The sequence below is a fragment of the Solea senegalensis genome, linkage group LG4 (assembly GCF_019176455.1).
Source record: "Solea senegalensis isolate Sse05_10M linkage group LG4, IFAPA_SoseM_1, whole genome shotgun sequence".
Taxonomy (NCBI): domain Eukaryota; kingdom Metazoa; phylum Chordata; class Actinopteri; order Pleuronectiformes; family Soleidae; genus Solea; species Solea senegalensis.
This window is the reverse complement of record NC_058024.1, coordinates 7029600-7134232: the sequence shown is the minus strand read 5'-3', so window position 1 is coordinate 7134232 and position 104633 is coordinate 7029600. Positions and strand designations below refer to the sequence as shown.

The following is a 104633-nucleotide window of genomic DNA, read 5'->3' as shown; positions in this document are numbered from 1 at the left end:
ACTGAGGTTCTCAGCATTGTACATAAAACAAGTACAGTTGTAATATTCAAACGTTGCCTGTTGAAATTTAGATTTTACAGAATTTATTATGCTGTTGCATTTTTCTTATCCCAGATTTTATCGGAGGTTAATGAACTGTTTCTTTTATTTACAGTTTACAGAAAAAAATAAACTTGTTCACATAAATAACTCTGTTGATCTTTGGCCTAAAACTTCCACTGCGGTCAGATGGTTCATTTGAAAGGAATTCTGGAGCCAAATCAAACAATTATGTCAAATACCAGAGTCAAACATTGTTTTGCCTCATTAAATCAAATTACTGTAACACTTCGTTAACGTTTGATTCAACAAATACTAAGGTCCGTGGGTATTTCTTCACCCACACAGTAAGACGGTTAACCTGGTTTGTTTTTAGAATAGGTGGTGTTCGGTGTAATATTGAGACCAGACTGAGGTTTATGTTGACTATGTACTGTAGATGTGTTCTCATCAAATCATATGAAGAAAAACATGTCTTAAGCATGGCATTTAGATATTATACACAAAGGCAGGGGTTTAAAGTCATTAATCTAAAGCAGGAAAACGGGTTTCAGTGCTTGAAAAACTAATCTGTATTTTTAACTGCCTTGTAAATGTATAGGGACAATAAGCTTATGTTTAATGGTCTGTATTTATCTAGTTTTTTTATTCTTCACCACTTACATCTGCGTTACATTACAGTTTATGCCATTTCACAAGGGTCATATTTTGTCAGGATCAAAATGTAGACTAGTGCAGCTGGGTATTAAACCCACAATGTTCTGGTTTAAGGATGACCTCTACCACTGCACAGCTGCCCAATATGGATCATGAAAAAATAATGATGTGTCTTGTATGAGAGCATACTGCATGTATGTTAAGGGACTCTGCTTATATGCTAATTTTGAGCTAGTCACAGCACAAAGAACTGTCAGCACAGGGCAGTTGTTGACGTCAAACTTGCGTGTATTTGGTGATAATGTTTTCCACACATGTTAACCTTGTAATCTGATAATGTAGTATGTTTTCTTTTTATCATAAGAGCGGTGAGTCTGCCAGCTCACTCACAGAGAGAGGGAAACGCTCAGGAACACCAGTGAGAAGTGGAGCTGCTCGTAGAGTTATGGAAAGAAACAAGGTCAGCCAGTTGTCTGCTCCAATTCAATATCAGCAGGTAACAAGCGTTATTATTATTGTTATTATTATTTATTAGTCACACTATATGTGGGCGTCATGTCAAACAATACATATGTTCATTTTTTAAAACCACAGTGAAATAAAAAAGAATATAAAATCTTAATTGTACAAATCCTATTGGCTTTAACATTTGTTTAGTTTGCATTTCATGTTTTACTGCGATAAAAAATATAATTTTATTATAAAGAAAATGTATATGGTGTTTTGGTGATTTTCATTTACACTACAAAATACATATGTTTGACGAGTGGGGCACATACACGTACAGCATAATGACAGAAATATACATTAGTGCTAGCCAGCTAGCTGTAAGTTAGCTGTAGTGATAAAAATGACAACACCATGGATATTTTGGTGACAGTTGTTAGTATTAAACTCAAAGTCAAACACCGGCAAGTTTCACTTGTAAATAAATAAAGCTGTTTTATTCAAACCTACAAAGGTTTGCTTCCTAGTATATATAATAGTATTATATATGTATATTATATATGGGCCATTCTACCGAATTCGTGCAAATTGCTGTCCCACAATAAAAAAACTATTTAACAAAACAATTAAGAATTCAGACCTTCAATATTTACTAAGATTATGTTATGATCTAGTTAAACACAAGACTGTAACTATTTAGTAATTAAGCTAAATATATACAAAATCATCATTTATGCTACCTTCCTAGGTACCATCTATTGGGAAGTAGTTGTCCCAATCTCTAAGCCCTAAATTTCAATCCATGAAAATAATACTTAAAATAATTTTGTAATTTTTTCCAATGGTGTATTTTAAAATATATGTTTGGTTTCTTTTAAACAGAATGTAAAACATTTAGATTCATTTTGAAGTTTTTTTTTAAATTACGAAACATGCTTTAAAAAATGCTGTCCCACACTTTCATGTCACAACCGTAACACGAGTTGTTTTACCACATGGGTGGAGCCTGGTTTTAGTCACACCCCAGAATTTCTGACCAAGAAATGACACTGCATCCCTGTCCCTCATGGCTGCATGGTGAGATATTACCTCTCATAATTTTTAAGTAAATGGGCTCCAAAGTCTGAAAATCAGCATGTTGCATTAATAATTGTCACAACCGTACACATATTATCTGCAAGTAAATACACTTTTGGGGACTCAAAACAAAATATTATGTTTTGTTGTGTGTACAACTGTTCAAACATCTGTTCCTAGCCAATTACTTGTTAGCATGTTTGAGTTATGCTAGGAATTAGCTAAAAATGTCACAACCGTAACAGTCACAACCGTAACAAATTGTAACGTTACGGTTGTGACATAATCATTATGGTAGTGACAACATGTAATGTTCCACATATTTAAGGACATTTTTCATCATTATTATTACATTATACTCTTAAAACATAATAATAATAATAATAATAATATTGTTATTATATTTGATTTGTAAAGCACATTTCATTCTTAAGAATCTCAGAGTGCTAAATAATGTTTGATATGATAAGGAAAGAAGGAAAGAGAACGAAACTAGAAACGAAAGAAAGGAGGAAAGATCAAATCTATCAGTGATTTATCTGACAGGGAGCAAAGGAAGGTCAGAAGATCATGGCGAAAAAGACAGCAACATTACAGGCTATTGGTGAAAAGTCAAAGAGAGATGGAGAGATTGTGCACAACTTCCACCCCACCTCCCACACCCTCTGCCACGCCTTCTCCCATGCCGCCTCACCTTCCACGCACTTCTAGTGAGACTGTTACTCCACGCACTTCTAGTGAGACTAATAAGAGACCTTGGAATGCGTGACCACAGAAAAATAAACTTGAATGGAAGAAAGAAAAATATAGAAAACCGTGCCATAGATTGTGCGTGAGGCCAGAGAAGTCAAAATGTTCCGCAAGAACAAAAACTCAGAAGGAAGTATGGAAGCACAGAGTTCCTGCGCATATCAGAAAGACCCTTCTTTTCCATAACACACTCATGCACAATTTGCAGAAAAAAATACAAGTCTGCCAATTATAAAGAGAAACATGGATTAAGAAGCGCATTGACAAGCAGGTTGCTCAGAAAATACAATCTTGTTTCTATGCTCAGGGAAACACTAGGCAGCTCCGACAGAGTGATCAACACAACTGCAGACAACCCACATCTAAAGATCACCTATGAGAGACATAACATTTGTGTTTGTAAAATTCACATTAAAAGGCAGGTTATGAGTTAATATTAAGCAATAAGGTTGAGGGGATATAATACAACCTTGCAAACAAAATACTGTGGTCACAAGCAAAACAGTGCAGTCACTACCGTAACAGTGCGGTCACTACCGTAACACTGAATGTTTTGTAAAATAAAATAAGAATTGAGTCATTAAATAACATTTTATGATAACTATTGGTTAAATATACATTCAATGTAATAACTAATGAACTCTGAGATCTCTATGATTAGTGTAATTAATTTTACAAAAAAGATTGCATTTAAATTTTGATGAGTCTTTTGAAAATAAACTTTGAAATTTGATAAAAAAATTATTTTAATTGATTTAGTTGTAAAACCCTTCATAATAAATTACTAAAATTATTCTTTAGAGGGTGTATGGACACACAATATTAACAGATTAATATAATGGTTTTTATTGCAGTGTGTTGCTATGTTACGGTAGTGACAAATTTCAGGAGTTGAAAAACATTTCAAGAACAGGCAGACATTAATATATGAAATTTGACTGCGCCTTTACTAGATATGTACCATAGAAATATGGTACAATATATGTATGGACAAGGTTTTTGGAAAAAAACAACTTTTGAAAATGTGTTTCCAACTCTGGACTTTGCACGAATTTGGTAGAATGGCCCATATAATAGTATTATATAAGATATTCTGTATAAATTGAGTTGTTTAGCAAGAGTGAAAACTTGATTTCGACTTGATGTTGTTACTTAGGTTCTGCGCACATGACCAGTGAGGGAAAATATGCTCATCTGAACTGATTTACATGGAATTATAAATCAGAGCACAAATACAGCTCGACTTCCCAGATTACAGTTGACTCATTGTGCTTTTACTGCAAAATGACAGGCATAGTATATATAAGTATATGACGGACAGATTTTGTGAGGTTATGGTAAATAGCTAGATGTATAAAATATACTGTGAAGCTTTTGGTATATGAATGAGAAAGAACAAAAACACTTAAAAAACAGACAGTAGCACAAGAGATCATGTACAGTAAACCCTTTCAAGTTGACCCACCGGTAGACAAAACTGATGGTTAAGATGGATTGGCAGTGCAGTGTACTTAGAAATGTAACCCTCATGCAACCTTTTTTTTTTTGATAATTTTGTCTGTGATAATGGCATGACATTTGCATTGATTTGTATGTGATGGTTTCCAATGTTTACTTCTGTTCCTGTAATATGTCAATAATACCCTGTGTAAAATAAACAGTTACTGGCCATTTATAATTTAGCACCACCATCTGCTGGATTACCAGGGAAATTATGGAAATTGATGGGCCAAATTGATGATGAACAGTTGAGGCCATGATCTCAGGATAGAAGCATAAAAACATGGAAAGTATTCTTCATGCTGCAATGACGAGGGATAAAATGAGTTTATAATGGGTTTCAATGTCGACACTTTTCGTACCTAAGGTGAAGGGTGTTATCCTCTAAAGGTTGCATGAGGGTTAAGATCATGGCAAACATGAGACAATGATAGAAAAATCCCACAATCAACAAAAATCCTCACTGGCCTGTTTTACTGTTTTCTGTAACTACATTCATTATTTTGTCTCTGCTCCTGTGTTCCACCGAAAGTCTGCCCTTTAAATTCGAACCATTACAGTGTGTGAAATTAAACAGATACATCTGAACAATTATTAATTGTTTGTTAACTTTCATATGTTATTTATGCAGAGCTGGTTCAAGGCATAATAAACTAAGTGAGCCCCCTGTAGTTTGTGTATAAGGTTAAAAAAAGAGAGGCACTGGTTTGGTGTCAATATCTCAACTATAATTAATGCAATTCAAAGTGTTACATTAGTAGCAGTAATAGCCAAGCACCGGCTACTCTGAGGTGGTAGGAGGGGCCCCCCCAAATCCAATTTAGCTTAGGGCCCCATAAAGACTTGGGTTGGCCCTGAATTTAGGTGAGGGCCTTGCCTTTACAGAGACGGCCATCTTGTGCACCATGTTTCTAGACAAACCAGCCAGACAGTGTCTTGTGTTGCCAGACAGCTTACTATGCAAATTAAGTGTGACCTTCTTTTTTGGTCCACAAAGGCCACTGTAGTTCACCGTAGACATGCTTGCTCACTAACACTAACTAAGAATCGGAGTTAATTTAAAGTTAGGTAATTGTTATGAAGTGATCGTGTGGCATCGTTATTAAAGATGTAGATCTGTTTATTGTTTTAAATAATATAAGATGGAAACTAATGGCTGCATGAAAAGTAAGAGATAAGCGTCTGAATTTCTACACCACATGTTATAAAGTGGCCAGTTAAATGAAGTATACATAACTTGTAAGAAGCTAAAACTTGCCAAACCTCTGGCATGGTCGTGTACGCATTTATAGATTTGTTATGGAGAGTTTTTTGAGGATTGTTTGTACACATGAGCTCATATTTCTAGTTTCTTCTTCATGACGAGCTTGTACAGGATCTGGTATCCATCATCCCAGGCATACAGCAGCTGCTCCTGTGGGTTGTACTTCAGACTGGAGTGAGCCCCATAACGTTTTGGGAAGTAAATCTGTGGTGCGTCCTCATTGGTCACCATGTCATTAACATCAAACACACACTGCAAACGAGAGCGACCAGGTTGCTGGGTGTTGTACACGACATAGAGAGTGCCGCAGATGACAAAGGCGGCCTCCGCGTTCTCTTGCGGGCAGTTAGTGTCCCACATCTGCTCGATGCCCACCAAGTTGGTGTCCATTTTTGCCACAGAGATGTGCCTCTCGTTCTGGCGTGTGGCGTAAATGGCCCACAGGCCTTCTTCATCCACAGCCAGGTCCAGCACTGTCTCAGGAGTCAGGTCGTACACTGGGACGTGGTCCTGGACAGGAAACACAGCCCTGTCTGTCACAGAGTTGCTCCTCAAGTCATATTTAACCACCATGATCTCATCATCCTGAGTTACATAGTAGGCGTGATTTTTGTAGATGACATGTCCTGTTCCTCTCCACGCCGATGGTAGCTTCAGGGCTTTGGACTGAAACATCCCCGGAGAGCGGGTGAAGTCCTGCACAGAGGAAAACTCGTGGATTGTGTCCCCATCTGTCCCGTTGAAGATGTAGATCTTCCCAGAACCTGAGTTGCTGTCTTTGCTCCACGCGCCCTTTGGCCCTCCGACTCGTTTCAAGATCTTCATGGCTTTTATGCTCGAGATCATGTCACTGCAGTCTGAGTATGAGAGAGTGAGAGGGTGACGTCTCCATGACATTTTAATAACATTATCTTTTGTTGTCATTTGAAAACTGCTTTAAGGAAGGCTCCTTTTACTGATGTTACTTTGTTGTTGCACAAGATCAATTCTACTCCAGTGTTAGAGGTGTTAGCTTAGCTTCCAAAGTCCTGTTGTTGTTACCATAATATCTCGATTAAGATAAAGTCTTAATGCTAAACTAAGAATTTTTTGTGCAACATGTTTACACTTGTGTGTTGTGTGTACATATATGTACTGTAATAATACATGCACTACAGTGCACACTCATACAATGTAGGTTATTTGTTGGCTTGTTCCTCTGTTACTGGTGTATGTTATTGAAAACAAACACAACAGATTTGTTTCTTTAAAGCTAACATAAGCCAGTCAGCTGTTGGTGTCAGTTTATTGTTCAAAGACATATTTGAATCTCGAGTGCTTGAAGGGCAAATCCAAGTCAGGTTTGAATTATTTCAACAATATGATTCTTATTCTAATGACTGAATGACTGTCCTACATAAATATAACTTCTCCCTTCTGTATTTGTGTTATTTATAGATTTTTTTGGGCTCAAAGAAGCCACCAATACACACGCAGCATTAGTAAATACATCTGCTGAACATTCTCAGTGTGTGTTTTCAATTTGGTTGATATTTGGGGATTGTGTAAAGACCTGGTATTCATGTTGTTCCTCCGAATTTCGTCGAATTGATCAGTGACTTGAAAAAAACTCCATGCGTTTTCTTTTTCCTGTAATTAGTTGGACATGTTTTCCTGTTGTCCTTATTATCATTTAATCATTTTCCTCATTTGCACACAACATGATTTTGACACATACACTCTGCTGTTCTTCGACTAAAATTGGTGGTGGTAGTCAGAGTAGTAGTAGTAGTAGGAGGAGTAGTAGAAGTAGTAGGAGTAGGAGTAGTGGTAGTAGTACTACTAGTAGGAGTAGTGGTAGTATTACTACTAGTAGGAGTAATAGTAGTAGTAGTAGTCTAAATATGAACAGTCAACAACAATCAGCTTTAAATAACTAGTCTGTCAACTCAATGTTCTGCAATTAATGTACAGTATGAGTGACAAGTTGATTTATTTCCTCTATTTCAAATCATTATATTTGCAGTAGTTTGTGTTTGTGAGTTCATGCTCACAGAATAAGTATTTTTTACTCTGATGTTAATCTGGTGTCAGTGTCAGTGTAGTTTCATATCTTATCTCATATCTCACCTGACAGTTTGGAATATTTTGCCTTCTGCTTCTCCGTCACCAGATTCACCTGCTGCTCTATCAGCTTGTCGTCTACATCCACACACGGCTGGTTCCCATTCTGAGTCTCCAGGTAGTCCAGCTCCCGCTCCACCCGGTCCACCCTGGTGCCCACGCCGTCCAGACTCACTCTCAGCACCTCTTTCTCTTTGTCCAGGTTCTCCAGCTGAGAAACCATTTGTTGCTTCAGCTCCCGCAGCTCTGTGGCATAACGGGCTGTCTGTTCGTGCCATAGAGAGATCCGGTCCTGTTGTTTTTTAACAAAGGTGATTAGTTATGTCTGAATCTATACACAAGCAGAGTGTGGCAAGTCTACGTCATGGATTTTTGTTTCGCAGGAACAGTGAGTGTATTTTTAGAAAGCAGCTGAAAATAGGAGGCCATAATTTTATGCTCCTCTCAGGAAATAGATTGGTACATAAGCGACATAATGAGTAGGAAACTCATCCATCAAATAACCAGGTTGAGGCTACACGTGGCAAGTATCCTCCCAGTGACAACATGTTTCAGCTGGACATCCTCACTGTGATCTGTGCACATGCTGCTCTTTTACAGACTGGATAGGTCTGGAGCGAGGCGGGAACAGAAATTAGAGTTTCGCTGCATTTGACACCACTTTACTGACGCAATATGAAAAACAGTATAGATTACTTTTATATGAGTATATGAATAAATGCATGTGTTAAAATAACACTTTAAGTCATTTGGTTCATAGTGATTCTGCTGTGATGAAACAGGTAGATGATTCATGGTTATTACACAGAAACTGTGACTGACCACAGATGTCTCCAGCATTACCTTGAAGGTAGGAAGGAGGATGAATTTCAGCTAAGTTTTCAAGTTTCATTCCCAAACATTTTCAGGTGAAGGTATTACACTGATGTAGCCTTATTACTATACTTCCATATTAGTTCTATGTTATTTCTGAGCTGTGATCATATAACTTAATGTCTTGCTCCCTTTGATGACTTGTAACTTGTAATTTAGCATTAGTCTGTTTCCTGAATGAATGAGATGTTTCTCCACACACAGGAAGATCCCTGGAAGATGATTCATTCGCCATGTGTTGAAGGGGAAATTGTGTAATTCATTAAACAGAGAAAAATTAAATGAAAATGTGCGATGCCAAGATAATACAAGTCTCATAATCAAACCAGGTCTATTGTCAAAGATAACACCAGATTTTTCTTTTTCTAAATAATGTAATCATGTAAACTCCTTGTTAAATCACATGCAATATCCATGCATACAGTTTTATCTCAGTGTCTCAAAGCAAAAAATAAGCTTATGATTCATATACATTTTGGAACACTGCACAGCACCAGCTTTTTCCCCAGGTTTTGCCCACATCTGCATTCCATTGCCTTTGCCCTGTCCCTCAAAGTTTCCTCTCAGAGGGACTCTGGAGCGCAGGGCTCGGCAGGGAGGTGAAGGGAGTCTTACCTCAATAGCAAGCAGCCTCCGCTCCAAATAGTCAATCAGTGCTTGGTGCTGAGCGGTGGCAAAGCAGGCCAAAGTTACCAAGACAACAAGTCCTCTCATTTTTTTGTCAGCTCAGTCTCTCTACCTCCTGTAAAACCTTGACTGGAGTTGAGTGGCGGCGTGTTAAGGAGCCAGCAGAGTCCCAGAGGTGGGCTGGAATGTTTTACTAAGCAGTCTGGGAGGAGCCAAAAGCATCTGGTAGAGATGGAAACACATGCAGGGTAATGGAGACAACACAGTCCATCCTTTATTTCAGTTCCTACCTGCTAGAAAAATTGGAAAACTAAATCTAACGATTATAATTTATTACTCCCTCTATGAGAGGATTTGCACTGTTAAAGCAGCAAAGACAGTAAAAAAAAGTACAATTAATAAATAGCAAGCATTATTAACAACAGAAAACACAATACTGATGAATAACACATCATAAACAGTGTGTAACCATAATTTATGAGCATAGTGTGAAGCATAAACATTTGCACATACAGTGTAAGATATTACACTGATGTGAGTACTGCAGTTATAGGTCCAGTAACATTATAAATATCACTTTACAATAAAAAAAAAGTATAGAATCAAATAAAATATCTTTATTGTCATTGTCATTAGTGCAGGAGATAAAATATTGTAAAATACCTAAAGTATGAAACTATTGTTAAATATAACACAAAATAGACTGAATGAAAAATGTAGAAATAAAACACAAGAGATAGGCATGTACTATAGATATTCAGTATATTATTGCAATACTGCACAATCCCTCAGGTATCACAACTGTATGTGTGAATCATTATATATATTAAAGGCTGTGGGGTAAAAACTGTCCTTTAGTCTGTTTGTCTGTGTTTTCAAAGATCTGTATCATCAGCAGGTCAAACAAAAATAGTGTGGGCTTTTCTGAGGCCGTGGGAACTGTGGAGTTCTTCCAGAGAGAGGAGAGGGCAGCCAACAATTTTAAAGGACAACTTTGACAGCCTTCCTCTGTACCACTTGTGCAGCTGGAAAACCACACTCAGTGACAGTAGGTCAGGATGCTCTCTATTGAGCAGCAATATGCAAATGAAGAAGAATGGCTCCACCCACATTAACCATACACCAGCAAATAAGAAAGAAGAAATAGCAGAGGGAGTGGGAGAAATGAGAGTGTTGTTATACAAGGGTCACCATAGTTCCCTGATCAAGTTGGGAAGGTGAGTCATGAACAAAAGAGTCCTGTTTGTTGCACTCTGCTGTCTCACCATTAGAGGTCACTAATTATTACACACTGGACTTTTAAGTGGATTTACAAGAGATGCAGTGGGTGTGGTTCACTGTGAGCAAAGCTGGTTGTCCAGTCTTACAGCAGCAGGGAGGAACCACCTGAGACGCGGCTCCTTCAAACGCTGATGGATCAGTCTGTTGCTTATTGCTTACACATAAACGAAATGCAGGTTCAAATTTCATAGCTGACAATATTATGTTATGATGGTAACATTAAAATCTAACTATATTAGTACAATGACTTAAAGATTGCATTTTATTTATATTATTATTGTTTATTATTCCACTACCAAAAGATTAATAGAGTAAAGATTAATTTAAAAGTAAATGTAAATGAATTCTCTTATATTTAATTATTAACAGAAAATATTCTTCTTGTACAAGCTTACACTTGCGTTATTATTCGCTATCTGCAGCTGTGCATGTATCCATAGATAATGTGGAATGATACTTTTAAATGAAGATTAAATTATCTCATTTCTTTTTCACTTTTATATTGCTGATATTCTGGGATATATGGTGAATTGTATATGATAAGTGAAAATGAGGTTCATGAGTTTGATTGAGCATAATGTACGAAATGGATCTGTGAAATGAGTCTCCCTTTCGGTTGCATATTCACACAGATTGTCATCCTTTTGTCTTCATAATGTGTAAGTTAAAATTAGATTCATATGATGCCATGTAGTTGTTCAGGGCTGAAATGACTAAACATGATGGTGGTGGTCAGTGTTACTGTGTGTGTGTGTGTGCTCATTTGAATATGAGTCAATCCCTTTTTTTTTTTCAGCACATTTGTTTACAGGATTGTGAGTGTCCTCAGTGATTGGGCCAAACATGGTGAAAGGTCCTGGAACATGCAAACACAGGCAAATGTGGGGCCCAGAGGGGACGAGGACTGAGGGCCTTTTGTTATCGCACAGCAAATCTGAGAGGAAGCTTGTCAAACAAGAATATCAGGTGAGTACTACAGCTGATAAAATAAAAAATCCTGAGCTTTGATCACGGTGACTATTTGTGGGTTTCTCGATTATCAAAAAAATATAACTATAGCTAGAATATTTGATTTACAGCCTGAATAATAGATGTGGCTTATCATAAGGAGAATGATTTTAATGTCCACTTCTCCTTGTATAATCAGTTCCTCTCTCAGATAAAAAGAACGTACAACAACAACATTGCACCAAACTGTCGACTGGAGCAAAATGGAGTACACATTCAAAGCAGTAACTCACAGCGCTGGGATTATAATCTGGAGAATTGAGGTAATTTGATTTTGTTTTTTCTCAGGAAACAGCTTCCACCTGTTTAGGAGGAAAAATGACTCAAACAGTTACTGAATATCTGTTTTTCTTTGTGCAACAGAAAATGGAGCTGGTACAAGTCCCAGAGAAATCGTATGGCAGCTTTTATGACGGTGACTGCTACCTGCTTCTGTCTGTAAGTGTGGTGTCATGTTTGTGTACACTGACATATAATACTGCCATTAAGTTATATGAAATAATTTAATCACCCTTTTAACACGTGTTACTACATTTTCAAAAGTTAAACTTAATGTTTTCAATTTGTTTAAATGTTTTGAGGTAAAATAAATGTTATGGAAGATGTGGGGTGTGAATAGGATGGAAAAAGGGAGGTGATATCATGATAATACTATTTTATTTCTCATGTCATTTCCATGTAATAGCATGGTAATGTGAAAAATGATAGTGTAACATGATAGCCTAAATGCTTGGTCATTTAAAATGATGATTACCATGTTATAAAGCTGAAATTCATCCTGCATTACTATATGTTCACACACAATTTTAAATTTCAATTTAAAACTGTTTATTATATATTATATTTCATTCAGGCTCCTGTTATCTGGAAACACCTGCAATAGGTTTAGTTTCACTATTACATCGTCATCACCAAGCTATTACCTGAATATCGTATTTAAAATGAGTTGGTATTTCACTAAAAAGGTGTCACTGTTATCATTTTATTACTGAACTGTCATGTAAAGTGTTATCTAAAATTGCAATGATACTAATGAGGATGTGAGATGTAATATGCTGCTTTGTTGTAAAGTAATCCACAGATGCCTGATAAACCGACTGAGGAAACAAAGGCATTGTTCTTGTTCAAATACCTTTTATATTTTTAAACAAATGAGTCGATGTTTATTTGGGCAGCCCATAGCCAAGCAGACCTTGGCTTATAACCAAATGCTTGTCAGTTTGAGTCCACGCCAGGTCAAGGTCTGTGGTACCCCTGAGCAAGGTTACCCAATCTCCATTGCTCATTGTTAACACTCTAAATTGACCCCAGCCAGTGTAGTCCTTGTCCAAGCCTGGACAAATGGAACAGTTGCGTCAAATATGCAGATCATCTGCTGTGGTGACCTCTAGAAAGGGAGGGGCTGAAAGAGGGAAGAGTGTTATGGTAAATGTTTTGTATTTATACAGTTCTAGTCTTGATTCATGCTACACATGATTTTGCCCACATCTTTCATACCCATCCACATGGGCATGTAGACTAGTTACAATCTATTTACTTTAAGTAACAATTTAACTTGAAATTGCCACTTAAAGTAATCTGGAAGTGTATGGTTGATATAGCAAGACACACTTATTTGCTGTTTCAACTTGCTATAAGTTAAACAACTCAACTTCCTATGTTGAAACATATACATCATCAATTTGAGTATTTGTAGATAACGGCGTGGAGTGGCTCAGTGGTTAAGACCCTACCTTGTGTACCAAAGACATCATGGTCGCAAGTTCGATTCCACCCCTGGCTAATTGTACTTGATTCCATTGTAAGTCGCTTTGGATAAAAGCGTCTGCTAAATGACATGTAATGTAATGTAGACTTTAGGTACATGGTAGAGTGTACTGTATGGTAGGGTTAGGTAGTGTATGGTGTATGGGGTATACATGGTCTATGGGATATATACTGTATGGTCTATGGGGTAAACATGGTGTATTGGGTACTACTATATGGTGTGTGGGATAATAGTTATATATGTGTATAGGGTACATATGGTGTATGGGTTATGGGGTATAGGGTATATGGTGTTTCGAATGATGATGCACTTCTATTTATACTCTTCCTCCACTCTTGTTTCTCCAGACACATAAGGTGAGCAACTCTCTGAGTTATGACATTCACTTCTGGATCGGCTCAAAATCATCACAGGATGAACAGGGTGCAGCTGCTGTTTACACCATACAGCTCGATGAATTTCTGGGCTCCACTCCTGTGCAGCACCGTGAGGTTCAGAACCATGAGTCTGACACCTTCAGAGGATACTTCAAACAAGGAATAATGTGAGTGAAAGTTTTGTCACAGAAGGCCATCAGTGAAAGACGGTAAACGTAGTCCTGAAAAGAACACTATTTCTCTGTTCAGCTATAAAAAAGGTGGAGTTGCAACTGGTATGAGGCACACTGAGACCAACACCTATGATGTCAAGAGGCTGCTTCATGTCAAAGGGAAGAAAAGGGTGATTGCCACGGAGGTGAGCCAGGATTTTCAGAGGTTATATAACGTTTACAGGACATCCTGAGGAAAAGAAGCAGTTATTGTTTTGATTTGTTTCAGGTGGAAATGAGCTGGAAGAGCTTCAACTGTGGAGATGTCTTCTTGTTGGACATCGGGAAGACCATTATTCAGTGGAATGGACCAAAGTGTAACAAACAGGAAAAGCTCAAAGTAAGATCTGTGTGAATGAACACTTTACATTAGACTATAGTAACAATACGGTAATATTATAGTCGTTGAAGTTCCCAGCTTGATAATAATGGTAAGAATGTGCTAATAAGGAGGTTGCATTACAGCAATAACATGTAATTTCCAAAGTAATATCCAGATAATAGTTTGGTATTGAGAATTACTGTAGGCTATTATCAGTGTAATACATTCACATTAAATTTTATAATCAGAATTGGTAAACAGTAGTTTTACTGTTTTCTGTAGGTGTATATGATACACACAAGTAGCACTTGACGTCTGCTGAGCCAGAACAGAAAATGTAAAATAATTCGTAAAGATTTATGAAAAGGGTGTGTAGATCAGATGAAACTAACTTCCTTCTTCCCACACCAAAAAAAGATCCTCTGAATGGTTCACTGTCCACACACACACTTCCATACACACACACAATCCGTACCAATGCAGTGAGGCGTGAAACCTTTGAGATAATTACTACTATAAAAAGTCTTATTAGATATTAGTATATAATATAGATCATAGCATTTAGCTTATATTATTTTGTACATACTTTACATTTCAATTACTTTTTCACAGCAGCCATTCTGACACGTCACAGGAGGAAAAGCACAGGTGTAAATAATTATGTGAATGATGGATGAGTTCCATTCAGCTTCCTCATATCAAGGGCTTGCTGGTTTCACTGTCACACAGGAACTGAACTGATCCATTGTTCATGTTATCAGTAGCACGTGTGCTTTTGCTGCTGAAACATGTGGTAAAAAAAACAAAAAGGAAAAGGCCCAGAGTCACATTCAGATTTTGGCAGAACATTCTACTAAACTGGGGGACATGACGTATTAATATTTGGAAATGCAGTCATTCATTCATTCACCTGCTTGCACTTTATCCTCACCATGAGGGTCGTAGGGCTGCTGGTGCCATTCCCAGCTGATAAAGCGCTAGAGGGGCGGGGACAAACTGATGGTCAGTGACCGTGAACCAGCAACCTTCTTGCTGTGAGGCAACAATATGAGCCACATGCTCCACTGTGTGGACCTTCCAATAACTAATCATATGATGAGATGAAGTTGAAGCTTGTGACTTCTGGATTTTGTAGTCACATATTCTACTTCTCAGGGAATGTTGTTGGCTAAAGACATCCGAGACAGAGAGAGAGGAGGTCGGGCAGAGATCAGAGTGATGGAGGGGGACGCAGAGAGTGACTCTCCTCAGATTATGAACATCCTGAATAACACTCTTGGACAAAGAACATCTGGGCTCACAGATGGAGTTCCTGATGAAATCGCTGACCAGGAACAGAAAGCCAAACTCACTCTTTACCAGTAAGTTGCTCATGGCCCAAGTGTGATGAATTGGGAGGGAGTAAAGTCATTCAGTCAAAGTTGTTTGACTTTGTTTATTTGTGCCATTGCTACAGTGTTTCAGATGCTGATGGCCAGATGAAGGTCACAGAAGTTGCTACTCGACCACTGGTTCAGGATCTTCTCAACCATGATGTGAGCTCATGCAATGTTGACTTTAGGCATGGGAGACATTTACATTTCCTGTCATGACATAATATTATTATGGTCATGTTACCAAAAATTTGACAAAATGACAAAAATGACGTTACCAAAAATGGGTGTATTTACAAGACACTGTTATGGATTTATTTTTAAAAAGATGTTACACAAATTGCTAATGTTACAATGTTACAAAAACTCGTTATTAACGCTTCAAATTTTTTTATAAAATGTTGTCACACTGTAAAATGTGCACTGTTAAAGTCTGAGTCAATTTAACACCAAATCAGATTAGGAGTAAATCCACCACGGAATAGTGTTAAATTAAACTCTTTTACGATTAAATTATCACTAAAAGAGTCAAGTAAAGAGTTAAATTCCTGTTTGGTCCTAATAAGAACTGGTGTTAAATTGATTATTTTCAAAGTTACTTTATGCTGCAAAATTGACTGTGCATGTTATGTTAGAATAGTTTATTGACTACAAAGGATAAAAAAAACAAGACAGTAAGTAAATAAATAAACAACACATAAAAGTACCAAACACATCAAGATATAAGGAAGTAGAGCACTGTCATTACAAGAAATACATTACTGAAATGTGTTACAAAGTGTTACAAAAAGATGTGTGTTTCAAAAATACATCACTGACATAGTATCCCGATAAAGGAAATTCATCACAATCAACCTATAGTGACCGATTTTTATTTTGAGTATTATGTGGTGCTGCTGCAAAGAACCTGATATGTGTATGTAGTCTGATATTTCAGTATTCCTGTATGGCTAAATTTGGGAAACTGCTGTTGGGCCAAAAGGAGGCAAAAATAAAACATTTTGTTTACCAATGGGCAAAACAAGTGCTCTCTTTATGTATTCAATATAATTATGGTTTTAGGACTGCTACCTCCTGGACCAAGGAGGGACAAAGATCTTTGTATGGAAGGGGAAGAAAGCAAACAAAGCTGAACGACAGGCTGCTATGGAAAGAGCTTTGGTAAGTGACATTATAACATAATTCTGTGTGTGACTAATAAAACCTTTCACGTTTATATGTATATGTTGCCTTTGACTGGCTGTTATAGGAGTTCATCAAAATGAAAACATACCCCACCACTACCAATGTGGAGACGGTGAATGATGGTGCTGAGTCGGCTCTTTTCAAGCAGTTGTTCCAGAGTTGGACAGTAAAAGACCAGACTCAAGGTCTGGGCAAAGTTCACACAAGAGGGAAAGTGGGTATGTGTCTTTGTTAGTTTCAGTATACGTGAAGAAGAACTAGCTTTTTGTTTTTCTTTAAAGCAATCTTCAATGGTTGTTGATTCCTGACTCACTGTTTTGTGACCATGTTTGCTTCACAGCTCACATCACACAGGAGAAATTTGATGCGTCTCTGATGCATGTGATGCCAGAAATTGCTGCACAGGAGCGAATGGTGGACAATGGCACGGGTCAAGTCGAGGTACCTGTTATCTGTGGCGTATATAACATAAGACAGGAATGCTCATCCTCTCTGAGATATGTCTACAATGTATAGATATACAATAATAAAGTCTTTACCCCCCCCACTCGCTGCACCAAATTCCATAGAGAAAATCCACCTTTTTACACTATAGCACATAGGAGTTGTTGATCCACTGCTGTCTCCTTCAGGAAGTTCAAATGTGCTATTTTGTTACCTTGGTATTTGAAATCCTTCGTTCAGATTTACTTAAGCTAATGAAACTTACCGAACAACGCAGCAGTAGATCAGCAGCTCCTGTGTCCACACAAGCTAAAACCCCTGATTTTCTCTATGGACACTGGTGTGGGAGCAGTTTACAAACTTCGTGAATATATTCTAAGATGTCAGGATTTTACTGTTTCTTTCAGAGTTTCTTTACTTTTTTGTTCAGGTGTGGAGAATTGAGAATCTGGAGCTCGTCCCCGTGGAGCCTGAGTGGCATGGATACTTCTATGGAGGAGACTGCTACCTGATCCTCTACACTTACTTAGTTAACAACAAGCAGTGTTACCTGCTTTACATATGGCAGGTGAGGATGCTTCAACACACACTGTCTAATGGATAATAATAATTCAAGACCATACAATAAAATATTTTCTTTACAATTGCTGTAGGGGCGTCATGCAACAACAGATGAAGTGGCAGCTTCAGCATTTCATGCTGTGGATTTGGATCAGAAATACGGTGGTGAGCCAGTCCAAGTGAGAATAACCATGGGCAAAGAACCAAGACACTTTATGGCTATTTTCAAGGGTAAAATGGTTATCTTCGAGGTACGACTCTTGACAACATGAATCAGAATATTTTTGTGTTTGTTCTGGATTTTCTTTACAGTATAGACTTTGTTATGTTTTTCCTCATAAGGGAGGTACCTCTAGAAAAGGATCCTCTGACCCAGAGCCTCCGATAAGACTATTCCAGGTCCATGGCTCTGACCCATCCAACACAAAAGCCATTGAAGTTCCTGCACTAGCTGCCTCTCTGAACTCCAATGATGTGTTTGTACTAAAAAGCCAAGCAGAAATGTATCTGTGGTGTGGAAAGGTAATGAACATGCTGTTAAAATAAAAGAGAAATAGGCTGATAATTATTTAATAGTATCTATTTTGTAATGTCTAATTTTATAAAATGTACAGTTACATGGTTACAGTGTTGTCCTTGCTTTTGTCCACAGCTGTTTTCTAATTCTCTGTAATAGGCCTTTGAATGCTGAATTTAGTGCTCTTCAGGGAAAGAATTTCCTCTTTAAATTATCCTTGTGCACAAAGCATGGCCAATGAAGAACTGGTTTCTTTGTTTTGGTGTTGGAGAACTGAGTCTTACCTCAGCTACATCCTTGGGACGAATTGGAACACAAACTGATATTCAGGCCAAACTTCAGTGTTGGACCTGACCAGTGATTTTGTGACTGAATTGGAGCAAATTTGTGCAGCCAGGTTCCAAAATCTGGAGGAAAGCTCAGAAACATAACCACTGTTAAAACAGCACAAGGCTCCAGTAAAAATAGTAGATTGTTGAGTCTCATGTGCAGGATGTTAAAGTCATCAGATGACCATGGACACATGCGTTGTTTCATGACCTGAGGCAATCTTGTCATTTTTTGTACTCTCAGGCGATATTGACAGATGTGTTTTGTGTTTGTATTTGACTCTTGTTTTGACCCTTTTCTTTTTTAGATGATTTGCAGCATAGGCAGTTGTTACTGGTGCTGTAGAGTTTAGATCAGGCCCAAAAAAAAACAGAATGACCAGAACCAGTGCACAATCTGTCCAAGCCCCACCCGACCCGTTTAACTGTAATTATGAGCCCAAGCTCGATTTTAAACCCATCATTTACCAAGGTGGAGCCAAACCAAATTGTCCCTATGAATATTAGAGACAGGACAATTGTACGTGTGGGCAATGTTGTAAGAGGAGACAAGAGCGAGAGTGAAAGAACGGATTTTACGAGCATCAGTGAATGCATCACAGAGCATGTGTCAAGTAGGAGTGACCCTTTTTCTCCATGCCTACTTGTTTTCTCTTTTGTAGACGTCATGCCACCAAACAAGAGAGGCAAATAACAAAACAAAAACAAATTGTGAATCAGCCAACATGATCTCGAGCCTGGCCTGACACAGCTCGAGGACAGTGTTGTAAATTTCCTTAAGTCTTGGTTCAGGCAGAGATTCTAAACTCTATCATGCTGCACAGCAATCATTCAATGAAGGGACCTGTTAACAGAGATTTGTAGTAGAACAGCCAATAGAAGCACCCTTTCTCTCTGTGAACTGCCAAGTGAATGGTCAAAGTCTCCTGTGGTAGAACAAACTTTACAAAGCCTGTAGAGAAGGTGCCGATGTGTCATCCTCTCACACAGTACTTGATTTACATTATGTTAGAAAGTTATGAGTACTATCATTTGTTTTGTTGTCCAGTCTTTGAGGTAAATATCAATCACATTAGTTCATAATGCCAGTCTCTTAACTCTTGGTTTATTTGGTTTCCTGTCACAAGGGATCAAGTGGAGATGAGAGAGCCATGGCGAAGGAGGTGATTTCTGTCATTGGTCAGAACATCTCAGTGGAGACTGTGGCAGAGGGTCAGGAGTCCATTGAATTCTGGGAATTGCTTGGAGGCAAAACTCCATACGCCAGTGACAAGAGGTAAGGAAACCACCAATACCAGTGTGGAAACAACAGAACAGGCTCCATGTGTGTAACATCAGGCACAGTTAAGAGGAAACACATTTGTTTTCCCCTATTTCTGGTGTTATTCTCTGCAGGCTACAGCAGATGGTTTTCGACCACCAGCCACGCCTGTTTGAATGCTCCAATAAGACAGGTCGTTTCATCGTGACTGAGGTGACTCAGTTCACGCAGGATGACCTCAGTGACGATGACGTCATGTTACTGGACACATGGGACCAGGTATGAAGTGACACTGTTCCTGAAAGTTACCCACAAAGTATTTTTTAAAGCGGAACTTAACAAGTCGCTTTTTGCCTTTTTTCTCTATATATTTTTAAGACATCAGTGTAAACATCCATCCATTGCCTACTGCTTTATCCTCACTGTTAAAAACTCTCCCCTCTCCAGGCCAAGAGCATTTGTTTGCTGTGGATCCATGTCGGCATCTGTTTTGCATGCTTCTGTGTTTTGCAATTCTCGCCTTTCAGAAAAAGCCTCTTGATCAGACACATTTGTCGTCTGTCCTCTGACAACGTTTTTCTCTGCTACTTTATGGTGGCTCTGCTATGGTGAATGTCTAAAATATCGCTGTCACTGCCTTGATCTTGTAGTCAGTACCTGGATAGGGTGTGTGTGTGTGTGTGTAGGACCGTGAACCAATTTGTGCTTTTTGCGAGAGCCAAGATTTGTGAAACCTCCTGATTCTGAGGTCTCCGGGTTAGTGACTGTGATCTTGCAAGGCTGGTTTTTCTGGTAGGGGAGGTAGGGGTAGTGGAGACAGTGACTCTGAAGCTGTTCTGCTGCCCAAAAGAAAAAGTATTTTAAAGGTCCAGTGTGTAGGGAATTGTGACTTCTAATGGTGACAATCAGAGGACTTTCAATCACTCTTAACTTTTCCCCTCAGCACGTCAGGGAACTATGGTGAACTTCACATTTCAGAGAGGAAGTAGTTGTTAACAAATGTCAGGTGATTAGGTTCCATAAATACAGACTTAGTTCTGCCTAGTTAGTTATACATTTATGTGGACAGAGCCATTCTTCTTCATCTACGGGAAAAACTTCTGCTTCAAAATATGAAACGCACATTCTGCCTGCTTTGTCCTTTCAGGCTGCTGCACAAACATGGTGGCACAAAATGGCGGTCTACGTGAAAGCATGATCATTTTTTTCTTATTCTAAGGCTACGAAAAACAAAACAATTTTTTTAATCACGTACACAAACATGCTAATGAGTAGTATATTCAATTTCCTTACATACTGGACAAACTTGGCTTGTGACTGAAGGGCTGGGGTGTCCCTGAGCAAAGTACCAAATCCACTATCACTAATCATTGTTAATTGGACACTCTAAATTGACATGTACTCCTTGTGCACATCCCAAGCCTGGATAAACAGGAGGGTTGTGTCAGGAAAGGCATCCAGTCTAAAAAAATCTCTGCCGCTGTGACGACCCCCTAGAAAACAGTGAATATCCCTTTTCTTAATGTTGTCATCTGTTCAGGTGTTTCTCTGGATTGGTAAAGAGGCAAAGGACGAGGAACGCAAAGAAGCAGTGGTGACGAGTCAGGAGTACCTGCACACCCACCCGGGAAACAGAGACCCAGACACACCCATCGTCTTAGTCAAGCAAGGGTTCGAGCCGCCCACCTTCACTGGCTGGTTCATGGCCTGGGATCCGTTCAAATGGAGCGTGAGTGTTTAGGTTGTTTTTTTTTATACTGTATCTATAAAAGAGCACTGGCAACTAGATTTTAAATATTTCTTTGTTCTTAGGGAGGGAAGAACTATGAAGAGCTGAAGAAGGAGTTTGGAGATGCTGTGATACCTGTCCCTGTCACAGTGGTATCTAAAAATATCGAACGAACTTCTCTGGTTTATTATTCACTCAGTTTGCTGTATCATTTACACGACAGATGCCAAATATTACCTTAATTTTTTTTACTTTGTGATTTCTAGGGCTGCAATGATTAATACAATATATATAATAACTATTTTGACAATCGATTATTCAGTTCGAGTGTTATTTTATAATTAAAACAAACTTTTTGAATGTGAAATTTGAAACAAAGAAATCATTCAAATGTAATCATTTCATCATTTTCTGACATTTATTAGGCCAAACAACTGATCAATTAATTGAGAAAGTAGTCAGCAGATATCAACTTTGCTCCACAACCTTGAATTGGATTGGAACAATTAAAAACAAATGAAAATGGTTTTTTAACATGTTACCATTCCATGTCAGAGGAATAGAAGATATAATAGATTCATGAAAATGTAAAGATTAACTGTGTTTGCTCCTCTACTGGGATTTTCTAGGAGCAGGAGAGTGTTGAAATTGAGAAAAACTTTGAGTCATTTCCACCTGAGGATCTGGTCAACAAGCTCCCAACAGAGCTGCCTGAAGGTGTGGACCCAACCCAGAAAGAGGTCAGTGGTTAAAGGTTCAATGTGTAAGATTTCAGCTTCAGTATTTCTACAAGACCAGTCACATTGTGACACTGACACTCATATTTAGAATGGAGGCCACTCCTACTTGACACATGTGCTGACCATAACAACAGTAAACCTCCAACTGCTGGGAGGGAACAGGCAATCAGGGGGAAGTTGGCTGTTTAACATACAAGGTTTTAACGTCAGTCTACACGTCATAAATAAGTTTGTACAAATCTACATCAACGGAGAAAAAGATATCCATTATAAGACACTTTAGGTCAACGTCAGCGTTCACTCCATGTGGTCATGGAGTTTTCAAATGATGATTCCAAAAGTGTCTCCCTGACAGTTGTCTAATCTAAGGGGAGGTGTACTTTTTTTTAGTACCAATGTACCTGAGAGAAGAAATCTGATCTATCTATCTATCTGATTTATTTCAACATTCAAAGTTTACAGGTACAGGGCGTAATGAGATTGATGTCAGATGTACAGTATCTGCTCCACCACCTCAACACAAGGAAAACACAATCTTCACTGTATTTTGTGCATTTCTCTGTGTTTCAGAGACACCTCTCAGACGAGGACTTCAGCAGTGTATTTGGGATCACAAAAGATGACTTTGCGCAGCTGCCGCGCTGGAAACAGCTGAACGTGAAGAAAGAAAAAGGCATGTTTTGACGCACACGCACAGTGTATGTGTCTATAAGTCGACATCATCTCTCGTTTGATGTCCTCTCTTTCTCTCTCCTTATGTCATGTCTTTGTTAACATGTTGGACACAGTTTCTCTCTCACTGTACAAACCTATCTTTGTGAGGATGTGAGGACCTTGACCTTGTGGGGTCATTGTGTGTGAGCTCCACCACTGGGTTTAGTTTCGGGTTAGGCACTTAGTTGTGATGGGTAAGGGGCTAGGGAATGCATTATGTCTATGATGTGTGTATACAACTGTTATACATCTGCTCCTGGTCTCTCTCTCTCTTCTCTCCTCCCTCTCTTTTTCTCCCCTCCCTCTCATGTGGCCAAAATGTGACAGCACATCTATCATCTGGGTCTGACAAAGATTTTCTTCCTGTTAAAAGATAAAAGATTTATTTTTTTCTCTCCACTCTCCATGCCAAGCACTTACTTATTATGTGAACTGTGCTGTGTTTCTCCTTTGAATTGAATTGTTAGTAGGATATGTGTCCATGGAACTGACCAGTCTCTGTGATTGGCTGCATTGGGGGACACTTGGACATCTGAGCAGGGGTGAACAGTAAAAGTAAATAAACCTGATATTTATGTGACAATCTTCTCCACTGTGATAGACTGCACTTAGACACTGAAATGCTCCTGTCAACATTTTTCAGTTTTCACATATTTGGTCATAAGCAACGTTGGGCATATATAATAAGTTACATATTACAATTAACTTCTTTAAGAAGCATTAACTTTACTTATTCGTTGTATTACTATATTACTTTTGCGAAAACAATCAATATGTATGCAACACGTTTCTCTTTTGTAACTTAATCCATTTTATTATATACAGAAGAGGATTAGGGGGGAATATTTTGGGAAAATATAGCACATATTGATTGTGTTAACATAAGTAATGTAGTATTACAATGAGTAATTTACTTGATAGTAAGTAATGAGTAAGGTTAATGTCAGTCAGAGTGGTAAATACAAAATAAGTAAATACAAAATCAGTTTCTCATAACTTTTTTTTATATAATTCCTACATATATACACACACCATCTTCTCCTGCCATGGATCATTTTTTTACTTACTTACTTTATTAAAAGACTCTTTTGTAATTTTAAGTATCAGTCTTATTGTTTGCATTCATGACAGTTACTACTCAACACTGGTCATTATTACTGGACAAAGTCTAACTTTGACCTACTGGTCATCATGACTCAAGTCAGGATCGACTTCTCTAAAGAAAACCCTGTCATTAGTCTGCCACCTTGTGGTCACAACTTGGTAAAAACTAATATTGAAGAGTACTCTGGGAATCATCCATCCACACATAGAGACAAACAAATTCACTCTCACACCTATGATCAATTTAGAGTGATCAATTTACCTAATCCCCACAGTACATGTTTTTGGACTGTGGGAGGAAGCCTGAGAAAACCCACGTACAGGTAAAACATGCAAACTCCATGTAGAAAGGCCCTTGTTCCAACAAGGGCTCGAACCCTGGTCTTCTTGCTGCATAGGCAAGAGCACTAACCACTACACCAACCATCTGGCCCACTTAGAGAATCAAATAAAATAATAATAATGATGCAGGATAATGCCATCAGCATTGTGGTTTCATGTATATGTACAATGAAAGTAAACTACTGTGTTGTTGGTGCCCTAACATAAAGCCTGTAAATAAATCCTGATGATACGTTGAATTTACCTAACTTTACTATTTTGATGATTAGCTACAACAAAAGCCTGTCGTCATGTTAATATAATGTAACACTGCACTCATTAAATATTTCATGACTGAAACCAGTTTATAAGCTGATGGCAAAGTAAAACCACACAGTTGAACACCTGTCATAACAGCAGATACAGAAACCACTATATCACTTCCATTGGTTCATTCTGACCACCTCAGCATTGAGGATGTGGAACAACCTGTTCCTCTGGGATCTGCTCAGCAAACCCATCACCTCCTGCCCAGGGATTTGCTGAAATGGTAATTTCCTGTTCCAGGATATCACTCTTAGAATAAACTGGTCTTGGCCCATTCACTGGAGAATAAAAGAGCAGCACAAGAAGTGATGAGCTACGGTGAACATTGAACCTCTCCTACTCACTGCCATGTAGCAATCGTCATGAGCACTTCATGTGGCAATCACGGAAAATATCTGAAGACTGAAGAAGGACTTTGCTGCAAGGCAACAGTGCTAGACACTGTGCTGTCATGGGGCCCTACTGAACATCTAGATATCCTAAGATACATTCATAAATCTAAAAGTTATTTGGATTTTATTTTGTAGTTTAAGATAGCACATTTAGTGCAAACGTGTGCATCTTTGTCAAGTTCTAAAAACCTAATGTTAGAAAAAGCGTTTTGAAGTCAAAAACAAACACCAGCATTTTTATTTTTCATTTTTATTTTGATATGTCTGAAATGTCTGAAATCAGGCACAAGTATAAATTTGGAATTTACCGTTACAGTTCAACATTTGGATCAAAGCTCTGGACACATCAAAATGTTTCAACCCATAAAGCACACAGAGTTACACAGAAACAATTTCTTTGAAATGTTTTCTGACAAATCACAAAAAACTATTTGATTACTGTTGCTGCTCTGTGCTGAAACAACAGCCTCACGAGAAAGTGGAATGACTTTTAAAACATTATGTATGACCTGTCTGGAGGCAGAGTGGTATAACCTTTGTGTGTCATTACAAAAAACCCTTACGTGTAAGAAACTGACTAAAAAAAACATAAATACCCACCACAGTACATGTGAGAGTAAATTCCCTTCAACTCACTTTGTGGAAAAGTCGTCTGAGCTTAAAGCTGTTTTGCAAACAAAATAAAAATTGAAAATCCCTTTAAAAAAAGATTATCTGATGCAGTGCATGAACTACATGCAAAATGACTCCTAAAGAACAGAGATCCACATACATTTGTAGGTCCTCATGCAGACAATCACACATGAGGTGAAGAGGGTCTCCTGTCGCCTCAGGCATCAAGTAACATTGTTAAGAAAGACATACAAAAAATTGCCATTAAATACAAAGTGTGTACAGCATTTTTAAGACACGTAAAGAAAGTCATATCAGCAAGATTCACTGCAAATGTGCAAACATACAGTAGTCATGCAGACAGAGAATACAGCCTGTGGCAGGTCAGCTGTTTGTCTCACGCTTAATGTGCATGGTCATAAAGGGAATGTTGTGTGTGAGGTCGAGTGACAAAGTCTATTACAGGAACTTGAGAAAGTGCAAATGCAGCCAAATCGTTTTTTCTAACATTTAAAATCAAAACCAACAAAGGGAAAAGGAAACCACATCAAAAAATAAGAATGTTCATATGGAATCAGTGTGGCAGTGATAGTCAACAGAACCTAACCTTATTAATGATCGGCCTCTGATTTTAGGTGTCACTTATGACATAATCCTCCTTTACAGTGAAACTGACCAAATATGTGTATACTACACTCTCATTTTGAGTATAAATATACTTGTAACAAGCAGTGAATGTCAACCTCTTATTCTTTAAATCAGCTTTTTCTAAATGTGCAGCTACGATGAGAACCATAACATCTGTCTCTATCAAAACAGTAGAATATATTTTGTATGAAGTAAGTCGTGATTTGTCTGAAATGTTCATATGCAAACAGCATTTCTTAAAAGATAAGTAAAGAGGTAAAATGTCAAAACAGTATGAAGAATCTTTCATTTAAAAAAATAAAACAAAACAAGCCATTTGCAAGAAATAACTTGCAAATAATATTAAGTATGTATGAACCAAATGGATCCTGAGATGTGAATTTGAAACATTATCTTTCTATTAATGTGTATTTCAGCTTTGGCTGCTACTATTACTAACAACTATTTTCATCATCAATTCAACTGTAACGTCTTTATTTTTGTGACTAACTGATCGGTCCACAAAAGAGCTCTAAAATGTCCAAAGGTAATAAAAAAATTATGACAATTTTCTAGAGACAAAATCTTCAAATTGTGGCCTAAACATATTCCCATAGAAACAAGTGAATGTCTATCATTTCTGGCAATGCAGCTTTAGTTTCAGGTGTGAGATTTTGTAAACTACAAATCAAGGACCTCTTAAAATTCACTTAAGGATCTAGAATATTCTTCGTATGTGTCCTTTCTCCCAGCAGCAGACTCCACAGATGAATGTTAAGATACAGAGCACATATCAGGGTTTGTGGGGTCTTGGGCCTGACAGTTGTTCTCTTTATTCTCTGAATCATCGGGCAGCTCCTGAGCGTCTCCATCACCTGGAAAGATCCCGTCCTTCTCCGGAGTCTCAGCGGACGCGTCCTCGTAGGCACTGGTATCGTCCGAGTCGTTCCTATCTGGTGAGAGATCTCGTCCGGCGTTGACGCCGTTTTCGTAAGGCCTCTGGAGAACCCCGTCTTCAGAGAGCAGTTTGTCCAGAGCAAGAGATGGTACGTGGCCCAGAGGCTGTTTCACTATCTTCAGCAGCTTTGTTGTGATGCTCCCTTCATCATCTGTCCCTTTACTCTGCTCCATCTCTTCTGAAACTCGCCCTCTGCTTTCACCGCGTCCACACAGGGACGAGGGATCCTGCTCCTTGGCATCGTTTCTTATTTCCTGTCCTTGTCTTGCTACATCATCTTCACTTCCACGTGTGTTCACAGGAGCAGGCTCTTTATTTCTTTCCTGAAAAGGACAGTTAATTCTCTGTTAGTAAATCAAGAGCCCCTTTCATTTCGTGTCATCGTAAGATCTGCACATATTGCAATAACATTCATTTGACATTTAAAGAGAAATTTAAGTTCTGTTCATCTAATGCCATTTCTGTCAGTATAGCTGGAACCTGCCACTTTATTAGGTACAGAGAACACCTAATAAAGTGGCAGGAGTGGCGCCAGGTGTTGTCTTTCCATCGGCTATAGGGTTTGGCATGTTTTAAATTCAGACACGTTCTTCTGCATACCTGGGTAGTAATGAGTGGTTATTATAAGTTGTTGCCTTTTTATAATCCCAAGTTGCTGCCATGCAATTTGGCTGATTAGATATGCACAATAACAAGCAGTTGGTCGGGTGAGCCTAGTATAGTGGCCAGTGAATGCTCTAACACGTGGGCAGTGAAAGGTTAAGGTAAGCTTAAGGGAAAATACCAAGGAAATAAACAACACATTATTCACATTGTCCTCCTGCCCAACAACAACCCTTAACAATGTTACATAAAAACCTATTACCAGATGTGTTACGTAATATTCTCATTACAATTGTTGCGTTACCTCTTTCAGTCTCTCCACCTCTTTCATCAGAGAGCTGACCATGCTCTCCAGCTTCCTCTTGGCCTCCCTCTCTTGTTCCAACTCCTACAAATGCAGAGAGAGAAAGACGAGGCTGCATCAGAAGAGCACCAACACTTACCAAAACTAAATGCCCAAATAAGACTTAAGTATTTAAAGTGAAGTGTTTTTTCCAGTTTTGGTGAGGCCTGGACATACCACATTAGCCTGTCCAGCTTCCCTCTGGGCCTCAGCCAGCAGCTCCTCTACGCCCTCCAGCGTGTCCTGCAGGACGTCCACCTGGAACAACAGAGCCTCTCGCTCGACCTCCAGCCCACGCAGCTCCTGCACCACCTCGTCATAGCTGGCCTGCAGCTCCAGCTACACCACACATGTGACAGTCAGTGTGGGCACGTTTAGAGGAATGTGCATTCAGTTACTTGGTGGGAGTACAAGTGTTAAATAAGCTCTTAGAAAACAATCATCAAAAGTTGTATAAGTGACTGAACAACAAGGTATTCAACAGTAATAACTATCATCATGTGTATAATAAAAATAAGAGAATAATAGGTGAAACTTAATACAATAGTCACCATTTCAGGGATTCCCATGAAGAGATCCTGGTCAGACTGTTAAAAAGGCAAAAAGTAGTTTATTTGTAAAATAAACTTTTTTGTTTTAATAAAAGTTCATGGAAGGTTGTAGAGGGTAGTTCAGTGTTAATCATCTCAAACACACAAAATTGGAAAAACATTAACAAATGTTCAAGGTTCCAATACAGCTATTTCAACATCAACATTCAGCACAGTAAAAAAATAATAAATCATTGCATACAGTATCTACAGTTAAGAGGACTACCTCACATAACAGTGGCAACAGGAGCGGGTGATATGGCCAAAAAAATCAAGTCAATCAATATACTGTAGATAATTACTGTGTTACATGGTTAGAGATTGGGTGTTGCTTCTTTGTGAATGTTAATAAACTAATTTGTGCTTTTAAACTTCTAAGAAGACTGTAAACAACTAACATTTTGCAAATTTGAGGCAAAAACATTAATCAGCAGCATCATGTGTTGTGTCTCAAAGTGTATTTTTGCACAGTGTGTAAACATTACAACAGTGCAAATGGAACCTATGTTATATGATGTTCACAAAATAGTTTTTAAAGTATAACTGTTATTGAATTATTGCCCAGTCCTAAGTGGAAATAATGAAGCACAACTGAACTTTACTTTGTAAACAGGAGATTATCAGGCCCCTGGTTTGATGCAGACGCTGTGGCTCCTACCTGACTTTCACTTGCCCTCTTCACGCTGCCTGCTCGGCTGTCCCCTCGCGTTAGACGCCTGGACGAACTCTCAGCCTGATAAAGCGACAAAGACACAGACAAAGGTCAGTTAGAGCCCGGCCAGCATCATCGCATCATGTAAACCATTGTTTGCCTGAAGTGTGGACTGCAGGGACAGGTGGGCCTTGGAGGGATTGTTGGTGGGGGTCAGTCAGGGATATAAAAACAGTATGTTCCCATGCACAGTTAAGTTATAAAAACATAAACGTAAACATACTGATACACTCAATAATCACTTTATTAGGTACAACTTGCAATTACTGGGACACATCATGTCAAGGTTTGGGAAAAACCAATCAACATTTTTCAACATTACCTGACATTTTATGGTCCAAACAAGTACTCCAGAAAACAATCAACAGATTAATTGCAGCCCTAAATATTATAATAATACATAATAAAACTGTCTTAGGCCACCATTACAATAGTTGTTTTATCAATGCTATAATGTCCATAAAGTATAATTATTTCTCAATCTCTTCATAAGAACACATCCTCAAATACAGGGACATGTATGCAGTCTTAAAATAATACATTTTACAGAAAAAAATAACAGATTCTACAAGTTAAAATGTCGTGTATTTAGTGTGACCTACACTTAGACTTAAACTTTACAGAAAAAAACGATTTGTAACTGAGCCCAAAAGTGTCTGTTTACGTCAATACTTAAGCAACATTCTTGTCAATGTACAAATGTGAAAGTATGTTTCAGGGGTTTTGAATAAGATCATGGAACCTGTCAAGTCTGAGAAGCGCTGGTGTAAACAAAAACAAAAACAACAAAGACACGACACAATGTCGCCTCATAAATGAGGAAGTGGAGTAAAAAATACAGGCCTGCTAAAAACAACGGTTTTTAACAACAGAGTCATTTGTCTCAGACAATGAACATAACGGCTTGATTTTCTGGCTACATGGAGATAAACAACAATAGTAAACAGTTAACATGGCAGCGTAAACAGCTCTGGCTGTAAACAAACAGAGTGACTGTCGTGATTCCTCCTCCTGTGTGCTCACCTCTTTGATAATGCTGCGGAGAGACTCGTCCTCGCTCAGTCCCCGAGACAAGGTCCGCTTCCTCGGAGAACCACTGCTGTCTGAGTGCATGTTTTCTGTTTAATATCAACCGCTCGTTTATGTAAGAGACACCTCCGAACTCTCAAACTGAGGTGGTGTTTGCTTTTTGCTCCTACGCAGCAGCTGAAGTGAGAAGTGAACCAGTTTCACTGTCGACGCCCAGGCCCTGATCTACGGAAGCCCCAAAGGACTAGTCGCTCTTTTTTTTTTCTACCGCCCTCACTCCACCCACACCGTAGAAAACAAGTCACAGATCTGGAAATATGATGAGTCACGTTTAGTTTGGAGTTTAATCTGCAGACTCATGGCTGAAATTAATCAGTGACAGTAATGCTGGACAGACTTCTGTTTTCCAGTCAGTTAAAGGTTACTTTCTGAAACTAAAGGAATAATCCAGTTTTTACAAGTGTGGTTGTATGAGGTACTGACACATTAGCCTGGTCTCAATTAAAGGGATAGGTCAGGGTTTTTTAAGGAGTGGTTGTGTTAGGTGATGACACATCATCAACACTGATTTTGCCACAAGCCGCTGAGCACGCCTCAGTTTCCTCACTGTGTTACTCACTGTGTGACTAATAAGAGGGCTGCCAGCAGGGACAGACGTAAAAAAAAGATGTTAAAATATGTACCTACTGTACTTAAAGCTGCAGTGCATAACATTATACATATGTGATTGTCCTTCGATCTGACTGAGGGAGCGTTTGTGTGTGTGCAGCAGTGCAGGAAGCATTTATCCCATCAACCTGCTAAACAAGAGCAGCAGATGCATGTCTTCAGCCATTATCCAAACTGTTTGCCACAGTCACGCGTTTGCAATGTTGCCATCGCCTCCATCTGTCCTGCCCTTAAACAAATCACTTTGTGTGCAGTGTGGGAATGTTGCCAGGCAACACAAGAGCTAAACACAGAGTCATGTGGAACACTACAGTTTTGTCTGCAATATCTTAAGAATAACGTCATACACCAGTCCAGAGAGTTCCAAAGTTTTCTTTTAAAGGCCAGTGGTCCTGCTCTCTCTCTGTCATGACCTCCAGGAATAATCACAACCTCAGTGACACACGTTTGTGTGTGATTTCTTTTTTTTTTAACATATTAAAGAAGTGGAGTTGACGTTCGCTAATTTAGTGCACACTGGCACATCTGCTGTCTGTATCACCACACTTGTAATGTAAATTAATACTAGGACACTTTTGTTATTTTACTGCCCTCTAAAGTGACATTAGTTTGGTGTAAATACCAAAACTATAGTGTTATCATATCAATAATAGTCAAGCACCAGCTACTCTGAGGTGTTGGGAGGGGGCCCCAAATCAAATTCATCTTAAGGCTTGGGCCATAAGTATGCCAGAATATAGCCACAGGCTAGTTTACGTGAATGAATGTATGAATGAATGAATGAATTATTAAATTAAGATTTAGTTTAAGACAGGGGGACATATGTTATATAGCTAATGTTATTACTGTTGCAGAGATTTTGATTAGCAGGTGAGACGACCAAAGATGCAATTCCTGGAGTCAGTGATGGGTTAAATTGAAAAGCTTTATCAGAGACAGCTCAGCTCCGAGGAGAACTGAGACAATGCCAAACATGAACAACGAGATGTTAACAATCCTCTGTCATTCTGCCTATGAATCTCAGAGTGAAAGCATATCTTTGGTTATGAGAGAGAGGAGAGAGAGAGGCGTCAGGTCAAGACGTCTGGTGCCTTCTTCTGCTGATACCTTGAGTCGACCTTGGGGAGGACTGCGTGGTTGAGTTATCGGTCCTTTGCCCCAGTTAGGTTAGGTTCAACAAAGATTTAATGAGGAACACTCTGTAGACAAATTATGGGTGCCAGGGTTACACAGAGGCCTTTGTGATTTGCCAGTTTCAGCTGGTCTTTACTGAGTTGTTAGGTTTGTGCTTAGGAATGTAAGTTTTTTTCTTACAATTACCTTCACCTAAAATGTTGTGTTTTTGGCCACATTTGTCTGTTATATTCTGGTAGCGAACTAAATATGGAATAAAATATGGATCTGGATTCAGGAGTGTATTGACACTACCTCAATACACTTTTTTTATTCTAGTCTCAGGTCACTCAGGTCGTCCTCACAACACTCCTGTCAGTTCCCTTCTCGCATTTGAAAAAATGCCCCTTGGCTCCCATCCTGTATTGTCTGCTCTTGCTTATAAGTCTGATGCAATCTGATTGTATGACACATTTTTTGAGTTATTTCTACTTTGTCTTTTGTCTGTTTTGTCAAACCCTTTATTTTTCTATATCGCATAAATAATCATGACTATATGACTTTACTTCTTCTTCTGATCATTATTATTATTATTATTATTATTATTATTATTATTAATAATAATAATAATAATAATAACAATAATAATAATAATAATAATAATTATTATTATTATTATTATTATATTGTTATTATTATTATTATTCAATTTAGTGTAAAATACTGTACGGGAGTTACAACTTGATGTGGCTAAATATTGAACATACTAGCTGATACGCTGTAGCTGCACCTGTATTTTCCCCCAGTAGATGACGCCAGTGGGTCAGTGATGCCACAATGACTGCAGGCAACTCATAGGTTTAACTGTGAGACTCTGTAACAGAAATATCACATGTATTTAACATGTACACAGTCATCAGGCCAATATCTATTAATACGAAGCAGCATTAATGTTAGCTGGGTTCACATAACGTGTGACAGAGCATGGAGAAACAATTTAGAAACACACAACTAGTTTATTTAATTATTAGTTTCATTCATTTTCCCCAAATCATTTTAAAGCCAATCTGCATTAAATACATGTGCAGACCTTTTTTTATATGTCAACCATTTATTTAGTGTCATCTTGCATTTACACTGAGCATTTTAAAAGTTTGATGTTGCAGCAGAAGCCCTGTTTAAAGAGACCGGGAGACTTTTACGCACAGTGTAAATGCTAGGCATCTGACCATTTGTTACAGAGTCTCACAGTTAAACCTATAAGGTCTTAAAGATGACCAATCTTTACGTTTTATATCAAAATGGACCACAATGCATAGCAAGCTGTGGGTGGATGTGTGGGATTCAGGGAGAATGTGCGGCTTTTCCCCCAATTTACATGATTAAAATCTTTAAAAACAATAAGCCATCCGCACAACGACTTCATTGAGCAATATACCTAATTTGAAACATTGGTGTCACTGTAAAAACAACAACAACCAAACATTTATACACTCATAACAGCGCGTGCACCCTCCCTTCGCTCTGTCCCTCTTGACTTGGTGACAGACCTAAAAGCCTTTTGTTGCAATCTTAGCCAATGGAGACGGATTACGACACCGGGCAGCTGAGATATATAAAGAGCCGCTTTTTGACCGCACTTGCACATTCTTCAGTGACACTTCTGAACATTCACACACCTCCGTGGACTAAATTGTACAGAAGACCCACAAAACAACCACTACAGCTTTTCCTACACGTGAGCATCAGACAGATCATTAGTTCACTTTCAATCAAAACAGCTGCTACTGAGATACACTGGGACGCACCTTTTTTTTTTTGGAACATTTTATTGCAAAAGCTCCTTCTGCAAAAAAAAAAAACAACTTCTTGGTGATCGTATTGGATTAGATGCATGTCACTGGTTCCCTGCCTTTTGTAGGATAAGGCAAGGAGTCGCGCACATCCGAGAGACAGAGGGGATATAACGGGATAAAGGGAGCAAAAGACAAGAGAAATAAAGAAAACAAAGTTGCACTGCCTGGTGTCCGCGCATCGTCATGCAGAGGTACAACTTCTTACTGTGCTTAATGGTGCTTATCTCCTTGGGACAGTCGGGGAGCGATGAGCCCAATCTGCTGCTACCCTCTGCCAGCGAGACACCCACGGATGCCGGGTTGTCTCTGCTGGACGAGGACGCCGGTGCCCACGAGTGTTCCGCCTGTGTTTGGAGGGAGCAGAGCAAAGTGTTGAGACTGGAGACTATTAAGTCCCAGATTCTGAGCAAACTGCGTCTGAAGCAGGCGCCCAACATCAGCCGGGAAGTGGTCAATCAGCTGCTACCCAAGGCGCCTCCGCTCCAACAGCTCCTTGACCACCACGACTTCCAGGGAGACGCGTCATCCCAGGATGAGTTTATGGAGGAGGATGAGTACCACGCCACCACGGAGTCCGTGATCACCATGGCCTCTGAGCGTGAGTAGTCGTTTACAACCCAACAATATTGTCTCCAAATGCGTCATGCGCGTAATTGCGCAGCAAATAAGTTCAAGTGACTGGGGCCTTCTGCTGCTGCTGTGTGTGTGCATGGACAGTGCTGGAGCCGCTGCATGGGGCTCAGTCAAGTCAGTGACCCAGGATACTTTTTTGAAGTAGAGGGTCCCCACTGTACACTGTGTGTTTGAAGTGGACTGGTATCATTTGACTAATGGCTCTGGTCAGCTGTTGGCCACGGCTGTCAAAGTAGCGATTACGCGCGGAGCTGATGAATCAATACTCAGCGGCTTAAAGAGCCTCGTCATTGTGAAACAGACAGCTCCAATATGGCCAGATGAACTTTTGTTTTCATGCTGAGGATGATGATGATGATGATGATGATTATAATGATGAGGAGGAGGAGGAGGATGAAGGGTGCAGGGTGTCTCATGTTTATCTGCTGAGCTTCTCACTCACCTTCCTGCTGTCACGTCCAAACTTTTTTACCCTTTCACAACAGGAACTAAACGCGTGACAGACCCGCATGAATGTCAAGTGCATTATTAATGATAATGCAGCATTTGGCTGGCAGTTGCATCACTTTAGCCTTTATGTCCTGTTTTGCATTAAAGGCCTAAATTCTGGAGTTATGATCACGTCGTGGGGCCCTCTCTGATTATTGCCCCCTGACAATTTGCTTGCCCTCTCATTTCCCATAAATCCACAGATAAACCGCAGGCAGGCCCCTTAGAGACATTTTATAAAATTACTGTTGAACCCTGGCAGCTGTGCTCTATCGGTCTTTTATAGGAGGCTCTACCGGTTTCCCTGCTGTTCATCGCAGTGAGAAAAAGTGTGTCCAAAAAGCTGCTATTGTTCCCCTCATGCAGCGGCCCCCCTCGGCCGCACTTGCCTTTTAAATGCGAAGTTTATAGGCGCAGCTCGTTTTTTTCACCACGAGTTCACAAAGACAGAGAATCACTTAGTGTCGAGGGGAGTGTGTGACCTTTTCCTGGCGAATTGCGGGGTTCAACAACATTTACACACGTAATATATTCTGCACAAGGCGGATAAAACACACTCCAAATAATGGCTTTTTTCTTTACTCCATGACTGAACAAAGATCAGCCTTTGTGCTGGAGCCTTATGTGTTTTCTGACACAATCCATGTGTCATTATCTATCTGTCTGTCTATCTATCTATCTATCTATCTATCTATCTATCTATCTATCTATAATAGAGCTTAATTGTCATTATTGCAGTTTAGCAGCTCTCATGTATCAGCTACATTGATTAAAAACACATTTTCATTTCAGTTTATTCCATATGCGTGATACATTACCTTTCGTTTCTCTATAAACTTAAGTGTTCATTACTTTTTGAATAAAAAGATCCAGGTCTACAGAAATGTGATCCACATCTTGCCCTGTCCTAAGAAAACCACCTGCCTCTGTGACTACAGTGGGATAAAAAAAAGAGTACACAGTTGTAACTACAGACTCAAATGTTGGAAATAGGGAACTGTTGAACGGAACTGTTAATGTTCTGTGGCTGTTCATCCTTAGTGGATCAGATCAGCTGATTTGTTATATTTCAGCATCTACAGTGAAAAAAGAAAATGGTTGACAAACATCTATCTATCTATCTATCTATCTAGATAAGACTGGAATAACTTCATGTGATGTCTCCCACTGCACCTTTAAATGCCATATAACTAAACTGTAGCTTACGTAGCTCGTACAGTGGGGGAGAAACAATGACCTCAAACTGTATGTTTGAATCTTTGCTTCCCATACTCTGCACACACACACACACACACACACACACATATAGATCTAATGCATTTCATGGACCCTTACTTCCACTAGGACCAGGTTTTGGTCTCGATGGAGAAAATATCTCTCATTGCAATCTGTCATCATGCTGCATATTGTAATTGCCATATAATTATTATCAGTCACACGGTATGTGTAATAGCTTTAAAGTGTTATTGAGCGTTAACATTACTGTACTATAAAAACAGGAATTACTCAGGATCCTATTGCAAGGAAGAGAACTTGAAGATAATAACTGTTTCCAACATGTGTTAAATTGTTTTTTAACATGCTTCGAGTCTACAAAAGCAAACTAAAAACAGAAGAATTACATTGCTACTAATTGTAATTGTCCTCATCATACCTTATGATACTGGCTCTAAAAAGTCAGTGTTTATACCAGAAAATGTCCATTAAAAAAAAAAAATATTATAAATATATATATATATATATTTATTATATATATATAGGTTTGTGCAGCTATTCTTCTTTGGGCACCACATTGACTTCATTGACCCTAATCAGAGCCATATTCCTAACCTTAACCGTAACCATTTGCTTTCTCACCCTAACTCTACCCTAACAACCATTCAAATCTTAGCCCTAAACTTAACCACTTCCTCAGAAATGGGACCAGGTTTTAGTTTCCATGAGGACTGCTGGTCCTGACAAGGTCAGCGTTTATGCCAGAGGAGGTCCTTAAGAGGTAACAAAGATAAACACACATACATACACACACACACCTATCTATGCATGATGCTTGCTAAATGTATCTTTCTCACAGCATCAGGAGACAAGACTGACACTGTTGCAGTATCTGTCAGTTTACAGCACTTGCTCTCTGTTCTGTACGTCTCATCTCTTTACATCAAATGCAGTTTTCATCATCTAGCCAGGCCAGCCCCACACTTGCTCACAACATCACCCACACATTCCTCCCCGTTAGCCTCTTAAATCTTTCCTCTTCTTTTCTCCGCTACTCGTGGAAGAGTTGAGAGAATGAGTGCATCTCTTCTGCCTATGGCGCCTTAGTGATCCCACAGGATTAAAAAGTGCCTTTTTCTGTCTCTCTGATAGAAGGAGGACTTCAAACACTATTCCCTGCGCACCTCGAACCCAATCACCCTCTCACGGTCGTGCACACTGCCTTTGATGGGCCATGTGGGTTCACACAGTACATACTGAACTGGACCTGTGCCAGAGTTGCTTCTTAGTATTCTCTCAAGGTACGTGGGTGCCGCAGTGGGGGTTGAGAGGGTCCATGCTTCTTGGTCTTTAATTACTATGAAATTTCATGGAAAAGTACAGCTATTTATATCGTAGTGCAGCACGTTATGTACTGAAACATCTCCCTCCATGCTGCGTGTCTTGTAGGTAACTGCTTCGCTTGCTGTTCATGCATAAAACAAATGGTTTGCTTTATGACCTCAGTTTAACAGGGTCATTTTTGTGCACAGCACTGAGAAAGAGTGTCGATTTTTATTAATTAATGTGTTAGCATTAACATATGAATGCAAATACTGGAGTGTGGAGTTTGCATGTGCTGATTTATGTGTGTAATTGTCCTGGGCGTGAGTGCAGAGTGTGTATCTTGGAGCCTGGTTTGTTTTGCCTGAGGTGGGGTGAGGATTTGACCCCACTAGTCTCCCATTTGTCATTTGTCCAAGACATGTAGACCAGACCTTCCTCTGCCGTCAGTGACCTTCTCGCTCTCTCTCTCTGTATGTTTGATAACCACACATTATATCACGTCTTGAACCAAATTAAACTAGTTCAGACTGTTGTGCTAGAGTGCTGGAAGAAAGTTAGAAGCCTTTCATGAGGAACCGTTTTATATTCTTGAACTTTCTTTTGCTTTGGGTAAATGGTCTATCTTGTGACAATAATTTTGAGATTGTCCAGTAACAGAGACTCCAGCAGAGAGCAGCACTGGCTCACCCTCCCTCCTAGACTTAATTCAGTTTTTAGTTTTATTCACGTAATTGGACATATCAGTGTGTCCAGAATAGGAACTCGTCAGAGAAACACACTTGATAGAATCCATGCTGAGCTTTACACATTCAGAAGATCACATTTGAAACACATAACTGACTCAACACAGTTAACTTTGCCCACGTTTAGTCTTATTCATGTGTGTGTATGAGCTATAACAAAGTGTGATACTGGTATTATAATCCTGCGCAGATCAGACTCATACAAGCACAAGCTTACACAACTTTGTGGTAAATATATTGAGCATCCACACACATGTAAAGGTATCTTTCCACATGTGCACAGTTGGGACAGTTGGGACAGTTAGGAGGATGCGTAAGGATGCTCTGCCCACACACACACACACACACCCACGCAGAGTCACACACACACTCCAGAGAAAAGTTCTCCTATTGACAAAAAGGGTCACAGAGTTCACAGCTATGTGATATATTGGAAGAGGAGACTATTAACCTCATCGGGGCTCTTTCTTCGGCAGCAAAGACGAACCGGTAGTAACTTGAACACTTATCCCCCACACATACACACACACACTCATCTACTAACCACTCCCACTAAAAAACAAGTCTTTTATAGTGTTGACCCTATAAAAGGGTCATTTCCTGAAGGTGCAGGAACCATAAAAATTAAGAGGGAGAGCGCTAAAAGGACAGAGCAGCAGAAGCCGGACTGTCTTCAACTCACTGGCCAGTGTTTGCTGGAAGTTGATGACTATGTGAGGCTTTTATAGATTTATTTATTCCATGGAGGTCTCAGTTTGACGATGACACCTGTTCCCCCTGTGTAGTTCTAGGCATCAGTTGAGGGAAAGATAAACTTTGCTGTTGGATTGACGCCAGGGCATGAGTGGTTTGTTTAAAAGGGAGTAAAAATGCAAGAAAGAAAGGTCTGTAGGACTGTAGAAATTGCACAACATACTGTCAACTTTATGGCTAATAAAATTTCAAAGGGACCAAAGTCTATTAATACAGGGACAAAATTTCCCCAGGACCTCAGGAATCTCGCTCCTTCCACCCTCCTTCCTCTATTCCCACGCTTCCGTGTACGAGTCCCTGCAGCCGGCCTTTTTCTTGACACGTGGGAATATGTTGCATTGGAATTTAATGCAGGCTTTTCCAAAAAAATAAAAAATACAACACAGAGAAATTTCTTGGATGGATGCATTTTCATCCCCTGTTTTCTGTGCTGGTGTGTGTGTGTATCCACTGCTGAGCTCCTCGTTGCTTCTTTAAGGGATTTCAAAGAGGGTGATTGAGTTAGGTGCACCGCGGCTCATGCTGCGGGTATGAAGCGGGGGGGAGGAAAAGAAGGGAGTGAGTCCACAGGGAGCAACAAGCAACCCAGTCCTATCCTAAAGGGACAGAAATCATGGAAGGGTTTTATAGGTACAATTAAAAAGACCTGAAACAGATGTTACGTTTCACTAATAAAGGAAATAATTACTTCGGACCAGTAATTAAGCCCTATGTAGGGACATGACTGAGGAGGAGGAGGAGGAGAGGAGTGAAAAGATAAAATGGAGATCATTGAGGGAATTATTGTTGATGGATGCGTTCAGGCTTTGTGTGGTCGTGTGCGAGGAGCTGCTGAGGATCCGTTTATGGAAGAGTCCATTAAATCTAAGAGGCGTTTAAGCAAAGGAAATGCTGCATGGGCATAATGTTGCATCCCATGAGGGAGGTGCTGTGTTGGAAAGTAGCTCAATTAACAGTGGAGTAGCTCATGATTATCTACATGAAAATTTAATTAGCCTCTTTTCTGTGCAAAGGAGAGCAGCTCCTCACCGTATTTATCACCTGTGGTTTTATTCCTGCCTGCTGTTTCCACACCACTCCAGGAAGTTCATTATGAAAATGCACAGTCGATTTCTTTAGGGACAAGTGCAAGTTTGATTTATGTATTGTACAGCACAGATGGATAAAGAGAAGCTCATAAAGGGAACGGGAGATATTTCCGTGTTATACGGGTCGTGGCACTAAGTAGCTACACCAACTTTGTCTTTAGAGGAAATCCTGGGCTCAGGCTGTGACAGATTTGGGTGAATATAGGGACTTTTTTTAGTACATGCATGTATGTAATTTATGTTGTTGGATCAGATGAAACCTGCAAGCGAGCAAGTTTGAACACATTTCAGACAGGGAAACACAAAGACGATTCAAATACATTTGATAAATTCTCTCTGTCTGTGTTTTAAATTTCTCAAATTCTTATCATCATCTTATCATCATGCATTAATTCATGTGGGCGTCATCTGCATATGTATCAATATTGTATTGTACTTTACTGCATTGCACAATATTCCCATATCACTTTATAGTCGTGTCTTCTCTTGCAAAACACAAGTGACTGTGCTCTCAGCTGGAAAGCGAGTGGTAGCACTTCCTAAAAAACGTACTTTCTCTATTATTAGAAAAATCTGTATCCACTGCAGCTGCTGTTATATGAATCTTGTTATGCTGTTATGTTGAAACCTTTGTGATATCAACAAACCGAATGGGCACAAAAACCTATTGTATATCACCAAAAATGAACATGACATGTACTTACATCATCTTTGCTTGCTTTTTTTCCCAGTCTCATTCTGCTCAACATTTTCGTATTGAGTATTTTTATAGTTAAGTGTCTGAATTAATTGCTCATCTGAGCAGACAAATAATTATTATATGCAGAATTCCCCATGGCTGTATCCTGGGACCCTTTCTCTTCGACATCTAGCCTACATGTATCCGCTAGCTCAGACTATGGAAACAACACAACTAATCGAACTATAAGTATGCAGATGACACACAAATCTATATCACCATATGACCACAGGACTATAATCCCATACAAGCTACGATGTACCTGAATTTTCCTTTGTTAAACTTATTTCAAGTTGTAGACAAAGACTAATCAGAGGTCAGTGGGTAGTTTCAAAGGTAGCACAAATCAAATGAGGAGTCTGTGAAGAAATCAACATGGGCACATTTGCCTTGAGCAGCTGTTCACCAACTCCGGGACATATGGACCACTTGCTGCATGTTTTCGCTTTCTTTTTAAAATAACTATATATTTTCTGCAGGACTTAAAACGTTATCTTTAGTCACTAGACTGGAAACTTTACTCCTTTTTAATGTTTATTCTCTAATTCTTTATTCTCTATCGTTTGCATTGTCTTGTGTTGCTTCTATAGTTGATACCTTTGAAATGTTACATGAAGCTCTACGAACTGAGTTATTGCAATGTGCTGAATGTATTTGCCTTTAGTTGTAACTGCAGTTGTTTACCACTATAGCATTTACTCTGTTCTGCTGTTACAGACAAGTCTGAACTATATGCGACTCTTCTGACTCACTTGTGAAATCTCCTCTGAATCAACAGACTCAGAAACATGTCAGTCAAAGAAAGATACTGTATATCACATTATCACCACATGGTCAGTCTGCAAATTGAGACCATTTCCACACCATTAGTTTCTGTGACTCTGTTCCATTACATACACACTTCTTATGACGTCCAGATGTCCGAGAACGACGCGGTAGTTTCCTGTATGTTTTGGCCTGTGCCAAATCAGATTCAGGTTTCACAGCATTTAAGAGGGTAAAATGTGCAAGCTATAACACACACTGACATTTTTATCATGACACGAGCGTTTTGCAACTTGATTGAAACCATCAGCACGCAGTTGATGGAAGACATGTGCAATATGTCATTAGAGTTATGCAAACCCCCGTTTTTTACCTCCGAAAGTTAGCACAACTTGCTCCATAAACGTTTTGTTTGTTTTACCTATCGCCTTATTTTGTAAGAGTACATTTTCTTTTTAACAGTAAATGTGTAAAATGAACAATAATGGTCAGTGGGAAGAAAGCTTCACTTCTAGTTTTATCATTCACTAATGTTTCCTTGATGGTGAATTTTAATGTCGGATTCATTTTCAAAGTGATTAAAGCCTTGTATTTGTCCAAAAGCATTAGCCCTTCAAATAAATAAGAACCATTTTCTCCCTTTTCTTAACATTTCTCCTTATGATAAAAGTGGCAAAAAATAAAGTTACTGGGTTCCACTTCTGCCGGAAGAGCAGCACAATGTCCTCTGACATTAACGTCTTGCATGTATGTGTGGATGCACAAGAACACAGGCAGTGAATCCTCAGCATGCTTACTGCTGTCCAGCTGTCCACCTTATTGCAGTTCACTGCACGCTCACTCTATTCATGCTCTGTCCTCGTCCTGTTGGAGATGTCCCACAGACATTCCCCTTATAATACAATCATATATAACCCCAAACACTAAAAGCAATGAGCTTTGAGTCCATTTGCTGATGTCAGTCAGTTTGGAGTTTATGCAGTTGCGTGTTCCTGAGAGTGTGTGTGTGTGTGTGTATGTGCGCGCGCGTGCGTGTGTGTTCGCTGAGCGAGAACAGGGAGCATTAGGAGGTGTCTTTTGTTGCTCCTGGGGGGCTACTGTGCTCAGTCCTAATAGGAGTCTTGTGCCTGCCGTTGTCCCAAGGGAGAGCTTCTGAATGAGGGGGTCTAACTTCACACACACCCCCCCGTCCATCCCCGGCTCAAGCCCGGCCTCCCCCACTACCCTCTCCTGTCCCCTGGGAGTGGCCGAGGGACAAAGAGGGAGTGGGGCTGGGGTGGGATGGGATGTTTGAGGGGGTGCACTGTGGCCCCTGTCTTATTAGAAGGGTCGTGAACGTGTCACGATGATTAATATGCCGAGGTGCGTGGGGATACCCTAGAGTCACATTTATTCAACATGAAGGCTCCCAAACACACACACAGCACAAAATGGCACATTTGCATTTCCCATTAAGAAACGAAAATATATATATATATATATATATATATATATATATATATATATATATATATGCACATATAAATAAATACATGTATGCAAATGTAACTCCTATCTAGGTTTATATCATTATGCATTATCCATTTGGACATTAACAATAGATGACCATTTTGCTCTCCACCCCACTTTAGCTGTGTTTTTTTTCACCTGATTGGCATATGTTACACACACACACACACACACACACACACACAAACTACCTTGTGTGATCCCCCATGAAATATTTTCTCTTTAAATGTAAGATATTTTCAGCGAGTGTGAAGGCTGTGTTTTAAAAAGTTCAAAACATCTGTGGTTCATTTTGGTTAATCCACAAAATCCTGTCAACTGTCATCAGTCACACTTCAGCAGATTAGTCATCCAGCTGAATTTTCTCCTTTTGCTCCAGGACAGAAAAAACTTCGTAATATTGAGCTCATTTCTCTTCTTGTTCTTCTTTGATTTCAGTAAATATAAAAAGACAGCAATTACAAACTGCTGTGAACCCTCTGTCAAACCACAGATATAGACTTGAGTTGTTTTCTTGTGTTAGTGTTGTTGTGGATGTGGTTGTCCAGTTCTCATTTGTTAAAGAGGTCTTAATCTCGTTTATACTTTCAAGTGGTTAAATAAAAATAAAAGATAATGGCACATCACTTAACGCTATAAAGATTCTACTGTTTTAATGATGTGACCTGTAGGCACAGTATTACATTACTTGACAATCCTCTAATTATCTCTCCATCTGCTTTCAATAGTTTTATTGAAAGCATTTAACTTTAAAATTGCCCGCACTTGTGTTAAGGAGAAGACAGATGGCGTGCTGAATAAACCCTTATATTGTATATGTCTCCCTTTACACGCATGTATAGGAGGCTGTGGGCTAACTCTGGCACACAGGTATCAAGGGAATCTACTCGATTTTTGATAGGCTCACCTGCAGGCCTGCTGGGTGTTGGCAGTAAAATTCATGCGCTGCATATGCTGCAATTATACCACAGGGAAATAAGCTGCTGTAATAATGGAGTAGGCTGGAAACATGAGGAGGAAAAGCAAACAGGACCATTTCTTTTAGAAAACACACCATCCTCCATATACTTCACATACTCCATATATACTTTTTTAACCTGTTTTTTCTTCTTCTTACTTTTCTAGTGTATAAGAACTAGTTTCTATTATTGTTAATTTGGCCCCAGAGAGTCATGTAATTACTACAGTAGGTGAGGCTGAGCATGTAATCAGAATTTCTGTCCCTGCTGCTGGATCGAAATCAGAGTTAAAACAATGAACTTTAACTGTTCAGGAAATTAAGCTATAAAAGCAGACCAGCAGTTCCAGTAAAATTATGAACCCCCTCCAACATTAGTGTCACAGGAGCAATGTTATTTAAGGCAGCAGGATTAAATATCCCGTTGGTTTTCTGATCTTTACAAGCTAGGCTTTGCACACACGCAGAACTCTGCCAAGATGTGGGCTGTAATTAAGTTGCAGACATTCGTCCTCCACGGGTTGCTGCTTACTCCTGCACTTAGCGGATCTATAAAGGCATAAATTGATTTTGCCTATCAATGCAGTCATTGTTTAACATGACATAGCTCATATGTTGTGCAGGTGTGTTTAATAACCTGGGATCAGAGCGCACAGGCCCTGCTTCTCAAATTACTACCTCTCAAGAAAGGCCTCTGCTCCAGGACCTGAATCGTTTCAGCCATGCACATTTTTAGTTTTTACACCCAAAGAACTCAACAAAGGCAATAAAACGGGGTTCACAAAGGAATAGCTGGTGTCTCCAACTGCAGTGATTAAAAACAAAAAAAGTAGTAATAACAAGTAAACCCCAAGCAAACTGCACAATCATTCATTCCCAGTTTTGTGCTGATGAGCAAACACAACACCACCCACATTAATTGCTGTGACCCCAGCAACCCACCAGAAGGAACATTGACATACTGTTTGTCCAGCGTGAGACATTGTGTAATTGTATAATTTACACTCACTAATGACTGTCCCTGGAAATACAGGCTGAAGGACCACGTCTGTCCCTGGCTTGGCCCTTATTCAATGTTTGCCCTGGACTCTTCTAATGGATAGTCCATCTGTACCTCGGTGAATTCTTATCCCTCAATGCATGCCCATAATTCAATTACAACACTTGTTTAGTGTAAAAAAAACAAGCCAGTGTGTTACGTCCTGCCCATCTGAGGTTTTACAAACAATCCACCATTGGCTGCAGAATCTCCACCCTAATCAAAACAAAAACAAACTGTGGCCTATTCAGTGCTGCTGTGTCACTGAGATTTCAAATGATTCTCTGGTGAAAAGACGTGTTGTGACGAAAGACACATTACCATTGCCATAAGGTCGACCTTGACCTTCAAACTCAATCTGGCTATTTGGGGCTGCCCCTCCCCAGCACCACTGAGATGTAAAGAGGCTGACGGTTTTGACCCCTGATCCCATTTCTTAACTAGGCTGAGGTGCCAAATAACCTTTTGACCCAGGAAGCATTTGCAGGTTGCCGGAGCAACCTCAGCTTTAGCAGTGATTGACAGGTCCATGCAGGTTTTTTTCTCTTCTTTTTTTAGATGATGGCGCAGCAATCTCTCTGAACATAAATAATAGAAAACTGCATGTTTTTTTTTTGGCCAAAATAGTTAGAAAGTATCAAATATGCTCAGAGAAAATGAGCAGATTAAATATTCTTTTGTACTCCATTGGCAAATTATTATGCCAGATAGACGCAGAATAAATTTCCCTCGATAAACGAACGCTTTACATGGAAATTAATGTATGAATGCAATGGATGGATGTCATTATATCTAGGTCTATGTAAATGAAGCATGTGCAGATTTGACATGTGGTGCGCATCACAAAAACACCAGAGCCAAGGATCATGACAAGAATAAATCTGACAATACGAGGAGACATCTTGTCTTCTTTGACATAACCCATAAGCCACAACAAAGTCATATGTGTGAGAGGGGAGAGCCACTGACAAAAAAAAAAAAACTTGAGATGTTTTAATTTCAGTAGTTGTGAGATTAACCATTTCATCGCAACTGACCCAGGGGAATCTAAGGTTACCATCTGGCTGCTGGCCACCGTTACTGATCCTTGTTTTAATATGCAAATGTATCTGTTTTCACAACCTGGATGTAATCTCAGATGTAACCTGACGGAACAAAATCAAATGAGCGCATGTGATAAAACAGGTCTCATGCATAAAGACTGAGGGCAGCAATAGGTCTAGCGGAATAAAAAGCTGAGTTTGGAGTCAACATTGTGCTGGGAATAAATAATGACTTATTTATCAGTTATCGTCTCATGGTTTGGTTCAGAATATTTTTTGTTTTCTGTGAAGTACACTTAAACTACTAAGAGCAGCAGCTACAAACTCTGCACACTGTGTTACACAATCTCTTGTCAACGTATCATCACTCCTCTGGTGTGTGGAGCTGTGTTAGTAGATGTTTTTTATGGTCAGTGTGCAAAACGTGCGCACGTCTTCCTTGTGAAGTCTCGATAACTGCAGCTGTGCCCTCTGCCTCCCAAAGACACGCAGCACTGTTAACGGCAAAGTTTCTGCTTCATCATTATCGTTCAATTGTCATCATTTTTCAGCAGCTGAGAGAAGTCACAGGAGTTTTTTGCTAAATCACAGACTGCCATCTTGATGCGCAGGGTATCAATGGCTTTTAGAGTAAAATATCTGCCTGTCACTTTTTGTTGTTTGATGAACAAAAACATAATATGTGTTTGCTGCTTTGGGAAAAATTTAATTTTCTTCAAAAAAAAAAAACCCCTCTGAGGACCATTTTATTTTTTATTTCAGTTTGTGATGGTTATAGTTAAGTGATTCAGATTTGACCCATCCATGTCCTACCCTGCTGCTGTTGGTTGTGCCAAACATCAGCGAGATCACTGACAGATTTAGATTTTCAGCTCAAGATTTTGCATGCAGCTGTTGGTGCAATGCTCCGTGTTGCACTGGGATTTGCTGATTAATAAATGCTCTGCTGCACAGGGAGTGATGTGTTCAGTGTTTCCACAAGTGGGAGTGAATGGTGCAGATGTCACTATCAGCATAATAGATGCAAAGAACAGCACAACCTGCAGAATCACAAGAGAATTATGGTCAACATAATAGTAGCGCTGCATGATATGGTCCAAAAAAAAATCACATTACAATTATCTAACAAATGTTGAGATTGCGATAAGATTCAAAATTGGTATGACTGATTTTTATTCCACATTGTATCTGTCATTTTCATGTAGAAAGAAATCTAGTAGTCTGTTAACGCACAAAGCACAAGGAAGAGTTTGAGCCAGTGAATTTGTATTACAAATCATTGTCTCGATTAGTTTTTTGGTCCATAAAATGTTGGAAAATGTCCCAGACCTTGTGGTTCACAAATGTTTGTTTTGTCCACAAACCAAAATTAAACTTTTCAATAAATGATCAAAATTGTTGACAATTAATTTAGTAATTGATTAATAATCAATTAATTGTTGCACCCCTACTTAATCTTATTATATTATTCAGTCTTTTCAATATTGTATATTGGATATATATATATATATATATATATATATATTGGATATATATATCCAATATATATAATTGGACATGGCCATTTTGCAATTTTGATTATTTTGCGAATAATTGTGCAGTCATTAATGCAAAATCCATGATATTGTGGTGGTGGTATTACATTAGGATAATGATGGCATTAAATAAAGTTTCTCAGCAGCAATACAAATTTCTACAAATGGTTGTGATTTTAAAAATTTAATTTGCTTTAATTGGCTGATGACAATTAACTGAGATAGGGGAATAGCTTGAATTCTACAATTCCTCCCAGTTGTGTTGTTACTGTTTTGTGTTATTCATGGTTTAAGAGTACTGCATGAACGCTGTGAAACCATGCTTCCAACAGCATGTAAACATTAGGTCAGTCTCACTGTCTCACACCCAGACACAGTAGCTTGTGTTAGCTGCGGTGGTAGCTTGTATGATTCAACTCAACACTTCAGACCACTGGAGTTAGTTTGTCAGCACCCACAGTTCGTAATATGTATGGAGTAGTTTGTAATATGTATGCTATGTATACCTCACTCTATATTATTGTAGGAACAATATATACAACAGTTGTTGTATATGCTGATACTTTAGCTTTAAGCGACATGGGCTAACTGCTAGCACTTACCTGTCTAATAGAAAAGAGGAAACCTCTGCGTCGCTCTTCACCGTCCTCTCCAAACCCCAGATTCATACTGGTTTTTGAACAGCTTTAGTCCACTCTGCATTTAGTCTCACTGAACTAGCATATCTTCAGTGCCGCGTGCTCCATTAGCGCACCTTCTCTTACCAGCCCGACTGTAACCTGATTGTCCCGCCCCCTAACTGTTATTGGCTTGAGAACACCCAGAGGAAAACAAAGAGGAAACAATGAATATGAGCAGGGGGCCATTTTTTTGCAGATAAAAATTCTACAGCACATTGTTAGTGGCACATTATCTGTAAACATCTGGTCACTTTTTGCCTTTTATTCTACACAGTACATATTTTTATATCACCACCTTAAACATCCATCCATTGTGTACCGCTTTATCCTCACTGTTGTAAAAACTCACCGCGGACACTCCCCCCTCCCTTCCCCTTTCCTGGCCATGTGCATTTGTTTTCAACAGAGCCAACGAACATAAGCCGTGGAGCCATGCATATACAGGTCGGTATCTGGTTTGCATGCTTCTGTATTGATTCTGTATTGATCAATTATCAAAAGCCGGTCAGATGCTAACTTGTGTGTGGCCCCTGACTCGCTCAGACAGTTGTTTCCTCTTCCTCGCTTCCTCCAACAACAGTTTTCTCTGCCCCTTTTTGGGGCAGCTCTGCCATGATAAACCTCTAAAATAACCCTATCACTGCACTGATCGTATAGCCGGTACCTGGCTAGGGGGTGTGTGTGGTGCTGTGAAGCAACTCGACCCGGGTCAGCGCCCCTGATCTTGCGAGGCTGGTTTTCCACTAACAGATGGTAGGGGGAGTGGAGGCAGCCCCCAATCTGCCCACAACAAGCCATTTAACCATCACAATGACTCCGAAGCTGTTAAATTAGGGTAAAAATCCTGCCTAGTTCTGCTTTAAGCTTTTTGCCAGATGTTGATCTCAAAAGGTCAAACATCCTGAAACAAAGCTGCAGTTCTCTGGCATTTCTCAATGTTGTCTGTTTTCTGCAAGTACAGTGTAAAGTGTTTTTTAATGCTTTAGTACAAGTATTAATGTAAGATGTGCTTTCTCCACAGCGGAGCCACTGGTGCAGGTGAATGGGAAGCCGAGCTGCTGCTTCTTCAAGTTCAGCCCCAAACTGATGTTCACTAAAGTGCTGAAGGCCCAGCTGTGGGTTTACCTGCGACCGTTGCAGCAGACCTCCACCGTTTACCTGCAGATCCTCCGACTGAAGCCCGTCACAGAGCAGGGCAGCCGCCACATCCGCATCCGCTCCCTGAAGATAGAGCTCAACTCCAGAGTGGGCCACTGGCAAAGTATTGACTTTAAGCATGTGCTGCAGAACTGGTTCAAGCAGCCACACACCAACTGGGGAATCGACATCAACGCCTTTGACGAGAGCGGCAATGATCTGGCCGTTACCTCACTGAGACCTGGAGAGGAGGGACTGGTAAGGACCCTCAGACCTGTCCTTGGGAAGGGGGGGTAACCAATTCTATCACAGCTCACATTCATGCAAAGTTATATTACAATCAACAATGGACTAAGATGAAACTTACAGTCATGGGTGAGAAGAAGGATGGTATAAACATCATGCCTTCTGCACGTCTTTTTAATTCAGTCCTTTACATTATTTGCTTTGGCTCCTTTATGTTCCCATTTCTAAATGTTCTGATCAGCCACCAACCAACTTGGTGTTTTGAAGCATACAGATATACTTCAGGGCTGGTGGGAACTTATGCACTTTAAGCAAGGGTTTACAGCAAGGGTTTGCTTTACAGAGGTAGCCATCCTGTGTTGTCATGTTTCTACAGGATTCTGACATTTTAAATAAGAACACAAATAAAGAAGAACATACTTTCTGGCATGCAAAGGCCACCGTAGTTCCCTGTCGCACTTGCAAAAAGGAGAGTGATTAGAGGAGTTCACAAAGTTTGTTACAATCTCATCATTAGTCACTAATTCTTTAGTTCATTCTGCAGCGTTACAGCAGCCACACTGTCCCAGTGAGAAGTCCACTTGAATGGAAGTCTCACTTGGTTTGTAACGTCAGTAAACATTTTCCTGATGAGTTAATGATCTCAATCACTAGTTACAGATCTCCTTCAATAGTGCATGCTCTTCATTTGTAAATTATGATTCCATTTAAAGGAAATTTGGCCCCCTTTACACCTGGCATTAGAATATGTTTTCTGTGATCAGATAGTGATCGGATAGTGCTTCACCACATGCATTTATACCTGGTATTAACATGCTGTTCAACAACATGAACAGCAATGTTAGCTGCAAGTGAAGTCGTGCTATTGTATAGATTCCTCTTTGCTTTTCGAAGCAGGGGAAAAGTCGCCTTTGACAAGCAGAAAACCAACAAAAGCATAGGAGAGTGCACACTTTTGTTGCCGCTGTCACGTTAGCTGGGCTCTGAGCCACCATGAGTGGACACCAGTGTGATTGACAGCTGGCATCATCTTATAGATGATGCCTATGAACTTCCAGTTGCAAAATATCACTGTCACTGGGCACATTTTAAATCTTGAAGTTTAAAATAGAAGTTCAGATTCTTATGTGTGATGTCACGAATAGCAGCTGTGGGAACAACAGAGCTGCACGTGAAGCAGCAGATCACCCATCTAGTGTCAACCTGGTCTTACATACTGGACCTTTACCTGTGCCACTGCCATTGATTCAGAGAATCAAGGTATACTGTTGTATCTATCACCTTGAGTGGATGATGGGGTTTTGGGGAAGTTCCTGAATGTCATGTATTCTGAAACTCTTTGATACAAACATGTCAGAGGTCTAAATCAGTCTAAATTTACTTCAGTCCAGAGAAAACACAGCTGCTGTTTGGATGAGTCTTCATCATGTAGTCACAACCACATCCCATCTTTAGACCTACTGCAGCTAACAACAGTTTGCACATATACACATACACCCTCTCACTTCTTTGTGATTATTCCACATTTTTGGTGTCTTGAAGACTGAACCCTGTTGAGGTCATAAGAGATGATTAAATCACTTCTGTTGAAAATGGAAGTTGGAAGGTTTAAATGTTGTTAAATGTGAGGCTGCGGTGAATTTTGCTTTTTGTTGAAAAGATGCTGCAGAGGCTCGGACTTCGAGAGCAGGAGGATTTAAAATGTGTTCAACATATATCTCTAGACTCACCTCAGCCTATATATTTGCTTGAGTTAAAAATCCCAGAGTTATTGTGACTGAAAATCACACACAACATCCGTGTTGAATTATGTAGGCCAGTCATCCCAGTTAAGCAACACCAAATATTTACCAAGTGGTCATTTGGGTCAGATCTTCACAACACATATCAGAGGTCAGCTCTGGTGTCTTGGCCAATAAATCGCTACCCTCTGAGTGCACACCATGCACAGTGTGTAATGTTATTGTTTAGCAAAAAAAAAAAAAAGGAAAGATCAAAAACACACGCAAGTGTACAAAAATAAAACAAAACACAACAAGCAAAGAAAGAGGCAAACTCTGCTTCTCCCTGATCCTCTGGTTCTTTTTTCTCTAACAAAAGCCCTAAAGGCCAAACTGACATGGTCTCCCCCCAACGGCCTTTCAGCTTATTTCCTCTTTTCAGTGCGTCACCAAAAACAGTGCTGGAGCCCAGCTGGAATCACTGTGGGGAGAGGAAGGCTTTGTAAAACAAACATGATGGAGTAAAATATTTGACCCGCTTGCTTTGCCCAAAGGTCAAGGTTACGTTAGGCTGCAGATGACCTCCTGGGTCATGGATCAAACCAAGCATACAAATTCATCTCTAAGTTTGAGGAAAGATTAGTTTCTGTCAGTGACCTTTGACTCGTTGCTCAAACAGCACATTTTGCTCCTACTTTAATGATGACTGATTTGTAAAGGTTTTTAAAATAGCAGGTGACTAGATGTTGGGTTTTAAGTTGTTTAAAGCTTCTTCTTTGTCACTTATTTTCTTCAATGTTGCCCAGCTTTCATCAGTTTAATTTGGATAAATTTGGAATCAGTATCACCAGGGCCAGCCCAACCCTTTATGGGGCCCTAAGCTGAATTTGATTTGGGGTGTGGCTCCCCTCCCACCACCTGGGGGTAGCTGGTGCTTGACTATTATTGATACAAATATAATACTTTAAAATTCTGCTATTTTACACCAAACCAGTGTTGTTGTTTAACCCTGAGAACACAGAGCTGCTTTTTCCACGACTATGTATACAATATAGAGTGTCTCATATCCTGTTTTTCTAAATTCTAAAAACATCTTTAAATTGATTTTTGAAGTATGGCTCTGTTACTTAAAAAACGGATTCAATATGCACTAGAGAGTTACAGCGCCACCTATGGAGGCGAGGTCAGACTTACAGCCAATAAATATATTTTCTTCTCCACACGTATACTTGGACTTGGCAAATTGTCCGATTGTCTGGTTGAAGTCCAAAGTGAAAATCAGTAATTATACTATTTAAATATGTTACTCTGTGACTTAAGTGGTTGAATTTCTCTAGTCAGATTTACTTACATGACATAAACGTATCAAACAAGGCTCCAGTAGGCGAGCAGCTTCTGTGTCCTCACAAGCTCAAAATGTTGATTTTCTATATGGAATTTGGTTGAGAGGAGTGGGCAGTTAGTTTTCAGAAATGGTTTATCTAATGATGAGATGAACATGTTAAGATGTCGTAGACTTAAACAGCCTCAAATATGTTTTAAGCATTCCATGTCTCAGGCTGGTTCTTGACAGTTTCAGCACAAATTGCAGCTCATTTTGCAAAGTCAGTGCAAATAGTGTTTCAGTTCCTAAAAAAACAAGTGCACTTATGAAATTATTTTAAGCCTATGGGTTTATTTTCAGGAGTAGAACACCTGTAGCACCTGTGATGGTGATGAAAGCATGGTGTCTTCTTGGTCATGGTGTGATAAGCTGGTGAACAAAAATGACACACAAATACAACTAAGTCGTTCTAATTATCATTAGAAAACTACATAAACTACTCTCCAGTGTATCATACATCCCATAACTGCTGTCTCAGTCATATCTCTGTGGTTGTTGTTCTTTTATAACCACCTCTTTCTCTCTGCCTTGCCCCTTCTCCCCCTGATTCCAGCAGCCGTTCCTGGAAGTCAAGGTTCTTGAGACGACCAAACGTTCTCGTAGAAATCTGGGCCTGGACTGCGACGAGCACTCAACAGAGTCTCGCTGCTGTCGCTACCCACTTACTGTGGATTTTGAGGCGTTCGGCTGGGACTGGATCATTGCTCCCAAACGCTACAAAGCCAACTACTGCTCCGGTCAGTGCGAGTACATGTTCATGCAGAAATACCCACACACCCACCTGGTGCAGCATGCCAACCCCCGGGGCTCCGCAGGGCCCTGCTGTACTCCAACCAAGATGTCCCCCATTAACATGCTCTACTTCAATGACAAGCAGCAGATCATCCATGGCAAGATCCCAGGGATGGTAGTGGATCGATGTGGCTGCTCTTAGGCTGTAGAGGGGAGACGCACACTTGTGTACAGCCGCCATCGCATCAATCCACCCATCACCCTTTTGGAGCTCTCCCCTGGCACCGGAAGCCACTCTACAGCACCAGATTTCACTTTTGCCCAGCCACAAAAACATTCCAAGGAGGTTTCCACTTTTTTTTTCTAGTAATTAAAATTATTCTAACTGTTGAAAAAAGTTATAAATGAGATATGATTTTTTTTAAAAAGGGACTGATTGATGGAAATACAGCACAGGATGAATAATTTAAAGAGGTTGAACTTGTGGAGCAGCTTCAGAAAATGGTAAATGAGACAAAACAATGTTATAGAGTGTGTGTTAGTTTGATGTTTCTTTAAGCATTTGCTTGTTTGTTTGTTTGTTTGTTTGTTTGTTTGTATGTATGTGTCTGTCTGTCCGTCTGTTTGTTTGTTTGTTTATTGACATCTTTGTGAAATGTCCAGGTTAGTGGATTGACAGGAGACTTAAGCATGTTTTAGAGCTACGTTAGTCATAAGGTGAGGTTGGAGATACTTAATGTTACAGATACTTACAATTACCGGTGAGATATGATCCACAACAATATTTTGTGAGGGGGCATGATCAGATTATTTTGTTTTTTTTTTAATAATCCATCACGTTAAAAAAAAAAAAGATGCTAATCCATGCTAACATGAGGAGAGTTTCCCATTAGGAATGCTTTTAGTGCAAATCCAAAATCTTGTTTACAGACGCTTAGAGATGTGCTCTATAGATGTAAAGTGTTGAGGAGATCCAAAACCAAACCTGTAGCCTCTAATATTTAAGTCCCCAGTGGGACATTCTCATACTCTATAAAACCTTCACCCTGTTAAGTCAGTATGGATATTTCTGCTGCTTCACCAAAGTAGATGATGCAGATTTCAGTTTGACTTGCACATATAGGTCTGAAGGTGTAAAGTCTGTAAAGAGAGCTGGGAGAAGGAAGAGGAGTAGGACAAGAACCTGACGGTTTTCCTTTTCTTCTGTGTAACAAAGAAAAATAGACTTTAACACCTTCATTTTCTTTTTTGCATTAAATGTTGAAAACAGTAAATGCACTCTTAAAAATAACTTGAAGAGACCTGAGACTGAGCATATGATACAAACACAGCAGCATCCACGAGGGTGTGAGCTGCTTGTTTCCAGTGTTCACTCAGTTATGGGTGAATTATTGAGCTGATAGCGCATTGTTTAAAATATGTAAGCAAAATTCCGACTGACTGACAGCAGTTTTCACAACTGTGTTTAAAAAAAAAAGTACACTGTCAAGTCAGTTCATTCACTTTTTCTCAGTGCTAGTTCAGAAGAGTTTAAACTTTAGTGCTGTGCTCATAATAGCTTTTATAAATCACAACAAACCACTTAACATGTAGAACAGAAGTTAACTCTAACGATAAGATATTCACATTCTGAAATGCCACCACTTCACTTCAACCTCAGCTACATTATCATCATTATCATCATCATCGTCATGGAGAAAATATTGTTAGAGCTTGAACACAGTGTAGATTAGTATGCTTGAAGTCTGTCTTTGTCTCCTGGGTGTCAAAGCAAAGATATCCTTTTGTTTTAAACGAAAGCACTATGCTGTTGGATAAAGGAAGAGCCTTCTGACATTATATATAAATGATATATGTATATATTAAAAAAAGGGGTACAAAAACCTTTTTGGGGGCACTCTACCTTACCAACAATAAATTTTGCACTATACGACGTTCATTGCGTGAGGAGGTTAAGTGTTGTTTGTGTTTTACCAAGCACAAGAGAGCTTGTACAGTATAGGATTTTAAAAAGCTATTCAAGCTTCTGGTGATAAACCATTAAGCCGAGAGGTTATCACTTCTTTTTGATTCCATCATGCTTTCCTGACTTTTGTCCGAAGCGGGGGCCTGTCCATACACTCACACACTTCTATCCAATCTGGAACCTGGATGTAGTGAACCAGCGGCCTGAAAGGCCTCCTTTGCCCGCTTTGGGTGTTAAGTCATGTATGTAGTAAAGTGTCTGGATCAATAAACATAGAATGCTTTAACTGGAATTGGCCCGCCCACCAACTTTAATCTGTCGCCATGTTAGAGACTAGAGACTTTCTTTTGACTTAAAGGTGATATATGTAAAATATGTACTTCCCAACTGAAAACAATGCAGGGGCGTGGTTGCCAGTTATTTTTTGTTTGTCAGTCACAGGCAGAGATTGAAAGAGAGAGTGTGTCTGCATGACGGCAGCTCCGGAAAGAGTTATCACATGATGAGAGGAGACGACAAGACAACAGCAACAGACTGTAACAAACATTATAGAGGTTAAATATCCCCTGGCAAAGTGTATGACAGACAGGGACAGAGTGTTTCCACCTGGTTCAGTTTGGTACAGGCTATTATGTATTCTTTCCATGTTTGGCACACTTCCTTTGGTGTACCAGAGTAAAATGGTACAGTGCAGTCAGGATGGAGCTAGACCGGCTGATTGGGTGACAGAAAAACGTCACTCCCCTGCGACTGGAGTTTCTTCAACTCCCACAGCCTATTCTCTTGTTGAGACAAACAGCCACAAACCAAGCAGGAAATGAACCAGCTGCTGGATGTCCTGCATTGTTCTCTGTTGCGTTTGATGTCGTCATTTGCCGTCGTCACACCGGAACGACATATCTCACTGACACAAGCATGACCCAGGGCTTTGCCATTCCAAACTATACCGCACTGTACCAAAACAAACCGTACCATGGTGGAAACACATTATAAACTAACTTATAATAGCTGAAGCTCCCCATTGCTGCTTCCCTGTCTGCTGTCCGATGTCCGCCATCTACATTTTAATGTATCTCCACCACGGACCATCGTTTCAGAAACGTCTCTGATCGAGACGTTTCTGAAAGGGATGGTGAGGCTTTTGGGGTTAACTCTGCCTGAAGCTCATTCTGATGCTTTCATGTGCGACCTGTCTGCCACTATCCATCATCAACTTCCTCTCCACTTTCAGCCGTCTACTTTATAACTCATCTCCTCCGCAGACCTCTTCTCCTCTGGTCCAGATGTTTTTGAGAGAGGTAGTGAGGCTTTCTAGGTTCGGTATTGTTCAGTTTTTCCAACACTCTGCTCGCTCTGCTTGAATCCCTTGTGTGTAAGTGCTACAAGCTGTGTTACTGGCTTGCTGGCAGTGGGCGTCGCAACAGACCAAAACACCAAACCAAAACATGAACACAGTTTGCGTCCCACATATGAACATTTATTTTGTGAATATACTGGTGACACCATTGTTATCAGTGAAGCCAAAATTTTAATTTAACGTGTTTCTGGTGACACATCATGGTCTTTTTTGTCTTAATATGATACATTTTGTACATATATCACCTTTAAACCACATGTCGCGTGTCCTGTGTCGACATGTTTTTGCCTTTGTGTGTATTTTAAGTGAACGGAACCCATGTATGAATGGGAGGAGTATCCAGGGATCGTTAGCCAAAGTAGAGGATGACGTGTTGTGTACTGTAACTTTTGTGATTGCAGGAATATGCTAGAACATTTCAAAGGGAGAGGAAAGCTGGTTTAGGGGCAGTGGCTGGAAATAATTCAACTGGTCAATTGTCTATTTATTAATATTAATTACAATGCATTTCAAAGTCTGTCTACCTCACTTTAGCCTTCTAAAAACCTTGATTTAAAGAGAAAAAAATTGTCATAAATAAATCTGCACAAAATTTGAACCCACATAAAATATATCCCCCATCAAAAAATGTAGATGAAAACCACAGGGTCCCCTTGTTCTCAGGTTCAGATTGAGTTACTGACAGAGTGACTGATGGTAGCGGCTCTGGTAATGTGTGGTCAAAAGAAATATTTAGCTGTGTCCACATCGACATTTTAACAATGGTTAAAGCTGTATTTTGAATTTTCATGTCTGTATGTGTGAGAGTGTTGTCATATAAATATATGAGAGTAAGAAATCTCTATGTAAATACCGACCCAAATGTTGACATGATTTATGATGTTTTGGACAGGTCCACCGCTTCTAATGTTTTTTCACTTTCCTCCATTCTTTGTGTACCTAAAAAAATCACCCCAACTTTGTAGTTTAATGGTTGTGCATATAAATAACTGTTCAATTCTTATTTTTTGCCTTTGTTGTTTATTTACTGTCATTTTTCTTTTGTACAATAAATCATTTATTTAGCTTATGGGATTTGGTTTGTTTCCTTCAACTTATGGACTCTGGTGTTATTAAGCAAACTATCTGTTCGACAAGTCAAAAAATTAAATAATATGATTTTACAAAGCTAATATATGCTAATATGAGCTTTATATATATATATATATATATATATATACATATATATATGAAGAATCAAGGAGTTTATTTTATTTAACCAGGAAAATCACTTGAAATGAAAATCTCTCAACGAGGTAAACTTGGTCAAGGATAACAAAGATGCAAATTAAATAAAAAGAAGAAATGCTCAAGCTGTAATCAGCTGAGAATATATCGTATAATTCAGTATATTGTGCTCTAAACATGGCCGACAAAAACTGTGCTTTTTGAGTCAGAGTCTGACAGGCTCAAAGGTTTAAAATGTTACTTATTTGGCCTTGCTCTTCTATGAGAGTTTCCCACATTGCATTTCCTGCTTGGCCAATCCAGGGAACAAAGAACAGAGCTCGACTGAATTGTCCAACAAAGATAACTTTCGAATACTTGTTATGAAAGTGAACATTGCATAATGATTCGAAAAGAATTCCATGACTAACCTCTTAAATGACTTTAGACTTAAGATAAGGTAAATTAATCCAACAAATGAAATGCTTGGAATCTGATGGAACATTTGGAAAAGGCTGTTCTGGCCTGGTATTGTAATAATAAATGGATTTCAAATACATCATTTACACAAAAATGGGGAGGATGCAAAGGAGTAGAAAAGCAAACCTATCAGAGAATGTTAATCTAATAAAGGGTAAAAAAAAAATATGATTGATGTTGTTATTAAACTTGCTTACCCATGCAGTGTTGCAGTAGAACTCCCCTGCAAGTTTTAGATAGTAGATTGCTCCAACACACCTGATTCCAATGAATGGCTGTTATTAGCAGTGCTTGTTAACGAGCTGATCATTTGAATCAGGTGTGCTGGAGCAGGAAAACATCTAAAACTTGCAGGGGAGTTAAACTGTAACACTGCAGACCAGAGTGAGAAACTCTGTGATAGATCATAGGTTATTTTTTAATAAGGAGTTACAATAGTTATTGTTTAACAAAGATGTGTAGTGACTGGGTATCATACTTTAATACTTTTGTGATGTTGACTGGGTCGTGTCAGTCATTTGATGTCAAAGTGTGGCACTTAAATGTTAATCTCATTAGCACTGATGAGCCAGTAAGCATGCAACATGCCATTCAATGAGATCTACCAGAGATGGAGCTCATTCCCTAAAGGAGGAAGACAGGGATTAACAAACGTGTGAGTATGTGTTTTTAGAGGCTGGTACTTGAAGATAAGTCGAGAAGATGTAAAGAGCATGGAATAAATAGGAGAGCAAAGAGTTGCTCCCTCTTAAACTGCCAGAAGATCATTTTAATGTAATGTCTAATATAATTATTTGTCAAAATTGATTTAATAAAATTAATATCAAAAATGTAGGTAATAATTAAGGAATTGATATTAAAGTTGGACATTTGTAATCAATATAAGTGCACATTAAAAATTAAATGAATAAAGATCAATATTGAGCAAATGGCCTGTGTGTAAAAACACAGTCATGAGTTGCCTCACGCACATATTTTTACATGTGTATTATTTTACTCTGACTTTGTTCATTTGGACATCTTAAACAAATCATTACCCCTAACCTTAACCATAACTTCATAACTTTCTTCTTTGTTAGAACCAGGTTTTGGTCCCCCTAAGGAATAACACACACTCACACTTAAGCAGCTGTGAATCTTGGGAAACAGTAACAGGCAGCAGAGGTGGCAGGAAGCAGATTCATCGTGAGGCTAATTGGTGAAAGAGAGTGTTCAGAGGACAACGGTGTAGTGTTGGGGTTTGGGTCGCCATTATTTGGATTTCATATGAGATTCAGCCTGACCCAATTAATATGCCACCTGATAGGAGGGCCTCTCATCAACCTAATTTAGAGAATCAATAGGGGACAAATGAGAGTGAGAACGAAGCCCTTTACGGATGCAAAGAGACAAAGACCACCCAGTACAAGCGCGAGGAGACTCATGCCAGCAATGACATAAACCTTTTGACAAATCCTCACTTGACATAAACAAACATTCACACAGTTCCCTGCCCCTCAAGTGCATCAATGTGCCATACACATCATCAGTCATACCCACCCTATAGACACAGGACGACAGTGATGGATGTTTTTATTGTTTTAGTTCATAAGGAGAACTTGTACCAGTTGGACATGGAGCGCTCCAGGCTGAGCGCTGCCTTAAGGCTACTAACATGATGAACTCTGACCTAGCCGCATTAAATACACACTCCACTCTGCCACGGAGGCACATGTGTAAATCAAAAAAAGCACAGTACACTATGGGAATATTGTACATGGTACCAACGCCTGGAAAAAAGGGGGCCAGTGGGGGCTGGGTGGATTCAGGGAGGAGCACTGTGGCTATTATAGTCATAAAGTTAAGAAAGAGGGTGAATTGGGGGCAGCTCTTAATAGCTTAAATTGCTGGACACAGTCATCAGTAACACCTTTTTGTCTGGCTCAGTGACTGGGCTGGTGTTTAGAGAGGGAACTGTTCAGAAAAGATCACACACACTCTCTTATGGGATGAAAGAAACTCACATGACAATAAAAGACTCAGAGACACAACGTTTGAGTCACAGTGAGTTGTGGAAGTTGACCGTCTCAAAGAAATGTTGAGATTATGAAAAATGTTGACTGGATTAAATGTGTTTATACACTTCAGACGTTTCAGAATAGAAGTGCTGTCTTGCTGTGGTTTTGAATAGTTTTTGTTAATATTTTCTCACGCTAAACCAAGTGCTTCCATTAAATAAATTAGCTTATATGTTGTCTTTTTACATTGCTCCATGTTGTCTCTATACTTAAACAAACATCCAGTCACTGTTGCATCACAAGTGCAGTATTTTTACTTCCTTAGTTTTGGTATTTTGAGTATTTTTATTTCACATTTTAAATTAAATAAAACACATTTAAATAAAGGACAAAAACAATAATAAAAGAAAGAAAATGAGAGATATAGAAAAAGAATGCTGCAATATAAATAAACTTGGCCTTTTTTAGGTGGATACATTTTCACAATTTTCTTTTTTAATTTTTGGAAAGTTTAATGCAATTAACAAATAATACACACATAAAACAATAATCTGCTGTTACAGTGACCGCAGTAATGAATCTGTTCATTCAGAAGTTAAAACTCAACATAACTCAAAAAACTGATGTACTACAATCCTTACAATGTATATTATCTGTAAGAAAAGAAAAGGAAACAAAAAACAACACTGTCGATAACTGATAACTCAGTCAGTTATCGTTAATCCAATCTTACATCAAAAATGTTATTTTTCAAAGAAATTATTCAAAAGTATTCCATATTTTCCTACACTTGTCAAGCCTGTTCTTGGTTATGTAACTTATCTTTTCTAAAGCCAAATAAAAAGTCATTCCCTTCAACCACTGTGCTGTGCCACAAAGAGTCTGTCAGATTTATTTTATATTAAATCTAATACGGTAGCTGGTAAGGTGTCCATATAATTTATATTTAACATAGTTTAATTTTTGTGTCTCTCCTGTGCATCTCCAAAAACAAATGAGTTACAAGGAGATTGGCTTGTTCTTGTCGACACGCAATTTCCCAAAATTGCTTCGTGAAAGTTGCTTAAATAAGTAATAATTACTTATACTTCTTTTACTTATTAAGGTTTTCAGTAAACAAATGTTACAAGTTTTACTAAGCGCTGTTTCAGTATGTTCCTCTCAGTAAAATTTAATCTAATATAATCCTGAGAGTACAAACAGGACATTTCAGAAATGTGAGTAAAGTGACAACGCGTGAGTCCACCGCCGTTTTCTTCTCTCGCCTCCTGTGTGACTTGCAGTCGTTAAATCAGCGCCCTCTGTGCTGCGTCACTGTCTCAGCTCTCGTGTCTTGTGACTGACAGCTGTCACTCTTTTGTGCTGCCTGAGCACCATCTGGTCCAAAGCTGACAATTCCTGGCTTGGTCATAGATGGTGGTGCTCTGCCAGGGCATGTCGCTACTGTCCCACATATCTGAAAGCATACCTGGGGACAAAAAAGTCCACCCCTACCCTGGAGGATTTCCTTTCTAACAGCTAGGCCCAGATAGGAAGCAGCTAAAGGTCTTAATTATACACTGATAATTATAATCTGTCCATTCTTTCTGAGGTGTTCAGTGAGGCCGTCATTCTTATGATTACCAAGCTGTGTTAGAACCTGGATTTAGATAAATCCTGGTTACATGGATTCATTTTGAAGTTAGTCAAAAGACAAGAAGCGGCCTTTTTGAAAGTAAAAAATAAATGAAAGTTTACAAATTGGGAATCTACATATCATTTATTAAGATTTATATATAAATAAATAACAAAAGGTTCACATATTTGTATTTCTTGTCAGCTTTTTGTCGGATTATATTTATTTATTTTAAAGTAGACTATCAAATGTCTAAATATATCAGTTAGATAAAACATTAAAATATTTGTTTTATTAAAGTTGTGGCTGATCAATGTACACAAATAATGACAGTGATTTTCTTCCTCATGCTTCAAGACTGAGGTGTGTATTTCAAAAGAAATTATTTAGTTATTGAAATCCATATGGGAGGCAGATGTCAGTAAAACAATACTGCAACAATTTGAAACACAAATAATCCCATATTCACAAACTTCACACCACAAGTGTTTCAGAAACAGAAAAATCAAGCAGCACGACATGAACCTGAGAGAGTGCTCATACTCTTTGTGTAAAATGTATAGAAATGAATTCTTATCGATGAAATATCCCACAAACACCAGCCCATTCGACTGCCGGTGCAAAACAATCTGCACAGCCTCTCTTCCTATTTTGAATGCTCCTCACAGAGTGTGTGATTACTTGAAAGTCAGTCGGACATCTCTCTTTTTGGCAACAACAGGAATCAGCCCGAGAGTGAAAAACAAAACCCTTTGTACCACGCTGTCATCCTGCAATTCCTATATACAGTCCATACATAAATAATCCTGAATTTGTTTTGGGAATTAAATTCTCTCAACTGGAACTTGACTGTAATTATAAAAACCAGAATTATCCTTCACTGTCCTATTAATATTGATATTAGATAAAAACGACAGAATGAGAAGATACACGAAAGAAACGTTTGTAAGGTACTGACTAAACTCGAAGGTGTTTTTTCGTTTTCGCTTGAGTTGTTTCAGATAAAACTTACTGGGATGATATAATAATAATTAAAAAAAGCAGAAGGTTATGTGAGGACACAGCTGCACTCCCTCACAAATCTGGTAGAGCTGAACACACTGAAATATTCCAGGTCACTGATCAAACCTCCAAAAACACAACCCTTTATCGACTCAGTGTTCAGACAGAAACAAAGGGAAACATCATTTTTCTGTGTTGCAATTAAAGATACTGTGTACCATGTCCCACATACAGTATAATGCTATTTTTCCCTATATTAGCCTCTGATACGTGATTAAATTGGAAGTCAGACACAATTAAAAATATGCTTTACGATTGGCAACACCTAAATGAAGTGAGTTCATTCAAACTACAGTAGGCAATTTGTCTGTATATGACTTGCTTATGTACCTTTAATAAACTTAATTCATTTTGGTATAGTTCAGTTTTATGTGGGGGAAAAAAATGTGTGATTTCTGACTAAATTCTTATTATTTGAAGTTTCTCATTTGTCTGACACATGCAACAATTCATATAAACATATTTGGATTTACACATATGTCACATAAAATATTGTTACATTTTTATTAAATCATACAGTATAAAGCACTTTGAAATGAGCTACTGTCGTATAAATGCATTTGTCATTGTCTTTCAATGCAAGCAGACAGCAGGCCCTGAAGGTTCACACATGTTTTACGTAATGGGCGAAGAAAGGAAAACAGAATTAACAGATTAGGCACAAAAAATGTTGTTCTCTTTCCCAGCTCTTGCGAGGCTTGTAATCTCAGCACTGCAGATTGAGGATGTAATGAGCCGTGGCGGTGAAAACAGAAACAGAAACAACCGGCTGCCAAAATATAAAAGTCGGCGCAGAGATGCGGTCGGTTACAGTGCCGGCCATTAAAAAAAAAAAAGAGAAAGAGAGAGTTTGTGGATTTCTTTGAGGCCTGAGCAGTAAGTGAAAGGCACTGTGGGGTCTCCATAGTTCACATGGCAAACTCTCAAACACCCATGGGGGGGTGCCCTCTCTCCGCCCCTCCCTCCCCTGTCATGCCTTAACTGAGGCTAGTGTTGACACAGTGCTGGCCAATCTAATTTTGATTGTCAGGAGCAAGGAATGGCCATCCTCCCCCCGCCCCCTGAGATCATCAAGTTCATTTCTCTGGCTGCATAGGGATTTTTTTTTTTTCCTTTGACCACCACCCCTCCTCTTCCTCCTCCTCCTCCTCCTCCTCCCCTCTCCACCTTCCACCCTCCATCTCCCCACCACTAGAACAATATTCAGCCATTCCTGGGCCTCTCAGAGTGAGCTCACTGGAGTTAATCTCTCAGGCCTCTCTCCTCTCTATTGCTGCCTCTCTCTCTCACTCGCACACTCTCCCTCTCTTTCTATTCAAAAAAGCCATTGGAGAACAGCTTGAATTAGTGACAGTTATTATTCAGACTAATGAGTAAAATTTCAAAGGCAACAAAAGTGGACTGTGACATCGGCTACAACAGCATTCATAAATCATTCATTCTTGGCAAGAGGGGTTTAATCATAAATGCATGACAAATATAATGTTTGCTAACTTGTAAAATTGTGAGCGTCACGCACCGAGTCGTGACGTGAACACAGATATCTGCTGCGGCTAATGTGCACGGAGGGAAATCTGTGAAATGTCACGAAGCCTTCATTGTTGTCCCAGATCTGTGCCATCACAAAAGACAGATGGCCCTCTACACCTTTGTTAGAGGGTGTGTGTGTGTGTTTGTGTGTGTGCGTGTGTGTGCATGTGTGTGTACTTGGTTGGTTTTTTTTTACCACTTTAGGACGTTTTCTGGTATAAACACTGACCTTGTCAGGGCTAGTGGTCCTCATGGAGACCAAATCCTGGTCCTAATGAGGCAGAACCTCATTTGAAGTTTAGGGGTTAGATGTGAATTGTGGTCAGGTTAAGGTTGAGGTTAGGGTTAGGTATTAAATGGTTATGTTTATGGTTAAGGTTAGGGATTACACTTACTTTAAGCTGTCAGTCCAATGTCCTAAGTCCAGTGTGTGCGTGTACTTGTATTTATATCTTTGTAAAGTCCAAAAAAATTTACAAACCTATCTTTGTGAGGACATTTTGACCTTGCGGGGACAAGTTTTGGGGCCCAGTTTTAAGACCTGGGTTTAGGGTTAGGGTTAGGGTAAAGGTTAAGGTGATGGTTATGGTTATGGTTAGGGTAAGGGTAAGGGGCTGCCTCATGTCTATTGGATACTAGTCACTACAATATAAAAACAAGTTATCAGAGACAAAACGAGCACAGATTTGTTAATCGGGTTTGTTTCCATTTCATAGAATTATAGACACAAAGACATGTTTTTTTTTTGTTTTAACAGCAACAATCCCAAACATTTGAAATCACTGTTGTTTTGTGAATGATAAATGACCATATATCTGTGAATTAGGATTCATCCATTATGCATGCATGCCTTCTCTAATACACAAATTACCTTCAGTGCTCTCCATCATTGGAGATTTAGGTATGCATGATGAGTTCATGCAAAATGGGCTTATAGTTAATGTCTTTTGTGTGACAGGCCATGACATTTCACGGACGCCCCTGAGTCAGTGTAATCAAATTCAAGCAGTTGCAGACATTAAGACAGACATTCATTCTTTTTCTTTTTTTCAATGTATTCCCAGCGTGAGATGCAATAATAGTCCAGCATCATGTGGCTTTGTGGTGTAATTAAAGCTGGGCTGCAATAACAAAAAAATAAATTAGGGAAAGAAAATGGATCAGTTAGGCTACCTGAATAAAAAGTCTAATGAAACAATCAATCAAAAAGCCTTTCCTGTCTTTATGTAAACTAGTGAAGTCCTCATTCAGTGTGCCTTTTTTCTGTATTTTTGTGTTTCTGGATTTTGTTTTATTTTATTTGTGTGTCGAACACAAATATAGTAAAATATTAAAAATATTGACATAATATAATAACAGTGACATGATGACTTGCATTACATTTGTACCAATGTCACTTGCATTTCTCATCCAAACTCTGGCAAAGTTGCCACTGCACACACTGATGCCCTCAGTGATTAACAGATGTTCCATGTGTTTGTGGATAAATACTGTCGTTTAAACAGAATATTAATAAAACACTGTCGAAAATCACATGGGATGTTTTTTATTTTACTGATTGTTTTCCCCAAAACTGGTCGATCAGTGTCAATGTTGGAAGATGTTACATACAGTTACAGTGATAGACTTTTTGTGACTTGTGGGAATTGCATCTGCACAACATTAAATGCATTATAATTAGTCGGCCAGATGGGGGCACTGCAGCAGAAGGTCAGAGTTTAAATTGGTCTCAAATGCTCCTCACATTTTTTCTTTATCCTGCCATCACGCTGCTATCATTATTAACAAAAGAGTAGCAGATGTTTTTGATAGAAAACAATCATTAAAAAAAGTATATACATAAACTGCAACAACACAAGACTGTGCTATAAATAAAATAAAACATATTAGACAATTACCAGTGAGGTAAATAATAACATTCACAGTCATTCACTTAAATCCAGAATTAGAGGCACGATAAACTTCTGTTGAGCGTTCCTGCATCATAGCTTACACATCCACGACATACACGTCTTAGCTTCACAAAGCATGTTTAAAAGTTTTATAAGAAATTGTAAGAATATATAAATTATTGCATTCTGTGGTTTTACAACCAAAATCATCAATATATAGAATATAAAAGTAAAAATAAAATACATTTTACCAACATGTTTGGGAAACCTCAAGATCAAGAATTATCACTTAAAATCTGTAAAAAAAACAAATAAACAGATATGCACATATTTGAAATGATACACAAACACCTAGTGCTTTTAAATCTTGAACTCTTGTTCTCACTCATTCTCAGTAAATAACAGTTTGCACTTGAGTGAGAGAAAAAAACTGCAGCTTGTCAGAAGTAATCTTGATGTTACAGAAAACAATTTCAAATTCAAAGATCAAAGGTGAAAGGTCAGAATTATTCTGTCAGAGGGGGCACAGGGTTCACTGAGGGGAAAAACTGACCAAACCAGACCTTGATAAAAAAAAAAAGAGAGACAGATTAAAGTCTCTCAAAACAATCCAGCAAAGCTTCTTTGTGCTTAAAGAAATGCATGTTTAAAAAGTAGTCCGGGTGAAAATTAAAGATGGGGGTGGTGGTGATGGTGGTGGTGGTGTGTTTGACGTAGGTGCATGATTTGCAAGCTGTCAGACGACGGCCTTGTGGATGAAGAGCAGTAAGCCCCCCATTCTCTGTCCAGTGCACTCTGCTCCCCACCCCCTCACTCAAACGCCTCTCCATACCCCATGGGAGGAGGTCTGTTGCGCTGTGGCCACACTAAATCAACATCGTCCTAATGAGGTGTCACACTTGACCCCCAGCAGCCTCAGCCCCTCACATGGGTGTCAGAGCCACAATGAGTGGCCCTCCATCTCCAGCGCCTGGCTGACACATTTTGATTCATGAGAGAGCCTGGGCCCTGTCAGGTCAAAATTACCCCTATCAAAATGCCACCATCAACACATTCATCAAGCCCAACTCTGAATCCGCCCTCTTTTTTTCTTTCTATTCAAAAAACAATCCCTCCCTAAAACCAACAATACTTCCAAGCATGTGCCGTGCTTGTACCTGCCCTCTGACTCCCTGAGAGCGCACACCGACACATGAACATACAATCGTACCGCTAAACACCTTACACACAAATGCGTGTTTTCACTGATCACCCCCAGCAGTGATTCGCCTGTCTGTCATTGGTCAGGGATCAGCTTTCTGCCCCTAATGGCCCCCTGAGTGATGAACTTCTGCGTCCCCCAGGTGTTAGTGAGCCTGTTCGCTGACCTACTGACCCAAAACCCTCCTAATGTGAACAGGTCCGAACAGCTAATAACAGACCTGAGAATGAAATCTGTGTGACCTGAGCCAAGACAGAGTTAGAGGGGGCGAGTGCGTGCTCACCCGCGGGAGGTGAGAGGCGTTAGACATAATCTGCTCATCGTGCTCAAGATAAGGTGTGGTCGATCTGACATCAACCATGGGCAAGAAAAAAACCTCACTCCTCTGTAAACTGACTTCGGAGGGAGCCTGGCTGCTCTTCTCTTCCCTGGGGATCTGCTCCTTCATTGTCAAGTGACAATTGAGACTTAAACCGCCGCGGTATCACCGTGGGACAAGATCATCTCAGGTCTAATCCGATCAGTCCAGCAGCAGCAGCAGATGTTCAACTTGAGTCAAATCAATGTCAAAATCCAATCCACACTCACTTCAGATCAGAATTGTCACATCCGTCGTTACAGTTTGGTACGACCTTGTTCTTCACTGATACGTGGACAAGCTAAGCCAAAGCTCCGTGCTGGGAGGGTCATTCTCTGTCAGCTGACGCTCATCTCTGCCCACGAAGGCGACCATCTGCTCCAGAGTTCCCCTGGGACTTCAGGGCAGGCCAGTTATACAAGTACAACCATCAGTTGTCTGGTCCAGTCTCCAGCTCTTACAAATCTCCATTATCTCGTCATCATCATCATCATCATCCAAAATGATGTGATATTGTCACAATTTATCACTTCAACCATCAGTTCACAGTCTTTTAATATAGGCACACTTACATAAGACATGGTAGTAGTAGTCACGGCGATTGAGATCCACAACATTAAGACGTGAGGGAAAAAAACAAGCTTACATCATGTGAGAACTGCCACCAGAGACAAAGTACCACGAATATTCATTAATGAATGTACAATGTGTCTCTGATGAAGGCCAGGCATTATGAACGGGTCATAAACTGGAGTCATGTAAAGTGGTAATGCAAAGTAATAAAACTGTAAGATGTTACGACCCAACACCAATAACATTAATGCAGCAAAGCAAAGGTCACTGGTGCCTCATTTGTGTCCTGCTTTAACTACGTAATTGTAAAGACATAATCATTACAGATGGTAATTGTAAAGACATGATCATTACAGATGGTATTTGTGAAGAACATGATCATTAAGTCAGTCAAACGTTTACTGCACCGCTGAATGTTATGGCGTTTAAAACCACAGAGCTGTGGGAGACAAAACAACAGCTTTTGGTACTGATTTGATATTTATTCAGCAGTGAAAGCACACTGAGATATTGTGTCTCTTGCGTGAGGTCACATTATGTCTGAGTGCACTGAGTGAACAACAGAAACAGAACAGAAAGTGGTACAGTTCCACTTTGTCTTTCCCAGGTTCACTGTCAATGTCTGAATCTAAGTGTTTTTAATGAACATGTCTCTGGGAGCAGAGGTCACACATCCCTACATAAAAGAAGAAATGTGTTTCAATCGGAACTGAACTGACATGAGTCACTGCAGGGCAACATATTTCAGCATTTTGAGACAAAGGCAGTAAGTACATATAATTATTATTTCTTCATAAGCCATAACATAGACATAAGTCATAAGTCATTCTTTTTTGTATTTTTAATATACTGTTCAGTGACCATTGTCAAATGTATTAACTATAATAAATTATCATCATATAAGTTATCATCTCGTTAGCTCTTGTGTGTTTGTTTAACCAGAAATGACAGTGAAATACTACATTCATGAAAAGAAAACTGAAAATATTAAGATGCTAATATCATCAACTTGTATGATGTCCTGGCGTTTCACTCATCAGTATTAATGATTTTCTTACTCTGTTATAAAAGAGAGTCTCCTTTAGTCAAAAGTCTGTTTCAGTGAAGTTATTGTGTGGAGTCAAAAGTGGATACAACATGATGCTTCTGAATACACTACACACACGTAACCTAATCATTGTGGCTCTGAGGTTAAGACGTTTTATTTTCTTTCTGCATTGAGCACCACATTGTTGAAACCTTTTATATATTTAAAAGGAAACATGAAAGATGAAATTTTTCAAAATGGCATCAGAAAAACCATCCATCCTTATATCCATACCAGTCTGGCACTGAGCATTCTGCACATGTCATCACTCTGTTACAAGTGAGTAAAATATAAATCTGAATACATTTATTTAAAAATATTTATTTTAAAATGAAGTAGACTGGGTGCACTGTGCCATGTAGTGCTGAGCTCCACACATTCTTGTGCCATCTCTGTAATCTTTCATCACTTTACCACAGCTTCCGGGGCTTAAATCCTACAACCATGCACATTTTACTATGCAACATTTAGCAATGGGTTTAATTCATGAGTTGAATATACTGTAATGACATACATTGTACTGTGCATTGAGAATGCAGTTTTTGACATTGTGCGCACATGTGGATGTATGCTTTGAAAAGCAGCCTAAGCAGTGAAGACAGCGAATATTTTAAAGTAGTTTTAGTTCAGTTAAAAGGTCAAAATATGAGTGGTTTTGGGTCATGACCTTATTTACCACATTGTTTCACCACACCAAACATTTCACTTAACCTTATCTATTGGAGATCTACCAGGAATTTAATACCATGGCTGTGCTATATTCTGTGATTTTAAATGTAATTTTGAAATGTGACCAACTAAAGCTTTTTAGTTTTGATGGATACCTTTTTTCTCCACAAAGTATTGTGATGTGGTGTTGTCGAGAGATTCATTTATTGTCTACCGCTTTATCCTCCACATGAGGGTCGCAGGGGTCGTTGGAGCCAATCCCAGCTGACGTAGGCACACGCTGGACTGGTCGCCATGGCTAACACGCACACAACAACCATTCACTCTCACACTCACATCTGTCCAATTAACCTCTGCATGTTTTTGCACTTGGAGAAGAAATGGGAGAACCCAGAGGAAAACCTACGCACACACGGGGAAAACATGCAAACTCCTTGTACAGAAAGGCACTCGATCGGACCAGGTGGCAAACCCAGGTCCTTCTGCTGTAAGGCAGCAGTCACTATTCCACCCCGTGGCCCTTGTTGAGCGATTATTACTTTCTAAACTGTCAAACTATGACTATTTATGACCCATTCATTTTTGTTTATATGTGTGTTACAAAAATGTCATGGATTACATGGTTCGTATGTGAATAGAGAGGACGTCAGGCAGAAATCAGACACAGGGGAAAATGGGTTAAAACTGTGACGTAAAGAGGGAGCAGTTAAAAAGGCCCTGACCACATTAAAATGACAGAATAGAGGACTGAGTTCATTGTGTTACAGGAACTTTTGATTTAGTTAAACAGCTTAAACAAGGACCTTTCATGCCAAACAATAGACTCCCTTTCTGAAACTGCACTAAACAAATGAGGAGCAAATTGTGTTTGTGTGTGTGTGTGTGTGTGTGTGTGTGTGTGTGTACAAGTGTGTGTGTGTGTACAAGTGTGCACATGCGTGCACGTGACAATCACGCTGACGCATACCACCCTTTCTCTCCTCAAATAAAAACAGAGTAAAAGGAAAAGAGAAATCATCCACTGTTGAAGTACTTTACGAGATCCTCCTCTAAACAGAGAAAAGGACTAAGTATCCATGGGAATCTTAGCACGTTGGGGAGGCCTTTCTCCCTTCCTCTCATCCGCTCTCCCCCGCTGCACCCATGGACCAATGCAATTGTTTATTTTCTCCCATTGAGGCTGCTCAATTCATTGGCTCCCACATTTACTCTGCTCAATTGGAGTGAGACAGCACTTATTCGGGCAGAGGAATGTAGCGCTCCACTGACAGAGCAGCAAGAATGCAGAAGAAATAATTAAAACTTTTGCAGAGAAAAAAAAAAAAAAAGGTACAGCTGAGTGTGCTGGAGAACAACAGCAAACTGAACAGGGTGTACTGACGGGATTTTCTGCCGTGATGTGTATATCCACACATCACCTTGACACTACAAAGTGAGGGAGTGTTTGAATATAGCACAATGCCAGAAAGAGGAGCTGGGATCCTTTAAGGAGGTCATTCACTCACAGTGCTTTCTATAAACTAAAACTCCCTGCAGAACAATGACGCGCTCTCCAGCCTCTTGTAAGACGTGGCCTGTCCTCCAACCTCACTGTTCCCTGCACCAGCACAATAGCTGCGAGCTGGACTGTGGAGTTCATTTCTCCTCAGGTCTATTATGTCTTGAGAAGGCAACCGTGATGACAGTTTCCTTCTCTGTAAAATGGTCGTGGTTGCCAGAGCCTTCTCTCTCCTGTCAGTTTCTATTATCTTTAATCAGGGCTCAATGAGAGCCTCTCATAGCTGAGAGAAAAGACACAACCCGCATGATCAAGACTGAAACCAGTTCACTGTTTGGCGAAGATAAGCTGATGCACAGGATCGCAGCAACAAGCAGTTTCCCCTTCAGCTTAGTTTCCGTTGTGGTGTGTTGTCAGAGTGTGCACCAGGCAGCTGATGAAGCAAAACAACTTTATATGTATACCAAATTGCCATTAACAGTGCCAGCTGCATAAGAATACAGGATATTCTGTGGTGAATGAACTGTTATTGCACTGCCACATAAAAGGCAGCATTCATTTCAGTTATACAGCCCCAAATCATGCACTTGCTGAAAAGCTCTTTACAATTTGTGCAACATATGCCAACTTCAGTCCTTATACCCTTATTTGATGTAGCAATTTTCATACCAAGTAATGTTACATAAAGTTCACAGCATAAAACAAAAGATAATCCCCGAATTGCTATCCCACATCCTTTACATAACATTACCATGTATGCAAGAGTAATGAGATCATAGAGTTTAGCAAACAGCACTGAATGTGTCCTTGTACCCGAAGCATGTTGAGGTGTAGATCCACTACAATGACCACTGTGTGGCACTAGAAAGAGAGAGAGACCACCAATTATATAGGAAATATAGACCACAATGAAGGCTTCATGTAAATGAAAACAATGTTTGTTACTGATGGCGTACTTCCTGTTGCCAGTAGGTGGCACAATGACTGGCATTGCAGGTCATCATTGTGGACCAACTGCCCCTAAAAAGAACCAAGATGATGAAGCCTTCAGCGTGCTATTCCTGCAATCATACCACTACCATGGTTACCGTGGTATCCCACATAGCGATCAAAAAATGTTGAGGGTAGCATCTGTCTGGGTGGGAAACCTACTGCGTGGCTAGTGGGAACGCAAAATGTGAAAACACATTTTTTTTCGCTTTTTTTCCTGCAAAATTCATCTAATCGCCCTAAAAACTCAGTCAGATTGCACTTTTTGCAGCTCCTGGTGTGCATGCCAAGTTTGGCAAGGGCCTCAAAAGTGGGCTCATAAGTGAAAGAAAAAGAAAAAAAATATGTAAAAATTATCAGAGTTGATACAAAAAAAAATGAAAGGTAGTTTTATTCATAGAGCACTCATACGCAAAGGTAGATTAAAGGAGCTGGACAAAAACATTTAAAAACAACACATTTAAAGCTTTAGTTTCTGTTACATTTGAACCATCGTCAAGTGAGTTCACACAATGATCAGCTCCACACATCTCTGTGTGTTTCTCAATAAAGCAGATGGGAAATTCATAAAAAAAGTGAACATTACAATCCATAATATGAAGGAAATAGGGGGAAAGATTGGGTAAAACAACAGAGAAGCCATTACCCCATGGAGTAATAGGATGACAGTGTCAGGTAAATGATAAATAACCTCTGAATTCACCTTGCACAGTATTTGTTGGCTATGATCTTGCATAGTGCGGGACTAAATAGTCAGTGATGAAGTGAATTTTATTGAATAAACTGTCACAGGTTCACATCCTGAATGTGCCTGTGAAAGTGACTTTAGAAGACAGCAGATGTCACGGTTCATGATCAGCCCTTGTGACGTCAGTGAGAAGTAAATGAAGCTGAGACACAGTCGGAGTTGGACCCGGGCTTGTATTTGCATATTTGCATATTCATATTAACTGCTTATTCTGACTTTGAGAACATAGTTGAGCAAATAATTTCACAAGATCCATTGAGCAGCTGTTGGGCCTCAGCAGATGGATCTTGCCCCGCTGCTGTGGTGTTTTAGGTGTTGTTGGCATATACCATGATTTACTTAAGAGAAAGTCAGCTACCTCACTCTGTGTGTGCTCTTATTGTTCTCATGCCGTTTGTAATTAAAGACAAATAATTATATTATTATTGACCTGCAGTCTTAGTGGCCTAAAACAAGAATGAAAGAAAGGTTAAGGAAAAAAAAGGAAATTTTACTTTCAGACATTACCACTGCTTTAAAGTGGAACAAAAACTACAGCATGTGATATAAAAAAGATCAAACCACAGAAGCGGCTCGATACATGGACGCACAGTTGAAGTTACTGCGATGCAATGAAAAATCTGCTGAGAGAGAGAAATGGATGGACAGCCTTGTAAGAGAAACACAGCATTCACGCATATGTGATAAAAAAAACATTTCAAATCTGATTTCAGAAATCCCAATCCTCTTCCTGTCTGAATCGTTTTCACTCATCAGCAGAAAAACTCTCAGCGAAGCAAAAGTCTTTGCAGAATATCTGATTTACTTGCTCGAGCACCATTCAGTGTGAATATAGGCAGGAGGTCACCACATGCAAAACACAAGTAAATCTCACCTGCCCCCTACTGGTCAAATACAGCCAATACACTAAGCAACAGGTTAAAAAAAAGTGGCAGATCATAAACACCAGTGTGTGTGTGGTAGGAATGTGTCTTTTTATTTGTTAAAGGTCTTTAATATAACCATTACAATATTTTCTGCTCTACGCCTTAAAATAGAGAATGTGCAGAAGATAATAAATAAATAAATAAATAAATAAATAAATAAGTAAAAAATATAACACATATTATGATACACCAAGCAGACAGGAAATTCATTTGAAAAACCTGGTTCTTAAAGACATAGTTTATTGATATGTTTAGTATATAAGTACAGTTTTTATTGAACCAGAGACCAAGTGGTCACTATTTCAGTTAGTTTACAATTTGAAGGTGAAATATTAAAAGCTGTGTTTAAGAATTTAAAAAGAGAGTATAGTCTTTTGAATGGCACAAAAATCTGATTGCATGTTTTGAAATGCATGGACCTCAGAGGGTGCTTACGTATATAAAACTGTCATCAACATACATACTGTATGGACTGAACTGTTACTGACATTCACACCTAATTCATTCAAGAAAATTGTGAATAACTGTGGCCCCGAGAATATATCCCTGAGGCACGCCATTGCTAACATATTCAAAGCTGAACTGAAAACCATCAGCAACAACAGCTGAGAAAACTAGTTTCATGGCAAGTGCGCAGCTCTAGAGGGAGGCCACCAATAAATTAATAAATGAAACAATGGCTGGCTTTGCAGGTTATCATATCATGGACCGATTGACTGCTGTGTTCTAGTTCTGCAAACATAGGGTGCTGTTTGTCTGGGAGGAAGCCTACTGTGTGGCTAGTGGGAACACAAAATGTGTTCTTCACTCTAATTTATCTAATCCACAGGTCTGTATGTACTCCAGTGGAGTGTTTGTGTGTGTGATATATGTGAGGGAAAGAATAAGAACAATATGAAGGAAAAATAATAGTCAAAGGAGATGCAATAAAGCCCTAATAAAGACCATGCTTTATGTATTGGCTCCCCTTTAGACATTACTATTGAAAAGACTAGGTTGCCATGCTAATAAGCAAATCAGCAAAGAAATAAATCAAGGTTTCCAATCCCACCAAAGGATACAGAGATGAAAGTAACTCAGTCAAAGGATAAACAGTATAAAGATGAGAGGAAGCATAACAGAGTCTGTGCCTGTGGGTTTGTCATACAATAAATAGTAGCAGCATGTTGCTCAGTAACCACACTGCCACCACAGCTGTACGGCACAGCCTCCCTGTCATCTCACCATGGATTCCTACACTGAAGATATGCTTTATGATTACTACAACTACACCGAGAGCTTTGGAGATGGAAATGTCAGTCTCTTTCTGGATGACTGTCCCAGCTCACACCTTCGTGGCTCCAACATCTTCCTCCCTGTGGTGTATTACATCATATTTTTCACAGGCGTTGTGGGAAACCTCTTTGTCATCACGGTTATGTGCAGCAAAGGTCAGAGAGGTGGGAGGCTGGTGGACACGTTTATTGTCAACCTGGCCATGGCTGACCTTGTCTTTGTGCTCACCCTGCCACTGTGGGCCCACTCTGCCATCCAGGATGGCCAGTGGGATTTTGGACCTGCTGGGAACCTGCTGTGCAAGTTCAGCAGCTACATCATTGCCGTGAACCGCTTCTCCAACATCGCCTTTCTCACCTGTATGAGTGTGGACCGCTACCTGGCTGTGGTGAAACTGATGGACTCCAGGTACCTGAGGAGCAGTAGTTGCATCCGCTGCACTTGCACTGCAGTGTGGGTGAGCTCCCTGGTGTTTGGCATCCCGTCCTGGGTGTACCGCGATGTGACGCTTTCAGGTGATGGAGTTTTCTGCGTGGAAAACAACAGCTCGCCCTTTTTTCTTGGCATGAGCCTGGCCATAACTTTGCTCACATTTGTTTTTCCAGTGTTAATCATCGTGCTCTGCTACGGTACTATTGTCATGCATCTCAACAAACACTGTGTTGCTGCTGTGAATCCTCGAGCAGAGGCCCGACGCAGACACTCTGTCAAGATGGTCCTCTCCATCATCGTGGTCTTTGTGGTGTCCTGGCTCCCCTTCAACATTTTCAAAACGATTATTATTGGCTCGCAGCTCTCCGTGGTTTATCAGAGGTGTGGTGTGCCGCCATGGCAGAAAGATGGGATCCTCATCTCATGCTGCCTGGCCTTCATAAACAGCTGCGTGAATCCAGTCATCTACTTTTTCTTGGATCATCACTTCAGGCGACAGGCCAAGATCCTGTACACGACCTGCAGAGGGAAGCAGAAGGTACAGCAGAGTCACAACTCCTCAGCTTCTTTCACTAATGCAGGCACGTCAGAGAGCTTTGCGACCACTGGTGGAAGGAGAACTCAGCTTCACGTGATTCAGTAGGGCACACTCTTCATCTAACGCCAGAGATATTTGAGTTACAATGCAATACGGCGCTGGGGCTGCAGCTGTTAATTAATAAAGCAATTATTAATCAAATACTAAATTAATGTAGCTTGATAAGAAGACCCGGGATTGTGACCCGGTCGAATAAGAGCCTTTCTACATGGAGTTTGCATGTTCTCCCTATGTGTGTGTGGGTTTTCTCCAGGTTCTCTGGTTTCCTGGTTTCCTTACCACAGTTCAAAAACATGCAGATTTGGGGATTAGGTAGATTGGACACTCTAAATTGTGTGAGAGTGGATGGTTGTTTGTCTCTAAATGTGTCCCTGTGATGGACTGGTGACATGTCCAGGGTGAACCCCAGCCTTTCGCCCTGTTCCAGCTGAGATTGGCACCAAAGCCCCCCACGACCCTCATGTGGAGGACGTGTTAGAAGATGAGTGAGAATTTAGTTTGACTTTGATCATCTGGTAGTCATTTGGTAAAATAAACAGATATGCAGTGTTTTAATCTTGTCCCAATGACAGTTAAGGGATGAAAAAGAAAATATTTAGAAATATGAGAAACCCCGGTCAACAGTTTTGTGGAAGAAACTAATCAAATAATGAAGAATAAAAATAATAATAAGACAGATTTATTGATGATGATGACGATGATAAGCATTACTTACAGCTCTCTGTGATTTTGTGAATGTAATTTTGTACATTGTTCATGATGACATAACATTGACATTTTGCTGTCAAATATTCCCTTCATCCTACTTTTCTATATATTGAATATGTTTTGCTGTACAATAATGCTGATGATAAAATTACTATTACTATAAAAGTACTATTGTAATGGTTTATACACTGTCTTACATAATTACACACTGTATATTATGCTATGATATGCTTTTTAAAAAATAAAATAAAATAAATATGCAATAAAGTCATTTTATGTCTTGTGGAAATTTATGTTGTTTTTTTTTATTCATTTTGGGGTTCTTATATGCTAATATGACTATATAATGAACCTAGAATCACATCACAAAATAAAAGGAATTCCACTACAAACACCAGAGGCAGTCAGTGAGTTACACTTTAGTTAATTCTGTCATACAATAAATACTGTAGCTTACATTTCAATGAGACAAATTTGAATCCAATAAACAAACAAAAAATACAGTTTCTTTAACACAAGTCTACAGTTAATGAATCCAATATTTTTCTATATTCATACATTCACTCATGAAGGTCATTTATACATTTTTTTATAAAAAAAAAAAGACTACTGGGACAAGACACTACAACACTAAATGGTCACAGAAGATAACATTTTTGTAGCAAACCAACAAACACAGACAAATACAACAGGAAACCAAAGCCTTTGCAAGACGGTCTCACATGTGATCAGTAGGTGCCTCAACATAAAAGGAGAAACATTGTAGGAGACAAAATAACTGACAACCATATTAATCTTATCAATATGTGCATGAGCCTTTTATGGTCTCTTTATAAAACTCTTCTCTCTCGCGTAATAAAAAAAATAGCTTCTCAGAAATCAGTGGTAGTCACAAAATACATGGAACTCGGGTGTATGAAAGTTCAAATGTTCATGTGTGCCCACTTGTTTTTCGCATTCTTGTGTGTTATGAATCTGGTGGTTTCAAAACCAGGTTAAGTACAAATCAGCATACAGGTGCAAGGGGTCAGGAGTTTCCCCTGCTACATGTTAGGGGCAATGCCAACTCCCTTTCTCACATATACTGTTTTTCAGTGCTTTGAATTGTGGTATTTTTCAAATAATGAGCAATGATGGGAAACAATTAATCCTTTTGGTGCTGAGTAGAAGGAAAAAAGAGCAACACAATCAGAGCAGAGGCATTTATGTCACGCATCAGTGTTTCCAACAGCGTCTCTCTTCAGCGGGAACAGTTGGTGTTTAGAAGTTAAATACTAAAAACGTTAAGTTTTCTTTTATTCAGAATTGATATTGATTTACAGGAGTGCATTTGTTGTGTTCACAGTTTGTAATTCACAGTTGAAGACAAGTTGTCCAGAGGTTCACAAGCTGGTAACGACCGCAGAGGAAGTGAATTGCTCAAGGACATTTAGTAGTGAATTTGTTCAACCAACTTACCATGCGACAACAACAAATAACATGTTCATCTCTGTTTTGAAATAAAAATACATCTATACCGTATATATATATATATTTATATATATCTATATACATATATACTGTATATATGTATATATATATATACAGATATATATATATATATATCTGTATATATATATATATCTGTATATATATATATATATGCATACACAGTGAAAAAGTTTGGTCACACCTTTCCATTTACTTGAATGAGGAAGTGTGTCCAAAATTTTCACTGGTAGTGTATATATATTTTTTTTTTTTATATAGTTTTTATAGTTTTTTTATAGTTCCAGTGCAGCATTTCTCTGTGTTTCAATAATTTGACAGTAATGTTAAAGGTTTGCCTAAAAATGTAAGGTTGCTGCTGTATGTTGGATGAAGAAGAAGAAGGGGGAGAATTAAAATATAATAAAATAAAATAAAAGCTTGGTATACAAAAAATGGTATACAAACTTTTTCTTTTTTTATTGAGTTTTAGATAAATTGACAGCAAAAAGATTAACAAAGCTCCTTTGATGACTTGACGGTTATTGTGCCAGCCGTTCACACACAGAGTGGAAGGTGTGACCCTGGTATTTGTCAGACTTGTCAGACTTTGCGTATGAGTGGGTGAGTGCCTGTGACTGTAAATGTGATGTTCTCACAGTGCTGTAGCGTCTCCTCTGTCATTACAAAACCTATATTGTCACAACTCAGTCAGGCAGTCAGACAGTCAGTCAGTCGCGCTCCTGAACCTGAGAACCTAATGAAATGATTATTGTCAAAATGACAACTAAAGGTGAATATACTCTATAAACATAGTAGTTATCTTACTTTTCTCTCAATGTGTTTTCCTTCCTGTTTTTGTATATACATCTTATCTTTATTTAATTGATGTATTTATCTTTTGTCTTTTATTTGCTGGGTAGAGCAATTGCTGGAACTGATTTTTTTTGTTTGGGATAAATTAGGTTATTCTTATTCTGAAATAACACACTCTTTTGATAATATTTTTTTAAATAACACACTCTCTTATACAAGTTAAACTCAAGAGCAATTCACTGCTGCAGGCACAGTAATTAGTGTATAGGACTATAGTGTGACCAGCTCAAGGCGGACTTTAGACAGGTGTTGTTGTAGATAAGATTATTGAGATTATTTGCTGAATAAGTGACTGTGTGCTTAAAAACATATGCATGCCTTATTCTATATCTATTAGTTCTTAGGAGTTTAGATTTTTCGGTGCAGTATACTATTTCTCACGTAGACTACTTACTGCCTATATTTGTATTATTACCACATACACAATATTCTAGTCTCGTTTTCTTTTCTTTTTAACGACAGATGCTGAAGCAGCTCTGCACATTGCAACTTTTGCTTACATACAGTAGATCATACCAACAATGCAACAATTCTCAGATCAAATGTCTGGCTGTGGTTTCCTAGTAAAACTTCAGCACATTCTACAGTCTACATGAGCCACCCTTGATCTGCGCAAATCCAACTCAGTGCGGAAAAACTCATGATGAAGGGTGAAGGTCATAAGTGAGAAACAGAAGCTTCCTTTGTCATATACATATCAGTCTTTCAGTGACAAATATAGACAACTCTTTTCAGAGTCTCACGATCCTAGAATCAAACACTGTGACAAGAAAAAAAAAGTTTTACTAAAACTCCCCCAATGTACTGTAGATTCATTTGCCAGTTTGAAACCTGTCATGATGTATTATATGGTTACTGATTCATTCACAAAACCAAATAAAACCACTGAGGAAGATTTAAAGAACACCTTCTATTCTCCATCAGATTTCCTACTGTGTCAAAATAAGAAAATTATGTAATTTTAATGAAAAAATGTCATTCATTTTACAGCAATGCTTAAAATTAATGCTAACACAGAAAATAATTTGATCAATGTTAACTTCATAATAGTTAAATGTTTCATGCATAATTTGGTGTAAAATGAAGAAGAATAAAAACAGGTATAAAGTTGTTTTTACCAGTTTAATTGCATTTCATGAACAACCCTTAAAAGAGTGGCTTTAGGTTGGTGATGGTAATGCGCAGAAAATGTGAGTTATTTCTATCAATTTCAATATCAATGTAATTGGCATATGTTTATGCACTTCCCTATCATGTGTGTTTTAAAGTGAGATAATGGGCATGTGACTGCCGTAACCTGCCATTGTTATATGCATGCTGTAAAACTATAGTGCCATAAATACAAATGCAAATGTTACACATGCTTCACTTTGTCAAGATGATTGTTGTATTTATGCTTATAGTTTACTTGTATTGTTTTCTTCATAAATGATCTCTGCCTGACTAGTTCTGATCTAACAACATGTCAGCTACATAGAAAAGAAAGAAAACAAAAAAGGAACGTTATTCAAAAAGGTCACATTTAACTGTCAGATACAGTATATGTAAATGTATTGCATAATACACATAGCTGCTTTGCTGCATGTAGACATACAATTGCACCTTTACATATACAAGCAAAGTCAGCGTTAGCACTGAAACTGGAACTGATATATCCATTTTTGAAATGCCCAAGTCTTTGAACAACTAAACTGAATGACGCCTTTTACATTTTGAGTGTAACCTAAAGTGGATTGTTTGTAGCTCAGGATTCAACCAAGTCTCATTGATACAACAGTTATTCACAGCTGCTTGTGTCCAACGTGGATTTGCGTTAACATGATTTATAATACAGTGTATTGTATTCCATAATATGAGAAATAAGGGGGAACATACAGTAGCATGTGGTTTACTGGATTAGGCTACGTAACACACTGCTGCCCTCTCGCGGTCAAAACAAAAAAACAATACAGTGCATGTTTTTACATTTCAGTTATTCGTTAACACATGTTCGAGAAATAAGTGGTTTTGAGTTGTTTTTCAAGAGAAAATCAAACACATGCGTACATGTATTACAATCTTACAGCCCACACAGTAACTGAGAAGTGGATGAGCCATGCGGCATTCACTGACCCACAGTACGCTGGTAACATCTATAACTATAGCGGTAAATATAACTTGGGAATGCCTTTCGAACGCCGCTAAATGGCAATAAAAGCAAGGCGACTGCCCGAGACATTGTTATAATTTATGGTTATTGATCAGTTTTAGCAACCAAGAAGCAGTCTTAACAGAAAGAGAGTAAAACTCTGAAGACACAAAAATAAGCCAGGAGTGTAAGGCACTACTTTCACAATTATTTAAATTAGCTCCAGCTTTATTGACCACTTTCATCAAAATAAGGACCCTCATTAAAACGCATTGGCCTCTTTAAACACTTGGTTTTGTGGGCCAATTCATTTTTCCGACGGTCAACGAAGGCATCACAACATTGCTTTACCTTTACTGAGCTGTTTAAGTAGCTTCTCAAGCAAAAGTTTCGTCTGGCGTGTAAAAAATGTGAGTTTTAATGATTGCGTTTCATCTCCTTCACTCGTTTACACCACAGAGACTCAACGCGAGGGTTTGTTGTCCCACGCCAGGTTTTTCTTCTAATTTTTTCTTTTTTATATCAGTGTATGAAGAAACAAACTTCCAGCTGAAATCTGGGAGAGTCAGTGGACCTCAGCCTCTGACTGTATGGATGCAGATGAGGCACGATGCTAGCTAGCTAAGTAGCTACCAAGGTAAGAGTAAAACAGAAATAGCGTCATAAGTTGTGTGATTCGTCAACTCTTAAAGTGCATGTGTGCACGGCATTGATTAAGTGCAGTCTGATTTGTTGCTCCCTTTAAATGTAATAACAGTAACCGAAGAGTGAAAGGTTTTGGCGTTTAAAAAAGCGAGTTTTTAAGTTAGCTGCAAGTTAGAGAGTTGAGGCCCTGCAGCTTTGAGAAGCTGGCTTGAGTGTGATGATGAAGAAAAATCACAGCAATACCTATTTCAGTCCCTGTTTCTGTAAATGTATTCGTTTTTATTCATGAGAGACATTTTCTTTCTGACATGAATAAAATGAAATGAATGTGTTGGCATAATGCCCATCATGTCAACATTGGCAGCTATTGTCTATCAACAAATAGATATCATACATTTATTTTTATAATATTATTTTTGCCATTTTTAATATTGGGTAAAGTCTATACACATTCTTGTTTTCAGAACAGACAGAGAATCAGAGAACAGAACTAGGATGGATCAAATTCAGTTTAGATTTAGAGAACACTGCAGGAAAAGCTACAAATAAAACAACTTGGACCACCAGACCTGCCAGTGATCAAATATCAGCTGTTTCCAGCTACTTGCTTTATTCAATTTGTGTTATACATAAGTCATTCCCAGAGATGGTTCGTTGGAGATATTATTTGGGACATTAAATACATTTAACATAAGATTTATTAAATAACACATGCTTGAAATTATATTTAGATTATATTTAGAGATATATATGTCAATTTTCTTGGTTACCCATTCAAAATATTAGGTATTAGGCAGTAAAACAGTCAGAAATGCTATATTGTGCAATTTGTATTTCTGAATTGGGTATGATAATTTGTCTAGTTGTCATTTATAAATAAACATGAAAGGAATAATGGTTGGACAGGGCGCAAGCATAGAATCTGGCAGGAGCCTATTCAGCCTATTGTTTTAGCCATTAGTCATATCACAGATTTTCCATTATGTGATAATACATTTTAGAGTCAATATCGTTGGACATAGTGCCAATATCATTGTCTATCATGCATCTCTACTACTTATGGGTAGTGTTTTCAATTTCTGCCAATAAATCCTACTAAACATTGTACACTGGACCATAACCTGTTTAATATTACTAGGTGGAAGGGGAAAAAAAGAAAACTGACAAACATATTGACCGAGAAAGAGGAAGAACAAATCAGCTGTATTATCAGCCATTGTCTGCCCTGATTTCTAAAGAGAAACTTCATCTATAGACAAGTCAATGTTGGTCAACCTCTATTTAAAAGTGTAACATAACATGTATAAAGATATCAGACTGATTCACCAGCAGATAATTAACATGTTTGGAACATCCACTTTCATCAAATGAGAGGAAATGTACTATTCAAGCTGTGTTGTTATGCATATTATACATTAGCACTGTTATCTGATCAAGGTTGAACTGTTGAATTAAGAAACTTGGTATTCATTTGGAGTTCAATAATCCCAGTAACTAGTTTGCAGTTTCTTTGCCATGAGAAATTTTACTTAACTTCATTATAAATTAATTTGGAGATCCTAAACTGACATACTAAATGTAATTGCTGACCAAATGTTATAAAATAATGCAATAGAAAAACCCTTCAAGGAATTTAGGCTCACACATTGTATTCATGGTAATGGCCTCAACAAAGAGCTTAAACGACCTGAAGCATATAATATACAGTCAGGAACGTTCTTGTTTTAAAGCTAAGTAAAAGCAGCTTTAGGGCTAAATGTGTCTTGTGTTGATGTGTTTCAGCTTGTTGAATCTCAACCACAGGCTAGGGCTTGGTTACAGTTCAGAATAACCCTTGATTTATACAGCGGTGAACTAACTTGTAATTCAACAATCCACATCAGACTCACCACTTCTGCCTGCATGCTCATTTAAGATGCGTGCAGTATTCATTTTGCTCCTTTATTACACTCAATTAGAGCCTTAAGCCTCAAGTAGTCAACAGGCAGTGAGAGGTGGGAGGGAGGCCAGCAGCTCGCTTTATTTGTACTTTAAAGCCTTACAATCTTGAGTACTGTTCAGCTTTATAGCACTTTATAAACACGCCTTGATTTAAGCACCATTATGGCAAAGTGACCCATTAGAACCTGGCAGAAGAAGCTGCTTGTAAAATATTTAGGGGAAATGTCTGATCCCCGGGCAGCTGATGGTTCCACACACTGGCAGCAGCAGTAGTCTGGCCCCACACTTATAAAAGGCTTCAAGAATATTTAAAGAATTTGTTGTGCCAGCTGTTGTGCGTTGCCCACACAAAGCCCTCTCTCTGTCTCACAGGGACTTAAGGTTTATATAAGCTACCAGTGTCATTCACCAACTGGTTACTTCCACACCAGATGAGTGTCTGTGTCATTCAGGAGTGCAAAGAGATGATGCTCACATCGAGCATGACACAAATCAAGAAGACAAGCAGCTAGCAGCATTGGGTCTTGTTAATTTTAAAATGTGTTTCAGCATTTCATAGCATTGTCTTATACCCCATTCCCACTGGTCGAACAAAACGTGTGTATTTCCAGTGAGAATGCATTTAATCGGCACTCCTTGCACGTTTGTTTTTATCAGGTTCAGCTCTGATTGGCATAAGTGGGAACATAAGACCTGAGTGAACATGCTAATTTATTCTTCATTGGCTACTCCCCCCCCCCATCTCATCCGTGACAAGCATGGGTGACACGGGGATGTAAAAAAACACCCCAGGCAGAATAGCCGCTGGATATGGGAATGGTGTTAATTGCCTTTTTTAGTTGCCTCACCCGGGTCTGAAAAGTGTGCTTTATTGTTTGGCGTAAGTGTTGGTGTAACCTCTTTCAAGGACGTTCCCATGCATGATTGCAAGAGTACATGGCTCCTTATATCTGATCTGCAGTTATCAAACAGTTTGGTATGCAGTCTGTTTACACAAGGCGCTGCTGCTGCTACAGCCAATGCTCTTTTATTCTATTAACCTTACAGGTGCTGGTTAGTGCTATCATTCCTCCTGACATTTCCTCACACCTACACTCGGTTTACTGTTAATTTGGAATAGCTAGCTTAAATGAATGTGGCTTATCACAATAGTTTAGATCCTAATACGCAGCCTGTTCTTCAAAATACTAGTCTGTGGATTGTTGTGCTCACTTATGGAAACTTTCTTAAACCTACCAGTTATAAATACTAACCCTAACCCCTACTGGCTGCTAACATATGCACTGATCCCATCATCAGTCCATTCATGAGTAATATCAGCCTACCATCCCATCTTTCTTGTTTCACTTTTTCCATTACACATTGGTTACTAAGGATCACTTTCATTATTGAATGAACAAATGATCACAAAAATAAATACACAATTTATGTAAATGGAAAAAAAATGTCATAGAGCATAGAAAGCCAGATATGTGCTTCAGGGCTGGGCCAAAAAAAGGGAGGTAGACTATACCAATTTCTATATACATTCAGATTTTACTGAATTGATACAGTAGCAAATGCTGTGATGGTAGTCCTGAGACGTAAACATCACCTAATAATTGATGTGACGTAAAGCCAATGAGTGGCACGTCCATCGCCCTTGCTGTTTAACTTTGTAGGAAATTCTGTATATGATATGGTCATTATTCAAAATTGTGTATTGCAAACTGTATCGTGGCCTATGTATTATGACATGAGTCATCAATTGAGTAAATATTACACAATTGTTACAGGTTAGTTAAATGTTGATTGACTACTGAATTGTCTGATTGTTGAGGCTCTACTTGTGTCTACATGCCTGGTATCTGTGAAGGCTTGTTCAAGCCTCACACTGTGAAGCCTAATTGGTGAAGTTACTGAACCAAATATCTTCTCCCTTTGTCCTGTAGCCTTCTTGGTGCCATGTCATCCGAGATGTGATTCTTGGCAGTCTGGGAGTGTCTGTGCACCCACATTCCTGGAAAGCCCAAAATGAATTTTGAGATTCAGAATGAATGTTAGCCATGCAGTCACAGAGAGCAGGTGCTGCCTCTGGATCTCTATAAATCAAGACTATCCCACGACCATGTGTTTCTTTCTTTTTAGATGAGGAAAAATGTCTGGCCATGAAAGGGCCATGGCATTGATTTTTATTTTGGGTGGGAAAAATAGTGAAGTTTCAGGCTATAGGAAAATCTTTGATCAAGTTGTCAAGTTCAAAACTGGTTTGTTGAATTTTCTCTCCCTTTAACCAGCCAGAAGATGGCAGTAGCCAGGCATTGGCCAGTTGTTTGATTTTAACACTGAGACCTGAACTATCACAGTGGTAAGCTCTGATTTATAGTGGTCATTTTGAGAAAGCAGTAGTACAAGATAAACGTGTCATAAACAATTAGTTTCAAAGTCATATCTGTAATTAGTGATGAGAGCTTGGCGGTTTCCTTTGTAATATTCATGTAATGTATCATTAATATTAGACTCTTAAAAAAATGTCACATGAACCTGCATCGACACATTTCATACGTCAGGAGTAAACAAGATTGTTTGATTTAATTAATCTGTGTACTTAATTGTTTGGACTATGAAATGTCAGAGCATTGTTTAAGATGCCCATTTTATTGAGCAGAAGGTGATGTCTTCAAACAGCTTGTTTGCGGCTTCACCACTTTGTCTTTTTATAAGGCATTAGTGCTTTTGGTAATGAGGTCGCCACCGCCCATCTGTTTACTTTGTGGACTGATAAGTGACTTAAGTAAAGCATAATTTCTCAGTGTCTTGGTCATTGTTGTTGACACAGTTTCAAACTCAGATGGGAGTGCTGAGTTATATGATCCTAACTCCAGTGTTGTCCAGCCCTCTGTACGAGGCCACTCCTCTTCTTCACAGCAGGCAGCGCTCCTCTGTGGGCGAGTCTCAGTTGTGCTTGTACCTTTTTCAATCACGTTGGGAATTCTAAGGGACGCGTCTCAGTTTCACAGTTTTCCCTAAGTTTGAAGTAAGTAGAATTTCCATGCAAGGCCTTTTAAATTTAGTTAGCTGATCCAAATCTTTTTTGATTGGATTGTCTCTCATGGTGTGAATATTACTGAGACTGAGATTTGTGATTTTAGACAGAATATGTCAATGTGGTGGTGGTTGTATTTCCTCTGTGGTACTTAAATTTTAGGCAGAAAATGTCTGTCTATAGTAGTTTTTCTTGTCCAGTACATTTGTTTTACCTGTTCCTACTATTTATATTTGAGTTTCCATTCTAAGAGTGGATTTAATATTCTACTCAAAAATGTTAACTGGCTAAAAAAGGAAAATGTGTGGAAAAGAAAAGTTTTGACACAGATAAAATATATGTGAAATGTCAGAAATGTGGTGCAGACAGCTTGGTACTCTGGTTTTAATTGCTTCACATCTACTATACATCAAATTACTGTAGTAGTTTTATTTCCCTCCTTTTAATGAATCAGATGTGTTGGAGGATTAACGGTCTACAGGCTTTCGCACAATACAGGCTAAAGCACAATAGGGAAACATTGTCTAAATTGGAAACTACAGAATGTCCCCCTATGAAAGGTACAATATCATATGTGTCATTTGTAGCTCAGAATTAATTAGTTGGTCAATTGGTCAGTCACTCAACAGGACTGACACTAAAATCCATCACTATATTATTAATTGCTTCATAGTGTTTTTATATATGTATTTTGTCTAAAGGAAAAATATATGAACCTTTTCTGATCTGAGTTTTTCTCTGTGTTGTGTCTTTGAAGGATCTTTGGATTTTAGGTTGTCTGTCAGTTTAAAAACATGACAGTGAATATGTTTGTCAGACATAATTAATCAAAATCAAAAAAGAATTATTAATTGATACTTGTTTAAGAAAGTATTGTTAGCCACAACCCCATTTTGATTTCTGCTATTGGGAGCCTCCCATAATAACTGCTGGTTAAAGGTTTTGTGCTAACATTATTTTTACCTACAGGTTGAACTGCTTGATGGTGATGGTTTTGTTTTTATTTGCTATTCATAAAAAAGGATTTGTCTTTATTTTGTTAAGACGGCACTTTCGGTGGGAGGGATGAAGTCGCCAGTCTCGGTCACATGAGATGCGTCATGCTTGTGTTATATTCAGGATTATAGTGATCCTGGAAAACACTATGTAGCTCAGACAACATTGCAGGAGAATCACCTCCTCTATGTCATTGCTCATAACTTGACCTCATCTATTTCTTCCTCATAACTGGTGCGACACTTCCTACTGCTAGTTGAGTGAACTTCCTGTGCGTTGGAATGCAACCTCTGCCACATTCCTGTGTTCTCATAGTTAATAATCAAACCAGCGAGCCTCACACTTATAATTTGGCTCTGGCTCTAGCTCTAGCTATGTCTCATGTGTCCGAAATCCCTTATCAGAAGGAGGTAATGGTCATCATGACGTTGAAGACTAATAAAATTGGGCATCATAGGAAACACCTCAGACTTGGCTACAGTTTTGTGTACTCATGCTGTTGTAGACATGATTACACCTGACTATGTTGTGTCAAGTAGGTGTGTCACACCTGAATCATTGAAACAGGTCACAAGATTAAGTCATAGGCAGACTTTAAAAAGGAAAAAAAAACATGTGCTGTTTAATCATATTATAACAGGTGTTCATTAAAGCGTCATGAGTTTGTAATTTGTTTGTGAAACACTTCATTATATTATTTGTTCAATAAGTGTATTTGTTTTTAAAAGTCCGGAAGAAATTGCGAAAGCTGGCTTCACTACAAATGATACAATATCCCACCTCTTTCCACCTGCTCTCTTATGAAAGCTCTACCTTCAAAACACAAAATATACTCGAGTGGAAGAGAGAGCACTGTGAGGACCGATACTATGACTACATTTCTACAAATGAGTTATAAAATGGTTTAGAATTTAATAACGGACTACAGCTTCCTTCCCCTGTGAATGGACTCTCTGAAGCTGCAATTTTAACACTCCTGCTTTCGGGACTATTTTAGTTTGGTCTTTTGGAACGTTGCTGTCTACAATAGTTTGGGCAAATGAAGGAAAGTAGTATTAAAGGGCTTTGGTCTTCTTTGGGTGCATATTGATACTCTCAATTGGATAAGTCATACTAAACACTAAGGTGGCCACCACATAATTAATCTGTACATCTGTAAAATTCATGTTGATGTTGATGTGAAAAAAATAATCGTTTAATATTATTGTACAGGACATGATGAGCATCAGCACTACCCCCCGTCACCACCACTGAAGATCAGCCTACAGAAAGTTGAGCTGCGGACATGGAAGGCAATGGAGAGATCAGTGACACTGATAGTGGCATCATCCTTCATTCAGGTAAAAGGCTTCAAGTTTAACACTCTGCCTTTTTTTTCTATGTCAAAGGTGTATTTGTCTTAATGAGCGCACATTCATCTTGGCATTCGCTCAGCTTATCTCACCGAAACTTGAGTTACACTTGGCATTTCAAAACATTCTTTTACTCACTACAGTAACACTTTGATGGAGCAGATATGCAAGACAAAATGGGTGTATTCATTATGCCTGTAGTTCACTGCAGTTAGATGTTTGTCTGCGTTATATGTTGAGCATTAAGAATCTAAATCAGCCAACAATGCTGAGCAGAATTAGACTTAAATATTAGTAGAAAACAACATTGGCAAAATGTATTCAAGGGAGCATGGCACATTTATTGGATTGCTGTTGTATAAACATATAGTGGATTTGGATCTAAGATTCAGTATTTGCTCATAGAAACATTGCAGATTTCTTTTCCTTTTATGAACAATTTATTAAATGATACATACTGTATAAAATGAAGTTGTGATTCCTTTATCAAACAGATGTCTCTTGGAAATGGCTGGTTACCTATTCAAAATAATCCAAATTAATCAAAATGGTAGTATAAATAGTCTGTAATGTGTAAAATTGTACACTTGTCATCTTCAAGTGTGGGTCCCGAAATAAAACGTTTGGGAAACACTGATCAACCCACACAAAGAAAACAAAAGACTAAGATTTTGTTTTCAAAATCGCGACACTTCTGTGGAGGATAAAGTGGTAGAAAATGGATGGGATGGAGGCTTAAATCAGTGTTGAAATCCAGCAGCACAGACAGTATTGCATTACAATTAATGATAATCGTAACACAACACCAGCTTTTCATGTCACACAGAAGACAAATAAGATGTCTCTTATTGTGTCTAAACATTGATGTAATTATTTTTACTTTATATGAGACTATACTATACTATACTGCCTTGGGTGTTTTTGTAAACACAATGCGATTGTTTGCGTGGACTGTTATTAAAAGCTGTTTTCGATGGTAGGTGCAGTTATCCATCTTATGACTCTTTACTTAACTATTTGATATGTTTTATTTCAAATACATGCATTTCAAAGTCTCTATCTTTAAGATTTATTTATATCTACCCTGCTACACCAGATCCCATCTAAATGTTTCACGCACTTGTGCTCCACCAAGATTTTTAGCAAATGACATCCTTCATGAGCGTAACACAGTCTTGAAGTAAACAAGTACTGCTTTAATTGTGTTAGGAGCAGTCATGCCCTTGATTACATAATCAACATGCTTAAATCAACTCTGTACTCCACTCACACCACATTTGATTTAGGGAGTTAGTAAGCTCAAAACATGTGTCCTCTCCTCTTTGTTTAAGAGAACTAGGTGTCATGTGAAAACCAAAATTCATGTGGTCAACTGTGACATGCTGCCAAATTAGTCACTGTAATCTGCACCACATGAGGACACAACAAAATATTTTTGAAAAAGTGATGGGTTGATGCGGTGGACTTAAAATGTGATAAAACAAATCAACCAGATGAAACATTTGGGAGAAAATTCCAAAAAACATACAAAGATGACTGAAAATATTACTGTAAATTATAATTAAACTGGGTGCATTGTTCTGGGATTTTATTTAGGGCTTGCCACATTCAAATTCATTAAAACCAGTCACTAAACAATGTTTGTCTGCATTATTCCCTCTGTCCTATTAGCTAACAATACCATAAAATCAACAGGAACCTTTGGTCGTCTTGTTTTTGCTACACCCACTCATGTCTACTCATTAGTTATGGCTGCTTGGACATTCCTTTTGCCTTAATTGAACCATGTGACGTCTGCCCTATACAATGAGAAAGTGTCCATGGGCAAAGAATAGGCCAATTGTGTGTGTAGGAAACAGTTCTGTGCTCCATTGTTGTCCTGTCACACTTCGTTCCTGTCGCACCTCCGTGGTTTGTCAGTACCTGCAGGGATTCTGTTAATAATCTCTGAAGGTATGTGGCGCGCCGAATATTTTGCCTGAAGTCACTCCCACAGCTCTGAGACTAATCTTGATGTCATTAATCACCAAGACAGCAGACAGCACAAGTCAACCACCCGCACATTGTTTATAGTTTCCTAAATCTTGAGACATTCTGCAGTATCTGTGTCAAGAACGCTGTGACAACAAAAACTGCTGTCCTCTCTGTCTGAATTTAACATTTGAGCATTAGCAGTTAATCAGATTATACCGGAAACCTACTTGGTGATTTAAGCAAATATATTGAACTCATGGGGTAAACATATACTATTGGTATAATTACAAGAAATATAAGGCAATATAAGATACAATTTAGACTTAAGAAGATGGCTAACAACAATTCCTTAAGAACGTCACTGGAATGACACTGAACCCTTCATGTATCGGTCAAGCACATTGTGTTTCAAACTTTACTAATCTTGTATCCAAGGATGTGAAGTGAGTTGTCAGTACATATCAGAAACAATCGTTAACACAGTATAATGGAGTGGAATTTAACAAGAACAAAATCATCAGTCTCTAAAAAAAACAATCACAGTTAAATCCACTCCCATATTTCACCACAACCTAAAACTAATGATGATGAATTTTCTTCTTTGCTCTGTTAAGTCTTTTTGTTCTTGTGGGAACTTGAATGTGCAACTTCAGCTTTACATTGTGGTTTTACTTTGTTTTGGCTTTAATTAGTCACCTCTCTCTTCATTTTCTACCGACCAATGTGTCAAGCACTAAAAAAGTGATATGCTACACTTGCAGTTAAATCACATAATCTCAAATAAGTGCATTTGCTTCTTACCTGTTGACTGACACAGGCTCTGACAGCCCAACGACGCATACTAAGGATGTGACCACCCACACGAGGGCCATGAAGCTCAAACACCAGGCTCTCCAAGACCGACTGGAGCTCTGCATACTGGAGCTGAAGAAAGTCTGCATCCGTGAAGCTGTAAGTGGTTTTAATCTACTTTATGAATCATGAGACTGAAAACTAATTTGTCTGCATTAAAAGTTAGGTTGAATATCTTCCTCATTTTCATTATAGTCTACATGTATTATAATCTTTAAGAGTTATAGATCTAGTTATAACAAAACCCCACACAGTTGTCATGTTCATTAGATTCTCTTTTACAAGGTCATGCACCCTCTTACCATAATGCTCTATCAACATGGCCTTGATATCATGGTGGTTGACTCCACAGGAGCTCCACTGAGAGGAAATTAAAAGGCTTCTTCTCCTTTGTATTGTGATTAGTGGTAAAAGCCAGAACAATAGTGTGACAAACACTCCCTTTTCTTTTCAGATACATTGTGTAGACCATGAAATTTTCTGCTGTATTTTGCTGATTCAATTGGCCATACTAATTTAAATGTTCCCGTAACTAATTTGGATAGACATCTGCCACATGAAACCACCCTTTCCTTTTGCTGTGAGCTATCAGATAAAGATAAAAGATGAAAGACAAGTCATTTCAAAACTGGACACATGCTGGGCTTTAGGAGTGTTGCTGTAAGTGTCTACGTAATTGCTCCAGGGTAAAATCCCAGGACTGATCATTCTTCCCGGTTGACACTGGGCTGGGCACTCCTGTTGGGACACGCTTAGGTGAACTAATAGCAGGCATGATGATGCGTCTCCCTTCTCTCTGTGACAAAAGAACAAGTTATCTCAGTGGCCACTTGTTTGGTTTTGTCTTTAAAGGTGGCTCTGTATGAGTGACTCAAAGTAGCAGTGTGTGATGACTGTTCTCTAATGAAATCAGTAACTATGTGTTGTCATTCTCAGAGTTCATTTGGATATAGATATGCTTTGCAGTGAGAAAGTGAGACCAAAAGAATGTGTTGTTGAAAGGAAATCTCACAGCGTTGTGCAACAGATTCCCTGAACTTCTATGCCTCAACATGTAAAGAGGAAAGATACTGTATCTTTACATCATTTCCAAACAGACGTGTTTGAATAAGCTATCTGAACAGACATGCATGTCTTTATTTGAACAAATAAGCTGAAAGTATCCATCCGTGTTGATTTGTATCTTAATCTTGATAAACAGTGTGATCTGTCTTCAAAAAAGTACTAATTCATGTTCAAACATTGCTTTGAATTGTCTTCCTTGTTCAGGAGTTGACAGGACGCTTGTCAGATGATTACCCTCTCCTGCCGGGAGAGAAACCTCCACAGATTCGCAGACGAATTGGAGCTGCCTTTAAACTAGACGCACAAAGCTTCCCTCAGGGAACAGAGGTACAAGAAGCAGTTTGAGACTTGAAGACAGAATATTATTTTCAAATAATGTATATAGCTCAAGGATGTCAAATGTTTCAAGAGTCATTCCTTTTTCTCTCTCTCTTCCCCCATGTCACAAACATTTTCCAGGAGTCAGAACTGAGTTTAGTGGATGCTGAGTTGGCTCTTCAGATGAAAATATACGAGGCAGCACGAAAGCTCTACCAGGAGGATCACCTGAGTAAGGCTGTTAAAAAGAGTCGTTTACAGCAGTGCAAGAGAGAGGACAGGAAACTGAAGCAGCTGCAAGAGACGTCCTTTCAGCTGCGCCTCAAGCACGGACGATCATCGCCACTCCCTGCTTTTAATATTGCACAACAAGGTGAGAGCCACATGGCCTCCACCGTATTTCATAGTCTATGTGTCAGGAATCGATCGATTTTAATATCTTGATATAGCTGGCCTTGACTTTCCATAGGTTTGTAGGAGTGTGTGATTTTATAGTTTGAATGTAAATTCTGTATAAATCTAAATGTTTTGTCTGTATCTGGTTTTCAGATGTGGGTACGTCTGATGACAGCTCCCTGTCTGATTCTGTGGTTCAAGATGAAGGTAAGACTTTATTGTTTGTTTCAACATGACAGCAGATCTGTTTGCACATGAGGGTTAATAAAGCCGATTTTATGATGTTTGAAAGCTGGACATTGTTTGTTGTGTGACCAGTTAACCCTAAATCTTGTAGCAATGTGAGCAGAGTCCAGTTTTAGTCCTTATTTAGACCTGGATTCAGCATGTGTCCTGACAGAGCTGATCACAAGTGAGCAGGTCTAAGATCACACACAGCTTTATACTCTTGAATGTGTGATGACTTTCGATTAGGGCTGTCAATAGATTCAAAAAATAATAATGATGCCGATTAAATGTTTGCTTTTCTTCTAATGACTAAATTAATGAGTAATCGGACAGTGTGCATTTCGGACACCATTGTTTAATTGTATCTTTCTTTTTAAACAGAACCACACATGGAACTATGTGATTTCAAAGAGACTCGGGCCTATCATGTGCCAACCAGGTCATCTTAAAATAAAGGCTCAACTTTGAAGTGTGGTTGTATGAGTACTGAAACGGAGTCTGAGCTGGTTGCTCTCTGTGCAAAAACCAGCCACAAATGAGCACTCCCTCTCTCAGGGAAAACATGGCTGCCAGCACCTGCCATTTAACAAAGGGTTTCAGCTAACAAAATCTGTGCCAGCTCCGGTGTCTGTTGTCTCCGCTGCCACTTTGCAATCTGCTTACTCACCCACACTAAAGTCCACAGAGAAAATTGTTCAGTTCAGTTTGTGACTGTGGTGTTTGAAATCTCTTATTCAGATTTACCTTAGAGATAAAGCACAGCAACTGTCATGTCACAGCAAGTTTAAAACACTGATTTTTTCCTCTCTGTACTCTCTGTGGTTTTAAAGGTGTCTCTTACAACCACACTTCTAAAAACCTGACTGTTCCCTTTAATACCAGGTCTGAATCTTAATGAAAGAAAAAGAAAAGGCAACACTAAATAAATATAACATACATTGCAAAATGTCTATTTTTTCAGAAGTGACAAGCCAGTCATCGCAGCCATCCTCAGGTCTTCCCTATCCAGCAGAGACAGATGCTCCTCAGCCCCCTGAGTCCTCACACTTGTCTGTAGACGGCTCCTCTACACCTGTGGATCAACATTCTCTGCTGCTGACACCTAATAAATCTCCTCACCTGAGCTTTGACTCTTTGCTGAGTTTAAACTCAAGCCCAGTATATGACCCTCCTCCCATCCAACACTCCCCGTGGACTGAGTCCAGCCTGGACCAACCTTACCAGAAGAGCAAGAAGTCTCGCTCTTCCACCAAGACAAGGTAAGACTGGCCATCCATGTTATCGCCTTTCCTGCTCATCAAGTTTTCAGAATTAAAGGAGTCCTGTGACCTATTGGAGCATAGTAGCCTGTGTGAAATGCAATGTCAACATTAACAAGCTTGAGCTGAAAGGATGCTGGTGGGATTATTTAGAAAAACTGGAGGAAGAGGAAGAAGACAATGGAATATGGAAGTCAAAAAAGTAGAACTTGTTTTATGATAAGTTCATATTTATTTCCAGTTTCAATTTCCTATTACTTTTATTGTACCTGCCTTATCACTGTGTAGATGTCAGTATTGGTATTGATGAATGTGCAACACTGCCATCTGCTTTAGCACTGGTGCTACTGCAGTCAGTGTGTAGTCTTATACATTTACAGTGACAGCTTCACACAGAGATGTAATTCATGCTTTATTGTAGTGACTGTAGTATACAAGAGGCAAAATTATACAATTTTCAAGTATATTATTAATACTTGTTATTAATACAATGTTTAGTTGTGTTTATTTTCTAAAACATATGTCTTGTTCTTCTCCTTTTGTGTTTTCAGCAGTCCGGCCAAAAGCGAACTGCTGCCACCTTTAGAGGCTTGTTTACCACAGTCTGCTCTGCCAGTGCAACTCTCCCATCTAAAGCTGAGCCGCACCCTCTCCAGCAGCACTCCCTCCACACCAGAGATGCGCGTGCACCGGCAGCTCTCCCTCAGGTAGCTGCACCTACACATCACGTCCTAGTACTTGTGAATTAGTCACAGTGATATCATTCCTCCATCTCACCCTCTTTCCTGAAGCACATAAATGTTTGTGTACCTTTTAACGATGACCTGTGTTCTTCAGTAGTAGTCTACTGAGGATGTCATGTGTAATTGATGTAATTCTAAATGTCAGTTATATTCTAAATGTTTGTCTGACACTTAAGATGGCTATCTGCTCTGTACTCAGCAGGAGTTGATGTCCCAGCTTTTAATCAAAAGCTATGCTGTCATAATAAAAAAGTAATATAGTGAAGAGGCTGGCAAGATGTAATGCTTTTAAAACTTCGTTTTAAATCTAGAATATATTGGATCTAAATATTTAGAAGTTGTGCAGCTTTCTTATAACATTGTTCTGATTTGCACAGGTTGTCCAATCCTGAATCTCCATTTGAAAAGGAACGCGGTCGCACCAGAGGTCCAAGACGACGCCTGACAGAATATACAATAGCGTTACCAGAGACCACTCCCCCCTCAGTGAAGTATGGAAGCCATGCAAGCTCTGACGACAGTAACTCCGAACATTCCTTCGCATCTTACAATAGCTCCCCGTGTAAGGATTTCCCCTGTGATATGCCCAAACAGTACCGGCCTTCATTACCGTATTGTAGCCCGGTTACCAGCTTTGGACCTCAAGGCTTCTCACGCACTGCTTTTTATCATAATCCCAGACTCCAGTCCAGCCCCACTGTTCACAAAGCCTATTACAATGAAATGGTCTACTCGCCTGATGCAGACCTAGCAAGGAACTATTACTCCCCGCAAGCTTCCTGTCCATCTGGTAGATATGATTATTGGTATAAAGACCCTGCTGTGTCCCACCAGAGAGCTCAGAGGCCTTTACCTCCTGACGTCAGACTCTCGCCCTCACCTGCTCAATGGGACCACCCACACTACTGCCCCAGTGGTGTCCCCCGGCAAGTGGTGAATGAACAGCTCAAGTCGTGGCATCGGCGCAGTCAGCTGAAATCCCCCAGATCTCGATCTCTTGACCGCCAGGGAGCAGTCCGAATGAAAAACATGCCACTGCGGGAGTCGCCCTGTCACCAAAGTCAAAAGTACCATGAACAGGTAAGAACACTGAAGTTTTCTCTACGCCTCCCAGCTTTTCAGCAAAGACATAACCAACAATTTGTCAGCCTAAAAGATAGTTAAGTGGGAGAATTTAATATTGGGACAATATTACTTTTGTGAGCATGCTCTTCAAAACTTCCTTAAGAAAATACAGTAATAGTGAGAAGGATTTTAGTATAAAGAAATGTGTCTGCTGGTCTGTCTCTCTTAAGCTCTTTGACTGAATTCTTTGGCCCAGTCTTTATCAGCAGCTGCCATAGCAACCAATGTTGCAGCTCAAGCCCTGAGCATGGAGTAGAGGTCAGGATATGATAAACTGAGGCTCCAGTTACTTAACAACTGGTGTGTCCCAGTGTCTCAAGGCAAATTAGTTTCACAAGTCAAGTCTCAAGTGCACATTTGCCTGATTGGCTTTCAATAGCACAGAATGAGCCTCTTACAGTATATTTATATCAGAAGCCACGATTTTGAACCACCATGTTTTTATAGTAGCCTACAATGGACAATCTATACCTCTTTTGAGTTTTGAAGGCTACATAGTTTCTCCAACACATTTTGAAGGGACGGGAAAGGTGAGGGATATTCAGCTGCAACATACAACTCCCCAAATTGATGTTTTTAAAATTCTACACACTGTAGACTTTGGTACTTTGGGTTAAGGATAGCTGCCATTGGGTTAAGGATAGCTGCCATTTCTTGTTCTGAATACATTGCAGAATGGAATGTGGGTCAATACACAATGAACCTAGTGGAGTGAAGTGTAGTAAATGTAATGTCGTGCAATGTTTAGTATGATTTGGCCACGAAGGAATGTCTGCTTGTTGTGTCTACTCTGTTCTCCTCAGTGCGTTGCAGTTTAGTAAAAATGTGTCTGCTAAAGAAAAATCTGTTTTTCATTGAAATTATAGATTGTGATGAAAGTTGTAGATTAGAATTAATGATTACCTGATGTGTGTTACTTAAGTATTGTAAGTGTTTGTTTGTGTTGATGCACTGTGTTATGACTTTAAATTGATAACCGCAGTACTGCAGTTTATGGGGTATACTGTAGCTTTAACATGACTGCAGTACAAGTACAACACAGTTCAAATAATACTTCTATATCTTTCTTTGTTTGTATAAACATGTAAACATGTTTTCCCTGTCTGTTATTTTTATTTTTATTTTATTTTTGTTATTTCTATTTTTATTATTTTTAAACACTAAATATCCCAAAATAGCCACAGTGGAGGCTGCTGATACCTTCACCTAATGTGTCGATGAACATGAATAAAAAAAGTGGTAGATAAATTTGCGCATTATCAAATTAGCTGTGTGTGTTTACCTGTTTTTACCTATTGTTTGAATTACAACTGAAAGTTTTTTTGTGTCCTGTTGCTGATTATAGGTAATCCAAAGACGGCCTCACCAGAGAAGTACAGATGATACGCAAGATCACTGGGTGGTAGACGACGGCTCTCACTACATAAGTCAAGTTTAAAGACATGAAAGTCGAAAACACCAAACATGAACATGGATCATTTTCTAACAGACCAAAACAAAGTAGTCAGAAAATGACAGTGGATTATTTGTTTTTACCCATCATGAAATCTTTGTACTTGCTAGTCTGCATTTGGGCGTACAGTTGGGAGGATGAAATTAATTCCAAAACAATAACACCACAAACTATGGCCTCTCACGTTACTACAACTTGAACCAACACCTCTCTGACACACACTGATTAAATCTAATTGCAGAGCTGTGTTTTTTTTTTTACTCTAAACTGTGTGTTGTTTTTAATCCACTTTGTGTTTGTTATACTGTAATATCCTTCGTGTCAAACCATCCCAGAGCTTCTGCACTGAGACAAACAGGGTCGTTTTCATGTGTGAATGAATCACTAATGAAATCAAACTGGTTGACAACGGCACAAGCTGGTACACAGCAGAGATAGCCACTAAATTTGCTCATTGTATTATGAGAAATGTGAATGTTTTTGTAAAAACAAATAACGTCATGTAGGCCATACTGCTGGTGTTGAACTCAGATTAATAATGACGTCTTTTAAACATGTTAAATGTAAACTGCCAAGTTATACTTTATGTGGAGAGTGAGATATTCACTCTTCACTTTGTTACATTGAGTGCAAAGTTCTCCTTTAAATATTCGTATGAAGGAAACAAATCCATTGTAAAATCATTTAAAACAGCATAATTTTCCCTTTTTAAGTACATTTTATTTGTAATCATGCCTTCATTTAGTCACCCTGTTAATGAACTTGAGCTGCTTACTGTATATTTTCTTTCCAGATTTGTGTACTTTTGTAAAAACAGTCATGTTTTTTATACGTTGCCATGCCTGTGGCTGTTAACTTGAATTTTTAACTGATTAAATCAACTAGTTGAAACTATTAACACACAAAAAAAGTAGCAAATGAAGATTAAAAGTAGCGTATTGCTTGGCAGCTGAAGATGTGTCACTGAGCTTTGACCTTATATTCTTTTGACACAGCAGATCACTTTCCACTAGTTGTTGTTTTTTTATCGCGCCAAATGTAATTTAGTGTGAATGGTACTCAAAATGCTGCCAATGTGCGTCAGCGTTTCGCAACCAAACAGGATTTTATTGTTGGTCATTTATGAATTAGACCTAATACATATACACATTAAGCCACAGCACAACACTGACTGCTCTCCCTCTGTGATCTATTTATGTGTTAATTTATTGTGATTTACACCATAGGGCTCATGGAAAGTCAGACTTGAAATGAAAGAAAACTTTGGTAGAGTTTGTGTGACCCAGCAGCGGAAAAGACTGTGTTTAGTAATGACTAATGAAAGATGCAAGACCACAATCATGTTACCTTGTGTGCAGTGTGCCTTTTTTTTACTGTCTTCTATTTATCAATAACAGTAGTTTTAAATTGACCTAATAATGTGTTACTTTGCTGTATAAAAAATCTGTGAAATGTTTTTCCTGTGGAAGTAAATAAAGAGTAATGTTGTTTATTGTTGACTTTCATTTGCTTATGTCAGGGAATTCACACCTACATTTCAAGCCACAAGTGACTTGGCAAATATGAGATCAGTAACCACAAAACCAAAGTCACAACCAAGTTTAATTTAAATATTTATCACGGCTAAATAAGACAAACTGACCAAACAAAAAGTAACATGCGGCTTTAAACGCTTAACTCGGTGCATCACTGGAGACCAGTAAAAAGCGTGCACCCACAAGTATTCTTACCAGAAAAAAATAGGTAAGTTAAAGTCTTAAGGTAGTCTTAAATATCAATTAATTTTCTCATATAAAATGTACTTAAGTTTTAGAAGCAAAAGTATTAAATAAGTAATAACCATGGTTAGATCAGAGGTAGAGCGAGTTCACGCTTGTTTGATTCCCAACTCCACTAGTCTGTGTCCTAGGACAAGACACTTCCCTACGTTGCTCCTGACAGCTGTGCAGAGAGTGTGTCAATGGCTATAAATTGAAACGTCATCATCATCATCTTTTTCACGAAAACTGAGTGTTAGTGCGATCAATGAATTGTGCAGGAATTATTAACACACATCACATTTTGTCCTCAATAGCCACACAGCAGGCTTCGCCCACAGACAACGCCCTCTCCTTCCTTATGCAGGTTACCGTGGCGACCACGGTAGTAGTCAAAAGTATGTTTTGTAAGAACAGCATGCAGCAGGTTTCCACATCGTCTCTATTCTTTTTCATCTTCTTTTTAGGGCCACAATGATAACCTGCAAAGCCAGTCAGGTACACCTTCAATAATAACAACCATTGTTTCATTTACATGAAGCTTTCATGGTTCGGTCAACATTTGCATCTGACTTAAGAAATTATTGGTGACCTCTTTCTAGCGCCACAAAAAAGGCCATTGTCAGAGGTCAGGGCCAAAGGCATAAGTGGGGGCCCTATGACCACCAGGGGGCCCCCTAGTGCATTTCATTATCTTCATTATTATTATTTTATTGTTTGTGCAATATGAAATTACCCAAGCCAATGCATGGCAGTGTGTAAAACATAGTCGGTTAGATAATTTTTATTTATTTTTTATTTAACCTTTATTTTTTTCACAAGGGTGACCCAGAAAGGCAGCAGCACACATCATTGTTAATACAAAACAGAGACAGTTACAAAACAAACATTGAATATATTATACATGGAGTAGCGATTCCTACTCCCTTAGAGCTTCGATAGTGACAACCGTGTTTCCACCGAGTGGAGCGCTTCGGATTTGGCGACAGAAAAGTGTCACTCCCTTCAACGCCTGCAGTCTATTCTCATACAGAGCTTGACGACTTGTTAAAGATAAACAGCCACAGACCGAGCAGGAAAAACAATTTAGCTGCTGGATGTCCTCCATTGGCCACACCCTGCCTACCATGTAAAGGTACTCTCAGTTGAAATGCAAGTCTGACCGAGGGCTTTATTGTTCCAAACCATACCGTACTGTACTAAACCTAACTGCATCATTGCTTGTAACTGATGAAAGAGAAGCATTAAAAATGTCTCAGAAATCTGTATGGAGGTAAAAAAGTTAAGAGGGAAAAGGCGACAAATGAAGGCAAAATAAAAGTATGAGTGACTGAATTCCCGCAGAAGTATCATGTAATTTACTGCTTTATTACTGGTGTTGATAAAGGGCCACTAAAGCCCCTTTTCCATATGGTCCCAGCTTGCCTCGCCTCAGCACGGCGTGGTTCAGGCTGGTTTTCCACCACAAAATAGAAACTATTCAACATGGGCGGAGTCATCACTGCACGGCTGCATGAAACTGCCATGACTTCGTTTTACACGCAACACACACACGAGTGACTGGTAAAGCAGTTGTTTTCAGTGTAGCTGAATCATTAGAATCAGTTAATTAAAACTATTTGTTCAGTACTTCCTGCATGACAGGAGCACAGACTCCATCTGACACAGTCACTAGACTTAAATACAGCAGCTGGGTTTGTGATCCCGCTCCCCGCTCGCGATCAGCAGTGTTGTCACTAAATACACCATCTCCTATTGAGATTTTAGACATTTCTCTGGTAATTGTTGGAGATTAACCCACATTTTTAGGATTGTTAAGTCTTTTTAACTGATATACAGTTCGGCTTGATTCTTGTGTCGGATGTCTCTTGCTGTGATGACACTCTGATCAATCAGGCAGTCTGGCGACATCAATCATAGTATCGCCTCAGCTCATTTAGGACCTCGCCAGAGCAGATACTAAAAAAGGTACCAGGTACCAGTTACTGTGCTAGTGGAAAAGCAAAATAACTGTGCCGTGCCGAGGCGAGGCAACGGTGGAAACGTGCCAAAAGTAAAATCTTGGACCCCAGGAAGTCTCATGCTGGCCCTGGTCATTGCAGTCCTAGCTTATTTTTGTAATTTTTGTAACTTCCTTTTGAGAGGTACTAGTTAATGATTATTAATATTGTGTTATTTTTTGTTCATTTGAATATCTAATACGTTAAGTCATCAATAATCTTAATAAAGTAAACAGTATCAGTGGAATGTTTCTAGTAAAATGAGCACTGAAGATAATTGTTCACAAAGGAAGTCAGTCTTCTTTTTTTTAGGTCAGTATGACACACACCACCCCCACCTGAGGCTCCGCCCACTGGCCTAACACCTGCTTTGCCTGACACAAATCAGGACAGTTATAAAACTGAAGGGGTCATAGAGATGAAAGTTTTGAAGCATGACTGTAAAATACAGTAAAATAAAAAAGATGGATTTAAACTGATTGAGGACTGACAACTTGAGAGCTCACTCACACCATGTGTGTCTATGGGAATTTCGGTCAGCATTCTCTCTATAATATGGAGAGAATGCTAGAATCATATTATGATTTACAGAATAACATTAATTCAAATGTCTGTGAAGGGCAGGGCATTTAAGGGTCCTTAAATATTCAATTACGTAATATAATATGAACGTGTTTGATAGCTTGCCCTTTTATCTCCTCTTTCGCGTCAAATAC

General features: G+C 39.1%; 6 protein-coding genes across 10 annotated transcripts; 4 read left to right on the top strand and 2 right to left on the bottom strand.

Annotated features, from left to right (window-relative positions):
* Nucleotides 1–4044: 4044 nt before the first annotated feature.
* olfml3b (olfactomedin-like 3b) lies at nt 4045–9576 on the bottom strand. The gene is made up of 3 exons (XM_044023077.1): nt 9326–9576; nt 7844–8129; nt 4045–6591 (listed from the first exon to the last, which is right to left on the bottom strand). Exons 1-3 carry the CDS (start codon nt 9422–9424, stop codon nt 5807–5809), a joined length of 1170 nt encoding a protein of 389 aa, XP_043879012.1. The 5' UTR covers nt 9425–9576; the 3' UTR covers nt 4045–5806.
* On the top strand, nt 8088–23379 carry avil (advillin). The gene is made up of 21 exons (XM_044023075.1): nt 8088–8148; nt 11415–11584; nt 11766–11889; nt 11990–12064; nt 13742–13938; nt 14021–14129; nt 14213–14323; nt 15461–15666; nt 15762–15840; nt 16741–16839; nt 16928–17081; nt 17204–17304; nt 17738–17875; nt 17961–18119; nt 18211–18390; nt 19842–19990; nt 20110–20254; nt 21516–21704; nt 21788–21856; nt 22334–22444; nt 23015–23379. Exons 3-21 carry the CDS (start codon nt 11830–11832, stop codon nt 23126–23128), a joined length of 2445 nt encoding a protein of 814 aa, XP_043879010.1. The 5' UTR covers nt 8088–8148; nt 11415–11584; nt 11766–11829; the 3' UTR covers nt 23129–23379.
* Nucleotides 23380–25536: 2157 nt separating this feature from the next.
* On the bottom strand, nt 25537–31024 carry si:ch1073-456m8.1 (leucine-rich repeat flightless-interacting protein 1). The gene is made up of 6 exons (XM_044023078.1): nt 30771–31024; nt 29694–29768; nt 28997–29032; nt 28623–28784; nt 28407–28490; nt 25537–27822 (listed from the first exon to the last, which is right to left on the bottom strand). The coding sequence occupies exons 1-6, from the start codon at nt 30858–30860 to the stop codon at nt 27316–27318; spliced, it is 954 nt and encodes a 317-aa protein (XP_043879013.1). The 5' UTR covers nt 30861–31024; the 3' UTR covers nt 25537–27315.
* A 3194-nt stretch (nt 31025–34218) lies between these two features.
* Nucleotides 34219–58088, top strand: LOC122768635 (growth/differentiation factor 11-like). Of its 2 annotated transcripts, none has more exons than XM_044024764.1 (3): nt 34219–35012; nt 49951–50324; nt 53974–58088. In XM_044024764.1, exons 1-3 carry the CDS (start codon nt 34598–34600, stop codon nt 54349–54351), a joined length of 1167 nt encoding a protein of 388 aa, XP_043880699.1. In that variant the 5' UTR covers nt 34219–34597; the 3' UTR covers nt 54352–58088. The 2 variants fall into 2 exon arrangements, with proteins under 2 accessions (XP_043880699.1, XP_043880698.1); XM_044024763.1 differs by having other exon boundaries at nt 53971–58088.
* Nucleotides 58089–76506: 18418 nt separating this feature from the next.
* Nucleotides 76507–77822, top strand: gpr25 (G protein-coupled receptor 25). The gene has a single exon (XM_044024809.1). It carries the CDS (start codon nt 76530–76532, stop codon nt 77652–77654), a length of 1125 nt encoding a protein of 374 aa, XP_043880744.1. The 5' UTR covers nt 76507–76529; the 3' UTR covers nt 77655–77822.
* A 5310-nt stretch (nt 77823–83132) lies between these two features.
* Nucleotides 83133–101652, top strand: inavab (innate immunity activator b). 4 transcript variants are annotated; one of them, XM_044024939.1, is made up of 11 exons: nt 83135–83198; nt 83315–83425; nt 90608–90735; nt 93539–93672; nt 94843–94965; nt 95098–95329; nt 95506–95559; nt 96542–96839; nt 97391–97546; nt 97960–98662; nt 100053–101652. In XM_044024939.1, the coding sequence occupies exons 3-11, from the start codon at nt 90681–90683 to the stop codon at nt 100143–100145; spliced, it is 1848 nt and encodes a 615-aa protein (XP_043880874.1). In that variant the 5' UTR covers nt 83135–83198; nt 83315–83425; nt 90608–90680; the 3' UTR covers nt 100146–101652. The 4 variants fall into 4 exon arrangements, with proteins under 4 accessions (XP_043880873.1, XP_043880874.1, XP_043880875.1 ...); XM_044024938.1 differs by having other exon boundaries at nt 83133–83425; XM_044024940.1 differs by lacking the exons at nt 83135–83198; nt 83315–83425 and adding an exon at nt 88305–88390 and having other exon boundaries at nt 97394–97546.
* Nucleotides 101653–104633: the final 2981 nt, after the last annotated feature.

Excerpts from the sequence above, each read along its gene's own strand:
- olfml3b (XM_044023077.1), bottom strand. The coding sequence starts at position 9,424 with ATGAGAGGACTTGTTGTCTTGGTAACTTTGGCCTGCTTTGCCACCGCT. Across the intron at positions 8,130-9,325 it reads GGAGGCTGCTTGCTATTGAG|GACCGGATCTCTCTATGGCA; the intron begins GTAAGACTCCCT and ends AAAAAACAACAG. Across the intron at positions 6,592-7,843 it reads AAAATATTCCAAACTGTCAG|ACTGCAGTGACATGATCTCG; the intron begins GTGAGATATGAG and ends TCTCATACTCAG.
- avil (XM_044023075.1), top strand. The coding sequence starts at position 11,830 with ATGGAGTACACATTCAAAGCAGTAACTCACAGCGCTGGGATTATAATC. Across the intron at positions 17,305-17,737 it reads ATGGCACGGGTCAAGTCGAG|GTGTGGAGAATTGAGAATCT; the intron begins GTACCTGTTATC and ends TTTTTTGTTCAG. Across the intron at positions 20,255-21,515 it reads TACTGGACACATGGGACCAG|GTGTTTCTCTGGATTGGTAA; the intron begins GTATGAAGTGAC and ends TCATCTGTTCAG.
- si:ch1073-456m8.1 (XM_044023078.1), bottom strand. The coding sequence starts at position 30,860 with ATGCACTCAGACAGCAGTGGTTCTCCGAGGAAGCGGACCTTGTCTCGG. Across the intron at positions 29,033-29,693 it reads AGAGGGCAAGTGAAAGTCAG|TCTGACCAGGATCTCTTCAT; the intron begins GTAGGAGCCACA and ends CCTTTTTAACAG. Across the intron at positions 27,823-28,406 it reads AGGTGGAGAGACTGAAAGAG|GAAAGAAATAAAGAGCCTGC; the intron begins GTAACGCAACAA and ends TGTCCTTTTCAG.
- LOC122768635 (XM_044024763.1), top strand. The coding sequence starts at position 34,598 with ATGCAGAGGTACAACTTCTTACTGTGCTTAATGGTGCTTATCTCCTTG. Across the intron at positions 35,013-49,950 it reads GATCACCATGGCCTCTGAGC|CGGAGCCACTGGTGCAGGTG; the intron begins GTGAGTAGTCGT and ends CTTTCTCCACAG. Across the intron at positions 50,325-53,970 it reads GACCTGGAGAGGAGGGACTG|CAGCCGTTCCTGGAAGTCAA; the intron begins GTAAGGACCCTC and ends CCCTGATTCCAG.
- gpr25 (XM_044024809.1), top strand. The coding sequence starts at position 76,530 with ATGGATTCCTACACTGAAGATATGCTTTATGATTACTACAACTACACC.
- inavab (XM_044024938.1), top strand. The coding sequence starts at position 90,681 with ATGGAAGGCAATGGAGAGATCAGTGACACTGATAGTGGCATCATCCTT. Across the intron at positions 94,966-95,097 it reads GCTTCCCTCAGGGAACAGAG|GAGTCAGAACTGAGTTTAGT; the intron begins GTACAAGAAGCA and ends AACATTTTCCAG. Across the intron at positions 95,330-95,505 it reads TTTTAATATTGCACAACAAG|ATGTGGGTACGTCTGATGAC; the intron begins GTGAGAGCCACA and ends TCTGGTTTTCAG.